The sequence below is a fragment of the Adiantum capillus-veneris genome, chromosome 29 (assembly GCF_014529385.1).
Source record: "Adiantum capillus-veneris isolate H3 chromosome 29, ASM1452938v2, whole genome shotgun sequence".
In the NCBI taxonomy this organism is placed as follows: domain Eukaryota; kingdom Viridiplantae; phylum Streptophyta; class Polypodiopsida; order Polypodiales; family Pteridaceae; genus Adiantum; species Adiantum capillus-veneris.
The window spans coordinates 94,893,553-95,037,731 of NC_140959.1; the positions used below are offsets into that span (position 1 = coordinate 94,893,553).

The 144,179-nt window shown below is 41.9% G+C and overlaps 2 protein-coding genes across 6 annotated transcripts; both read right to left on the reverse strand.

The window, feature by feature from the left end:
• Positions 1–27,693: 27,693 nt before the first annotated feature.
• Positions 27,694–86,782, reverse strand: LOC147419620 (uncharacterized). 5 transcript variants are annotated; one of them, XR_015187161.1, is made up of 5 exons: positions 86,454–86,782; positions 50,416–50,499; positions 50,176–50,334; positions 47,168–47,315; positions 27,694–27,868 (listed from the first exon to the last, which is right to left on the reverse strand). XR_015187161.1 is itself a non-coding variant. In XM_086506084.1 (4 exons), the coding sequence occupies exons 1-4, from the start codon at positions 86,733–86,735 to the stop codon at positions 47,280–47,282; spliced, it is 561 nt and encodes a 186-aa protein (XP_086362210.1). In that variant the 5' UTR covers positions 86,736–86,782; the 3' UTR covers positions 47,070–47,279. The 5 variants fall into 5 exon arrangements, 1 of the variants encoding a protein (XP_086362210.1); XR_015187162.1 differs by having other exon boundaries at positions 47,162–47,315; XR_015187164.1 differs by lacking the exon at positions 27,694–27,868 and adding an exon at positions 45,410–45,583.
• LOC147419621 (ammonium transporter 1 member 1-like) lies at positions 33,699–35,689 on the reverse strand. Its single transcript, XM_086505351.1, has one exon. It carries the CDS (start codon positions 35,361–35,363, stop codon positions 33,852–33,854), a length of 1,512 nt encoding a protein of 503 aa, XP_086361477.1. The 5' UTR covers positions 35,364–35,689; the 3' UTR covers positions 33,699–33,851.
• Positions 86,783–144,179: the final 57,397 nt, after the last annotated feature.

The following is a 144,179-nucleotide window of genomic DNA, read 5'->3' on the forward strand; positions in this document are numbered from 1 at the left end:
GATGTGAAAGGAGAGTCCACTTCCCCACCCCCTTCGTGTGCTTCATTTGCATCAGGTTCCGAGCGAATAGCTCTACCTAATGTTTCCATGAAACGGCTAAACATACTAGTACTAGGCTGTGGAGCTTCGAGAGGTGCATGGCCTTCTTTCTCAGTGTTTTGGGTAGGGTATGCTTCCATGATCTCTGAGTCGGAGGAGGAATCACTAGCGGCTATTTTAGGGTCTTGGGTGGTACTACCTTGTGTCCCCGCTGAGGGTCTAGAGCTTATCGTGGATGGGTAATGGGTGTCCGTATGAACAGAGGCACCCTCAATATGCTTGTGTTCTAGCACCCGCCCAGAGCGTAAGTGCATGTGCTTTTGATACCCTAAGGTGTCAAAAAGCTGCTCTAGGCGGCCTTGTGATTGGTTTTTAGCGTGTTTTTTGTTTGTTTTTTTGCTAGATTTTTTAGAGCGTGTCGTGGAATGGGCCGTGTGATAGCTCGAAACGAGCGTATCGGTCAGAGGGTCGTGCCGTGCTTTACAGCCCTCCGTTTGGTCACTCTATGCCCTCGGAATCCTTAAGACTGTCAATTTCCAGTAGGGAACTAGGCCCAAACTAGAAAGTCTAAGGGTGCAAGTGGGAAGAGAAAGGAGGAGAGTGGAGGACTTGTCCCACATGCTCTCATTCTCTCTTGAGGGAGTAAGGTATATATATAAGAGTGAGTCTAGTTTATATCATAGGATTGAGGCCTGGGCCTGGGCTTGGGCTTGGGCTTGGGCTTGGGAAAATGATCCCGATCTACCTTTTATACAACCCAACCCGTCCGTTTTAAGAGTCACGTTTTTTATTTTCGAAAAATTTAACCGCCCGCTCGCTCGCGTTTTTTTTTTTCGTTTTTTTTTTTTTTTAATAAATTTTTTTTTTCAGAATTTTTTATTTTTTTTTCAAAAAAAACCTTTTTTTTTTAATGCAGAAAATACAGAAATTGAAAATGCAAAAATGCAGAAAATTGAAAAAACGCAGAATTGCAGAAAATTACAGAAATTGAAAATGCAGAAATGCAGAAATGCAGAAAATTGAAAAACGCAGAAATTAAAAATGCAGAAATGCAGAAAATTGAAAAAACGCAGAATTGCAGAAATTGAAAATACAGAAATGCAGAAAATTGAAAAACGCAAAAATGCAGAAAATTGCAGAAATTGAAAACGCCGAACTTGAAAATGCAGAAATTGCAGAAATTGAAAAAACGCAGACAATAGCAGAAATTGAAACTTGACAGCAAATGCAGAAAACGCAAAAAACAGAATTCTCCACACACTCCTTCCCTGCCTTTTCTATGATAGAAATTACACCACAAGGAAGCGTAAAGTGCTAACCGAGCTTAGTGTAGGGCATATCCCCGGCAGCGGCGCCAAAAATGTGCGCTCCTTGCCGCACTGTCGAAGCAAGGGACTTGCCAATACACCGTATGCGAGCCACAAACGGCTCCAAGCACACAACAAGCATAAACTAGCAAGCTCAAGAAAACAAAGGGTGTGTCACTCACCGCTCTACGCTCGCCTTCGTGGTGGATTCCTCGCCGCGATGAAGAAAAAGCTGCAGTCGTGCCGCGCTCAACCGCTTCGCCGCCGTCGTGCCTTCGTAATGCTCGATCGCACACACACTCTCCCTCTCTCTCTCTCTCTCACACACACACACACCCCAAGGAGGTGAAGAAGAAGAAGATGGAGATGGAGCAAGAGCACTCTTCAATTGCACAAATGAGAGAATGAGTAAAAATTAGGTTTAGTTGGCTTTTATAGGAGCTCACCCCATTCACACTTGGGCGCCCATGCTTAACCAACTAATCCCTTGAATGTCCAAGTTAAAGTGCGCCTCTCATCGGCGATCACTCTACCTTTCCCTATTGGTCCGACAAGCCCGGTACCTGACTCTATCAAATACATAATACACGTCCGTCATAGGTGATGGGGTGTCCGTATGCCGTGAGGGTTAACAGTACAAAAACAACTCAGTCTTAGAATTATTTTTGTACAATGTTTGTAAGAATGAAGCCTCATTCCAGTATACAAAATAACAGAAGAACTTCCCAAGTAGTAAGTAAATGTGTAATCTAGTGTAGGACAGCTTGCCAAAGCTAAAGAAAACCTTCCAAGACAAGATAGAGTCCTTACCTGCATCCATCCAAACAAAACAACAAATATATTAGCATTGGATGTGTTTTATAGGTATCAATGGACTATGCCAATTGTTATCCATGTTGATCTTACAAAAAAAAAATCAACTTTATACAAGCTCAGTCCATAGTAAATGTTTTTTCAAAAAAGAACCCAAAAATTTCCATTTTATAGAAGAATTTACATCATTCTGATTAGAAGGCCATTAACCCTTCTAATCCAAGTGTCAAAATCCCCCCCTCTTATAGTCACAGTTCATCATTTAATGACAACACCAATTAGTGCAATAGGTTTTTCTTTTTATAAAAAATTCATTTAGTAGTTCCAATCCAACCATTGGCTAGTTCAATGTTTGTTTTTTAAGTTGGGCAAAGTTTAGGCTCACCATGTTATCAGAACTCATCAATTTTGTACGTTTTACCTACCTTATACATCCTTATGGCCAACCCAAGTGGCAATCAGCCCTTGCTGAATTCAATTAAGAATATGAGTCTTCTCTCTTTTTTGAAAAAAAAAATTATGCTAAACAATATGAAAATCCTTATGTGAAGTCAAAAAGGAGATCCTTGTAGTACTTTTATCATGACGATTTTATCCATTCAACTAGTAACCAAAAGAAGTGGTGCCAAAAAAGAACCATCTAACACCCGTAAGCAACAGGTTCAAGCCCTACTTTCACCGTAATTTATAGAATCATAATACCTATGTAGCATAGAAAGGCAGTAAATCAATCCAAAATTTAGGGAACCGTCACAGAAGCCGTAATGGAATGAAATCATCACAACATCCCATATGTTAGCAGCAAGCTAACTCAGATACCATTTTTTTGGAGCTTTGATTGTAAAAACACTTATTATTTTGATAAGTCGATAATATTGTAACTCCTATTTTTTGGATAAACTTTGTAATTGATGAGCCGAGGCTACAAGCTTCCAGATTGTATCAACCTGTCATTACCCATCTTTAGTTAGAGCTCCCAGATTATTAGTTTTGACCATCAAAAACCTTGGCTAAGGTATAAAAGCCAATTTTTGTAAGTTATTTTCAAGTTTTGGATAATGAAATACACAGCGTAAGGTAGCAATGCTCACTTCTCTCCTTCTCGCGCTTCCTACTCCCTCTCCGATTGCCACATTGCAGTCGCGTCTGTTGCATTAATTGCAATTGCAGGTAAGAGCCCTACGTATTGACGTAAACATTTCAGGATATTTTGTAGCTTTTGGCATCGCCGACCCGTGACCTAATTTCATCATAAGTAGGAATTTACACTTCAAAATCAAAAACTAAGTATAGGTGGGGTATTGGGGCATCATTGCTAAGCATTTACATGCATTTTGGGTCAAAAACGACTAGGTCAAAAATACACTGCTGTTAATAATTGCAATTTTTACACTTGACCTAATGTGGGATTTGAGACTATAAGCATGTGTGCTTAGGTCTTATAAACTTGTCCTAGAAGTTTTGTTACATTAGGATGTCATTTGATGCTGTAACGGATGTGGTTTGTTTACCGATGAGCAATTGGCTTTTGGTGATTTCAGTCACTTGAGTGTAGCTTGAGTTAGATGCAAGTTGTTTGTTGTTTTTTGAGAGATTGACAACCTCTTGTAGCCTCTATGCACTAGTCAAGTCAACTTCATCCCATGGATTGACAATTTAATCGTGGTTCTCGCTAAATCTGCAATAAGATAGGAGTGAGGTTAGACACCCGTCCCACATTTGGCGTCGCTGTTGGGAATCAATGAGACCTAAACTAAGGAAAAACACGAGCACCTTGTGAAGTTATCCTTTAACTTTCTCTAGGATCTCCTAGAGTCAAAACTTTCTTTTAGAACCGCATAGCTTAAGATTGTCGTCTTTTGTTGTGTAGAGGTAGTTTGAAAGTAATCGTACTTGCTAAGTGCCTTTAGGATTGTAGGATTGTAGAACTAGATTAGGATTTGGAGAATGATTGATAGACGAGACAAGTCTTAAGATCAATGCTCAGAAAACCATTAAAAAACAATAAAATGAGTGTTTGTGAACACTTTCCACAACCTCATTGCATGAGAAACTAGGAGTAGGGTAAGTAGGATCCGAGGTGGATTTTAGAATCTTGCTCTCTCCGAAAGAATCATTGTGAGTTGTTATTTGAAGTTACAGAATTTCAGGTCTACGGCTAGAAATAGCATCAAAAGACTACAAATCACTCAATCCGATTGGAGAGTATGTTTAAAAAGTTCTATGAACCAGTGGGTAAGCTCAAGGACACATTGAGGTAAAAAGTTTCAAGAGTTTGCAAAAACTCATATTATTTACTTTTTCTTGACATTTTAGGTCAAATTAAGTTTTCACTTGATTCATAGGCTTAAAATAGTTCATAAACAGACTGTCCATTGAAAAAGTGCAAAAAATTGTTCATTTTAGGCCTAAAGTAAATAATCACGATTATTTACTTTCAGCTCAAAACTGACCAAGCTTGATACCAATGACTCGTTGCATGTATACAAAAAACTTTTGTAAAGGCACATAGGATTTAATTCACCAAACTGGCAAAAAACTGGGTAAAAACTAAAGTTTGTTCTGACTTTCGAGAACTTGAGTGTAAATTGGAGAAAAAGTTATCCAAACTCAATGAAATTTGATTCACAAGCTTATATTGATGTGATAGACATGTGTACATGCTCACTTGACCAAAAAGATGCAAAAAGTTGTTAGAAGTAAATAATCGCGATTATTTACATCTATCCCATTTTTCAACTTTTTTGACTAAGTTAGCATACCACTAGTATTACCATGTTGTAATAAGCCCACAAACCAAATTTGGTAATATTTGAATCATTGAATTGAAATTTGTGACCAAAGTTGCAAAGTCAGTTTGAGGATACAAAACTGATGACCATTTGACCAAAAATTATCCAAACTTGATGAAACTTGGCTAGAGACCTTAAGTTGAAGTGATTAACAGATCTATGTCAAGATTGGGACAAAAAACTTGCAAAAAATTAGCTAGAGTAAATAATCGCGGTTATTTACATCTACTACAAAATTTGATAATCTTGCACATTTGACTATACCACAAGGTCAAGCATATCAAGTAGACCACACAAAGCAATTTTGGTGAAATTTGGATCACAAAAGTGAGACTTAACCTAGATTCATGAAAATCAAAATCTTCGGACACGAAACAATTGCTAGACTTGAACAGATTTTTTCCAAACTTTGTGAAACTTATCCAGGGACCTTAAAACGTTGTACACTTGGCAAATCGAGCCAAAAAGTATAAAAAACTGAGAAAAGTAAATAATCACGATTATTTACTATTGCTACACACAGACACCAATTTTGACTTTTGAACTTGTATAGTGTTAGACCAATTTGGACTTTTGAACTTGTACAGTGTTAGACTCAATTTCTGACTCCCATAGCTCGATTTGAAGTGATACACATAGACCAATCACAATAGCTAGCAAAAACTACACAGTCCTTATGAAAGAATAGCTAACTTGATCAAAATTGATACAGGAATCAGGTTGCAGACAAGGAATCGGCAACTTGACAAAAGTTGCAATCAAGTCAAGTGGAAGAAATTGGCAAGAAGTCAATCCAAAGGTAAGTACTCTATCCAGGGCTTCACGAGTCTTTATGAACCTTAGATCTGGTCGTGTACTAGGAAATCAAGGCATATTTGGAGAAACCTCCAGTAGAGTATCCACTGAAGAGAGTGTGAATCAAGGAAATCCCTTGCACACTATCCTTAAAGAAGTCTCAGACACTTTTTCAGATTCATCATCTAAAATGTCTTCCTATTCGACTCATTCAGAAACCGGAACGACAGTGTGCTTCAAGCATATAGTCTCATTTTATAAGACTAATCACCATGGAGCTCAGGTTTACCTGGATCCTAACGAAGAGTATGCTATTCGCATTGATGACCATGGTATTGAATTCAAAGAGGAGATCAGGGCAAACAAACAAGGAAAAATATACATGGATAGAAACGAAACTCAGCATTTACAAGTCAAAAACCCTGGCATGATAGACAAATGGGGATTAGAAGTAAACACCATAATTCCAGATATGGCAGCTAAAGAAGGGCCACCAACTTTAGAATTTGAGGGATACGATCAAGTTGATTTGAAGCCTTTGAAACGGCTTAGTACGGATAACTCTAGAATCGGAGTCTATTGTTGGGAGGTTAGAAATGTAAAAGATCTTCTATGGACTTCGCATGCCAAATTGAGACAACTAACACCCATCAAGATCATCTATATCTTCAAGATTAAAGATAAGGGTTCATTAGATCTCCCAACCTACCTGTTTAGGGATTGTTATAACAACAACTTTGTTATGATGATTCTTGAGGAGGTGGAACAAACCAAATACCAAGGGTACTCCATAAGAGATTGGATATTGGGCCAAGGACTAGAAACTATTCCAAGAGAAGAACACCGTGAGAGATCTTTTGAGAGTAATGTTAAGAAACCAGAAACCACCTCATCATGAAGAAAACCAGGTGACACTAAAGCCAGTGCAAGGCTACATGAGTCACTATTTCCAACAGACTGGTTTGAAGGACTCGGAACGAGACCAACTGCCAAGAGACCGGGAGTTGAACCAAATAGACGTGTCAGACCAGCTGATTTTCAGAAATGGGTCAGAAAATAGAGTGGATCTGGGGATCCCTATCTACAGTAATGGTAGAAGGAGATTGGTATAATTCACATCCACCACCAATGGAAGAACCTGTGATACTCCACCAAAGCTTGCACCAATGTATTATATGGCTAATCAAGGTGTCAGACCTCCTATGTTAAGACCCATGATTAAGCCAAGAACGGGAAATTGTCATAATTGTGGTGCAAATGATCATTAGAAAGATGAATGCTCAGAGCCTGACAAGAACCTCAAGCCAGTTGAATCTTATTGCATACAATGTTGCAAAAAGGGAGGACATTTTCCGGAGATTGTCCAAAAAATCATTTAAACAAGGGTAAAACAGTAGTGAACGTAGTCCAAGTGATACCTAGTAGCTCATTCGAGAGTGAACCGATTGTTCCAATCAAGGTAATCACTAGAGCCCAAGCTAAGAAAAAGAAACATAACTCCTCTGATGATTCAAAGATACAAAAATTGCCTCTCAAAAGACCAAATAAAGCAGAATCAAAAGGTATGAGATGAGAAAACAGAAACAACGAGCAAAAAATCTATTCCAGGAAAAGGTGAAAGAAACTAAAAGCAAAATCAAGAAAACATTTTGAGCCTATTAATGCAGCCTTGGAAGCCTACCAAGCGAGACTTAAAGCATGAGAAAACATGGAAAACAAATGAAAGAACTATCCTTCTCCAGACATGGAAGCAGCTAAGCTTGAAGCTTATCAAAAATTAGCAAGAATCACGCAAGAGTTTCTGGAAAAACAAAAACCCAAGCTCGAAAGTATGACAAAACCTGAGGAGCTTGCGGAAGAAAACAATAAAGAAAAATTTGAAGTGGTGGTAGAACCCCACCTTGAAACGAAAGAGCCAGAACTTATAGTGCCGGACAGCGAAGATGCCTTAGACGGAATTCCATTCGTAGAAGAAGACTAGCCAGGACACTTATGGAAAAAAGTTAAAGAGATCAATGATGGGAGCCTAACTCTAAAGTCAGATCCTATAGAGGAAGTATGATTAGACAATCTACCTCCTGATATGGACATGGATGTACAATCCTTGTATGGGGATTGCATGTTTGAAGCTTCGGGAATGTCTAAACCATTGACCTTGAAAACAATACCCTCTTACTTGGGAGATAACGAGGATGAATCCATAGTGTGTAAGACCACTCAGGTAAAAAGAGCGGAACAAACCCTAGAAGTAGACAGCATTCATTCAATCATGTCTACAGCCATCCAATGCACTCTTACTTTGGAAGAACTATTGAAAATCAAGCCATATCTATGGAATGATCTCCAAAAAAACCCTAAAGAAGGTGGAAATAACGGGACTAATCGCAAAAAAATTGGGAAAATTGAAACACGAAATGGACAACAAAGAGGTTCGATTTGTTCCAATGAACAAAGTTGGAGAATACTACGAAGGGAAAGAAGGAAACACATCCCTTCCAGTGAAATATAATGACGTAGAAACCATGGCAATACTGGATAGTGGGACAGGCATAGCCATAGCCACAAAAGCAGTATGGAAATCCTGGGGATAACCATCCATTAGACAAACTCGAATGAAATTGCAATTGGTTGATAGACACATTGAAAGACCATTAAGACTACGTAAAAAGTGATAGTTACTTCCTGTGGGATTGAATATCAACACACTTTTGCCATGGTAGACTTTGAGAAGAAACTCAATTACGAAATCATATTGGAAAGACCTTTCATATGACTAGTACAACTCATCCAAGATTGGGGAAACAATTATCTGTACTTGAAGCAAGTGGGATCAATAACACTGGTTAATCTAAAAGATCACACTTATGGAGATGTCATGAAAACGCCCATACAAGAGTTCAATTCAGTCTCTTCGGCTGAAACTAAGCTTACATCTTGGTTGAACAAAGACACTCCTATTTGGATGTGCGGAGCTTCAAAAAACGGGAGCTTAAAACAAGAAGAATGTATCTTAGAAAGGGATTGCATGGATGAAGCCTATGTACCTGAACCCTTTCCAGAGCATTTGTTTGAGCCATTTGAGTGGACTGAAATTGCAAATACGTCTATGCCTACTCAATTTTGCAATGAGGAGGCTATAAGATAATTTCCATACAAATGATCTCAACCGGCCACATTGAAGACGAAATTCAAGAACCCAAGGACTTGATGAAAGCTCAACAAGTCTTTTTAGACCTCTATTATGATGCAACAGATGAGTTAGAAGAACACTCAACTACCTCAGAAGATTTGCGGTTGGAAAAAGAACACGTGAGAGCTAAGCTACTCATGAAAGGAGGGGAGGAAAAGTTTTTTGAATTTCCTAACAAGAAATCGAGAAGACAAAAATGGTATAGACAAAAAAGAGACACTAGAAATTTGAAAGCTAGACTTATGCCATCAGTCTCCAGTAGAACACAGTTCCTGATGCAAATAAATGCACACGATTGTGTCAAGGACAAAATCATTGGTAGATATCCTTCAAATGAAAATCCAAAAATCTCAAAAACGTTTAAAAAAACGAGAAATAAAACTCGAGCAAACCCTAAAATATAGGACAAGGAGTCAACCATGACACGAGTTGACCGGAAAAAGAAGTATCAAGAGTTGAAAAAAGCTCTAAAGGAGATATATACGACCAAAATGGAAACCATTGAAGACGAGGGTAAGGATGTAATGAGTGTTCCATCCCATTACAAGAGATATACTCTCCAAGATCAAAAATCATAATCGAACAACCTGTTAGAGAACTATGAAAATAGGGCGAGTCCTACGAAGGGCCTGAAAACGTAAAAACGATAGATTTGGCTGAACCAGGAGAAGAGCCTAGACCAACCTACGTTGCAAATGACTTTACTGAAGAAGAAGGGAATCTGTTAAGCTTACTAAAAGAATACCGAGATATCTTTGCTTGGTCTTACAAGGATCTCAAGGGTGTTGATCCAGAAATCTGTCAACATATCATACCCATGAGAGATGATGCAAAACCAAGTAGACAAAGGCCATACACATACAATGAGACATTTTCCAGAAAAATCAAAGAAGATATCAAAAACCTAAAGGAGTCTGAATTCATTTATGAAATTGAGCACACATATTGGGTGTCTCCAATTGTGGTAGTACCCAAGAAAAATGGAAAATTACGAGTGTGTGTAAACCTCAAGAAAGTGAATGCAGCTACTAGTAGAGACAACTTTCCTCTTCCAATCATTGAGCATGTTTTAGAACGAGTTGCACGTAAAGAAGCTTACAGCTTTTTAGATGACTTTTCGGGATACAGTCAACTCTTGGTTGACCCAAAAGATCAGCATAAAACTGCTTTTGCAACGGAATGGGATATTTTTGCCTATCGGGTTATGCCTTTTGGGTTAACTAATGCTCCTGCCACCTTTCAAAGATTGATGAGCCATGCTTTTAAGGAATATCTTAGGAAATTCCTGGAAGCATTTATGGATGGTCTATGCGTATATTCATCAATCCGAGCTTATCATTTTGAACACCTCAAAAATGTATTCAAAAAATATAGACTTTATAGTATTTGCTTAAATCCTGAGAAGTGCACATTCATGGGTAGACAAGGAAAAATTCTTTGACTTATAGTGTCTAAAAATGGCATAGCTACTGATATGGATAAAATTCATGTTATTGTTGATTTTCCTAGACCAACAACAGTCAAGGGAGTTCAAGCCTTCATGGGGCATTGTGGATATTACAGACGGTTCATTTATATGTACGCTATAATTGCAAAACCCATGTTATAGCTTGATTACATACTTTGAGTGAACTGAGACATGTGAAGAATCCTTCATGAAGCTTAAGCAAGCTCTCACTTCAGTTCCAATATTGAAAGCACCAGATTGAAATAAGATGTTCCACATACATGTAGATGCTTCCAATTTTGCCATGGGGTGTATACTAGCTCAACCAGGAGACGGAAAAATTGATTTTCCTATTTCTTATGCTAGCCGACAGTTGAACATGGCAGAAAATAATTATATCACCACCGAAAGGGAAGGATTAGGAATGATCTATGATGTAAAGAAGTATAGACATTACCTATTAGCAAACAAATTTGTGTTCTTTGTGGACCACCAAGCCTTATTATACTTGGTCAACAAGCCATGCAACACAGGAAGAATAGTGAGATGGTTCATCATTCTTCTGGAATTTGATTTCACTGTGGTTGTAAAAAAGGGAACTACACATCAAAGAGAAGACCATCTATCTAGGATTGTTTCAGGGGAACCACCTAAAGAAGTAGACGATGATCTACCAGATGCATATCTATTCTCCGTGGAAATGATACCTCGATGGTCAAAAAATATGGTATCATTGATGACCATAGCTCAAGTGGATTCGCAAATACCACTTCCTATTACAATCAAATTAATTGAGCAATTGCCTATGTATCAATTGCTAGCTGGTAGGCTATACAAAAGAAATCAAGATGGAATATTGCTCTTATGCATCAATCCTGAGGAGAAAACCCAACACCTAAGTCAAGCACATATTACCATTGTAGGACTTCACTTTGTGGAAGATCAAACTATGCGACGAATCTTGAGACTTGGAGTATTTTGGCCAACTATGAGGAGTGATGTTCATTCTTTTGTAAATAATTGTCATCAATGTCAAAAGCAAGCACCCAAACCTCACGTAACATTGTTCCAAATGTCACATGTTCCTAAGTGGAGTAACTATCTAGACACTTACTTATCGAGTTGAACATTTCCTAAGGATATGAGTAAACGCCATCAAAGAGCGACTAAAGCAAGAGATTATGCTCTTATAGGAAACCAAGCATATCGGAGAGCTAAGGACCAACATCTTCATCTTTGTGCAAATAAAGACGAGTATATTCCGATTGTAGAACAAGCACATGCTAGACTAGCTGGAGGTCACTTTTCTAGTGAGACCACCACAAGAGCAATCTTAATGGCAGGCATATGGTGGCCAACACTTTTTACAGATGCCAAAGAGTATGTTCGGAGATGTGATGCTTGTCAGCGAGCAAAAATGCCAACACATGTATATAGCATGCCCTTAAGACCATTGATGGGGGCTAGAGCTTTCGCAAAATGGGGTATAGATTTTGTTGGGCCTACTTAATGAATTTATGGTCATCCATAATAAATCAGCTCCCTATCACCTACAAGCAAACGAATAAGTTGAGTATACGAATAAAATTCTTAGCTCGATATTGACTAAAATGGTTAGTTCAAGAAGGACAGACTGGGAAATGAATCTCCATGCAGTTATATGGGCTTATCGAGTTTCATTCAAAATAGCTTTAAATGCTACACCCTTTAACCTTGTTTATGGTCTTGATACCATACTGCCAATACTGTTTCTATTGCCGACATTGAGGATAGCTAAGAATCTTGAATGGACTAGACATGAATTGTCAGAAAGACTTGAAGATTTAGAGAAGCTAGATGAGCAAAGGCTAACTACTGTAGCTCACATCTATGCACAAAAGCGAAAACAAAAACAGTTTTTTAATTCCCATCTAATTACAAAAATCTTCAAAAAAGGGGACTTAGTTTTAGTCTATTCCCTTAAGCAACACATTCCCAAGTTTTAAAAAGAAAGAGAAACGGACCGTTTATCATTGAAGATGTATCTCCAAGTAGAGCAGTTAAGTTGTCCACCCTAGATGGTGAACCAATGGCTAATTGGATTAGTGGATGTCGTTTAAAGAAGTACAATTTTTCACTAACCAATGAATTGCTAGAAAGGATGCATACAGCTAAGCAAAGGAAGATAAAACGACAGCAGGTTATCGATGAAGCCCAAGAAGAAGCTCGGCTTCGAGTACTCAAAAGAAAAATTTCTCTCAAGAATCAACAAATACCTATTCCCATCAACACCCTGGAAATAGATGACCGACAATGGGAATTGCCAAAAGATACAGTGTCAACAGATGATGAATGGTTAGTTGGAATGGACCTTTGCATCAAAGTATAGATCAACAATCATAACACAAATGCATTGGTCGATACAGGAGCTCGAGTAAATGCAGTCAGTTATTCCACATACAAGAAAGCAACAAGTCAGTCATTGACGGCAGGAATAGCGACTATCAAAGGATGCAACAAGAACCCAACACCAACATTGGGAGTAGTCAACTAGTAAATGTGATAGTACATGGATGTTCATGTCCTCATCAATTTGTATGCTTACCAGATGAATACATGAATGAGACAACGATTCTTGGAATCTCATGGATGCGGATATACAAGGTAGCACCAGATTAAGATACAAATCAGCTCAAGCTATCACCTAAAGGCGGGCAACTCATTGTTCCAATTGCACCAAGCAAGGAAGAATGGAAAGGAAGTTACCAGCAAAGAAAACCACGAAGCAATCAATATTCTCCATCCTATCGACAAGTAAATGCTACAAGTAGCATGCAAGGAGTCAGGCTTTGGGTATCAAAAGCATAGCTTAGGGATAAGCCGGTTCAAATCTGGGTGCCCAAAACATCATCGACAATACCAAAGACGATTCTAAAGATCAAAACACAAAGAGGAGCACCTCGGAACAAGGAACCTAACACGAAATGGATTTGCAAGAGAAAGGAGCACTTATCTTCTCCGCAAATTGGAAAACCGATCAAGCAATGGAGAGTTAAGTCTCACAAAACTCAACCACACCATTCTGATCAAAAGTGATACCACCAGCTCAGGTAATCAGTGTACTAAAGCATCCTGATGGTACAATCAAGCAAAGAGTACACAAGCTATAAGATTTGCTCTTTGGAAGACAGCATTAGAAAGCCTTGACATCAGAAACCCTTGAGTTAATTACTCACGACCCAACTCTTGCACAGCATAATGGTTTGGACTGCATTAATCTTCAAGGCATGGTAGAGGCAACCAAAGCTATGCATAGACACGATTGTTCAACTCATGCACACACTCGTTCTGGAGTACGCCATCTAGGATGGGTGGAAGAGCACTAAGTAATTAAGGGCAATGTTGAAGAGGAAGGAAAAAGTTTGATGTTAACGTGTGATTTTTGAAAAATTATCTAATAATGCCCTTATAAATCATCAACAGGAAAAATTAACTGATAATATCTCCCCGATCAGTGTAAAAGTGTACGTCCTATCAGAAAATCATCAAAAAATAGTTCTTTTTTATTATTTTACATCATTTTTCTTGATATTGAGACTTAAAAATGGAGAAATCCAACAAAAAATAATAAAGCTGTGTTTTTCAATGGATTTTCACTTTGCTTTTTTAGCGCATTTTGTTATTTTCTTTGATTTTTTCAATAAACAGGTCAAAAATTAATACTGAATAGCAAATGAGCTCAGATGAAAAAATTGAAGATATATTAATGATCAGAAAGACAAGACACACAGGCAAAAAAAAATTTAATCAAATCGACAAATGGAAGCGGGAAGCCTAAATTAGGCTGTCATACCTACTTTTGCAGAATTCTTGCAGAATGAGTTACAGGAATCCGATTGGGGAAATTTATGAGTCTAACATAGATTTCACGGCCTAGTAGGACTAAGAGAGGAAATTGGGGGAAAATGGTTCGGGAAGTCCGAGTATAGATACCCAAGGTAGGCTATAATCAACTCATTTCCACTTGTTGCCTTTGGTGAGAGAGCTTTTCGGCCTTCTTCGCTCGCATTTTCTAGAGTCCACAGTTGCCTGTTTTCAGTGCCGTCTCACACGAAACATGAGGGGTAAGTTCTATACTTATCAATGATCCATTTTCTATGGCCGGTAGATAGTCTAAACCCTTGGAAAAAAACCTAGAATCCGAGCAGTGCACGAAGACCTACGACCATAGCGGCCTGTGAGCTTAACCAAATCAGATGAGACTTGAACTTTAGCATGCCCCAACATAATAGAACACTTCTATATCAACAGTTGACCATTCAGCAAGGGTCAAGGGGGTCACAAGTAGAAAATCTAGGTCTTTGGCAGATGCCAGAATTGGATTTTGATTCGGCAGAAAGCTTATATACGAGGTCTATACACAATGTATATGGTTTCATAAAATCAATCAAGCCAAGCCCTCAAAAAGCAAAAAACGGCTCGAAGACTACAAAGCGTCAAATTTGACATACGAGATCAAACTGACTCCAAATGGACCAAACTTGGATGACCTACTTCAGGACTATGTAGCGGACAAGTCCATAACCTCAAAAGTGACTAACCAACTCCACAGGCCATGTAGTCACAAAAATCGGTGGTTTCAGAGTCCACAAAGCACCAAGTGATGCCGGCAATACCAAATTTTACCAAATTCAATTTAGGACTTATTTTAGGTGTATAGAATGTGTTTAGGTCAAAATTTTCAAGTTTTGCAAGAAAATATTGACTGTCGTAAATAATCGCGATTATTTACTTTTGTAATATTTTGGCTTGAAAATGATAGCATCACCTCACCTATCACTTGTACACACCTATTACATGCCAAATTTCAAGTATGCGCCAAAATGATCAATTATAACTTGGAAATTTGCCAAAAAAAACGCAAAGAAGTCCTTGCAAGCCAAATTCTGAGTTATGAGTCACATTTTTGATCCAAATCACCTCATATCACATACACAGGGTCTACACCATGCCTAGAACCAAGTTGCACCAAAACATGTTCATTTTGATGAAAAAGTTAATAATCGCGCTTATTTACTTTTTGGCCAAGATGGGGGAACTTTGCAACTTTGCCATCTTAGGACCAAAGTACATGATTTCCTAAGCCCACTAACCAAATTTGAACAAATTTGGAGCTCAAAATCGCAAAATTCCTTTACATCTACTGTTTCAAAGACTTAAAGCCCAAATCTAACACCATTTTCATTCTGTTCCATCCAAATGAGCCCACACTTCACTCAGAGTATCTATTTGGTATATACTTCAAGCCTATAATGTCAAATTTGCAAAAAGTTGCAAAAATTACACAATTGTAAATAATCGCGCTTATTTACTTTTGTTGCAATTTTTTGTTTTGACTTCAAGAATTTGACCCTTACATGTTTTTATGCATCTATGCATGTTTGAAAATTGATTTGAAGCAAATTAGACTCAATTTGTCAGCAATTCAGACTGAAGGATATTTCAGGGCAGAATCTGCCAAACTTTCTAACTTTGACACTCTATTCTTTTAACAGGAGCCATGCAAGCTGTAGACAAGGCCAAGAAGAGGGTTTCTCAAAAGGAGAAGCTACAAGAGCTACCACCATACCAACTGGAACCCAGTTCAGTAAAGACGGCCAAAGTTATCTACCTGTCGAAAGAATAGCTTGAGGAGAATAACACGACTGTTTTCACAGGTAGATTCAAAAGCGAAGAAGGACATCAGGTAGAACTGCAACTTCTACCAAAAGAAGTCTATGATGTCGCAGCAAAGCCCGAGACAAAAGAAACTAGCAGAAGGCTTGGGCTCAGAGAGTTCTACGAGCAAGAGCCATGTGGAGTAGATTTTCAGAAAGATTATGAGCTCCTATCCACAATCAAGGAAGATGGGACAGCCCAGATCTCTGACCAGCAAGGGAACAAGATAGAAGTGGTCATTACAAAAGAGATATTGGTTGAAGCTCTCAAACTGCCGACAGAAGGGATGATGATGAGAGCAAGAGATATAAAGCTGAAAGAAGCTCAAGAAGCAGAACAAAAAGCTAGAGAAAATGCGACCGAATGAGAAAAAAAGCAGAAGAAGCAATCGCACAAGGAGAAGCCCAGCATGAACAAGGTGACATATCTTCCCAACCTTCTTCACCTGCTACAGAACAACATGACCATCCTATGCCAAGCCCTCCACCATCACCAACAGATAGAATCACACAACTTGAGCACACTAAGGAAAAAGATCCTGAACAGAAAGAAGCAGTAGAATCTGCACAACATGCAGCCACTACTCAGGAGCAAGACAAAGCAAGAGAACCAGAACCGGAAAGGGAAGCAAGTCCTGCACAAGAGAAGTCAGCAAGGTTTGAGCAAACAAGGGAAAAGGAAAAAGAGGAAACCCCTTCCACCTCTACACAGCAAGAAGCGGTCGAGGCATCCACGAAGCCTCAAAATGACAAAGCAGAAGAGGGCCAACCACAGCCTCAAGGGCAAGAACAACCAGCCGCCGCCACAACCCCACCGAGAGAGTCATAAGAGACTGCCAAAACATCTAGACAGCTATCAAGAAGAGAAGACTGGCAGACCAAGGATGAGGTGATTCTGCAAGTCACTAAATATGCAAAGCAAATGCAGGATATGACAAAAAAACTCCGATCAGCAGCACTTAGCTGTAGCACAAAGGCTAAAGAATTGGAGATGGTGATTGACGCTCTCCAAGGAGAGTTAGAGGACAGACTAAATATCATCACAGATCTACAAGGACAAGTCCAAGAATTGAAAGCTGAAGCTAAACAACACCAGCTAGCAAGGGACAAACAGCAAAAGGAAATGGAGGAGTTAGGTGAACTTCTCATGAAGTTGACAGATGCTTGCAAAAGAAAAGATGAACAGCTGACACAGGTTACAAACTTCTAACTACAACTCTGTCACTTTAGAAGATTCAAGTGCAGCTAGATATAGCAAATGTCTCATTGCAATATTCAGAGTAGAGGATCAAAAATCAGGCAGCCTTTTTGCGACAGATATGAGAAAATCCCACAGTTGCCTCGATCAAAGGAACAGACGAAGTGTAAAAAGCACTCAAAAAAAGAACAAAGACCTCGAGCTAGAGCTAAATCTAGAGCAGTCTCAATGCAGAGACCTGGCATTAATGCGGGTGCAATGAGAAGAAGAGCTGCTCAAAGAAATAGTCGAGCTAAAGAGAGTCAACTAGCTACTGAGAGATGAACGGCAAGAGACACAGGAAGAAGCGGGTACTTTAGAGCAGCCACATATTGATATTCCCTCAGTCTCTTTTGCTAAGATGAAAACATAGCCAGCAGAAGGGCTAGGTGGCAAAGAAGATTTTCGAGTACCATTAACAGAAGCAAATGAAGTGCCAATGGTCCAGCTGTCAAAAGCTGAGAAAGATGCACTCAAAGAAAAGGTTACACAAGAGACGGATAAGCAGTGGAAAGCAGCGATAAACTGGGAGTTAAGAGTTCTCTATGTCAATGTTACTCAACTCACTCCCAATCAAATCAATGCACAATGGCATCAACAATCCCTACCATATCTCTTAATAAAGGTGAATTTGCTCCACGTCAAAGAACGACTTTATAAAGACATGCAAGTAGAAGGCGCAAATGAAGACCACCCTAAGTGGAGGAAGAGCTGGTTGAACAAGAATCCAAGATACCTCATTCTGTTCACAAGAGCACCTGGGGCACTTCAACAGGATCCAACTTTTTGTCATGTACCAAGAGTAAGGACATGGCAAGCACATGAGGTAATAACAAAAAAGCGGCCAACATGGCTGAATTATCCAAGATTGCCAGCTCCAAAAAAGGGATCACCGGCAGAAGAATACATGGTGAAAACCCTAATGGGCACCATGTCATTCTTCAAAAGTCTACCTGATCTATCATGTGCAATTCTTTATAAAATTTTCCGAATGTTACTCACCTGCATTAAAGTATTTCATGAGGCAGAGCAAGAAAGAGCCCCGTGGATGTCTTTCCTCGAGGGCAATAAGGGTTTATGCTACGATCTCAGTGGCCAACCTTTCGAAGAAGTCCTTTATGGATTCTACGCCTGCTGCATGTTCTTACCTTCTCATAATATATTGGCATTTGAGGAAGCGTTCTACACATGGTTCTTCACTTGGCAAACGAAGATTTTTGGGCCGATGATCAGCAACCTGACTTCAAAATTTGTAGGCTACTCCGCAATTGAGCTTAAAAACAGTCACTATGCAGTTTTTGCAGGTGCCATATAAAGAGATAAAGATCAGATATGAAAAGGCTCTACATGCACTTAAAGATTGTCTCGCCATCCGTCAACCCGAAGACTATTTCAGCCCATAAAGCTGTGTCAAGGGACGACACAGGCGAGGAGGGGGAATATGTTAGCAACAAGCTAACTCGAATACTTTTTTTTGGAGCTCTCATTGTAAAAAAACTTAGTATTTTGATAAATTGGGAATATTGTAACTCTTATTTTTCGGATAAACTTTGTAATTGATGAGCCGGGGCTACAAGCTTCGAGATTGCATCAACCTGTCATTATCCATCTTTAGTTAGAGCTCCCATATTATTAGTTTTGACCATCAAAAACCTTGGCTAAGGTATTAAAGCCAATTTTTGTAAGTTATTTTCAAGTTTTGGATAATGAAATACACAGTGTGAGCTAATGGCACTCACTTCTCTCCTTCTCATGCTTCCTACTCCCTCTCCGGTTGTCACATTGCAATCACGTCTGTTGCATTGCAGTCTCGCAGGAGTAGAGCTCTACGTATTGACGTAAACATTTCACGGTATTTTGTAGCTTTTGGCGTCGCCGATCCACAGCCCAATTTCATCATAAGTAGAAATTTACACTTCAACATCAAAAATTAAGTATAGGCGGGGTATTGGGGCATCATTGCTAAGCATTTAGATGCATTCTGAGTCGAAAACGACTAGGTCAAAAATCCATTGCTGTTAATAATCACAATTTTTTCACTTGACCTAAAGTGAGATTTGAGACTATAAGCATGTGTGCTTAGGTCTTATAAACTTGTCCTAAAATTTTCGTTACAATTGGATGTCATTTGATGCTGTAACGGATGTGATTTGTTTGCCGATGAGCGATTGGCTTTTGGTGATTTCATTCACTTGAGTGTAGCTTGAGTTAGATGCGAATTGTTTGTTGTTTCCAAGAGATTGACAACCTCTTGTAGCCTCTATGCACTAGTCGAGTCAGCTTCGTCCCATGGATTGACAATTTAATCGTGGTTCTCGCTAAATCTATAATAAGATAGAAGTGAGGTTAGACACCCATCCCACACCATATCATAGTGATGTGAATAGCATTTGTGCAAAAAAATCCTTCCTAAATAGCAGTCGAAAAACCAAGTACCAAAAAAGGGAACAATAATCGCTAGTGAGTCAGCAGAAAAAACGTAAAGTATTTCCTTTTTTCCAGTTATTAAAGCCATGTTCAGAAACAATAATAGCGTGCTACCTGGCTCAAAAAAAATTCATTACTGGTGTGCAAAGGGTGGAACAACATTCCCTATTTCAAGCTCTCCATCAATAGGATAACATAAGGTTTAACCAGTCATGGAGCAATAATCATGCAACAAGGCACCAGATAGCCTGCCAACCTACAACCGAATTAGTAAGCACGAAGAAAATGCATGTTTGTAATGGTTACCAGGGCAAAAAGCCATAACCAAACTAGTGGTCAAGCCACCGAACAGTAGATTTTCATTTTGATAAAAAAACCAGGGTATAATCAGCGACAGTAGGTAGAAGCTATATCAAAACGAACCATCACAAATAACGCGACACAGAGAACCCCAATATTGGGATTAAATCCTTGCAGGAAAACACAACCTATAGTTTCCTACTATACTGTGTAAAAAATCCTCTCAAAGTGACATGCCTTCACAGTATAAACATATCGCCCTTAAGCATGTGAAAATAACCATAAAATAAAAGTTGCCGACCTGTGTTACTTGAGTTGAGAGCTCCATGCTTCGATACAGTAGAGATACAAACACGCGGTCATTTTCTTTATGCAAACAAACAGAGTAAAACCAAAGCTAAGTGAGGGGCAGAGATGAGCCCTCACCTTTTATATAGAGGAAGGAGGGAGGTCGCCATAACTGCATAGCGCGCAGATTTCCATGAGCGGAGAGATCTCCAGCTGAGATGGTGAGGCTGCGCAAGGTTCAATGAAGAGGCAACCAAGTGCTTTCACGGCGGGTTTTACCCAAGGTAATACCACGATGTAGTCACTCATGTAATGAGAAGGGCTACGTCCCATGGTAGTGATCATAGGCGGTGGGTTTTAGTAGAATCCCAGGAGCTAAGTAAGCTCGGGATTATATACAAGGTAGGTGGTATAGTGTGTGTGTGTGTGTGTGTGTGTGTGTGTGTGTGTGTGTGTGTGTGTGTGTGTGTGTGTGTGTGTGCGCGCGCCTTTTAACCAAGGCAGAAAAACCACCACCATATCAAGCCTTTAATAATTCCAAAGGGCCAAGTCCCATAGTGGAGACTCAACAAACTGAAGTTTTTTTAAGGGGTGAGTGACAAATAAGTTAGGAGTTTTTTTTTTAAGTACTACTGTGTGTGTGTGTGCGCGCGCGCACGTGTGCGTGCGTGTGTGTGTGTGTGTGTGTGTGTCTGGCTGATAAATCTTAGATAATAAGACATAATTGAACTTTTACATTCAAAAGACAGCTGGCAATGGAACAAATAATAGATAAGTACAAAAACAATTCAATATTATCATCATTAAGTACAATGTTTGTAGGAAAGAGATCCTCTTTTAGTATGCAAATAGTAAAAGAACTTCCCAAATCATAAGTGAGTGTTCCATCCAATGTAGGACAGCTTGCCAAAGTCAGAAAAACCTTCCAAGATAAGATAGAGTCCTTACATGCATCCATCCAAACAAGAGCACAATTCAGTTAGCCTTGGACGTGTTTTACAGGTATCAATGGACTATACCAATTGTTATCCATGTCCATCTTACAAACTTTTTTTAAAAACTTTACAAGCTAAGTCCAAAGTTAGTAAATATATATATATATATTTTTTTTAATTTCCTAAAAGAATCCCAAAGTTTTTAGTCAAAGAGTATCATTTTGATTAGAAGGCCATCACCCCTTCTAATCCAAGTGGCCGAATCCCCCTATCTATATATTTTCATCAGTTTTATCAGTTTATGAAAGCTCCACCAAATGTAGTTTATAAAGAAGTTTTATTTACAATTTGCGTATAAAATATCAAGCTAGTTTTTTTAGGTTAGAAACTCATCATAGTGAATGGTCTTCAAATCATCCTTTAACTTGTACATCATTTGCCATATACTTCTCTTAAGCATTTCAAGTAACAAGAAGTGTTGCTAGAAAAACCAGGCCTTACTCCGAACCATGAACAAAAGATATACCATGTTTAAAGCACCAAAACAGTTTATCGGCCAAAATTTAGGGAACTTTACAAAAGACGTAACCGAATGCATTTCTGGTAGCATTCCTTTCCAAAGTGATGTCAAAGTAGTATATCCCCTTTCTTGTTCCAAAAAATCAGTCTCAAAATGCCGACAGCAATTACCCATAATGTCAAAAAAAAGCACCAACTACTAGTGGGCAAGCTAAAACGTAACGTATAGCAAGGTTCTCTCAGAAACAACCTTATTGTACAGCCTGGCATAATGCAAAACACACAATCTGTGTACAGAGGGTGGAATACCAAACCCCCTTTTTTTATACCATCCAACTCCAACTACGGTTCAACCAGTCAAAAAAAACAACAGCCCATGTAATCAAGGCAACACCTGTTAGCCGGCCAGCCTACAAATAGATTAGTATGTATATCAAAACAACCTGTCTGTACCAGTTATTAGAAAAAGGCCCTAGCCAAACAAGCGGTGCAGCCATCGATAAGGTAGGGAACCAAAACGTTTTCAAAAGCAATCAGTAGATAGTACGCTGTTTCAAAAAAGAGGACCACTAATAAGAACAAAAATCTCATGTTTTATGCAACTAAAAAACATTTAATAGTAATAGTGCCCGTGACATTTACCATAGCCACCATGTCATGGCATGATAAGCCATATGTGCTTTTCATCAAAGAGTAACATAACCCAGTATTTAGAGCAAGAGCCTCATGCTTTTTCTCAAATGCGTCATTACGGCCATTTAGTATAAGACAAGTACCGTCATCGTGACAGTAATCAATTCGGCAGAACCAACAATAAGCTGTTGTGCGGAGGGTAGAGCACCACACACCCCCTCTATTTCCAATAAAAAATACAGTCCCGGCACAGAGTAATAGTTAGTTAATCACCGCACAAAACCCCACCATCCTACAACAGAGATTAGTAAGCAAGACAAGGAATTACCCCAAATTGTACTGGTTATCAGGGCAGAAAACGGCATATTTAAACCACCCATATGCAATGACCACCATCCATAGGGTGGGTAGAAACCATAAGCAGTAAATTCAATGCAATATTTGATAATCAAACAATGCTGAAAAAGCCCCATGCCAGTTTTTATAAAAATTTCAGGAGGTGATCACCAATAATATCAACAAAGCATCGTCCTCTCAAAGTGTTAACCCATGCGGAAAGAGACCTAAGTATGCAATAAGTGAAGCAAGAAATAGCAGTGACCAACCTGGGTAACTTGAGTAGAGAGCTCCATACTTTGCAACAGAAACGCAGTAGCAAGTTTCAAGCAATCACGCAGAGCACAACCAAAACTAAGTGAGGGGCAGAGATGCACCCTCACCTTTAAATAGAGCAGGGAGGGAGGTTGCCATAACTCCAAATCGCGCAGATATCCAAGTGTTTAGGGGGATCTCTAGCAGAGCAAATGAATCCGCCTGCGTGGTGCCATGAGGAGGTAGCCAGAGTATTCACGGTAGGGTTTCACCCAATGAAAAAATTACTCAAGTGTTGCGACGGGCTAGGCCCGGTAGTGTTACCCGTAGGAGGTGGTAAACAAGACCTAGGAGGTAAGTGAGCTTGGGCACTCCCTCAAGTGAGGTGGAGTGTGTAGTCCTTTCTAGCCACAGCCTTACCAGGCTATTTTTTAAGCAGGGCTTTTTGTAAAAAAACATCTCATAGAGGAGGTAAAAAATATTTTGAAGCTCTCTTTTCATAAGAGAAAAAATATCAAGAACCAGTAAGGCTGCGCAGTGTGTGTGTGTGTGTGTGTGTGTGTGTGTGTGTGTGTGTGTGTGTGTGTGTGTGTGTGTGTGTGTGTGTGTGTGTGTGTGTGTAAAAAAGACCAATCCCAACAGGTCCCGATCCAAGGGTTAGGTTTAAGTGAGGTCCCCCCTTTTTAAAAAAAGCAAAGAGTACTAAAGTAGCATTGTATGTGTGTGTGTGTGTGTATGTGTGTGTGTGTGTGTGTGTGTGTACCCATCCTATCCCAGGCACCAAACACAATGAGTCAATAGTAGGCCCATTGTGAATGGGCCTACTACCTTATTAGAGAAATGAGATTTTCTCAGTTAAAGTGTAAACCAGGCCAGTCATGCTGAGTAAGATTTTGTAAAATTATGTTTAGTATCTGGTTTCTGTTAAAACCGTTATGGTAATACTTCCTTATTATTAGTTTAATATCTTCCCAGGCAAGGAGATAGTTGGAAGAGGTGTAGATGATCAAATAAAGTAGGCTGATACAAGTGCTAATAGCAGCCTTGTGAGGCCTATTACTATTCCTTTTAATGAACTCCAAAGGTGGCAGTTTTAGGAGATCTCTTTTCCATACATACCTTAGGTCATATCCTCCAACAGAAGGAATATGAAGAGAGAAAAAAGGTTAAGGACCTGTACCAAAGTGCAAAAAAGCCCCATTGGCTATTATGTACTCGTGTAAAGAAGTAGGTTCATCCTTAGGCAATGAGGATAAATCAAGCAGATTTCTTTAAGGAAGGCTTTATTGTTGATGCTTAATAAGTCATCCATATACCTGTAGGTATGTCCGAACTGTGAAAGATTATCCTTGCTAGATTCCATGGCCTTGAGAAACCATTTATATTCGAAGAAGGCTAGGTAAATATTACACATAAGTGCAGAACATGAGAACCCCATGGGGATGCCCAGGCATTGGTTAGAACATAGACCACCAGAAATGATAGTACAGTTATTAAGCAACCATGAGATGTAAAGACAAAGCTTCTCTTCATTGAAGTGTAAGGGGTGTACAGAGTAAGATTTTTTTATCCACCTGGGTTTTTTGGAGAGTGAAATGTAGAAAAGACACTTTTTTCTAGTATTGGAGAAGGCCTTTTTTATCACGTTGGCTAAAACATTTTTAAGGCCAAGATCCCCATTAAGGGGGATGTTTTCATAGCATTGTATGATATTTGCTAAAAAAACGTGGAAGATTTGTTTTGGGAGGTTAAGAGAGACCTCAGTGGGATTTTTTGTAAACCAGAAGGGGTTGTACTGAATTTGTAAGAAGTCATGGCAGATTTTCTGTTTAGTGGCACAAATAAGTTCTAACTCAGCTAAAACTAGTTCAAGGCAAAGTGTGATATCCTTGGTGTTATCAGTAAAGATACCATTTAAACTGTCAGATATCCATTTGAACTTATTCTTATGTATCTTATAGGTGGAAAATAGTACTGGTAATTTAGTGTCATGTACGCAATACCCCAAATTTCCTAAGTGTCTAGAGATGCTACTGGTAACTGTTTGTAATGAGGAGTTAATTATAATGAATTCTCTCCCAGAGACTCGATCACGGGCAACATTCCATGCTAGGTTTTTGCAGATAAGAGTGGGACAATTAGAGCTTTTATCAAGCCCGACTATGAACCATTTTTTAGAGATTTTTTGAAAATCAAGAGCAAGCTATGATGTTAGCCAAGAGTTATCAGCGGATAACCATTTTCTAGGAATTTGTGATATTTTCTTAAAGAAGCATTCTTCCACCAATTTAGTTAAGTCCAGTAGGACTGTCTTCTCCAGTCGGAGAGAACTGACAAGATCAATAAAGCAGCTTAGTACAGCTGATAGAGCGAGATAAGGGTTTTTGGAAGAGTTAGGCATGTGATTGAGCCCATTGGCCAAGATTCTTCGTATTTTTATATTTTCAATAATGTTAAGATCACAAGTACAAACGTGCATACCTTATGAATCAAAGTTCTTGCAGAATGTGGTAAATTGATAGCAAGTACAATCGGGAATTGATTCATGCCAAAGAAAATCATTACTATAAACCAAGTTTTTAACGGGTTGTTGATACAAAAACATTATCGAGTAATTTGTGATTGCCAAAAAGTATGTCAAAGCACTCACAAAAAAGATCTTCAGGTTGTATCCAATCGAGAAGTACATTGTGGAAGAGACAGTGTACGTAGACGCAGTCATGAGAGACCTTCGTCTACAAGGGCTTGTAGTAACCTGAAAATCACCAAGGATTACAATTCAAGAAAATTCATGATGGGGGAGTTTCTGCCTCTTCTCCTAGAGTAGCTACGAGCCTTCCCTCGGTTGGAGAAAGAGCTAGGAGTTTAAAAAGATGTAAAAGAATTGGGGGTAGTAAGAGAATTGAATCTTTTCAAAGCAGGGGAATCATCCTCATCAACACATGGTTTAAGTAAGCTAGTGATGATCTTTACACCTTTGTAGTTAGCATAGGTAGTTAGGTAGATTCCTGGTTCATTAGATTTCAGCTCTTTCAAGATGTCCAACATTAATCCACGAAAGATGTTAAAGGCAATATGAGCAATTACTATTTGTTTACCTTGGCCACCTAACCAAGAGCAAATAAGTGAGAGGTGAAAATTCACTGGTTTTTTTGGGAAGAGTAGGTCAAGATGGTTGAGAATAAACCAAATGGCATGATCAAACTACATGATGTTGGATTCTCAAGAGGCTTTACGGTCAAGAAATTTGGAGGCACATTTAACATAGAGCTGAAAACCATTCCAGATGGATTCAGTGTAGAAGTCCGGGTTACTTTTAGCAAACTCCATGTTCCCTTTAGTACGGATGTAGAGACCAGTATTGGAAGGGCATTTAGAATGGTCAATGAGATTGAGGTTGAAGGGTGCTTTGGTGAACTCTCCCTTGTCAAGAAATTGTCCACCTATTAAGATCTTGAGTCTACAGTCTTCGATAGTAGAGGCAAGGAGGTTGGCAAGGTACACCCAAGTTTCACTTAAAATGGGTGCTAAGAAAGCTTTGTTAGGTAGAACCCAAAGCTGATGGTCTACACCAAAGGACTCGATTTCAATCTGTCTAATAGGTAAGAAAGGAAAAACTTCAGAGATTTTTGGCACCATTTCCAAGAGGTTGGAGTCATTGAGGAAACAAAGATTACTTTGAAATTCTTTGACAGCTTCAAGAGCCGCACTATCCTACAAAAATTACCACCAATTTGAGGGATAGTCGGGGTAGCAGGTGTACAAATGAAAGATGGCTTGAGGCCGCATAGCTTCCTTAAAAATTTAGACAGATCAACCCCAGAGGAAGAGAATAGGGCAAGCTCTTATTGGTATTATAGAGAGAGTATGGGAAGTTGGGTAATGTACTGGGCGATCAAATTTACTCCTTCCTTGGAGTCCTTGTCTAAGGTAGCCAAAACTTTAACCCAATCATTAAAAGATAGCATGTGCAAGATAGACATTTTCTTGTCTGAGGTAAGAGCCGAGTCATATATTAGTTGAGAAGCATCCAAGCTGTTAATACATCTGAGAACAAGAGATGTGGCTACAGAAAGGGGCTCAGAGGTCAATTCCAATCCTTGAGAGAGAGCAAGAGTCTGCAATATACCAAAAAAGTTAAGTGAGGTTATACTTACTTACAGTAGTAAGTAATACAATCCTTGGCCTTTCTAGCAAGGAAGGGTCTGGTTCTATTGCCAAAGCATTTTTTGGTTTACGATCTTTAAGGTACAAGTTACTCTGTTCGAGAATCTTTGTATGATTCTCAGGGCTGTATTTTACACTCATGCGAGTTGTCATTCCAAAAGGTTTGTGGTCTCGAAAGGAAATATAACAACATGAATAATATCAGTTTCTGTAAGGTGGGCCTGCAAACCTTAAACCGGCAAAGTCAAAGGCTATAATAGCCATGAGCAAGAGACTACAAAAATAGTCTAAGAAGGACCACCTAACACCAGTCAACTAGCCAAGGGATTATAGACTGTGGGTCTCTACTAGAGCTATGATTCATACTTAGTTTCCAAAGCCAGCATCCCAGATTTTCCAGAAAGAAAAAACCTTATGTATAGGATGTGTGTGTAGTTGTTTTACCATAAATAATATGACATAATTGAAGTTTTTACATTCAAAAGACAACTTGCTTTAGAAAAAAGGAAATGATAAGTACAAAAACAACTCAGTCTTAAAATTAGTTTTGTACAATGTTTGTAAGAATTAAGCCTCATTCCAGTATACAAAATAACAGAAGAACTTCCCAAGTAGTAGGTGAATGTGTAATCTAGTGTAGGACAGCTTGTCAAAGCTAAAGAAAACCTTCCAAGACAAGATAGAGTCCTTACCTGCATCCATCCAAACAAGACAACAGATATGTTAGCCTTGGATGTTTTTTACAGGTATCAATGGATTATACCAGTTGTTATCCATGTCGATCTTATAAACTTTTTTACTTTATACAAGCTCAGTCCATAGTAAATGTTTTTTCAAAAAAGAACCCAAAAATTTTCATTTTATAAAAGAATTTTACATCATTCTGATTAGAAGGCCATTACCCCTTCTAATCCAAGTGTCAGAATCCCCCCCTCTTATAATCACATTTCATCATTTAATGACAGCACCATTAGTGCAGTAGGTTTTTCTTTTTATAAAAAATTCCTTTAGTAGTTCCAATCCAGCCATGGGCTAGTTCAATGTTTGTTTTTAAAGTTGGGCAAAGTTAAGGCCCACCATGTTATCAAAACTCATCAGTTTTGTAAGTTTACCTACCTTATACATCCTTATGGCCAACCCAGGTGGCAAGAAGCCCTTCCTGAATTCAATTAAGAATATGAGTCTTCCCTCTTTTTTGAAAAAAGAATTATGCTAAACATCATGCAAATCCTTATGTGAAAACAAAAAGGAGATCCTTGTAGTACTTTTATCATGACGGTTTTAGCCATTCAACTAGTAACCAAAAGAAGTGGTGCCAAAAAAGAACCATCTAACACCCGTAAGCAGTAGGTTCAAGCCATACTTTCACCGTAACTTATAGAATCATAATGCTTATGTAACAATCGAAAGGCAGTAAATCAATCCAGAATTTAGGGAACCGTCACAGAAGCCCTAATGGAATGCAGTCATGGTGACATCCCATATCATAGTGATGTAAATAGCATTTGTGCCAAAACATCCTTCCTAAGCACCAGTCGGCAATATCCCAAAGAAAACCAAGTCCCAAAAAGGGAACAATAATCGCTAATGAGTCAGCAGAAAAAATGTAAAGTATTGCCTTCTTTCCGGTTATAAAGCCATGTTCAGAAACAGTAACAGCGTGCTACCTGGCTCAAAAAAAAATCATTACTGGTGTGCAAAGGGTGGAACAACACCCCCCATTTCAAGCTCTCTGTTAATAGGATAACATAAGGTTCAACCAGTCATAGAGCAATAATCATGCAACAAGGCACCAGATTGTCTGCCAACCTACGATCGAATTAGTAAGCACGAAGAAAATGCTTGTTTGTAACAGTTACTAGGGCAAAAATCCATAACCTAACCAGTGGTCAAGCCACCGAACAGTAGATTTCCATTTTGATTAAAAAACCAGGGTATAATCAGCGACAATGGGTAGAAAGCTATATCAAAACGAACCATCAGAAATAACGCGACACAGAGAACCCCAGTATTGGGATTAAATCCTTGCAGAAAAACACAACCCATAGTTTGCTACTATACTGTGTAAAAATTCCTCTCAAAGTGAGATGCCTTCGCAATATAAACATATTTCCCTAAAGCAGGTGAAAATAACCATAAAATAAAAGTTTTCGACCTGTGCTACTTAAGTTGAGAGCTCCATGCTTCGATGCAGTAGAGATACAAACACGCAGCCACTTTCTTTATGCAAACAAACACAGTAAAACCAAAGCTAAGTGAGGGGCAAAGATGCGCCCTCACCTTTTAAATAGAGAAAGGAGGGAGGTCGCCATAACTGCATAGCGCGCAGATTTCCATGAGCGGAGAGATCTCCAGCTGAGATGGTGAGGCCACCTGCAAGGTGCAATGAAGAGGCAACTAGGTGCTTTCACAGCCGGGTTTTACCCGAGGTAATACCACAATGTAGTCACTCATGTAATGAGAAGGGCTATATCCCATGGTAGTGATCATAGGCGGTGGGTTTTAGTAGAATCCCTAGAGCTAAGTAAGGTCGGAATTATATACAAGGTAGGTGGTATAGTCTGTGTGTGTGTGTGTGTGTGTGTGTGCCATTTAGCCAAGGCAAAAAAACCACCACCACATCAAGCCTTTAGTAATTCCGAAGGGCCAAGTCCCATAGTGGAGACTCAACAAACTGAAGTTTTTTTAAGGGGTGAGTGACAAATAAGTTAGGAGTTCTTTTTTTAAGCACTACAGTGTGTGTGTGTGTGTGTGTGTGTGTGTGTGTGTGTGTGTGTGTGTGTGTGTGTGTGTGTGTGAGAGAGAGAGAGAGAGAGAGAGAGAGGCATTAATTTTCAATGACTGCTCACATCGAAGCATCCTCAAGTTTTACTAAAAGATTAGTAACAAGATTTTCCTTGCGATGAGACAGTGGGTCGGCTACACACACACACACACACACAGGAAGATTAGTTCTACCTCCAATAAATCTGGGACTCTGAATCTATTCCTTAGAAGGGAATTTGGATAACCAACCTTTTAGATCTAAAAGGTTGGATAACCAACCTTTTCGATCTAGGCAATAAAAGTAATTTTTAACTGCCTCTCTCTCTCTCTCTCTCTCTCTCTCTCTCTCACACACACACACACACACACACACATATTTATATGTATGTATGTATACATACATACACACACTCATATATGATATTGTGTGTGTGTGTGTCACATACACCCATGAGGAGAAATTCTAATGTCGTAGAGAAAATCCCAAGAGACCTTAGAGTTTCACTTGACAAGTCAAACTCAAAATCTATTACGTAAACGGGAGGGAGACCTCAGAGATCAATTGAACAAATCAAACTCAAGATCTGTACTCAAAATAGAGAGAGAGAGAGAGAGAGAGAGAGAGAGAGAGAGAGAGAGAGAGAGAGAGCAGACATTGGTGGAGCCAATGGGACTCAAAATAGAGAGAGAGAGAGAGAGAGAGAGAGAGAGAGAGAGAGAGAGAGAGCAGACATTGGTGGAGCCAATGGGACTGAAAGTTAAATAAATTTAAATGTATGCTACCATCAAATGAGAGTGTGTGTGAGAGAGAGAATGCTCCCACATAGGCAACAAGAGAGGAATATATATAAATATATAAGGTTGCTCCGATATCCCATAGAGCCAAACATACACAATCTCAAAGAGAGATGAGACTCCCATAGAGCCAACAAGACCAAAAGATATATATGTCAAACACTCTATGCTAAGTTGATCAATGACTCTTGATGCTTGAGGATTGTGGACATGAGAGTGGCAACTGAGTATCCATGAAGTAGCTATGTAACATTTAATGGCCTAAAAACTTGTGTGTAGCGGAAATTAGCATGAACATAGTGGGCATTTCATTAGCATAGATTCCTAATGAGAATTACAAGAGTGCTTGGGTGGAGAGAGAAACAAAAAGCATAACACCTAGTTAGATAGCATAAACAATACTTTCAAAAGAGAGAGAAATTAAGCTATTAACAACAATTGAGGACCGGATTTGCATGGAGCCGGTCCCCCCTCCAAAAGGCTTTGTATTATGGTTTCTCCCATCAAGAGAGACATTGTACAATACAATTCTTTGTGTTCCTTCAAGACTAGCTAGTGCAATGAAGATGAAAACTTCATGCACTAAGCAAAACACTTAGCAAACACAACATCAATTATCCCCGATCTCAGACCCAATACCTCACACACCTTCGAAGATGGTGAGAGCTAGCAGGGTATGAGAGTAGATTGAGAGGAAGAAGGAGTATCTTACGAGAAAGATGTACATCTCCTCACATAATCACTCATATTAGCATATCTTAGCTTAGTAATTAGCTTGGTAGAGGAGATGAGCATACATTGAAGCTTGGCTCTTGGTTGGATTTGCATCCACATGCCAAGAGTGTGTCGATGTAGGCTTCTATCTCACAACCTTGGAGTAGGTGATGAGCTCTCCATTAAAGCTTGGGAAGAGATAGTCTTCTCTTTCTTCACACATGAGATTCTGTGTGTGTGTGTGTGATAATGCCTTGCAAAAATCAGCCCCCTCTCTCTCTTGGGCGAGCCCCCTTGCTATTTGCTCTTGCTGTCCTCCCATTGGACCTCCCTAGAGCTAGCCAATGACAATTAAGCAGCATAAGTGATAGCCTTCTGACATGTGTCCCCCTTTCCCCTTTTGTGAGAGCTTAAGGTAATTTAATAATTCAACTAAACTCTCATTGGACCCCTTTGCCTCCTGGCCAATAGGAATCAGGCAAGCCATTGGGTTGCTGAATGCTCATTGGACCACTTGGGAGACTGTCCAATAGTCTTCTAGAGGACTTAATTCTCATTGGTTCTTTTATTAAGTGTTTTTAAATTAATTAAACTAGATTTACTCTAGCCTAATTCTCATTGGTCCACCTCCAAGGCCATCCAATAGGAATTGGGTACACCTTGTGGGCATCAAGGCTAGGGAGCTGACATGTGTCCCTCATTCCCTTTGTGTAAAGGGAGCTTGTGTGTGTGTGTGTGACTTTCTCTCTCATCCCCTACTCCCAAGGCTCGCCCCTCCTATGTAAGGATTTGTAAAGACTTTTTGGGTCACACACAAAGCATCCAATTCCCTTAAGGTTGACCTTTGGACACAACCTTTGAATTTTGGAACCTTTGAATTTTGGAACCTTGGCATTTTGGAAGTCTTAATGGGCTGAACCTTAGGGTCTTTTTAGCCCATTGTTGCACATGGCTCTTTTGCAGATGGAACCCTCTTTGGATCCCTATTTTCCCTCCTTTGGATCCCTACTGTGGCCGGTCTGCTAGCTTAACCAATATTCTAGCTTTTCTCCCCTGGCACTTCCCCATATTAAATGATCAGTTTAACATGAGAAAATCATTTAGGAGAATTAGATATTGATTATTATGACAAGCTATGAGACTGGAAATGTGAGGGAAGCACTTCAAATATGATAAAAGCCAAGCACTCAAGTAGGGTATGTGAAGCTAAGATTACTAAACTTGCAAGGGGCATAGTATGCAACAATAGAGGACACTTCCCAAATGCCCCAATGCCATGTCTCAAATCAAAGGAAGTGGGAGATAAGCTAAACCACTGCTATAGTGTAAAGTGCGGATGGGGAGATAAGCTCAAGCATCTATGGGCAAGTTCATTACATCTCTCAAAGATTAACCATTGCTTTAGCAATTGATGAAAATGTGATAATTTAGATTGTTATGAATTATCGTAACTTACAAGCCACTTTAGAACAGTAAGTTACAAGTTATTTTTTTCTTCCTTTGTAAAGAATAGTGTAGTATGTGAGCATCCCCTTTTGTTGAGAGAGAGAGAGAGAGAGAGAGAGAGAGAGAGAGAGAGAGGAACTCATGCATCCTCTTTTTGATAATAGCAAAGATCATTTCTTGGCTAATCAAACATCAACACTCCTATAAAGTATGATTGTAATATTACGTGATATGCAAGTCTCATAAAATATACACCACCTATACCAATGTTATACATTAAATCTATAGGTCCTAAAAAAAATTGGACCATGCTACGAGCAACAATAATGTATTATCTCTAAGTCGCTTGCTAACCAATAGGCATCAAGCAATAGCCAGTTCAATGGAACCATATAGCAACTTAAAGCAACCAAGAATTAGTTTATGTTTCACATGGGTTATAAGGATCAATTAAACGCATTAATTGGGTGGATTTTCATTGGGTTGTCTTTTGAGAGGTTTTAGATGTGATCACCTCCATTGTTCTACACAAGATGTCACTATTGATAGTTAGCTAAAGTTGTCTTATCGTAGCTATGGAAGAGATCTTATTGAATAATGAAGTGTCTAAGAATATTTGCCGCTACCTTATTGATGCATAGAGAATGTTTGCACATGTTGCCACCTTCGATGGAAGGTGAGGGAGAAGAGTGCCACAAGTTCTTAGCTGCAGCAACGCGCGGGTGACATACTAGGATCTATCGATCTATCTGACAAGGGGAGAGAGAGAGAGAGAGAGAGAGAGAGAGAGAGAGAGAGAGAGAGATTAATTTATTCTGAGTTTGCCTCGTGGGTCTTGAATTTTCAGTGCAAGTAAGGGTTTTAGTTGAGTTTACCCACGGTATGTAAAGTCTTGACATCACAGGGAAACAAACAAGGTATATTGAAAATTACAAAGGAGTAAAAGCACCAGCTTTAAACTGTGTGGATAGCAGGGGATTTCTTGGTGGCATGAAAAGATAATTCCTGTCCGGGGCTGGTGCCATCCTCAGCGTGATAGTAAGCTTGCCCTCCATGCCTTGTGAGGTCCATTCCATAGAGCTCATCTTCTGCTGAAATCCTCAGCATGTTAAACTTGTGTAGGAGGTAGAACAAAGGCCCCATTGTCACACTCACCCATCCTGCAATCACCACTATCTCTATCAGCTGTACCGCGAGAAGCTTGCCGCCACCGCCTAAGAAGAGACCATGCGGTGTCGGCTCCGTTCTTCCATAGCTTTGCACCACATAGTTCTTGTTAGCAAACAGCCCCACAAAGATAAGACCCCATGCCCCACACCCCCCATGTAATTGGGCTGCCTCTAGAGGGTCATCAAACTTCAACTTGCTTGCCAGAATGTTCAGTCCAATGAGTACCCATGCCGACACGAACCCGCATACGATCGCTGCCCATGGCTCCACAACCGAGCATCCCGCTGTGATGGCCGCAAACCCACCCAACAGACCATTGCACACATCTATCACATTCCAATGCCCTCCCAACAGTCTCTTGCCAAATAGCGTCGTAATTGCGGCCGTGCTTCCAGCAAGCGTCGTAGTCACCGCCGTTCTGCCAACTCCGGACCAATGTCCCTTGAATGCGCTCCCATCATACGACGCAAGAATTTTGATAAACGAGCCAGGATTGAATCCATACCACCCAAACCAGAGCATGAATGTACCCAGCACAACAAGAGTAGCACTATGCCCTTTGAGTTGCATGGAGCGACCATTAGAGTCGAAGCGCCCGATGCGAGGCCCTTCGATGAGCGCTCCCCAGAACCCAGCAATGCCTCCTACCATATGCACCACACCGCTACCTGCAAAATCAATGGCCCCACTTCCAAACAAGAGGTTCTCTACATTGCCAGCACTTAGCCATCCATCAATAGACCACACCCAATGAGAGACGATGGGATAGACAAAGCCGGTGAGGAAAGATGAGTAGATGAGGTATGCGACAAACTGTGTGCGCTCGGCGATTGAACCAGAAGTAATGCCGGCGGCAGCAATAGCAAAAGCCCATTGGTAGAGAAAGAAGCTGTAGTCCCCTACATCTTGGCTTGGCACATCCTTGAGGCCAAAAAAGTGATGCCCAATGAAGCCATTGTTGTTTGAGGATGTTCTACCAAATGAAAAGCCGAAGCCGAAGAGATAGTACGAGAGACCACCGCACGCGGCATCAAGCACGTTGGTGAGCATGATGTTCATGGTGTTTTTCGCACGCACCGAACCCGCACATAGCATGGCAAAGCCCAACTGCATGGCAAACACAAGATAGGCAGAAAAGAGAAGGTAGGAATTGTCGACCGCATAACTGGTTGCTGTGAAGCGCGCATCAATGTCGCCCAGCTTGCCACATAGAAATTCTGTTATATTGGGAGAAGTGAAGAGTGTGGCAAGCGTGGTGCGGTCAAGGTCGGTGCACACAGGGCTGAGACCAGACATAGCTGTTGTAAGGGATATAGTGTCTAGGATGAGTACTATTTGGTTCACATCAACACCCTAAAGGCATGAAGGTCCATATTATGCAAGTAATAGCATCCTTGCTGTGTGTGTGTGTGTGTGTGTGTGTGTGTGTGTGTGTGTGAGAGAGAGAGAGAGAGAGAGAGAGATGATGAAAGACAATATAACTCAAGTGACCCAACCTCACTCTACATTACTGAGATGCATGAAAATGTGCGTGCAGAGAGAGAGAGAGAGAGAGAGAGAGAGAGAGAGAGAGAGATCCTCAGCTATGGAAACTCGAGAGTGGAGCCTTTCTCGCAGAACAATCCTCGAGGGGCGCTGCACAGTGCATGATTATATAGAGGAATCCACAGAGAGAGAGAGAGAGAGAGAGAGAGAGAGAGAGAGAGAGAGAGAGAGAGAGGCCATGAAGCTGGTTATACGTCCAGCTGGGGGCTCTGACCCGCCATGTTACTGAATCTTCCTAGGAAACTCATTCTCTTGCCACGTGGCACGCCCTCGTTTGCTTTCTGTCGTGTTGACTTTGAGAATTGCCTTCTCAGTTCCTCGCGTCTCATGCGCTTCGTCAACGTCTGCCCTTTGGGGCTCTTAATGAGTACGTACTACGCGGTAGCAAGATTTTCAGGTTGTAAATTGTAACTGCAATGTCTTTGGACCTTAAATTTTCAGGGTAGACGATTGGGCAATTTAATTATAAATCTCCCTAAATACATTTTTGGCAAGAATGTTTCCCACTATATTTTGTGTTTATTTTTTGAAGTTGTATGAAATCAGGTATGTATGTAGGTGATTTGGGTTGATTCTTACTGAGCCTAACAATGTAGGCCCACTAGATATACGACTAGTACGGCAGGCGGCCTCTCCCTCTCTATCATGTGTTCAAGAGCCACTCTTATTTTTGGAATTTAACCTTCATCTTGCAGCTTGCGCCACGTGTAAAGGGGACTCCCTTCCGTCATATTATGTTAGTTTAGATATACCACAGTTGGAAGAAGGCGAACTAGCAAAGATGCTAGCCAAGGACTTGATCGAGGACCTATCTGACCATGTTAATTGATGGGAATGACCAAATGATAGGGGTTTATGTAAGGGTTCAACCTCCATCGAACTCCGGTTTTATGCAGCATCCCTCTAATGTCCACCATAACTCCCATTGCCATACTTCTTCTTGATCAAAAGTGGACCCTCCCATCTACACATAAAAATCTTGTCTGTCCTAGTGCCAAAACATCTGTAATACCTAAGCATTATGATCTTCTTTTCCAATCCTTTATCTCTTAAGCCCTCATTGAATTTCAATATGCAGTGTTCAGTCTCTACAACATAGTGATCGATGGCACATGCTCTATCTATTTCTGGCCTCTCTAGGTCAATAATCCTTTGCATAAGGTGCTTACTTGGCTTCTTTGCTCCACTAGCCAACACTCTTAAGACTTGTTGGTTGTACCTCTATGGGAAAATAGATTTCTTACCCTAAAAACGTGAAATGGAGTAGACTCTAGTGTTGTTCTGAAACTGATGATGTAAGCCCATAATACTACATGTAGGTGCTTATGCCATTCTTTAGGTCTAATGTATGCATTTTGAGTGACGATCTTGTAGACCATTCCATTCATCTTTACTACTAGTCCATTGTACGATGGATACCGGGGAGAAGAGTGTCTTTCAATCCTAAGTATTCTCATTAGCTTTTCTACTAGATCAACTCTGGCACCAAACCTTGACAAAGGTCCTTGACTAAAGCAGAAGAGTTGTCCTAAGGAGAGTTGAGACTTGGGAGAGAGTAAGCACTATTAACAAAACATTTCGTAACTTTAACTCGAGAATCTTCTACGTCATTTTTGAGGATGAAATAAAGAATGAGTGAGGAGGCACAACAATCAAGCTTGTCTCTTATGTGTAAATGGGGGCCAAATCATGTTGAATCAAGAAAGGCCTACAATATAAGACAACATGAGTGAGAAGCAAAAAATCAACGCAGGTGGGGGGTGGCCAAATCTAGCTTTCACCATCTTGTATAAGGAAACCCTTTGTACAAAATTTTGTTGTGCTTGATACTCTCTTAGTGAGTGCTATGTGGTTAAATATCTGAAAATCATTTCAACATGTTACTTTTGATTCATCTCAAGTCAATAATCCGATGAGCAAACATATCTCTTTTATTCACCAATGCTAAAATTGCCTACTCATGTAACCTAAACACACAAATATTGTATCATTATGACGCTTTGGAACACCACCACAAAAAAGATAAAAGAGAGAACACCGCTCCTAAAAGGAGAGTGGTAGATTATATGAAAAATCCGGCATGCTTCTTCAATAGTCTCATCAAGGCTATCCAAGGTTACAATTTCACTTCCCCCTTTTTTAAGGACATAGGGGTTTGTTTTTATAATCAATGTTTTGTGGTAAATATGTTGTCATATAGCATCTACTAAGTTTGGAAAGGCGCTAATATAGGGTTTCAATACGTTTACCAACGCCTAAGTTTCGTAGATTCATAATGTGGTCGTACCTGCCAAGCTTTCGGTTAACGCTAATATGCAAGGTCAATAGAGCTCTACAAAAAAGCGGTCTACTCGCATTATAAATGTTAGGCTATGTCACAAAGTGATGACGTGGCGGACAGCAGAAACCCTAATTTCTGCCAGAAACCCTAAAATTCCTGCAAACCCTAATTTTTGCCAGAAACCCTAAATTCCGGAAATCGCGGAGGCGGATTATTAAAAAAAAAAAATTTGGGAAAATGATGAGCGACGCGAATTTTGCTTTGCTTTTCTATAAAAAAAAAAGAGAAAAGACTCTCTAAGAGAGAGAGAACTGATGCTTTTGATTTTAAAAGCTTTTGGGGCTCTGCTTTTGGGCATCCCTTCTAACCTTTAAATTAGTGGTGAGGGCCTCACTTCTCAGAGCATCTGGACGCAGAGTCTGAGAGTGAAACCCTAACCGCTCTCTTGTACTTTGATGATTGATTAATACAAAAAGAAATATCGAAAGGGGCGCCAGTCTTTGGGGCCAATATCTCTAGGCACGGAACTCCGCCGGGCCAGTGCAAATCTATTGTGATCTGTGAATTGTTTTGAAGTGGTTATTTGGTGTTGTCGCGGTTGATTCTTGACTTGGAGTGTCCGAGTCTGTTACAGTGGTATCAGAGCACGGCCGATTTCTCTTCTACGGGAAATCCGATCCCCGAATTTTTTTCCGCGGCACCTATGGCTTCAGGCAATGATCAGTTGACTCCCTCTGCATCTGGAGATGCGGGCTGGGATCACAACGAAGATTCAGACAGAGAGTATGGCCCGCCTCTGCCTACTCAGGCGGAGCAAAGAGAGATGGAGCGTCGTCAATTGATTGGCGATGCAACAAAGATGATGCTCAATTTTGCCAAGGACCCGACGATGGCAAAATATATGAACCAGACCTCTTTGGAAGAGGTACAGATGGAGTGGCAGAGAACCACAACACCACTCTCGAAACCCGCTCTCAAGAAACCTTCTGCCTCCAAGAAAATATACGGAGAAGGAACTGGAGAATGTGGTTGATGCACGGATTGCTCAGCTTTTCGACGTGCAAAAGGACAAAAAGCACGGCAAAAAGCAGAAGAAAGGCACTGACTTCCCGGGATATTTTGGTCGTCGGTCGACATTTGACAAGGCAATGAAACAAAAGAAGCGTGTTCGATTTGAAGGAGTACCCAGTTCTTCTTCTTCTTCTTCTTTTGACAGTTCTTCTAGCTCTTCAAATTCGAGCGAAGAAGACAGAAAAGGTACAAAGCGAAGCAAGAAACAAAGCTTCGGAAAGGGTAAGAAGAAGGCTACATCTCGCCCAGAGACTGACAGTTCTACTGAGGACTCGTCTACAGACAGCTCAGATTCTGATGACGGAAAGTTTTATGCGAACAAGAAAATTTTTACAAAGCCAACCAGTATGACTTTCTCGAAGATAAAAGCAAGAAAGTCCGAGAGTTTAAGGAAGGTGGCCACTCGATCAAGTTTGATACTTTTTCAGGATACTCAGATGCTTCGAAGACTTTGTCTTTTATACAACAGTTTGACATCGCTTTCGCGGGAGGACGCTATTCAGAGCACTCCAAGATTCGGAGAGCTGCCTCTTATTTTAAGGGGAATGCTCGTACTTGGTGGTCCACTCTTCTATTAAGCAAGACTGTGCCAGTTACATGGCTGAAATTCAAGAGGCTTTTTATTTCTTCTTGGTTGACTCAAGAGTTTGAGCGAGATATACGAGCTGCTTGAAACCATCTCCGGATGACCAAGAGCGATACAGTGAATTCTTATTGTGAAAGATTCTGGAGCTCTTTTCTACCCGCCTCTTCATTCAAGAAGATCTCGTTCAAAGAACAGGCTTGGAACAGAAGTCAGCTTCTATTCAGGAGTTTATGAGTCATGCAAAGCGGGGCTTTGCCATTCACTCTGGCAGTTTGACCTACCCCACAGATGAGGCCATGACACAACGAGCCGAACAGACTTCTGGGAATAAAAGTAGAAAGAAAAAAGAGCAACCAAGAGAAAAATGATGCACGACCCAAGCTTACTCCTGAGGAGAGAGCTCGCTTCATCAAAGAGGGGAAGTGCTTTGGATGCGGGGAACATGGACATATCTCCGCGAAGTGCTCTAAAAAGGCACAGAAAGAACAGAATGATAAGAACGACGACAGGCCTCAGAGTTCGAGAGCAGTTGAGGAACAGAAAAGGCAGATAGAAAAGCAGAACCGGTACCACATAGCGTGGGACCTGCACCGAATCTAATGAATGAAAGCACAAACTTTGCCGCTTTCGGGGCAAAGTGAAGGATCAGGAAGCTCTTTTGAAGGAGCCAAGGCCAACTTCTTTTCACTTGGAATTGGCGGCTCGATTTGGAACTACGCCCGACAGACTGACGCCACAGGCAGAGGTAGTTCAACTGGCACCCGGATGGGATATTGCCATTACACCGAGCATTGGCAAACTTTGTTTGCAATGACAAGGGTGTTCAGGGCACGCGAGTGACGTTCAACTCAGGATCCCTTGGTACCACAAGAACTACGCCATGGTTGACTACCGGGCCGAGAAAGCGACTTTGATAAATGAAGGGCTTAGAGATTGTACTTGATGAACTTCAGTTTCTTACTCATTCTTTTGAAAGAGAACTGAACGATGGATAAAGGTTGAATATGTTTTGACCTAATCAAAAGAACGCCAAGATTTTTCTCCACACTCATGCAGATTGCTTTTCAGAGGGCCTGAAGATCAAACCATTGATCTGATATTTGGAAGCACGCCACCGAATCGGCCACCTTATCGTGTGAGCCGAGTACAGAATGAAAAGATTATGAACTCAGTGAAAGACCTCTTGGAAAAGGGTCTTGTCCAGCCTAGTACTTCACCGTACTGCTCTCCAGTGTTGTTGGTTTTGAAGAAAGACGGATCTTGGAGAATGTGCATCGATTATAGAGCTCTCAACAAAATCACCATCAAGAACAAATTTCCGATTCCTAGGATCGATGATATACTCGACAGGTTACAGGGATCCTCATGCTTTAGCAGGATTGACTTGAAGAGTGGATATCATCAGATCAGAATAGCACCGGGAGACGTCTACAAGACAGCTTTTCGGACGACTTTTGGGTTATTTGAGTTTTTGGTGATGCCTTTTGGCTTAACCAATGCTCCTGCGACATTTAACCGGATGATGGATAGGATTTTTCGAGAGTACAGGCTATTTGTTGGCACTTTCTTTGACGACATCATTGTTTTCTCCAAGAATGAGGCAGAACACAGAGATCATCTGCTTCAGGTCTTTCAGGCATTACGAGATCACAAGTTAGTGATTAATGCTAAGAAAAGTGAATTTTTCCTACCAGAGACACTTTTTGGGACACATTGTGTCAGCCGCAGGAGTGCAAATGGATCCGGCCAAGATAGAGACTATCCGTAATTGGCCCGACTTGAAGAATGTCCATGAAGTTAAAAGCTTCTTGGGACTGTGTTCGTACTACAGGCGGTTCATACGAAAGTTTGCAGAGGTTGCTTCCCCTTTGCATATCTTGACACAGAAAGGAGTACCTTTTTCGTGGGGACCCCCAGAGGTGACTGCCTTTCAGACGTTGAAAGAGAAATTGACTACGGGACCTATTTTGACTTTGCCGGAGTTGCAGAAGTCATTTGAAGTATTTTGTGATGCTTGTGGTCGTAGTCTGGGTGCGGTCTTGATGCAAGAAGGCCATGTCATAGCTTACGAGAGCCGTTTGTTCTCTAGGCCGGAGATGACAGCACAGATCTATGAGAAAGAGCTTTTGGCGGTTATCCATGCTCTTACTCAGTGGCGGCATTACCTACTCGGAGCGGATTTTACTGTCTTTACAGACCAGCAGAGTTTGCGCTACTTCTTGTCACAGAAGCAGCTTTCGGAAAAGCAGATGCGGTGGGCAAATATCTTGTCACAGTTCCACTTCAAGATTGTCCATGTGCAGGGACAAAAGAATGTGGTGGCAGATGCTTTGTCTCGAAAACCGTTGGTTCCGGCTATTTCCGCGATACATCATAAGAGCTTCGAGGATATGGTCGATCAGTATGCCACAGACACAGATTTTGCAGATATTTTCACACGGATACGGGATGGGGAGACAGTAGCTGGATACTCCCTTCGGGAAGGCTACTTGATGAAAAAGACTATGTTGTGCGTTACACAGTCGTTGAGGGAAAAGGTTATGACTGAATGCCACTGTCCACCTTTTACGAGTCACCGCGGCATTGCTACCACCATGAAGGGGGTAGAGAAATACTTCTTTGGGCCGAGACTCAAAAAGGATGTGGAAGAGTTAATGCGCAGTTGCTTGGTATGCCAGAAGGTCAAGTTTGACAGGCATAAGGCACAGGGATTGTTACAGCCTTTACCCGTACCCACCCACCCCTGGGAAAGTATTGCAATGGATTTCATTTTTGATCTCCCGAGAACACAGAAAGATCACGATGATTTTCCGATACATGGCACGTCTGAGACGATTGTCTCCGACAGAGACCCCAGATTTATGAGTTTGTTTTGGAAGACAATTTGGGAGAACATTGGCACGCGGTTGCAGTTCTTGTCATCGTTCCACTTGCAGACTGACGGGCAATCTGAGATTGCCAATTCAGTGATTTTAGATTTATTGAAGTCTTGTATCTCGCATCAGAAGACTCAATGGGAAAAGAACTTACCTTTGGTGGAATTTGCCTACAATAACACGATACACTCTTCGACGGGGAAGACGCCACGTGAGATTGTTGAAACTGCTGCGAAGGTTCCATCCTTCCTGAGCACGAAAGATTAGAAATTTGAAGCGGATGAATATTCGCGAGACTTGGATACGGCTTTTGCCAAGGTTCGCGAGACTTTGCAGAAGTCTCAAGAACGACAGAAAAAGGCAGCGGATCGCCATCGTCGCGACTGGAAACTGAAGGAGGATGATTGGGTGCTCTTACTTTTGAGAAGGCACGCCTAAGAAAGAAAAAGGGAAAGGAGAGACTTTTTCCAAAGCTTAGTATGTGATACTACGGACCTTTCCAGATTACTGACAAGATAAATGATGTCTCCTTCCGATTGAAACTACCAGATACTTGGAGGATTCACAATGCATTGCATGTGAGTCTCTTGAAACCTGTTAAGGGTGATGTGCCTGATGATGGGGAGCCTGATGAGCAACCCAAAGTGGAAGAAAACGAGGAGATCCTTGTTCCTGAACAGATTTTGGCACATAATGATACGAAGAAAGGTAAAGTCCGAAGGCGGTTCTTGGTTAAGTTCAAGAACTTTCCTGCATTTGATGCAAAGTGGATGGAGGAGGAGGACCTAGCAGATACTCCTCGGATTGTGAAACTTTACCTCGATGTTTTGGTTTAGCATAGTCTACTCCAAACGGAACCCAGAATTCAGCTTGGCCGGAGATCTGGTGCAGTGGGATGCACAAGAGGGGAGTCACTCCACTCCTTTGTCAACAGATGCCTCGATTTTGATACTAAAGTCACTGATGTCTCTTTGAGCTTCAGGGATACTGAGAGCTGACAGTATTCTGCTGGATGACTTTATGAAATGGAATTCCTGATTATGATACTGATTTGTTCTTGACTTCTTGTGAGTGCAGGAACTGATAGACGAAATGACTGCAGCATTTTGGTCTACTTGATCTCGAATAGACATGGTTGCAATAGGGGTTAGTCAATCGGACATCGATGAGGTCCCGATTGGACCTAGATGTGATTGCTAGCTACATTGCCGATAAATCATGGTCTAAGATCCGAATGAATGTTGAATGTCATGTGATGTCTTGTGATGTCTGGTGATGTCCTGTGATGTCGTGTGATGTGACTGTCGATTTTGTACATGTGCTAGATGTGTGTTCTTAGTACGTAGGTACTAACAGTCAGTGTCTGCTAAGACGGTTTATGGCTTTTGTCAGTTTTGCAGGCGTAATCGCGGTCGATTACAATGCTTTCAAGAGGAGGGTATGTCACAAAGTGATGACGTGGCGGACAGTAGAAACCCTAATTTCTGCCAGAAACCCTAAAATTCCTGCAAACCCTAATTTTTGCCAAAAACCCTAAATTCCGGAAATCGCGGAGGCGGATTTTTTTTTATTTTATTTTTTAAATGGAAAATGATGAGCGACGCGAATTTTGCTTTTGCTTTTTAAAAAAAAAAAAAGAGAAAAGACTCTCTAAGAGAGAGAGAGAACTGATGCTTCTGATTTTAAAAGCTTTTGGGGCTCTGCTTTTGGGCATCCCTTGTAACCTTTAAATTAGTGGTGAGGGCCTCACTTCTCAGAGCATCTGGACGCAAAGTCTGAGAGTGAAACCCTAACCGCTCTCTTGTACTTTGATGATTGATTAATACAAAAAGAAATACTGAAAGGGGCGCCAGTCTTTGGGGCCAATATCTCTAGGCACGGAACTCCGCCGGGCCAGTGCAAATCTATTGTGATCTGTGAATTGTTTTGAAGTGGTTATTTGGTGCTGTCGCGGTTGATTCTTGACTTGGAGTGTCCAAGTCTGTTACAGGCTATGCCATGGGTGTTGTGGGAAATTACATGGTACCAATCAAAGGACTCACATGCAATTGATGTAGCCTAGGCTTGGGCTCTTGCATTGCTAAAATATGTTGCTAAAGTTCGAAAATATTACGTAATGAAATAACCATTTGGTTTGATTCAAATCAAGCTTTGTAACAATGAGGCAAAAGCCATTTTGGGAAAAATTAAGTGGAACTAATAAGTTCCACCCAAATTGGACCCTACCCCTCAAGATAAACCATTGATGCAGCTTGTATGGTTTATGCCAACACAAAGACCCCCATCTCGAAACACTCTAAAGCATGTCCTTCTCTTCAAACAGCTAATTACAAACGAACCAATAGATTTGCCCGACCTTCATGAAAGCCATCATAAGAGCTCAATTCAACCTACTTCAAAGAATTATTAATGAACCAATATAGATTCACTCAACCTGCATGAGAGCTCAATCCAACCTACGTCTCATGCATGCACAAGCTCAAACAACCTGCCTTCTTAATGAACGCCTTTCTGGTCTACTTCGATTAGGGCAACTCAAAGCTCGTTACAAGATAGTATGCATACTACTCCGTGATGGACATTTAAAAAGTGGTGCTTCATCCTTCCCTCTATCTCATAGGGAGCGGATCAATAGCTGGAGCACGAGAGCTGACCGATGCATCTTTGTAAATTTGGGGTAAAATTGGAAATTCAGCCAACACTTCCACCCCCCTCCCCAACCCCCGGGACTTGAACCCAAGTCATTACTCTTGGGAGCCTTGTGCCCTAACCACTTCGCCCTCACACACTTCTTCAACTGGCTTGATGTGCCATATGCAAAATATTGTAAACTTAGGAAATCTTGTAAAGTCAGGGCACTAGATCCACGGCCCCGATCCTGCCCACCACCCCCAAAATCTCGCCTGCCCCCTGATCCCCCCCCTCCCATCATGCTTGTCTAAGATAGAGAGGAGGGTGTTTCATGAACAGCTCACTGACTACGAGTAATAATTGTCAGTTTATTCAACAAGAGTTTTATACCATAGTCTTAGTTAATTTGCTCCAACAAAGACTTGCGAGGATGAGGCAAGTATACGTCAAGCCATCCTAGAGGGATGATGCTGGAGGGTGAAAATTGCCTCATGTCCTTGAGCTCCAGAAGTCTTCTACAAGCCAGCTGCAACAAAGAGGCCATTGTACTTTGAGCCACCCTATCAAAACAGTATATGGCACAGCTCTTGATGCCAAAATTTTGGTGGTGAATGCATAAAGCACTTGAGCAATTCAACCAAAAAACATGTACAATGTTATTCGCAACATGCAAGCCGTACAAAAGGATTTACCCCCCATAGCCTTCAAAACTAATGTAAAGAGTGTTTGGAATGTTGAAGATTTCAAGCTTAAAACAGCATAAGCATTAGAAATAGCTCCGTTTACTTTTTGCTACAAGGTTGAAGATATTTTGATTTCGTGCAAGTAAGCACGACCGAGCTCCGTTTGTGTGTGCCAACTTCGACCTATCTCAAACAAATCTCAAAATCTCTTACTACAGGACTGTTTGCATTTGCAATCTTGTTCAGGATACGAAAGGGTCATTCAACTATCGACATTGTGTGTGACTCTAGGGCATTGGCATATTGTTGATGAATACTTTCCATCTCATTGCTACTCTAGGGTGGTGCTGCCAAGCCTGCAGCTCTCCATGGCTCTCCACCCATGAACTCTCTATGTGTCTGTGTCAGAGCTCACATCTCATCACCATGTCCCTCTTGCTGTAACAGAGATGATGTATAAATAACCGCACAAATGTTGGAATGTTTCACATGCTAAGTACATTAAGTGGCTCTTTACAAAAAAGTTCACCAGCCGACGATCTATAGAAGCGGAAGCCTTGCACGAATGTTAAAAAAAAGGGGAAATTACCAAAATACCCCTCTAATTTGTGGAAATTCCCAAAATACCCCTCAAATTTCAAAATTTCCCAAAATACCCCCGATCTTTTGTCATGATTTCCCAAAACACCCCTCAAATTTTCCAAAATTCCCAAAATACCCCTAGCTGTGAGATTAAATGTTTCCAAAGATTAAAAAATTTGTACCTTTTATAAGAAGACTAATTGTCTATCAATACAAGATACTAAAACTAGAATTTGAGTAGGTTATGTAGGCTTTGAAGATGAATTGCTTCCTTATTTTTAGATATAATTGCCCTTTTTTGCGAGGTAATTTGTGACAAATTACATGCTAAGCACTCAAAACAGATCTTGATTGTCAGAAAAGAAAAGGATTGATAATCTTGAATAATTCAACCAAAATAGATACAAGGGTATTTTGGGAATTTTTGAAATTTGAGGGGTATTTTGGGAATTTCCACAAATTAGAGGGGTATTTTGGTAATTTTCCCTTAAAAAAATTACTACCCTTCGTCTTATTGGTTACTCCCTTCTCATGCTTATGTGTATGCTTCTTTGTTCTCAATACTGATTGATTTAACTCATCCCCTCCTTAATCTAATGTGTAGCCAGCAGACAATATAACCATTTGACGTATACAGGCATCAATTTTTGTCACTGAAAATGGTTTCAATGATCTCTATTCAAATTAAAAACAATCTACACCAAAAGCACCAGATTGAAGTTCTGTCCATCTTTACAAACCAAAATGAGACACCAAAACAGATATATTGCTGAAAAGCTGAAGAGTTGCAAGTCCATAAATTCCAAGCAACAACCAAAAACTTTAAGTAAGAGCTGTACATGAACCTGCTTGGCATCTGGCTCCTGTGATTGATATATAAGTGGTAAGAATACACGACACGCACACCCTGGAGTTCAGAAAAGCCTTTCTCCTGCAGCTGTGTAGATTTTAACCCACCTACTTGCCTGTCCAAAGCGCTGGGTGGCTCTCAGCCTGCAAAAAGTTAATGTCGTCTTGTCAAAGTATTAATATATACACATAACTTGTGCTATTAATGATTGCTTATAAAATTGCAGCATTCACCAACAACAAAGGCCAATTTCCTCCCTCCCTTCCCAGAAGCGTGACTACTCTTTTTTTTAAAAAGAAATTACAATGTGCAGGTTAAAAAGTCATCCTTAGGAAAGTGAGGACAGTACCAGAAAAGGAAGAGGAGCCAAGTTAGACCGGAAGAGTTGAATCAGAGGACCTGAGCCGGAGTCAAAAGCAGCAAAGATCATGGTGGAATCTGCAGGCCATACGGTGCTATGTGGCAGCCTATACGCTGCTGACATGGCAGGGCTGGGTGCTGGAGCGTTATTGAAAGCGTTGATTTTCAGGGCTTTCTGGGGCACTAGATTAGCAGATGCCTTTTCGCATCTTGTAATAGCAAGGCCTCAGTGCCTTTGAATTTGAGGCCTTGGAAGTTGGGGGAGCCAACCACACGTGCAGTTGCAGAGTTGGCTCTCCCTTACAGTGTAAGCTCTCAGAGCTTAGTCGAAAAGAAGTATCGCGAGAGGCGCCTACCTTGGTCCTTAGGAGCCATCGCATACAAGTGAGTAACTCTGCCCCACAGTGTCTTGTCTCCAGTGTTCAGTCCTCTTCCAGGTTCAAGTATCTGCTGTTTTCAGTTCAGTTAGTGGTGGTGGTGTTTGTCTTACTGCGTTGTCAGGTGGCTTGCCGGTTACAGTGGTATCAGAGCACCAATAGATTCTTCTTCTACGCAAACTCCAATCCGATTTCAACAACCACCAACCATGGAAATAGCACCACACGACTCTGAGGAAGAATACGAGTATATGGAAGAATAAGTGGATGAGGACTCGGCACACGAAGAGGATGGTGATGAGGATGACCCTGCAAAAGAGCCTGAGCCACAACCTGATCTTGCAGACGCCCAGGACAAAGCGAGGCAAGAGGACGTCCGATTTCTCATTCAGCAATTATATTCATGGGATCTACGTTATGCAAACGCATGAAGGCTCAACCAATGAATACAGATTTTTGGTAATAGGCTCAATAAACCCTAAGTCAAAAAATGAGATGAAGGTAAGAGCGTCAAAGGTTTCCAGCAACAAGAAAGAATCCAACTCAACGATTAGTAAGAGGTGAATATAGCAAAAGATCCAGCAACAGGTGCAGTAGAAAATGATGCAGTGGGTTGCAGATGATGAGTCTGAGGAGAAGCCATCAGATATCGAGTCAAAGAAGGGCAAGGAGAAGGTCAAGAACTTCCTCAAGAGGAATCGGTCTAGCCAGCCTTCTCATCAGATATCGAGTCAAAGAAAGGCAAGGAGAAGGTCAAGAACTTCCTCAAGAGGAATCGGTCTAGCCAGCCTCAATTGACACCGGAACTGAAGGTAGAGCGGTACAAGCAAGGGAAGTGATACGCTTGTGAAGAGACTGGCCATATCACGGCCAAGTGTCTGCAGGAGGAGGAAAGTCCAGTGGACAAGCCAGAGGCATTAAATGCAGCTGAGGGGAGAGAAGCAAAGAAGGGCAAGACTAAAGCAGGACTGATTTCAGATTTTATGGGGATACCACAGGATAAAAAGGATGAGAGTACTGAGCTTTGCAGACTGCGGGCAAAGTATGAGATCAGGAGGCTCTGAGCCCATGGTGGTATTTCTTTATTTTATTGATAAATGGTCGTGGTTACAATCGCTCTCTGTGAGCCCACTCTCTTGATCTCACACCATCTGATAGCATGTGTCACAACCTGAGTGCTAGTACAATTAAGTCCCTAGAAGCACATGAAGTCAACTATTATTACAACTGGCACCCAAAAGCACTTCCTAGTGTAAAAACTGCCACGTAAGCCCTGTCTGCATGCTGCCATGTCAGCAGGCTACACAATTTTATGTCATCACTGTCCATACAGGCCCCGGAAATTTGCGGTGCAAATTTCGAGCTGTCAGCTCAGATCCGAGTGGTCCGTTAGTCAGCTCTTGCTTTGCTCTCCTCGGGTGCAGTCATGACACATCATGATTTTGTGACACTACGCAGGTCTAGAATAGGATGAGAGGGACTATAAAAGTTTCCCACCAACCATCAGGGATCAGCATATCCCTCTCCCCACGAATCGCTGCATGGCAAGCATCCAGGATAATTGCCTCAACCTCAGCCATCCAAGTAGCAATCCCTCTGCCGACTCCAAACTCCTGACGAATAAACTCAGCATCAATCAGTGTAGCCTTTGACCATCCGCATCTCCCGCCAAATGTGCACCAAGGATTGACCAATTATAGGTCTTGGTGCAAGGAAGGTGATCGAGCCTCCCATATCTACTCCAAGGCCCAAAATCTGTCACACACACTCATTTTAGATATAGGCTCCACGGCCTAAAAAACTGTACGCATCTCACTCATCTGGGTCATATAATAAGCTAGCATATGATAAACATTTATAACACGGTGCCAGCCTTATCAAGTTGTGCTAGGAAGTAGTAGGAGCTAGAGTTCTGAATAGTTTGTTAGGCCCACACTAGCATATACTCCAAACACCATTGAGAAAAGGGAAAAGGAGTGCCCTTCTGCGGAGTGCCAGATGGCAGGATGACTCACAAAAAGGAAAAATGGGAAAAATCATCAAGCTTCCAAAACTGAGGAAAACAAGTAGTACGCTAGACACAAAACTACACTTAAGCCCAAAGTAAAAAGCCCACGTGAATGCACAGGACAAAAGCAGAGCTGAGGGCAGTAAGATAAACAATATATCTTTGCGACCTTCAAAAGGACAATACTTAAGTTAGCCAGTGCAGACTTTGCCCTCTTATTAAAAAGAAAGCTTTTCATGCCTCTACACCTTAAAATACCTGGGAAAAATCATTCTGGAAAGAAGAAGGCAGCCTCTGTTGGTCGCCCGCCAATCTACTGTATATAGTTTGACAAGGCAAGAGCTGCTGCAAATGAAGAACTGGGCTTTGTACTTGAGTAACAGTTATCTCAGTTTGATTCACATTCTCCATTTCCATCTGAATAAGTACCAAATTGATATGGTTGTATATATATGGCAAATCAGAAGAACCGAGTCAAAGATCGGAACTAAGACAGACCTTCAAATAATTCAGAGTCTCTGCTGTGGAAGGCACAGTTCCATGTTGTTGGTGATGTTTCTGTATCCAATCGTAAAGCTTTTCCTGTCGCAAAAGAAAGCCGATAGGTAAAAAGAGGAGCTTTAACCTTATGAAATCAAGTATGTGTTAAGAATGAATTCCCTCTTAAATTTATGTCATAAAGGAGGAGCATGGCACAGGCATCATGTTTGACATCATCGACAAGATTAAGTGCATATATAATGCCATAGGCCAGAAGGTAAGAAGCCTAGAATCTGTGGGATGGCAATCTCAGCACAGTAGAAACAGGACAGAACAACCGGCAGCCGATGGGCATGGAGAGGACACTAGGGATAACTACCCATGGACAGACACTTGTTGTCGCAGACAGGTCAAAGGGAATTGCCAACAGCCAGATGTTTCAAATTCAAAATATCAAAAAGTGATGACGAGGGCAAGCAAACACCACATCGGCAACGGTGTGGGGGGGCCTTGAGAGGGTTGGGTGGGACCCCATCGAATGTTGTTCTCCTCTTCTCTCTGTTTCTCTCTCCCTCCTCTACACATCTCTACCGCACTCTCTCATTCCCTCTCTCAAGCAAAGGTAAAAGGAATCACTAATGCAAGGAAAGACGAAAGGGATTTGTGGAAGTGTAAAACCTAGATCTTCACCATTTCAATTCCGCTGCACCTGACATGCCCGAGGGGCCTAAACCCTAGAAGCAACAGAAGAAGAAGAAGCTCTCAAATTTTACAGATCCTCCCTGAGTGAGCCAATTATTATAGTTTTACCAACTTTTGGCCAATGCGGCCCCAAGTATTAAAGATAAAGCAGGACCACACACACACACACACAATTGCCTTGCGTATTAAAATTGATGACCTCTTGTACGGCTAATCCGTAAAACGCGCTGACAGGCTGATGACGAGGCAGTTGTACAGACACTCGCATTTTGCACTGCTGGATGCTGACGTGGCAGTTGTCCGGATTTGTGCTGGCAACATTTAAAGACCAGACGCTTTTATACTGTATGCTTTTCATGTACTACTGTTGGATAGGCCTAGGTCCTTTGAATACAAAAGGTGGGCTCTCTCTCTGGCATCCTTGCGGGAGAAAATGCAGAGCAAAGCGAAGCCACCGCCATTGTACTGAACTAATGAAATATAAAGAAATACCGAAAGGGGTGCCATGGTTTGGGGCCAATGCTCTACGAAGGAGGAACTTCGCCACTCCGTGTCTCGTGTGTCGTGCATCTCTTTCAGTTCAATCGTTATTGAAGTGCTTAAAAGTCTGTTTTGTCTATTCTTTTCCATTGGCACGTGATGCCTTCCCGTTGCACCTTACTCTTCTCAAATCCTTTGATGAACTTTCATCCGGTTCCCTTGGTTCTTTCTCTTCATTGGAAGACTCTTGCCCTGTTGAGGTGGACACTAGCTTGTCCATAGGATAGGTCAATGAGCAAGCATGCATACCAAAACCTTGCTTGGCATGTCCCATAAGTCTCTCAATGGAATCGGACTTCTGTTGCAGACAATACCGTCGAATCTCTTTTGGCAAACCACAACAAAACCGCTCAATCTGGTCCTTCAAAGTGGTCATCTGAAACGAGGACACTGGCAAATAGGTATCCCAAAACCTCTGGCAGTAGTCATCCAAAGTATCTTTCTTAGTCATTTCAGCTGATGCCAAGCCGTGATGACGCTTCTTCATATTCTTCCATTCTGCGTAACAATAAAATAAACCACCATTCTTTCAAATAAGATTCCGCCCTTCGCACCTTGGAGCATTCCAAGAACGGACCTCCCGAGAAGGCGACATCAAACTGCTGTATGAACTCAAGGGCTCGATGGGCGTATGTGTCAAACTTGACTGCTTGACCCCCATCCTTGAACTCCTTAGTCTTCTTGTCCATGTGTTCACTATCTAAACTATCAGAAGAGGATGAAGTCTCCTCCTCTGAACTGCTAGATGGCTCCTTGCGCCTTCTAGACTTTTTCAAAACTCTGCTTTTCTTGCTTTTACTCCACTTCTTCCACTTTTTCTCATCCTCTCTAGAACTGGAGGACGACGAAGTGTCAGGACTCTCTGAAGACGAGGAAAATTTTGGGTCATCCTCAAAACGAACACATTTCTTAGTTTTGCTTACCACCTTGAAAGTAGACTTCTGGCCCAAATAACCAGGGAAACCCACTGATTTCCTCTTCTTCCGTGAGTGCTTTGAGCCTTTTATTATTAACTGGTTCATTTTCATTTCAAGAGCTTTGTCAAACTTTTTCTACGAGTATAGTTCTGCTTTTCTGACTCGCCATCTCGAGTGAATCTCACCAATCGGGTAATTCTTCAGGTGATTCACATATTTCAGATCTTTGGAGTACTTAATCAATCTTTTCACGCACGTGTCAACCTGCAGTTCACGTTTGTACTCTGCTCTGTCGAGATTCCCCGCTAGAAATTTGCCGAAATCTCCGTTGGTTTCTTTTGTTCTCACGCTGAGTTTCAGTTTTTCTTCATCTCCCCACAAACCAAAGGTCAGAGATGTATTGTCTCTATCGGATTCTCTACGAGACCCCATGTGTTTGTAAAAGGGATCAAATTCTCCGTAGAAGAAGAATCGTTCTAAGCTCTAATACCACTATTACAGGCTTGATCACTCCAAGCAAGAAATCAATAGCAACACACAAACAGAAACTGGAAAATCACTGAACTTTGAAGAGAGGGAGAGAGAGAGGAGTCAACACGGCACGGCGGAGTTTCGAGCAAGACACACTAGCCCCAACGATTGATGCCCCTTTTGCTATTTCTTATTATTGCTATTTGCAAAGTACAACTCCCGAGGGTCAACTCTCTACGAGACTCTGCGTCCATATGCTCTACAGAAGAGAGTGTTAGATTCTTCATCTCTAGATGCTTCGCACCCTACCTACAGCTTCACACACATCACGTGCACTGGCCCTTGGTTGTGGATTGGCTACCCGTACACCTGCTGGACAGGGATCTTCAGGCACATCTAGGGTTTTGCTCAGCACTTTGCCCGGCCGGTCGGACCCATTCTGGTCTTTTTCCATTTTTTCCATATTCATGGGTATTTTTGTGCCTTGTCGTTGGGGCTTCTGGTCTGCCCTACCTACCTTTATTCTCCTATATATAGGAGGGGGGGGTTGCACTCTCCCATTCATCTTGTCTTGTACACAGCAGTTTTGCCATCTAGAGTTATTGGGGCTTGCCAGCCTTTTCCATCTGTCTCTTGTGTCCTTTTCCATCTGTCTCTTGTGTGTCCACCGCCTCTCTCTCTCTCTCTCTCTCTCTCTCTCTCTCTCTCTCTCTCTCTCTCTCTCTCTCTCTCTCTCTCTCTCCACCTTCTGCTGCTCACTCTGACATGGTATCAGAGCTCTAGGCCTCAGGATCTACCATCGCCTACCTACGGGAGGACTCGCGGAGATTTCCATCTCAAAGAACTGCTTAGATCTACTAGCGTTTTTTTGGGACCTGCGTTTTTTGCTTCAGCCCTAGCGTTTTGTGGATCTACATCCTCTTCTACATCCCTCTGCTCTCGCCCTCCCTCCCTCTACCTGATAGCCACCTTCTACATCTCCTTGCATCAGCGTTTTCCAGCCAGTATTGGCCTAGCCTTTTTTGCTGCAGGAGGGCCATCATCTGCTCTAGCGTTTTTCGGCCAGCAGGCCTAGCATTTTTGGCAAGACAGCAGCAGATTGGACCAGCGTTTCTTTTACCCTTTGCATCAACCTTTCCTTATTGCAGATCTTGGACAGCCAGAGCCCTACTCCTTGCCCCTTGGTCTTCCCCCTTGGGAGCTGAACAGTATTACCAATGACTTCTTGAACCCTCCATTGCAGATTTTCAGCCTGTTTTGGTGCATTTACAGCCCTCACCTTACCTTCTCGGCATCCAAGTGTTCATCACCTGCCATTTTTGCTCAAACCCCTGTGGTTTTGTAACAGACTTGGACACTCCAAGTCGAGAATCTACCACGACACCACAAATAATCACTTCAAACATTTCACAGTTCACAATTGATTCGACACTGACCCAACGGAGTTCCGCGCCTAGAGATATTGGCCCCAAAGACTAGCGTCCCTTTCAGTATTTCTTTTTGTATTAATCTGTGTTCAAAGTACAAGAGTACGGGTAGGCGCTCACACTCAGACTCTGCGTCCAGATGTTCTAAGTTGTGAGTGGCCTACCCACATATTTAAAGAGATTACAAGGGATGCTAAAAGCAGAGTCCAAAAGCTGAAAATCAAAAGCTTTGATAAATAAAGCCCTCTCATTGATTGGACGGCTAACACTTTCACTCTCAATGTCAAAAGTGATTCTCTCATTGTCATTCATGGACAGGGCATTGTTCATTCTCCATCTCTTATTGCTAATATGCAGGACAGGATTGAACGGATTCATGAGAAGGAGACTCTCTCAGTCTCTTTTTCTCCAAAGCATGACACACAAGATTTGCATGATTGTGAGCAGCATGATGATTTGATTGACAATGATCAGCATGATGATTTGGATGATAAAGATGAGCATGATGATTTGCATGAGCAAGATGTGATTTCTCACAAGCATGATGAGTTGCATGAAGAAGATGTGATTGTTCACAAGGATGATGTGTTAGTTGATGCTTTTTCTAGCGAAGCTAACCTCGTTGCAGATTCGATCAATCACAAAGGATCGATCTTGGCTCTCGAGCCTAGGTCCAAAGAACCCTCACAGGAAGTATTATGTGTTCGCATGATTGATACGCACGCATTGTTCGAGTGTTTCATTCGTGACCGTTTCCTGTATTTTAGTCAGCATCTTTATGTGATCCCTTTTCCTAGGCATGACATATTGTACGTTGAGCACGTTTCACTCATGGATGAGGACGATTTTTCATGAAAAGCTGAAAAGTATGCATTCAAGGAAGTCAAAGAGACATTCCATGTCTCTTCCTTGGCATGACACATTCGTAGAACGAGCACATGAAAGTATGAGCACCAAGCATGGGCATTTCCGTTGTGAATTTCCACAGTTGATTGCTTTAGATCAGAAGAGAAAGATTCGATCTCATTGTTTGCGTGTATGTGGTGAACCATTTGGCACTCCATCTCTTTGTTCATCTACATTGCATGCATAGTCTTTGAGGAAGACGAGATTTTTTCCACTCACTTTACATGGAATGGGTATGTTCATGTTTTTGTGTTGGAAATGGTTTCAGGAATTTTCAGCCATGGAGATTCTTGAAGAAGAAAGAAGCATGACTAGACGAAGTTGGAGCCACAGAAGACTTTGTGTCGCTTTCGACGCGGCCCAAAGAAGCAAGCGTTGCAGACCTTTATGAAGTTCAAGTATCACCCACGCATCAGCGTGGGCCGGCGAAGAGTCCTTTCCAGGATTTCGGATGCTATTGGGGATCTTCCTCGACGCCATACAGTTCGGTACCAATACCTCACTTTGAAAAGGAGGGGATGTCACGTGACACATCCAACCCTATGTGTCCGTGGATAAGCTACGGCATGATCAGGGGTCGGTTCAGTCTAGTCAGTTTAGAATAGGAAGTGATCTCGCACTTTTGTGAGTCTGTTCGCAGACCGTGCATGTCCAGACACTTAGTGTAGATGCATATCTTCTAATTGCACACAGCATGATCATAAGAATTCCCATTACAATCCATCAGAATCAGTTAGGGGATTTTTCCAGTGCATTTAGCCTATTTTCCCTCTTTTTGGCATTTTTCACTTATTAAATTAAGTGACTTTTGTTGGAAAGTAGGTAGGGAAATTTTGCTAAGATGATATAAAAGCAAACCAGAGTTAGCACTTTCTGGCAGAAGAGGCAGCAGGAGCACCTTGCTCAACAAGCAACTTCTCAGCAGAACCCAAGGGCCTAGTGTTTTTGCTCCACAGCAACCACCTAGCGTTTTTCGACCAAATCAGCCAGCGATTTGCACTTGCAGATTCCGGCGACAACAGAACCTCAGATCAGCCTAGCGTTTTGCATTTGCAGAGCAACCGGCGACAGATTTGCAGATTTTCAGCCCTAGCGTTTTTGCATTTGCTTCACACCCTAGCGTTTTGCAGATTCTCCGCGACGGAAACTCAAGAACCATCAGCATTTTCAGTTTTCAGCCCTTAGACACCGCAGATCAAGTCCCAAAGCTCGCAGATCTCACCTTCCCGTAGCAGTTCCTCGCCGCACGGTCAGTTTCCACAAGGTTTACAGTTTCAGCCCGGAAATCGCAGATTTCAGCATCTGCGTTTTCAGCACGTCGTCGTCATACGGTCGTCATCGCCGTCATCATCGAAATAGAGTCAAAATTCAGCAGATAAAGATTTGCAGATTTCAACCATTAGCCCTTTCAGATTTCAGCCCGTCTCGTCGTCGACATCGTTAACAAGTCCAAGCATTGTAGAGATTTGTGCAATCATAAGTAGACCGCTCTCGCCATAGAGAGTGGGGCCTTCGGAGGAGGGTTTTACGTCTCTGGTGTCGTATTCTCTTCTCTATCTCTCAGTCTCATACACTTGCACGCACAGTGCCCATTCACTTTGTTTGTAATCATTGCACTCTCTCATTAAGAATGGAAGGCTCTCCCTTCCATAAGAACAAATTTGCCCTACCTAGTTCCCAACAAAAGTCACTTAAAAATAATAAGTGAAAAATGTCAAAAATAGGAAAAATAGGTCTATGCATTGTAAAAATGCTACTGATGGGTTCTGACTAGAATCTGATGGTCATGTTGTGTGCAACCAGAGGATATGCATCTAATCTAAGCATCTGGCCATGCACGGCCTGCGAACAGACTCAAAAAGTGCTAGATCACTTCCTATTCTAGACTGACTTGACTGAACTGAACCCTGGTCATGCTGTAGCTTGTCCACGGACACATAGGGTTAGATGTGTCACGTGACATCCCCTCCGTTTCAAAGTGAGGTACTGGTACCGGACTGTACGGCGATGAGGGAGATCGCCAATAACATCCGAAATCCTAGAAAGGACTCTTCGCAGGCCCACTCTGATGCGTGGGTCATGCGATACTTGAACTTCATAAAGGTCTGCGACGCTTGCTTCTTTGGGCTGCGCCGAAAGCGACAGTCATTTGTGGCTCCTTCAATGCTTCAACTTCGTCTTTAGTCATGCATCTACATTCTTCAAGAATCTCCGAGGCTGAAAATTCCTGAAACCACTTCCAACACAAAAACATGAACATACCCATTCCATGTAAAGTGACTTAAAAAGCTCGTCTTCTCTAAAGATTGTGCATGCAATGTAGATGAACATAGAGACGGAGTGCCAAACCGTTGATCAAACACATACAAACAATGAGATCGAATCTTTTCTTTCTATTCTAAATCATTCAACTGTGGCAAATCACAATGAAATTGCCGATGCTTGGTGCTCATTCCTTCTTGTGCTCTTTCTACGACTCGGTCGTGCCAAGGAAGAGACATGGAATGTGACTTCCTTGAATGCATACTTTTCAGCTTTTCATGAGAAATCCGCATACATCCGTGCTCATTTATGAGTGAATCGTGCTCAACGTACAATAAGGCATGCCTATGAAAAGGGATCACATAAAGAAGCTGACTAAAATACAGGAAACGATCACAAATGAAACACTCGTACAATGCGTGCTGACTAATCATGCGAACACATAATACTTCCCGTTCGGGTTCTCTGGACCTAGGCTCAAGAGCCAAGATCGGTTCTTCGTGATCGATTGAATCTGCCCGTGGGGGTGTTGTGGACCTCGACTCGAAAGCCAAGATTGATTCTTCGTGATTGATCGAATCTGCAACGAGGTTAGCTTCGCTAGAGAAAGCATCAACTAAACCATCATCCTTGTGAACAATCACGTCTTGATCATACAAATCATCATGCTCGTAAGAAATCACATCGTGATCATCATGCAAATCATCATGCTTGTCATTGTCATTCAATCATCATGCTTATCATTATCAGGCAATTCATCATGCTTATCATCATGCAAATCCTGTGTGTCGTGCTCTGGAGAAGACGAGACTGAGAGAGCCTCCTTCTCTTGATTCTGTGCAAACTGCGCCTGCACAATAGAAAAAAGTCGCCACAACTCTTTCATGTGTTGGTCGCCCTTCTCTTGTCTTGCTTTGTTCTCACGATCAAATGTTGCTTGTCTTTCTTTGTTCTCGCGATCAAATTTTGTTTCTCTTTCGTCGCGCTCACGCGCTATGGCTGTCATTCTGTCTTGGTACTTACGCTCTATGGCTGCCATTATTTCATCGCTTTCTAACTTCCTGTCCATCATCATCTTGTCGAAAGCCTCCATAGGAGTTAGTGCAATCCTTGGCGTAGATGGGGAAGGGAGAGGGTCGGAAAAACCTCCTGGTGGGGAAAATTCTTCATCGCCACTTTCATGCTCACCACCTCTAAGCGAAGTATCCATTCCGCTTCGAGTGATGACCATCCATTGAAGTCTTGGGTTCTTAAGTTCACGAGGAACTTGGGTTCTTGCAGGTCTTTGTTCTTGAGTTCTTGAGGTTCTCGGGGTTCTTGAGGTTCTTCTTTCGCTTGCAATCTGTGTTAGAGAAGGATCTTCTCTTCACCAGAGTTCTTCTCTTTTAAGCGGGCACACCCCTTGGCAGCCTTGCGCTCACACCAAGGTTGTTTTTCCCACCTCACATCGATTGGCCGGCCACTAAGTGCACGGTCCGCTCTCAATGAGTGAAAAGAGGCACAAGGGGAGGCTGGACAAGCCCTTCTTTCTTGGGATTCTTGTCACTCTTCAAAAACACGAATAGAAATCGACACGCCCAAGAAAGCTTGGGTTACGTGCGACCGCAACAAGCAAAAAAGTTATTGTGATTCTTGTGGTTCTTTCCTTGAGTGACACAGAACACTGCCAAAGCTCTGATACCAATGTAAGGTGCAGTGGAAGTGAATGTTGAACTTTGCTCAAGATGGGTCCTCCGAACTGTGCTCAAGGTTCCTTTTACTTACGGAAGGGAGAGCCTGCCGTTCCCTTAATGAGAGAGTGCAATGGACACAAACAAAGTGATGAACACTGCCGATGGCTGATCTGATGTGCAAAACGCCAGGCTACCTGTGGATGAAATTGCCAGGTCCTTGCACATGCAAAAACACTGGCTCTGTGGGGGGTTCTGCTGAGAAGGTGCCTATTGAACCGAGTTCCTGCTGCCTCTTTTGCCAAAAAGTGCTAGCGCTAGGTTTCTATATATACAAACTTATGGAATTTGCCATACCTAGTTCCCAACAAAAGTCATTTAAAAATAATAAGTGAAAAATGTCAAAAATAGGGAAAATAGGTCTATGCACTGTAAAAATGCTACTAATGGTTTGTAACTAGAATCTGATGGTCATGTTGTGTGCAACCAGAGGATATGCATCTAATCTAAGCGTTTGGACATGCACGGCCTACGAACATACTCACAAAAGTTCTAGATCACTTCCTATTCTAGACTTACTTGACTGAACTGAACCCTAGTCATGTTGTAGCTTGTCCATGGACACATAGGGTGGATGTGTCACGTGACAGTAGATACTTTTCCCATTGAGTCTTCTGATCCGAGATATAAGACTTCAATAAATCTAAAACCACTAAATTGGCAATCTCAGATTGCCCGTCAATCTGCGGGTGGAAACATGACGAGAACTTTAACCGCGTGCCAATGTTCTCCCAAATTGCCTTCCAAAACAAACTCGTAAATCTGGGATCCCTGTCGAAGACAATCGTCTCGTGCATGCCATGTAATCTGAAAATCTGGGCCACAAACAGTCTCGCTAAGTGATCCGGCCTGACTGTTTTCTTCACTGGAATGAAATAAGCCTGCTTGCTAAATCTGTCAATAACAATCCAAATACCATCGCGACCACTCTGTGTTCTCGGGAGATCAAAAATGAAATCCATTGCAATACTTTCCCAAGGGCGGGTGGGTATTGGCAAAAACTGTAACAATCCCTGTGCTTTATGCCTGTCAAACTTGACCTTCTGGCATATCAAGCAACTGCGCACAAACTCGTCCACATCCTTCTTGAGTCTCAGCCAAAAGAAGTATCTCTCTACCCCTTTCATGGTGGTAGCAATGCCGCAGTGACCCGTAAAAGACGGACAGTGGCACTCAGTCATAACCTTTTCCCTCAACGGCTGTGTAACGCACAACATGGTTTTCCTCATCAAGTAGCCATCCCGAATGGAATATCCCGCTACTGTCTCCTCATCCCATATCCGTGTGAAAACGTCTGCAAAATCTGTATCTGTGGCATACTAATCGACCATATCCTCGAAGCTCCTATGATGTATCGCGGAAATAGCCAGAACCAACGGCTTCCGAGACAAAGCATCTGCCACCAAATTCATTTGTCCCTGCACATGGACAATCTGGAAGTGAAACTGTGACAAGATGTTCGCCCACCGCATCTGCTTTTCTGAAAGTTGCTTCTGTGACAAGAAGTACCGTAAACTCTGATGGTCTGTAAAGACAGTAAAATCCGCTCCGACTAGGTAATTTCGCCACTGAGTAAGAGCATGGATAACCGCCAAAAGAACTTTCTCATAGAGCTGTGCTGTCAATTCCGGCCTTGAGAACAATCGGCTCTCGTAAGCAATGGCATGGCCTTCTTGCATTAAGACCACACCCAGACTACGACCACAAGCATCACAATATACTTCAAATGACTTCTGCAAATCCAGCAAAGTCAAAACTGGTCCCGTAGTCAATTTCTCTTTCAAAGTCTGAAAGGCAGTCACCTCTGTGGGTCCCCACGAGAAAGGGACTCCTTTCTGTGCCAAGATATGCAAAGGAGACGCAACCTCTGCAAACTTTCTAATGAACCGCCTGTAGTACGAACACAATCCCAAGAAGCTTCTAACTTCATGGACATTCTTCAAATCCGGCCAATCACGGATAGTCTCTATCTTGGCTGGATCCATCTGCACTCCTGCTCTGCTGACACAATGTGTCCCAAAAAGTGTATCTCAAGTAGGAAAATTTCACTTTTCTTCGCATTAATCACTAACTTGTGATCTTGTAATGTCTGAAAGACTTGAACTAGATGATCTCTATGTTCTGCCTCATCCTTGGAGAAAACAATGAAATCGTCAAAGAAAGTGCCAACAAATAGCCTGTACTCTCGAAAAATCCTATCCATCATCTGGTTCAATGTCGCAAGAGCATTGGTTAAGCCAAAAGGCATCACCAAAAACTCAAATAACCCAAAAGTCGTCCGAAAGGCTGTCTTATAGACGTCTCCCGGCGCGATTCGGATATGATGATATCCACTCTTCAAATCAATCCTGCTAAAACACGAGGATTCTTGTAATCTGTCGAGTATATCATCGAGCCTAGGAATCGGAAATCTGTTCTTGATGTGATTTTGTTGAGAGCTCTATAATCGATGCACATTCTCCAAGATCCGTCTTTCTTCAAAACCAACAACACTAGAGAGCAGTACGGTGAAGTACTAGGCTGGACAAGACCCTTTTCCAAGAGGTCTTTCACTTGGTTCATAATCTCTTTATTCTGGGCTCGGCTCACACGGTAAGGTGGCCGGTTCGGTGGTGTGCTTCCAGGTATCAGATCAATAGTTTGATCTTCAGGATGAGGGGGTGGTAACTCGCCTGGCAAGCCCTCTGAGAAGAAATCGGCATGAGAGTGGAGAAATCTTGGCGTTCTTTATCAAGTTCAGACATATTTGTCCTATCCTCATCACTCAACTCTTTCATAAAGACCAAGTAAACAAACAGACTGGATTTCATTAATTTGGAAATGGCCGAAGTCGATACAATACGGACAGACTCGCCCTTAAGTTTAATATCAAGTACAATGGTTCTGCCTTTCTCTGTGGTCAAAGTCGCTTTCCTCGCCCGATAGTCGACCACGGCGTTGTTCTTGTGGTACCAAGGAATTCCCAAGAGAACGTTACAACCTTCCAAAGGCATTGTAAAAGTCATCATGCCTCAAATACCAGTGGGTTCCTTCCCTTGTTTAAGTGTTACCGAAGTTTGCCAATGACAGGTGTAATGGCTACGTCCCTGTCGGGTGCTCCTAGAACTGCCTCCGCAAGTGGTCCCATCCGATCAGGAGTGATCTCGAGCCGCGCCACCAATTCCGGTGAAATGAAGTTGGCCTTGGCTCCTCCATCAAAGAAGATCAAGGCTTCTTGGTCTTTCACTTTGCCCCAAGCTCGGCAAAGTTCTGTACTCTCGTCCAACATGCTGGGATTGATACCCACACAATCTGGAACCAGTCTTGTTTTCATCTTGCCTTTTCTTCCACGTTCTTCAGCTTCTCTCGAACTCTCAGGCCTTTCGTCGTCCTTGTCGTTCTGTTCTTTATGTGCTTTTTTAGGGCACTTCGCCGAGATATGTCTAGTTTCCCCGCATCCAAAAAGCACTTCCCTTCCTTGATGTAGCGAGCTCTCTCCCGAGGAGTGAGTTTGGGTCGTGCGTCTTTCTTTTCTTGCATAAAGACCAACCAGAATAGCCTGTTTTATAGATTTCGTTGAACGAATGTGAGTAATAGTGCGCTTCATAGACAACGCAATCAATGCATGAGCCTGCGCATCTTTTACATCCCAACGAGCTTGCTCAGCCGTAGGTAAAACAGCTCTTGCAGCAGCAATCCTACCACCAAAACCTGCAACATCCTCAACATCGCCTACATCCTCAGAACTAGGACGTACATCAATGGCCTGCACAATATTCCAAACGCCCTTTGACACAAGGACATGTTGCATCATATAAGCCCACATAGGGTAATTGTCCCCATCCAATCTATCCTCAGCAGCAACAAACATCTTGAACACATATGTGTTGTTGTCAGCTATGGCAAATGTTGCACCTGATGTGAAAATTGCTCGTAAAAAAGAGAAACGAAGCGAGGACATGTGCTATATAGCACAAACCGTAGAAGACTGTAAGGGACCTGTTATGCAAAAAACGACACTGACAGAAATTTTGCACAAAATGACGAAATAGCCTGCGCAAATGAGCAATCGAAAATCGGAGAAAGTGAATAGGCATGTGCTGGAGCTGCTGGCAACTAAGCCAGGGAGGATGGAGCCTGCTCAGATACCAATTGTTGGAATTAGGGTTGTAGGAAAACACACAGAGCTTGGAGAAGACGAAGGAAGCTCAACCCACACAACAGAGAATGTATTACTTAGTGTGCAATGGAAACATCGATAGTCCTAGAGTGATGGACGTATATACAATGCATAGGGGGGAAAACCTCCTAGTGAGGAAAAAAAATGCCCCGGCGGTCCCAAATGTGTTCACACACATCACTACCACCTATATATGGTAACATCGATGTGATGATTTTCGGCATTAGGTGGTTTCGTGAGCTTAAGCTCCAAGTTGATTGGGAAGAAAACACGCTCACTCTCTCTATCGAAGGTGTCTCTCCCGTGGTCATTCACTATGAGCACAGTATGCAGGTTTCTTCATTAATCTCTGACTCTCATGTTTCGAAAGAGAATAAAAGTTAAGACATGCAATCTAATAGCATCTCTCAATACACGGTGTCAGAGTTCAAAAAAGAATCGATCATTGCATGATAAGGAACCTCTTTTTGTCATTCATTCTCCTAAGCATGAGAAGCATTTTTTGCATGAGAGATTTAATTGTTCGTAAGGATCATCAAGCCCTCAAGTGGCTCCAATCTGTACCAAGTACACCTTGGAGTGACCGTCAAGCTAGATGGTTCCAGTCTTGTGAGCAATTTGGTGTTTTGATTGATTATGTTTCTAGTAAAGCTAACCCAATTGCAGATACGATCAGTCACACAAAACATATCTTAGCTCTTGAGTCGAGGTCCACAGTACCTCTTCAAGAAGTATCTTTTATTCGCATGAAAAGTCAGTATGCATTTTGCGAGTCTCTCATTCATGACAGTCTCTTGTATTTTTGTCACCGTCTTCGTGTGTTATCTTCTCATAGGAAAGCCATATTACACGATGCACATAATTCATTTAGGGATGAGCATAGAAGCATGAACCGCACTCTAGGAAAGGTAGAAAGTTTGCATTCTAGGAATACACAATGTTTCATCATTGTAGGTCATGTCAATAAATTTTGCATGCTCATTCCTTGGCAAGACACAGTCACAGCAAAAGCATTAGTACGATTGTCCATCAAGCATTGATATTCTCTTTGTGGTTTGTCAAAATCGATAGTTTCAAGTAGAAAAGTCAAGTTTAGATCACATTTTTGGCATGTACTCATTAAAGGTTTGGCATTCCGTCACATTTTTCGTCTGCATTGCATCCACAGTCTTTTAGGAAGCATAGTCCTTTTCTAGTCATCCGAAAAGTAAAAGATGTATCTATGAAATTGTGGTTGAAGTTGTTTCAAGGAGATTCTCCAGAGGAGATTCTTGAAGAGGATGAATCCGACATCGTAGACAAAGTTAAAGACATGCAGCCGAAGCAGATTATTCTGCATCGCTTTCGGTGCGGCCCAAAGAAGCAAGCATTGCAATCTTTTCTAAAGTTCAAGTATCGCAGCACCCACGCAGCAGAGTGGGCCGACAAAGATTTCTTCGCAGATTCCCCGGAGTAATTGGCAAACTATACGGAAGCCATGCAGCTCGGTACCAGTACCTCACCTTGAAAAGGCTTGAAAAGGGGGGGATGTCACGTGCACATCTGACCCTATGTACATGTGGACAAGCTAAGTCCTATTTCTAGGGTTTAGGACAGCCTAGGAAGTGTTTTGGCACCTTTGTAAGCTTGTACGTATGACGTGCATGTCCAAGCACTTTAGATTAGTTGCATACCCTCTAATTGCACGAGCATAACCAGTGTATGCTACGTGTAGGCACCGGGGAGTGATTCCATACAATTGCATTAGTATCCAGCCTAGGTATTTATTTGTATGTGAAGCAGCTCTTATAAGTGACTTTATTAACTCATTAAAAAGTGACACTTTTAAAAATTGTGGGATTTTCATTGGCATTGTCGAGCCAGCTTTGATCCCATATATAAGTCAGTACCCTCAGTACTAGTACCAAGTAATCATAGTACCTTAGCATCTCTGGCGTTTTTGCACCAGATCAGTCCATAGCACAAGCGTTTTCAGTTTTCAACCATAACCTCGCTGCACCATCGCAGATCCAGCCATCTGTACTAGCGTTTTCAGTTTTCAGCCCGAGACAGCAAATCAGCGAGTGTTTTCAGACTCAGCCATCAGATCAGCCATCGTTTTTTAGTTTTCAGTCCATCGCAAACATCGGCGACAACAGATCAGCCATAGCCTTGTCGCAATTGCAGATCCCATTCAGCTTCCCTAGTGTTTTGCATTTTCAGCCCTTAAGGCCTTGCAAACCCAAGCATCTATAGCAAGATCTGTAACAAACTGTTGACGTGTCGACTACTGAAGAACGGAGCTACCGGCCGAGGGGCCTAAACCCTAAGAAGGGGCCTAAACCCTAAGAAGAACAAGTAACAGAAGAAGTGTCGAGCAGAAACCCTAATTCTGAAAACCCTAACCCTAATTCTGCTGCCAGGAACCCTAAAACTGCAGAAACCCTAACCCTAACCCTAAGGGAAGATTTCCGCGTTTTGCGCTGGCTGATGACGTGGCAGGCTGTACGGATTTCCGTGATTTATGCTGGCAGCTTTTGGCTTTGCTTTTGGACCAAAAGCTTTTGAGTTTTAAAAGCTTTTTACTATAACTGCTTTTTAGGCCAAGGGCCTTTAAATATGAGGCTAGGGCTTATTCTCTGGCATGCTTTAGTACGAAGGTGCAGAGTCTAGAGTACCGGCTTGTACTTTGATGATGCAATATAAAGAAATACCGAAAGGGACGCCAAGGTTTGGGGCCAATACTCTCTGGGGTGGAATTCCGCCACTCCGTGTCGCGTGTCGTCTCTCTCTCTCTCTCAGTTCAGTTGTTATTGAAGTGCGAAGAGTTTGTTCAGTCTGTTCTTTTCTATTGGCACGTGGTGTCTGCCTTGTGACAAGATCCCATCAACATCTCAGCATCTAGGACCATTGTATCAGCATTTGTGCAATCTAAAGCAAATACATCTCTGGCGAGGAGCTCTACGCATTGACACGAACAGATTTTGATTCCGACAAGTTTGAAAAATTAGGGTTTTCAGCAACAAATTAGGGTTTCTCCAGAAAATTTCAGCATGTGTAAAATTAATTTTTTTGGAAGCTCTTGTTATTTGTGTGTAGATAACACGTAATAGGAGCGAGGAACATGCATCTGAAAGCAATGAATCCGATAATTTTTTGATTGACGATGAATTTTGTTTTCTTTATGAAATTTGAATGAATGTGTGATAATGAGGAATGATGAATGTGATTCTAGTGCATCAAGATTTCTATCTGGATGAGATGACTAGATACTGTGGTGAGTGCATCAAGATTTCTATCTGGATGAGATGACTAGATACTGTGGTGAGTGCATCAAGATTTCTATCTGGATGAGGTAACTGGATACTGCTGTGAGCGCATCAAAACTTTCGAAAGGATCTAGGTGTATCAAAAATTTTGGAAGGATGAGATGGCTACACAGGGATCTAGGTGCATCAACAATTCTAGTCGGGATGAGATGGCTAGATTGAATGATTGAGACACAGTATTCAGTGTGAACCACGTGTGTGATTTGCGACTACATGTTCTGTGAATGTATTGTCTTGTGGACTCTAGTACATGGGTACATAGAGTCAGTGTCTACTGAAGAAAGTCTTTGTCCTTTAGCTGTAGGTGTAATCGAGAACGATTACTTTCTTTCAAAGAGGGGTATGTGACAAGTCGGTGATATGGAACCACCTAAAGCCTTGAAGAAGAAGAAGAAGAAACAAAAGAAATCTCAACTTATGAAATCCTGCCGAGTGGCCCAAATTAATAACGGGTTAGTATCCCCAACCAACTTACAGAACCTTTGGTTGAGGGGCTGTCACACGGGCACCACGTGCCAATAGAAAAGACCAGATTGAACAGACTTTTAGCACTTCAATAACAACTGAACTGAAAGAGAGAGACGACACGCGACACGGAGTGGCGGAATTCCACTCCAGAGAGTATTGGCCCCAAACCTTGGCGCCCCTTTCGGTATTTCTTTATATTGCTTCAACACAGTACAAGCCGGTACTCCAGACTCTGCACCTTCTCCAGGAAGCATGCCAGAGAATGATCCCTAACCTCATATTTAAAGGCCCTAGGCCCCAAAAGCAGTTTACAGTAAAAAGCCTTCAAACTTAAAAGCACCTGGTCCAAAAGCAAAGCCAAAAAGCTACCAACGTAAGTCACGAAAATCCGTACAGCTTGCCACGTCATCAACCAACACAAAACTCGAAAATCTGTACAGCCTGCCAAGTCATCATGTCAGCGCAATTTTCAAAAATCTGCCACGTCATCAGTTTGTGTGTGTGTGTGTGTGTGTGTGTGTGTGCAGGTCCTGCTTTATTTTAATCCTTTGTCACTTGGGGCCCCATCGAACGGGGTCCCCATAAGTTGGTAGGACTTCTTCTTCTATTACTTGTTCTTCTTAGGGTTTAGGCCCCTCGGCCCACATCTGCAAGTTGGCTCCATTCTTTAGGCTTTGACACGTCAACAGTTTGTTACAGGGGCCTACACCATAAATAAAGCAGATGCTTTTAGACTTCAGTGCTTTTGATGTACAGCTTGGGTTTGGACCAACAGCCTTTAAATATGTACCTAGGGGTCTCTCTCTGGCATTCTATTCTATTATTCTACTACGTGGAAAAGCAAAAAAGAGCCCCTGAAATATACCTTCACAAATTAATAATAAAGAAATACCGAAAGGGGCGCCAGTCTTTGGGGCCAGTGCCATCTGGGAGTGGAACTCCGCCACTCCGTGTCTCGTGTGGATTCTCTCTCTCTCTCTCTCTTGCTTTGAAGTGCTAAAAGTGTTGCCAAGTGTATAGATAGCAGATTTCTCTGTGTTTCTGTCCGATCTGTAGCTAGAAGTGATTACACAAATTAACATCCAATTTCTTTTTTTGTGGAGCATTAAAAATTTTATAGAGAAGCTGAAGTTCACGATTGTCTACCTCGGTAGTTTGGGTCTGGTTCTTCATGTTCATCCACAGAAGCTTCGGAAGAAGATGGCGGAGAAGTAGCATGAATCATCCGAGAAGTAAGATGAGGAGTCCGTGAAGAGGTTTGTGTTTGCAGTTGCTCCAAACGAGTGTTGATTGAGGCGAGGCTTGTTGAAAGTGCTGCCATCTTCTCTTTAAGAATAACCTCAGGATAAGTTCAAGAATTGCTACTTTGGGAGCAGGAATTGCCTCTACAATGGGTTCGATTCTGGCAAATCTGGAATAATTATGCTCTTTGGCCTTGAAGAATCTGGAATAAGAATCACCTCCGAGAAATGAAATGAAATGAAATGTTATATTAACGTCTTCAAAAGGCCAAAGTGACCTATGAGACGAGAAAGTTACAATGCGGTGTATCTGATACAAAGTCAGATTAATAAAATAAATTAAGCTAGGATAACAAGATATAAATACTGCGGAATCCAAAACTAAGCTGATAGGTGTGAAAGGTGAAAGGCGTGAAATGTGTCAACTAAGCAGTACAATGTATAGACAATATGGGAGGGAAGTAGAGATCCATCTTCATAGAGATCCATCTTCATCTGCACTTTGGACGACGAGAAAGTATGGCTCGAATCCTTTGCTGTAGCCTCCTTCGAAACTATGTAGCTCCTCTTCTCCATCAGGGTCGTCTAGATTTGCCTAGCTCCAATGCTCGGACTATGAGAATGCCAGTAGTGCGGGCAGACCTCTTCACTGTTGGCTGCTCCTTTGTCTGTTCTTCTGGGTGTACAATATCTAGTGGAAAGAAATCTGTGATCTGTCTCTGGGGTTGTCTCTCTTCAGCTCTCCTCAGTAAAGTTTCTCTATGCCTGTGTAGCTCAAGTAGATATAGCCCAAGACATCTCTAATCCTCATAACTCATGACCCTAGATAGAGGCCCAAAACGTTCTCTGAATAGACAATGAAAACGGCCTCGTATCTCATAGTACGGTGTGCAATGACATATGTAATGTACCTCTATCTCTGACTCTAGATGGCATAAGCGGCATATCCTGCTATCAGCTGGTGTCCCTCTGAATCTGCTAGTCTCAATCTCGAGCTGATGTGAGGACGTGCGTATCTAGCCAATGGCACAACGTAAACCATGAGAAAGATGTGTGTCCATATAGCTAGGTCGAATCACAAACCCATCCTTCGTGAGGTGGAGAAGATGCTCTCTATAGAAAGCCATCTTTGTGCCCAACTCCTGTATCGGCTCTATCCATGTCCTCCTCGTGTCCAGCTGGTTCAGATCCTGACGAATGAGTCTATTAATCTCTACCCGCGTCAAAGACCTCAAGGGTGCCTGTAGAGAGTATTGAAAAGGAGGCAACCTGTCCATGGTGAAACCATGTGTCTGAAACCATGATGCCATCTGTGCATACCAGCATGATGTATCCCCATTAAGAGCTAATTGTCTGGAGGACTCTAGAGCCACCCTGGCATATCTGTCTCTGGTAGTATCCCACAAACTGTGTACAAAGGAGACTGATCTGGTAAGCGCTTCAATCTCCATAGGGGGGGCAGCTAATTCCGCTCGAATGATAACATGCGGTACGGAAGCCTTGGCTCTCATCAGCCGAGAGATCATAGATACCAGGGGCTTCTCCAACCATCCTGGCCTACAGAAGGTCCCCAAACCTGCACCCCATATAACATAGTAGAGGCAACGCTGGTGTATGTGGAAGAGGGGATGATCAATCCCCCCATGACTACCAGAACAGAAGACCTTGTCTATACAATTAGATGTGTCTGTGATCTATGATTGAGAAGTGGGTACCATCCTTGGCCCCATATATAGGTGCCCAAGGGGGAGGTCGAGCAGTGCAAAGGATGCTCCATGACTCAGCATAAAAAGGTGTGTGTAGGGCGCCTGGACAAAAGACAGGCAGACGTCCCAGAAGTGGACGGCAAGACAATGCAACCTATATGCATATGCAAAGGGTGGCCAGCCCGAAGGCCAAGTAGTCGTACATGTATGCCCTAGACCTGTGAAGCAGCAGAATGGTGTAAGTCTAACACTTGGCCGCGTATATCACAGAGTTTCAGAAATTAACTCTTGAGATAGAGAATCTCAGTCCCTTTGACAAACTACAAAGTTTCATAGACGGGCTTGAGCCAACCCTGAAGGATGATGCTTACAAGTACACCCCTACCACCTTGGATGCTACAATCACCTATGTGGAACGTCTTGGCGATAATCAGCGCCCTACAAAAAACTTTATTCCCGATGACCGATCTTCAAACAGCACTCGCTTTTCACAGTGCAATCACAGAGAACACTAAAGCCAAAGTCAGCAATAGCAATCTCAATTCAGCCAGCAAGCAACGGTGCCTTATTCAACTTCAAGGTTCTACTGTCAAGATCGACAATCTCAAAGCAGATCTCCCTCAAATATTTCACTTGATCGTGGTAAAGAACGTGGTTTTCTCTTAGGTGCAGCGGAATGAATGTTTGCGCTTTGCTCAAGATGAGTGCTCCGAACTGTGCTCAAGGTTCCTTTTGTTCTTATGGAAGGTAGAGCCTTTCGTTCTTAATGAGAGAATGCTATGATCAAAGTGAATGGACACCGTGTGTGCAAGTGTATGAGACTGAGAGATAGAGAGAGAAGAGAATACGACACCAGAGACGTTGTAAAACCCTCCTCCGAAGGCCCCACTCTCGTTGGCGAGAGTGGTCTACTATTGATTGCACAATCTGGTACAAATGAATGCGAGTGACTAATGCAAGTCTAGGCTATGTTGACGATGACGACGGGGATGACGAAGTCAACCTAAGGGCTGAAATCTGCAACCTTCTAACTGTTGAAAATCTGCTGAACTTGGGGCTGTTTTGGGTGGCTGAAAAACGCAGGTTTTGGCTGAGAAAAACACTGATTTTGGCTGCATTTTTCGAGGCTGAATTTGCTGTTTTGTTGCTGCGTTTTTAGGCTGAATTTGCTCCAATCTGCTACTGCTCCATGCACCTCTGCTACTGCTGTAAAACACTGGGCTGAGATGCTCTCCATGCAAAAACGTCAGCAACTGCTCAAGGCTGAAAATGCTAGCTGATCTGCGACTCTACAAAAACGCTAAGGCTGACGTGCTGAGCTTGGGCGATTCTACTACACATGCAAAAACGCTGATCCCTTCTGCTGGTTTGAGAAAACGCTAGGGCTGTGTGGGTGTAATCGCCAAGTCTGGGGGGTTCTTGATGGTTCTTGCTGAGAAGGTGCCTGTTGAGCGGTGGAGCTCCTGCTGCCTCTTTTGCCATTTAGTGCTACCTTTGGTTTGCTTATATATTTTCTTACCCAAATTGCCCTACCTACTTTTGTTGGAAAGTCACTTAAATTAATAAATGAAAAATGTCAAAAATAGGGAAAATAGGCTAAAATCACTGGAAAATTCCCCTAACTGATTCTAATGGATTCTGATGGGAATACTGATGATCATGCTGTGTGCAACCAGAGGATATGCATCTACACTAAGTGACTGGGCATGCACGGTCTACGAATAGACTCACAAAAGTGCCAAATCACTTCTAAATCTAGACCGACTGGACTCACTGAACCCTGATCATGTTGTAGCTTGTCCACGGACACACAGGGTTGGATGTGTCACGTGACATTTTCCTCAAGATCGGCGTTCTAATACTCACCAAGGCTCTTCTTCAAATGCTTATTTGATGTCAAAGAAGGATGGATTATGTACAATTTGTAAATTGTGATGGTGACCATAGATGGTATGAGTGTCTCAAGAGACCAAATCCGTCTCATTTAAGATGAATTTCCAACACAAAAACATCATCGAATTTCCAACAACCTACTTCTACTAAGGATAAGGAATATCTCTAGTCAATACAATTCGTGTCTCGACAAATACGATTATCCTTATAAAGCATGCTTAGTGTGATTCACTAGTTTTGGAGCCTCTATCAAAGCAAGTTATGAGCCTTCTTGGAACTATCAATAGTCGCTCCATCAATGTTTTGGTGGCCAGCAGATGTTCTGATAATTTCATCGGCACTCAAAAAGTTCGATAGCTTGGCTTGCTAACTCAGAAAACATCACTTATATAATGTGGAGTTAGCAGATGGACCGGTATTAACTTGTGATGAGTCAATTCGATAGTTGCATTTCAGTGTTCAAAATTACTGGATTTCGAAGTCATTGCTTTAACTTACTAGAACATGATTCTTGGTCAGCATTGGTTGTTCCATATGATCCAACCATTAGCTTTAGAGGACATACTATCAATTTGTTCAAAGATGGGTATACGAGCTTTATCATGTGGACCGAGTAATTCAAGCCTCACGTGTACAAATCAAACAGCATGTTAAAGTGAATTATAAAATGGATATGATTTCATTAACTTCTACTGAATCAATAGATAAGGACAAAGATGATTTTGATTTCATTAACTTCTCTTGAATCAATCGATGATGAGGACAAAGAAGATTTTGACCAAGTGATACTTTGGACCCAGACAAAGACAAAGACAAAGATATGGTTGCAGCTTTTGAGTCAGAAGTTAACTATGCGTTCTTTGATTCTTTGATGGACGATGATATGCCAATTGCAAGTCATGAAGTGAGAATTTCTTAAGATTATTTTGAAGAATTTTAGGTTTCGTTATTGGAGGATGATTGCAATCTCCATACAAAATCCTCTCCATTGCTTAGTAAAATTGAAGTTACCCCTTTGAAGAATGCCTTAAGAATATTTTCTCTTCGTTGATGTTTCGAACTTATTGGAAGATTTTAAACCATAAGTCTTACATCACATGAAGGATTTTGAAGATCAATATCTTGTTGCAATCACCCTCATTAAGCCACATTCCTTTTAAAAGTCTTTGAACGATGCAATGACATGGGATTTAGCAGTCAATGGAAAAACGTTTCGCAAGAAGCAAAAGTTCAAGACAAGGTTGTAGATAACTCAAAGACTGAAGTTTTTCAGAGATTCCAATCTTTTCCAGACTTCTATCAACATCAAAAGTCATTTCTTTAACCGAGACTCTTATTCTAAATGTAAGGGAGTGTCACAAACTATGTTACATTATTATATCTAGTCTTGGTTGCAAATACGAGAAGTGACATGCCAAGGGGATGGTCACGACTCTTCGCTCTAGATGCATGCCTCTTCACCAAATGCCACACTCCTTCGACGACTGGTCACACCCCTTCACCCACTAGTTGCAATTAATCGTCCAAAGGATGTGTCTTTTGTCTACAATCGTGTCTCTTCACCATGAGACGTGTCTTTTCATTTGTGACTCTTCGTCTCCTATATAAGAAGCCTATTGTACTCAGTTTCATTCATTCAATCAATCAAACACGCAGTCTTCTAAGTCTCTTGTCAGAGTTTATCCTAAAAACAAACTTCACTCACGTATGCACCCACTGAAACCGGCCCGTAGGGCGGTAGGCGTTGGCTTTCACCCGAAATTCTTTACTTTAAGCACACACACAGAGCACTTTGCAAAGGAGACCTGTAACGGGAATTAACACTTAATCACACACACGGCTCGGAAGCTAGAATGCTCCGAGCAGACGCCGACAACCTGTAGGCCCCAAAATTGGCGCCCCTTTCGGTATTTCTTTATTCTTTAGGAGGGTAAATTACAAGGTAAGGTCCTGGGAATCCTTCATGTGTATCCACCTAGATACCATTTGATTTGGCCAAATTTCGGCAACATAACAGCCCCAAAACTTGCGCGAAACCAATTACCCTGCTGGAACTCGCTTGCACTGGCGTATACCCTCTGATTCTTGTCCAAAAACAGTAAATTCAGCACGCTGTATTTACTGGTTTTTGCCCTGTTTTCAGCCCCAAACAGTCCCCTAACTGTCCTAACTGTCCTTTGCCAGTGGGGCACGATTCCCAATGATCCTGGCGTCGGTACGGCTGAAAAACAGTGAATTTACAGCGCATACACAGCGCTGATTTTGCACCTGTACGGTGAGGTTATGACCCTCACCAGTGCCTGCTTTGGAGCAGCAGCTAGCTACCCCTGTTCCTGCTCAAGGAGGCTCTTGCCTCAGCACAAAAGCATGAACCCACACAACTCTACATCAGTCAAATGAGTAGCCCTCTTGTGGGGCATCACATAACTGCACGTAGGGGAGAGAGAGAGCAGTGTGTAGTGTGCAGGGCATCACTCCTAGCACCACACTGTACATGAGAGGGAAAGGAAGCACTCCATAGCTCTTAACCTGTGACCAAAAGCTGAAATGAGGCCTCTCCCAGCATAAAATTCAGCGCCACTTCTTCTGCAAGAGGAAAGTGCATGAAAAGTTGACACTTGGCGCATTTACAAGCATTTGCCCGTTTCGGGCTCGCCGCTTAAAAATATCCTGACCGGTTGCCCAGTTGACTTCGCGGCAGTTGGGCTCCCACTGGTCTTCTGACCATCTATCCTCATTGGAGCCGCATCCAAAAGTGCAATGTGGCCCAACTGTCGGATACTTTTTGTTGGTAGTCCCACCTTGACTTTACGCCTTAATTGAGTTCACTTCCTAGTATCTACCAACTTGCTAAGTGCGACGGGGGGACCTATATGATCTTGCTCTGAGACTAGACATCCTCTTACCATACGAATTCCAGTGCCGACCACTTCCCGTCTGCGGGTGAATCTACCGTTCACATTGGCCATACAATGTCCGACCGTTTGCTACTTCAAAAAGAGGGTCTTAAACAAATAAAATAAAACCCATTGGAAAGAAACCAACAACCAAGGTTAGCAGTTGCCACATCTCTGTGACATGGTTAATAACTGCCACGTCCTCGTGACATACCCCCCTCTTGAAATCGCAAACATCCTCGATTGCATTCCATAAATACACGCCACTGATGATCTTGTGCTATGAATACTCTTTTATCATCGCATGTATCCGCAAGAAAGGTCGTAACATACATAGATACAAATGACTTAATGAGGCCTTCATACTTTTGCCATTTCCATCTATGGCACTGAATTCATATGTACATTTGATGTACTAGCTCTATCATTACCCCTCCTTTGCACACGTTGGGTTGGGGCATAAGTAAGCTGTAACCCAAAGGCTTCAAGGTAAAGCTGCAATACATTTGGTGACTCTGACAGTTCATGCTCTTCCATCCACTTTGCATCCATAGGCGGATAGTTCTTGGACTTCACCAAATAGCGTCTTGCAACTTGTCCTTTAACTTTTCTGTCCTTATGTGCCAAAACTTGCTCAGGTACCAGGATCTCATCAAGTTCCTCAACTTCTGGCTGATCCTCAACTGGCATATCTTCCGGCACATCACCCACGAAGGGTCTTAGAAGACTCACGTGAAACGTATTATGAATCTTCCACGCATCAGGCAGTTTCAGCCTGTAAGCCACATCGCTGATCTTGTCAAGCACTTGAAAAGGCCCATAGTAACGCATGCTGAGCTTAGGAAACAGCCATTCCTTGCCCTTCATCTTCTTTAACCTTGCCTTTTCGAACCTTAGCAGAACCCAATCACCAGGTGATAACAACAATTCACGACGGTGACGATCAGCAACCTTTTTCTGTTTTGCCTGAGTCTTCTCCAAGGCAACTTTAATCTTCTTATACATCTCATCCATGTTCTCAACATATCGATCTGCCTCAAAGATCTTGTCCTTTGTGTGCAAAATGGGAGGAACCTTTTTGCCGCCTTCAACAATCTCAAAAGGTGCTTTGCCAGTAGACGAATGCACCGTATTATTGTACGCATACTCAAGCATAGGCAAATACTGTTCCCACTTGCCTTTATTATCTGACACATAGCATTTCAGCAAATCTAAGACAGTAGAATTGGCTTCTTCTGACTGTCCATCAGTTTGTGGATGAAACGAAAACGAGAACTTGAGTGTAGTACCCATGTTCTCAAACAATCCTCTCCAGAACAAACTGGTCATGCGAGGATCACGATCACTGATAATCGATTGTGGCATACCATGGTACTTAAACACATTGCACATGAACAAGTGTGCCATCTGATCAGATTTTATCTTCTTCCTGACAGGGATAAAATGGGCTTGCTTGCTGAACCTGCAGATAATGGTCCATATACCATCATTCCCTGTTGGCGTCCTTGGAAGATCAAAGATAAAGTCCATAGCAATGCTTTCCCATGGCTTATTCGAAATCGGCAGTGGTTGTAACAACCCTGGTGCCTTTTGCCTGTCAAACTTGACCTTTTGGCAAACTATGCATGCTCGCACAAAGGCATCCACATCTCTCCTCAAGGTAGGCCAATAGAAGAACGTCTCTACCGCTTTAACTGTTGCATCTATGCCACGATGCCCTGCATACGGTGGGACATGACTCTCTTCCATGACCTTATGTCGCAATGGCCTAGTGACACAAAGTCTGCCATGCATCATCATAAAACCATCTCTGAGGAGGTAGTGCTCGTGATGTTGCCCCTCTTGTAACTGTTCAAAGATCCTTGCAAAATCTTCATCAGCAGTATACTGTTCCTTCATGTCATCTAACTCATGATGATAAGGAATTGACACAGCTGAAATTTGTGGCTTTCTTGATAACGCATCAGCCACAACATTCTTCTTGCCTTCCACATGCATAATCTGGAAGTGGAACATAGAAAGAATGTTTGCCCATCGCATATGCTTTTCGGATAACTTTGACTGTGTCAAGAAGTATCGCAAGGTCTGATGATCTGTTTGGACAACAAAATCAGCACCTAAGAGGTAGTGCTTCCAGCTAGAAAGCGCATGAATCACGGCCAAGAGCTCTTTCTCATAGACTTGCATAGTCCTCTCTGGCCCTTGCAAAATTCGGCTTTCATAGGCTACTACCCGTCCATCTTGCAGTAGCACTGCTCCGACGCTACTGCCACACGCGTCACACTGGACCACAAATGACTTCCTGAGATCTGGCAAAACAATAACTGGATCTGAAGTCAACTTTTCCTTTAAGAGACTAAAAGCTTAAATCTCTTTTTGGGTCCATCTGAAAGTGACCTCTTTCTTTTGCAATGCGTGAAGAGGCGATGTTATCTCTGCAAAATTTCTGATAAACCTTCTATAGTAGGAACACAATCCCAAGAAGCTTCTGACATCGTGCACAGTCTTCAAGTCTGGCCATGTCTTGATAGCTTCGACCTTTGCGGGATCCATTCTAACACCATCCTTTGAGACTATGTGGCCCAGAAAGTGGATCTCTTCAAGGAAGAATTCACTTTTCTTAGGATTGACAAGTAACCTGTGACTGCGCAGCTCTTCGAACACAATGGTCAAGTGACGCCTATGCTCCTCTTCATTCTTCGAATACACAATCATGTCATCGAAGAATGTTCCAACAAACTGTTGATGCGAGCGGAAAATCCGGTCCATCATTCTGTTGAACGTGGCAGGAGCATTTGTTAGCCCAAACGGCATCACTAGAAACTCATAAAGACCAAATGTCGTTCTAAACGCAGTCTTGTACACATCCTCTGGGATTATACAAATCTGATGGTACCCACTCTTCAGGTCTATCCTGCTGAAAATTGCAGCACCCTCTAAACGATCGAGAATATCATCAATGCGAGGAATAGGAAACCTATTCTTGATGGTATTCTTATTCAACGCACGGTAATCAATACACATGCGCCATGAGCCATCCTTCTTCTGCACTAGGAGCACTGGGGAGCAAAAGGGTGAAGAACTAGGCTGAATCAGCCCCTTCTCTAATAACTCCTCAACCTGGCCCATAATCTCTCTCTGCTGCGCCGCACTAACCCTGTAGGGCGGTTTATTTGGTGGGCTACACCCTGGCACCAAATCTATCCGATGGTCCTCAGGTCTCTCTGGCGGCAATTGCGACGGTAATGAATCAGAAAAATAGTCACTAAACTTTTGCAAAAATGCTGACCTTTCTTTATCTAACACAAATAAATTTGACTGATCCCTATCTGAGACATCACGTGCAAAAATCAAGTACACAGAAAGATGATTCTTTATTACAGAAGTGATAGCAGAAGCAGATACAATAGGGACTGACTCTCCTTTAAGCTTTACATCCAAGATGTGAGTTTTGCCCCTATGCTGTACAGTGATCTTTTTGTTGTAGGCATCCAAGACTCCATGCACTCGGAACATCCACGGGATCCCCAACAAGGCGTCACAACCTTCCAGCGGCATGATGTAAAACTCTTCAGTGTCCACATACGACTGAATATGCAGACGCAGTTTTCCAATGATGGGAGTAACACACTCTGAGTGGCCAGGACATGCCAACCCTGCCTCTGCGGTGTACCCCATCTCTTCAGCTCTGATGCCCAGCTTCATAGCTAGCTCTGGTGAGATAAAGTTGGCTTTGGCACCTGGATCAAAGAAGATGAGTGCCGTCTGATCCCTAACTTTATCCCATGCCCTGCATAACTCACTGGCATCTGTGATGGGCCTGTCACCCACCATGTCTGGCACTAAACCTGCCGTGGGTTTAGGCTTCTTGCCTTTCTGGTCTTCTTTATCCTCTGAGTCAGCTGGCCTTTTCCTTTGTGGACAATTTATAGAAATATGACCAGGCTGCTCGCATATAAAGCATTTGTTCTCAGCCATTAGGACCTTCTTTTCCTCAAGCGACTTGCGCACAAAAGGCTTCCTTTTCTGTTTCTTTGCCTGCGCTCCAGAAGTCCCAGCTGAATCCTTGTCTTTGGTGACTTGTTCTGACCCCTGTGACGCATCAGGAGCCGTTTTCACAAAGGACTTCTTCGCTGAATTTTTCTTTTGCTGCCCTCCTTTATCACTGCTCGGAAATCCATTGTCCTCTCCTTTCAACAGGGCAAGACCAGTGTTCGCAACTTCCATAAGCTGAGTAAGGGTAGCCACTCTGTTCTTTGTACAGTAATCGCGAAGCCCTTTAGGCAGCCCACAACAATACTTCTCTATCTGCTCTGTCAATGGCACAAATCTGTAGGAGGTCACTGAGAGTAATGCTTTACAAAACCTCGTATTGTACTCCAGCAAGCTCTTGCACGAAGCTGCCGTAAGCTGGTGCCAATCTGTCAGGACATCGGCTTCAAATTCATTTGATAGCCAAGCAGATGCAAACATTTGCTTGAAGTAAACCCAAGTGGCGGGTGCCTGTCCTTGCATTAACAATGTCGTCCACCATGTAAGCGCATTGTCCTTTAAGAAAGTGGCAGCTTTCTTAACCTTCGAGGCCTCTGTAAAATTCCCTCCTGCATAAGCTGTATCAAACTGCTGGAGGAAAGTGAGTGCCTTTGTCTTATCCTCGAAACCACTGAAGGTACTGAACTTTACCGCTGCACCACCTTCTTTGTAAGCCTTCGGCTTCTCTAGTGCCCCCAAGTTGTCATACGGGATGGTCTGCAACATGGGCACTGTACTAGGCATGATCGGCACGTGTTGGCCATTCACATTTTGCGTCAGAGGTGCGATATCTGGCTGCTGTCCAGAAAAACCAGCCATGCCAAAATGACCCTGTGGCACCCCAAACTGGCCCTGGTTGCCGTGGAAACCTTGCTGCATGCCGATAGTACCATACATGGGGTGTGGCATGATGCCTTGCATACCCCCAAACACTGTTCCTGGCATGTACGGCTGACTTCCAGACGCATAACCAGCCATACTTTGGAACACTGATCCACCCCCGAAATACCCAGGATGTACCGTGGGTGGTGGAAAAACTGAGTGCATAGCCTGGTATCCAGCTCCCTGTGCATTCAAGACAGCATGCTGGCTCTGAGAGGTGGCGGGCTGAACTGGCATAACCTGTGGAATAGGCATTCTAGCCACCTGTTCAAGCACGGGAGGAACCTGCTTTGGAGCCCCCGACTCCGCAACATGCGAGTGTTCCCTTTCCTCTTGCGCCTCATGAAGTACCTAGGCTTGAGCTTCAACAAGCTCCGTACGCGGCGTAGGTTGCCTATTTTGCTGTTGCACTAGTGGCGCTTGCAAGAATTCCATGAACCTCGGATTCTGCACCAGCTGCGAAAAGACATTCACCGCGGCAACTAACTGAGTCTTAAACGCATCATTCTCAAGTTGCCCTGTCATAAAGCCCTGTACTACTGGAGGGACATTCACGTTGACAGGACGTACAGACTGACGTGGCCATGAGCTCTCGCCAATCTCAAAAACCATAGGAATCTCCTGCCTGTCCTTTGAAGAGGAACCCTCTTCCATAATTCCCTTCCCCTTGTCGGCCATAATGTAATCCCCGTGTTCTTGCACTGTGTGTCTTTACCCTGAACAATCCAGGCTCACTCTTTGAGGAAAAAGTGATTGATATCCCGGCAATGGAACCATGAAACCGGCCCGTAGGGCGGTAGGCGTTGGCTTTCACCCGAAATTCTTTACTTTAAGCACACACACAGAGCACTTTGCAAAGGAGACCTGTAACGGGAATTAACACTTAATCACACACACGGCTCGGAAGCTAGAATGCTCCGAGCAGACGCCGACAACCTGTAGGCCCCAAAATTGGCGCCCCTTTCGGTATTTCTTTATTCTTTAGGAGGGTAAATTACAAGGTAAGGTCCTGGGAATCCTTCACGTGTATCCACCTAGATACCATTTGATTTGGCCAAATTTCGGCAGCATAACAACCCCAAAACTTGCGCGAAACCAATTCCCCTGTTGGAACTCGCTTGCACTGGCATATACCCTCTGATTCCTGTCCAAAAACAGTAAATTCAGCACGCTGTATTTACTGGTTTTTGCCCTGTTTTCAGCCCCAAACAGTCCCCTAACTGTCCTAACTGTCCTTTGCCAGTGGGGCACGATTCCCAATGATCCTGGCGTCGGTACGGCTGAAAAACAGTGAATTTACAGCGCATACACAGCGCTGATTTTGCACCTGTACGGTGAGGTTATGACCCTCACCAGTGCCTGCTTTGGAGCAGCAGCTAGCTACCCCTGTTCCTGCTCAAGGAGGCTCTTGCCTCAGCACAAAAGCATGAACCCACACAATTGTACATCAGTCAAATGAGTAGCCCTCTTGTGGGGCATCACATAACTGCACGTAGGGGAGAGAGAGAGTAGTGTGTAGTGTGCAGGGCATCACTCCTAGCACCACACTGTACATGAGAGGGAAAGGAAGCACTCCATAGCTCTTAACCTGTGACCAAAAGCTAAAATGAGGCCTCTCCCAGCATAAAATTCAGCGCCACTTCTTCTGCAAGAGGAAAGTGCATGAAAAGTTGACACTTGGCGCATTTACAAGCATTTGCCCATTTCGGGCTCGCCGCTTAAAAATATCCTGACCGGTTGCCCAGTTGACTTCGCGGCAGAGTTGTAAAATGTTCCCCTAGTCATACCGGAGGTAATGACACGAACACATTTCACGGCCCAAAATAGCAGTTCCCTAAATTTTAGGAGATGCTTCCGTTGGGCTCCCACTGGTCTTCTGACCATCTATCCTCATTGGAGCCGCATACAAAAGTGCAATGTGGCCCAACTGTCGGATACTTTTTGTTGGTAGTCCCACCTTGACTTTACGCCTTAATTGAGTTCACTTCCTAGTATCCACCAACTTGCTAAGTGTGACGGGGGGACCTATATGATCTTGCTCTGAGCCTAGACATCCTCTTACCATACGAATTCCAGTGCCGACCACTTCCCGTCTGCGGGTGAATCTACCGTTCACATTGGCCATACAATGTCCAACCGTTTGCTACTTCAAAAAGAGGGTCTTAAACAAATAAAATAAACCCCATTGGAAAGAAACCAACAACCAAGGTTAGCAGTTGCCACATCTCTGTGACATGGTTAATAACTGCCATGTCCTCGTGACACCCACCCAAACAAACACACCTAGACTCTCACCCCAAAGTCCGTTGATAGAGTATGAAGAAAATCGAGCATGCAAAATCTTCTCTACACACACACCCAATGTCACGTGACACATCCAACCCTATGTGTTCGTGGACAAGCTATAGCATGACCAAGGTTCAATTCAATCAAGTCAGTCTAGAATAGGAAGTGATCTGGAACTTTTGTGAGTGTTCGCAGACCGTGCATGTCTAGACACTTAGAGTAGATGCATATCCTCTGGTTGCACAGAGCATGATCATCAGCATTACCATCAGGAGCATTTTCCAGTGCACAGAACCTATTTTCCCTATTTTTGACATTTTTCACTTATTATTTTTAAGTGACTTTTGTTGGAAACTAGGTAGGGCAATTTTGCTAAGTTTGTATATATAGAAACCTAGCACTAGCACTTTCTGGCAGAAGAGGCAGCAGTAGCATCGCTCACAGGCAACTTCTCAGCGGGACCCCAAGATCCCTAGCGTTTTTGCTCCACAGCAAATCAGCTAGCGTTTTTTGGACAAGAACTCAGATCAGCCAGAGACACGGGTTCAGTATGGAAAGATTACCCCCCTACCAATACTCTCTTGAGGCTCCATCACTGGCAATTACACGAACGGAGATTAATAAAATCATCCGTCAAGATCTTATACAGTTGGATACTAAGAGGACATGGGTAGACCCTACACAAGAATTGGGCACGAAGATGGCCGACTACAAAGAAAACTTCCTACAGCTATCTGAAGATGGATTTGTGACTCGCCCAAGCTACATGGATACCCACCTGTCTCATGGTTTGAGATGTGCTATTGGTCAGATTCGTACATCCTCACACCAGCTGGAAATTGAATTTGGCAGATTTAGGGGAATCCCACCTGAGAGCAGAATTTGCAAGTTATGCGGAATGGAGCCAGAGACAGAATTACACTACATATGCCATTGCACCGTATACTATGAGATACGTGGGCGTTTCCATTGCCTATTTAAAGAAGGCTTTGGACCTCTAGATAGAGTCATGCAATACCAAGATCAAAGATGCTTAGGCTTGTACCTACTGGAAATACATCGGCACAGGGATAATCTAATGAGAAGACAAAGAGCACTACAGCCTCAGAGGCAGATCATAGATTTCTTCGGATCGAGAGAAGCAGGAGGGGAAGGAGAAGCAAGAGACCAGCAGCCAGCGCAAAGGAGTACCCACATCTATACCAAAGGCACCCTCATTGACAGGGCGATTGAGCTTAGGAAATCGAGACGACCACGACCGAGATGCAGAAGCACAATCCACCGGAGGAGGCTACAACAAAGGATTAGAAGCATTCTAGCCAGACACCCAGAATGCTCCTAAGCAGTTTATTTAATACTTTTTATTTAGTTTTCACATTTATTTTCACACTTTTCACACTTAGTACTTTAGTACTAAGGTACCCAGACTTCGTAACAGATTCACCACTTTTGTATTAGTTTGGTCTCATAGGTCATTCTGGCCTTTTTTGAAGACGTTAATATAACATTTCATTTCATTTCATTTCTCTCTCTCTCTCTCTCTCTCTCTCTCTCTCTCTCTCTCTCTCTCTCTCTCTCTTTATATATATATATATATATATATATATATATATATATATATATATATATATATATATATATATATATATATATATGTGTGTGTGTGTGTGTGTGTGTGTGTGTGTGTGTGTGTGTACATATATAGATACATACACATATATGTGTGTGTATGTTACATACATAGATACATACATATACGCACACACACATATATACATATATATCAAGGTTGCATCCGTACCAACGTACGGATAGGTCCGTACAGTACATCCGTACAATACAGATCCGTATGTATGGATAGGGATCCGTACACATGCTTTTTTTCAAAGAAAAAAAATCGTGCATTGTGAGGTTTGCAAAACTTATTAGAGTCTTGACTTCATACTTCAGTCTTGGATTATCATTATGTACTTTTTTTTTGAGCTCTTAGTTTTATGAGACCATGACATGAGACATTTGACACTATTTGGCTGGAGACATTGATCAGCTTTGTGTTTTCGCTGTTCAGTTAGAGTCGTGGACTCTAATCTTTATTTGAACTCATGGTGAATGCATAAGTAAAGGTATGAAGTACTCTTAGTTTTAGGCTTTTTGAAAAAAAGGACGAATTTTTACGTACCTAAAAACTCATACCATTTTGTACTACGTACCTTACATACCGAATTTGTACCGAACACTACGTACCTAGCTACCTTGATATATATACATACACACACACACTACCGCCAGTGTGTCGCATCTAGCTCCAGCATTGTGCTATTCTGACACAAGGCCCCTAGGGCTATCACTTTCTATCCATCGGGTCAAGATTACTTGGAGCAATCTCCCGATTGGCTTCTCTCTCTCTCTCGCTCTCTCTCTCTCTCTCTCTCTCTCTCTCTCTCTCTCTCTCTCTCTCAGGATATAGCTCAGGTCTAGTACTCCGCGCAAACACAAAATTACTTTACTTCACCAGAAAAGAGAAACTGAACTGAACACAATGAAGGAGAGAGAGAGAGAGAGAGAGAGAGAGAGAAGAGAGACGACATTGTATGTCGGGTCCCAACCACCATCAAGGGCCCCCTTGCTCGGTTTCCAGAGCAAGTGCTTGGTTTATTTGCTTGCATAATGCTGATACAATGGTCCTAAATGCTGAGATGCTAATGTAGATGCTTAGTTCTACGAAGTTAAGGGCTGGAATGCAAAAACGTTACTGAGTTGGTCTTGATTTGCAAGTGTAGATGCTGCTGAAAACGCTGATGCTGATGGCGGTAACTGCTGATGCCTGAGGGCTGAAAAACACGATGCTGAAGGCTGGAATTTGTTGGCGATGTTGGGGCAAAAACGCTCGTGATGAGGTGTTGAAAACGCTGATAAGAAGATGCTGAAAACGCTGGTTGCTGCGGGTGCTTGGTTCTGGTACTGCAGGTACTTTCTTGCCATAGGAGGTAACCCCATGGTTCACTTATATAGGCATTTTAATGCTGGGTCGAGCAGTGCCAATCTGACCCCACGACCTTGACAATAAATGCCTATTATTGACTTAAAAGACTGTTCCTATGCCTATATGCTGAACTGGCTGTACTGTGCAAGAGAAGGTATGCAACGATGACCTACCTGAACATGCACATCCTGCCAGAGGCTCAAAAAGAGCCACGCTAGATCCTATGCTAAACAAGGACTGACCCGGAACTATAGCAAAAGCTTGTCCACGTGGCTCAAGTGTAATGCGCACATGACAGTTTCAATGTTCATGCATGTCTGCTATCGCGAGTGTGTCTCGGATCTGTGCTGCTATTCTGACATAGCCTATAGGCAATCTTTATTGCCTTTCCTTATAAAAAAGCAATCTCTGATCTCAATTGACTTTGGATCCCATGATGCGTACACTTTTGTAGGGAGACATTTGTAGGGATGAATCTTCTAGTAGAACCAAACCTCTTTCTTATCATAGATTAAGGCTCAAGGGCCAATTCTGGAGTCCCCGATGAAAACTCTTTTTGGCCATTTAAGCTCCTATGCTTGCAAAAAATCGGTGATTTCCATATGCACCATGTTAAGCCATGTGTTATATTCCAGATGACATATATCATGATGTATCACCAAATAATGTCACCTCTCTATGTCTACATAAGCGGCTCTATGTAATGCATTCTCTGAGTCCAATGCCATCAACCATTTTCTTCTATCATGAATGTGCAATACTCGATCCACCTTAATCAACAAACACGAGTCAATCTAGCCACATCAGAGGTCGTATGTATAGTCAAAAGAGAACACATTGCAAAAACGATGCATGAGCCATCTAGAACAAATCAGTATCACTTGCTCAAGCTCCATGTCTAAAGCAAGTTGGTGATGAGATGATATTATTTCCGAGGATGGTAACAATGGACCACTCCTGGACAGCAAGCTATTATAATCAAGCATGTTGAGAATTCTGACTCAAAATTCCAGGTGATTCTGAATTCTCCCATGGAGACCAATCGTGGAGTGTTTTCCTTCATAAGTAAATTATACAGGTTTAATGGTCTTCTTTTTTTGCATTCACTTGCAACCACCGCTTTGAGCTTGATATCCAGCACTGTTGCAACAGAAATGAGGGGCTACATCGCCAAAGTGATTTGCACTTGAAAATTTGAATGCATCTGTAGTCGCAAGACATTCATGCATTTACATGGGATACTTACAAGAGAATGCCTTTGTCCCGCTTGAAACGCAACCTTTTGCTGGTTCTGTGCCTGTGTGTAGAGGTGAGATATGGAGTTTGCAGCCGTGCAAAAGGAGGTGTGCAAACTCCTCTCCACATCCTCCATGCCCCCTCCCTCTGATCGCCTCTTCTTCATTTCACAAACCCGCGTATCTTTGCAGGGGGCGTGCTTCTTTGATGCTCCAATGCAGTGAGCAATCTCGCATATATTGTTTAAGTTGCAAATGGAGATAGCCATGACCCAATGGCCTTGCACCATCATAACATGCTTTCCTCATCCAGATTTGATGCGTTCAAACAAATCTAAGAGCCTCCACTCTATGAATGGTTTTGATTTTTTTCAGTGTAATGTGTGTGCATGTGTGGGAAGAGAGAGAGAGAGAGAGAGAGAGAGAGAGAGAGAGAGAGAGTGTGTGTGTGTGTGTGTGTGTGTGAGAGAGAGAGAGAGAGAGAGAGAGAGAGATATGAGTTTATCTACCCCCTACTTGCATCCTACTAGCTTTGATGACGGGTGCCCAAGTCTTGATGGCACTTCTTAGCTTTTGGGAGCTTCCCTTTTGAGGAGAAACATTGGCTCTTTTGAACCATGCAATAGAAATCCATCCTTTAGTGAGAACGAGTGTGTGACTCGCGTGTTGCTGCAGTCAAGAAAAACATGGCCATTGGGTCACACACACACACACACACAAAAAAAAAAAAAAAATCATAGGTGTGTGTGAGTGTGTGTACACACATAGGTGGAGAGGGTGGATTGTACTCAGATGATAACTCTCTCTCTCTCTCTCTCTCTCTCTCTCTCTCTCTCTCTCTCTCTCTCTCTCTCTCGATCTTGAGATCAAGATTTTTCGAGTAGACCTTTGATATCTATTTGGATCAATAAAAATTCTCTTCTTCTTCTTCTTCCTCTCTCTCTCTCTCTCTCTCTCTCTCTCTCTCTCTCTCTCTCTCTCTCTCACACACACACACACATGCACACAGAGTTTTGAGGTTGAGACTTGTCGAATAGATCTTTGAGATCTCTCTCAGTCAATAAAAAGAGAAAACTTTAATAACCATTGAGTGTGGTAGATTGGTTATCACAATTCCCTCTTAAAAACCAGCTCTTAAATTAAAGACTTGTCAGGTTAGAGATTTGAGGTCTCTTGATGTGTTCATATGATATTAATACTTCTCTCTCTCTCTCTCTCTCTCTCTCTCTCTCTCTCTCTCTCTCTCTCTCTCACACACACACACACACACACACACACACGTGCTAGTGCACAACCCCTTGATTACCCTCTCTGTCTCCCTCCATCAATCGTTCTCTCCCTAAGGAAAAATTCAAGCATGTAAGGAGCTACAACTACTCTTTCTCTCTCTCTCTCTCTCTCTCTCTCTCTCTCTCTCTCTCTCTCTCTCTCTCACACACACACACACACATGCATATTGACGTTCAACCCCCCGGTCACCCTCTCTATGTCCCTCCATCAATCTTTCTCTTTTGATGGACAAATGGAGGCTCGTAAGGAGCTGCAACTTCTCTCTCTCTCTCTCTCTCTCTCTCTCTCTCTCTCTCTCTCTCTCTCTCTCTCTCTCTCTTCGGATCGAGAGAAGCAGGAGGGGAAGGAGAAGCAAGAGACCAGCAGCTAGCACAAAGGAGTACCCACATCCATACCAAAGGCACCCTCATTGACAGGGCGATTGAGCTTAGGAAATCGAGACGACCACGACCGAGATGCAGAAGCACACTTCACCGGAGGAGACTACAAAAAAGGATTAGAAGCATTCTAGCTAGATACCCAGAATGCTCCTAAGAAGTTTATTTAATACTTTGTATTTAGTTTTTCACATTTATTTTCACACTTTTCACACTTAGTACTTTAGTACTAAGGTACCCAGACTTTGTAACAGATTCACCACTTTTGTATTAGTTTGGTCTCATAGGTCATTCTGGCCTTTTTGAAGACGTTAATATAACATTTCATTTCTCTCTCTCTCTCTCTCTCTCTCTCTCTCTCTCTCTCTCTCTCTCTCTCTCTCTCTCTCTCTCTCAAACTTAGGAATTGTAATTGGAAGCACGTCACACAATTGTCTCTACAAAAATGTATATGCAATACAATTATGATAGTTGATCCTTGTTGGTATCTTCTTCGGTTAAGGTATGCTCAGTTGCACAGCCTTGATCTCTTCATGTGGAATAAATTTTCAAGATAAACAATCCTTTAGGCAATCGATGCCTCTATATGGAAAAAATATTCAAGAATTTGATGTCAAAAATCAATGTCTTATGTAGTACAAATGCAAGAGTCTGTGCTCGAAGAAAGTTGTTGAAATCATTATGTGGATATCCAAGTTCTAGTGGTAATATAATTCTGCACACACCACCTAAGCTCACGAGTTCAAAGCCACATTCTCAAATAACACTTCTTATTTTCCTCAAATGAGCCACCTATTGCTTTATTTCGAGCCTCAAAAAAAAACCTCAATAGCGAATAGTGTAACCATCTTAATCCACCACAACAATTTCACCCTCTTTTGGTGTTCACAACCTCAAGTCCTTGAGCCATAATCAAGACTCTATCAGCGTATATTAGGATACTTCATCTTTGGCTTTCCATAATCTTTCCCTTGCAAGGATGGCATGTCCACACACTCTATCACCAACACTCTTTTATTTTATGCAACATTTGAAATCCAAAGTAGCGAGTGCTAGTTAGATAAGGCATTTCTCATTCTGGAATGCCTAACCCCCCTTTTTTCCTTGAAATGGTATGTAGCTTCTTTTGGAAGGATGCCAAGTTGTTAGAAAATCTCTCTCTCTCTCTCTCTCTCTCTCTCTCTCTCTCTCTCTCTCTCATGTTGGTGTCCCATGCGAGAGTGTAATAAATTTTTGACAGGTGCACCTTTCGTGTTTGTGCATAACTTGTGCTCAAGGCGGCGAGAGAGTGGCCATGGATGTAAGTTGAGCTTCCAACTTTATGCCTCTCATACCCTTCCATTTTTTGTCTATTGAAGACCCGTGTCCGCAAAAAAAAAATGGAGTTTAGTATATTTTTAACCCTTGAAGAAAATCCATAAATTTTGCAATTTTTATGTAAATACTAACAATTCTTCATATTTCAATCTAAAACTTAAAGATTTTTATTTGTGCCCTTATTCATTAGATTAAATCAATTAGATAAAAATAGTATAAGTAGATGAATCATTTCTTATGGTACAATTGACTCCCTTTTTTTGGAAACAATATGTAATTGTTTTTGGAGGGTTGTCAGGTTGTTGGGGAAACTCTCTCTCTCTCTCTCTCTCTCTCTCTCTCTCTCTCTCTCTCTCTCTCTCCAGTGTCCCACACGAGGGTGCAATGAATTTTCAACAAGTGCACCTCTCCTCTTTGTGCATAGCTTGTGTTCAAGGTGGCAAGAGGGCGACTATGGATGTACTAAGCATCCACGCTTTTAGTGCCTCTCATGCCCTTCCATTTTGGGTCTATTGGAGACCTATCTTCGCAAAAAAAAAGGGGTATAGTGTATTTTTAATCGGCTAAAATTATAAAACCCAAGCTATATTCCAATCTCACCTTCAAGAAAATCGGTAAAAATTTGCAAGCTTTAGTGTAAATACCAACAATTCTTTGAATTTTAACCTAAAAAATGGAAGAGTTTTATTTGTGCCCTTGTTTATTAAATTACTTCTAGTAGCATTTCTTATCGTAGAATTGACTCCCTTTTTCTTGAAACATTGTGTAATTACTTTTGGAGAGTCGCCAGGTTATTGGGGGAACTCTCTCTCTCTCTCTCTCTCTCTCTCTCTCTCTCTCTCTCTCTCTCTCTCTCTCTCTCAAGTCGTTGCCCCACGTGAGGATGATGCAACCAATTTTTCAATAGGTGCACCCCTCCTCTCATCACATAATGTCCTTGGGGTGGTGAGAAAGTGGCAGTGGATGTACTAAGCTTCCAACTCTTCTACATCCATCATGCCCTCCCATTTTGGGGCTATTCGAGACCTGTGTTCACACAAAATCGGGGTTTACTATATTTGTCCACATGAGGCTTATGTAATGGTGGTGGTTTCAATCTATTAACCCTTTTGAGTATTGCTATAAATAAATAAAATGATAAAACATCAAAATAGAGCCACCCTTCAAATTTAAGGGCTCCTTCTAGATTTGTGTAGAAAGAAAAGGGTGGTTTCTTTATTCAAAACGAAAAGTAGAGTCACTCTTAAAATCGCCTCCAAGAGGAAAAATAGAGTCACCCTTCATCGGACAATGTTGTTGCTTCTAGGAGTCATCTCTCTCTCTCTCTCTCTCTCTCTCTCTCTCTCTCTCTCTCTCTCTCTCTCTCTCTCTCTCTCTCTCTCTCTCTCTCTCTCTAGCGTTTCTGCCCTAGCCTAGCTTCGTTTCTGCATGTCCCCCCTGGGCCAGGGCGGCCCTGTGGGGGGTGTTAACACACAAGCTATGCCCCCTCCCATTTTGGGGCTATTCGAGACCTGTGTTCACACAAAATCGGGGTTTACTATATTTGTCCACATGAGGCTTATGTAATGGTGGTGGTTTCAATCTATTAACCCTTTTGAGTATTGCTATAAATAAATAAAATGATAAACCATCAAAATAGAGCCACCCTTCAAATTTGAGGGCTCCTTCTAGATTTGTGTAGAAAGAAAAGGGTGGTTTCTTTATTCAAAACGAAAAGTAGAGTCACTCTTAAAATCGCCTCCAAGAGGAAAAATAGAGTCACCCTTCATCGGACAATGTTGTTGCTTCTAGGAGTCATCTCTCTCTCTCTCTCTCTCTCTCTCTCTCTCTCTCTCTCTCTCTCTCTCTCTCTCTCTCTCTCTACAGTGTTTCTGCCCTAGCCTAGCTTCGTTTCTGCATGTCCCCCCTGGGCCAGGGCGGCCCTGTGGGGGGCGTTAACACACAAGCTATGCCCCCTTGTCCAGCCTGACTCTGTTGCAACCTTCGAGCGCTACTACGACTTTGCTGCGTACTCTGTTGCATTTTTGCTATGACCTCCTACTGTGTTTTTTGATGCGACCTCATGGTGCCTGGTCGTCAGCACAGCAAGGGCTCGGGTTCAAGAGACTCTCTCTCTCTCCTCATCTCTCTCAGCTCGTCGACAAGCTTCCTTCTCTGTTATCCCACTTACAGAGAGCTTGGATTAAGGCTTCTATTTCAAAAATTAAACCCAAGTAAGCCCTCGATCTCACAGAGTTTCAACAAAAATCCCTTTTTTAGCTCGATGGCGTCCTTTGGTACCCCTACTGCGCGCAAAAGCTTTCTTGCGGTGGCAGCGGCACCAAGGAAGGACCTCGCCACCCGCCAGGAAGCACGAATCACAACCCTTGAGGCTCATATTCAAGAACTTGTCGAGCAAAATGAGAGACTCAAAGAACGCTTACGGAAGCTTGAAGATACAAAGGAAGTAGAGAGCCAAGCTCTTCTTGAAAAAACACATGCAGTCGAAGCATCACTCACCGAAACTTTCATGGCAGCGCAGAAAGAATCACATGAAGCAAAACATAAGAAGATTGACACCACGATAGAGGCAGCCCTACAAGAATGCCGGCTACAAGAATCTCTTGGCCTCAAGGTCGGGATTGGGGGGCTACACTCACCGTGGTGTACACGGAGGACACCCTTGAGGAAGCAATCACCAAGCTCAATGACATTCTTCAACCTGTCTACATCAAGCCCGAAACTGTTGCTTGGATCAACGATACATGTAGACATGTGCCACCCGAGCATTGCATACTCACTTTCAAAGACAAAGATGAGCATATGAAGCTACTATGTCAATCTCGACTTCTCAAGGGAAAAAAGCTTTGGATTGCTGAAGAATTGACCACGAATCAACTCAAGAGTAAAGCGAGCGAGCTCAAGAAGATGCATGAAGCACGTAAGCAAGGCAAATGGGCAATCTACCAAGGTGGCAAAGTGATCATCCAAGAGTTTCGAAATCCCAAACCGGCTCTCCCCTCAGCCGACCCTTCTTAGGTTTTTGTTCTCCCTTTTCCCCTACTCTACCCTCTTGATGGACCCTCAGTTCCTAACTGATATGTATTATCCTGACTGGGAAGGAATTCTTGTAATGTTGTGCTTTTTGGTCCCATGGGTCATATATGACCTCCGTGGAGGATAATTCAATCTCTCTCTCTCTCTCTCTCTCTCTCTCTCTCTCTCTCTCTCATGCAGATGCCGATGCTACACGCGAGGATGTAATAGATTTTCAACAAGTGCTCCCCTACTCTCTCCCCATAGCATGTTCTTGAGGTGGCGAGAGAGCGAGCATCCAACTTTTCTACGTCTATCATGACCTTCCATTTTGAGGCTATTCAAGACTAATGTTTGTAAATAATTGAGGTTTATTGTACTGTTAGCCATCTTAAATTGTAAAATCCCACATAGATTCCAAGCTTACCTTGATGAAAAATTAACAAAATGTTGCAAGTTCTAGCATAAATACCTTCAATTCTTCAAATTTTGACCTAAAAATCGAAAGAGTTTTGAATGTGCCCCTTATTTACTTTAAAGTTATTTCAATTAGGAAAAAATATTTGGTACCCTCTTCGAGACCTCTCTCTCTCTCTCTCTCTCTCTCTCTCTCTCTCTCTCTCACACACACACACACACACACACACACACACACACACACACACACACACATGTGCCTTCCATTTTGGGGCTAGTTTAAATACAAACAATTCCCTAAATTGTCAACTTTTATGGCCATTGGCCTTCAAAAAGCAAAGCCGAGCCACCCTTCATTTTGGCTTTTCAATTGTTGAAAGTTGAAGGTTCAAAAGGTTCATAAATTCCAAGCTTCACAGGAATGAGACACATGGAGGGCTTCTTTGGCCTTGAAATTTTTAAGCTCCATTATATATAGTATAGAAGTTTTGTGGGCCTTATCATTTTTGAAGTCAGCCATAATAGTTTCATAGTCTCCATCTTCTACATACTTGCCAATCATGCTTGTAAGGTCATGATTGTATGCAATAGTGATATCATTGACCCTAGGCCAACTCAAGTGCATTTGCAACCATATTTTGTTGTGAGCTATGTGAAAATACCATTGCAAAATAAAATTAGTCCACCTCATTTGTTTGCCGAAACGCTTGGTTTGTGTAGAAAGTACTTGATCCCTTGATGGTCTATTCTTATGATGAAAGATATCCCTACTAAGTAGTGCTTCCATGGATCTAAGGCTACATTTAGATTTCCTAAGAGGCAGGCTTTTATTCTGAATGGATTTCGAGCTTCACATTCACATTGCACAATGTTGCTCTCTCCGCATGTAATAGCTTCACCTAAATGGTTATATCCCACAACTCTATAGCCATGTGCTAGAAGTTGATCACCGTGGATGGTTTCCACGCTCAGCTCTACAGGGTAGAGTGTTCTGTGTTCAAGTTTTACACGCTGCCCATGAACATGGTGTTGGAATTAGGGTTGCAGAGAAACACACACAGCTTGGAGAAGATGAAGGAAGCTCAAGGCACATAACAGAGAGTGTATTACTTAGTGTGCAATGGAAAGATAGATAGCCCTAGAGTGATGGGCGTATATACGATGCTCGGGGGGAAAAACCTCCTAAAGAGGGAAAAAATGCCCCTGCGGTCCTAGTGTGTTCACACACATCACTACCACATGTATATGGTAACAAATCCCCCCAGGAGTGATGTGGTGAACGAGAGCTGGCACATGAGTAAAGGGAAGTGCCATGCCCTAAGGACATGATCAGTCCACAAAGGGGAGTAAGCCCAAATCTTTGCGAAAAGCTTCAAGCTTCTCACGAGACAATGCCTTTGTGAAAAGATCTGCAAGGTTGTCCTGTGTTGGCACATAAGCCAAGCTGATCTCTCCTGGTGAGAGCCTCTCCTTGACATAGTGGTAATGCACCTCAATGTGCTTTGTGCGAGCATGAAAAGGTGCATCCAATTTACTGTCACGCAAAGTGTGCACGAGCCATTTTGGCATACCTCTAGCCTGCGCATTTTCAGCCCTTTCCTCATCAAGTACATCACGTACATCTACATCAGTAATAGGCCGATCTAGAACATTTTCAGACACCCCCATAGGCTGTACATTTGCCTCATTGGAACTTACATTCCTATTTCCACCACTGAAAAGAGGCAACAAAGTGTCATAAATGTCCTGTGAGCTTATATTACTGTCTCTAGTACATGACAGCAAGGGCTGAACAGAATCTTCCACAAACACTACATCCCGAGAAACCAGAATACGTTTTGTTTGCGATACAACCTGTAACCTTTGCTTTCGGCACTATAACCAACAAAAATACATTTGACAGCCTTATCATCCAATTTTCTACGCTCTACTTGTGGCACCAAAGCATATGCCAAACAGCCAAAAACACGCATGTGCTCAATAGAAGGCTTTCTATCATGCCATGCTTCATATGGAGAAATAGACTGCAAAGCTTTTGTAGGACACCTGTTATGTACATAAGTGGCACACATGAGGCCTCAAGCCAAAAAGAATGCGGCAAAGCTTGACTTTTGACCATACATCGTGCCATTTCTGTCAGTGACCTGTTTTTCCTCTCAGCAACACCATTTTGCTGAGGTGTATAAGGCACTGTACATTGGTGTTTTATCCCATGACTAGCCAGAAATGCATTAAATTCATGAGACATATATTCCCCCCCTTGATCGGAACGGAGGGTGCCCATAGTACATTTCGAGACATTTTCAACCATAGCCAAAAATTGTTTGAAGCACATAAAAACTTCGGACTTTGCTTTAAGCGGAAATACCCATGCATGCCTGGAGTAATCATCAATGAAAGTCACGAAGTACAGGTAATTGCCCAAGGACGGAGTTTGCATGAGCCCACAAACATCACTATGCACAAGTTGCAACCTGCATGTGGCCCGAACTGAACCATCCTTTGGAAACTTAGAATGCTGCATCTTACCCAAAATACAGCCTTCACAAACATGTTTGACAGGTGCTTCAAGAGGCGGCAAAGAAGCAACCATATCAGATTTCTACAAACGCAACAAACTGGCAAAATTCAGATGACCAAAACGTGCATGCCAAAGTTTTGCATCTGAAATAGCCCTTGAATCTGCAACAACATTTGCAAAATTTTGTCCACACTTGTCATACAAAGTGAGCATATACAGCCCACGGCACAAAAGGTCAAACACAACAATTTCATCACCAAAATTGAGATCATGAACTGTACATCTGTCATCCACAAATTTGACTACAAGTCCAAGTCTAGCAAGTGCGGATACAGACAAGAGATTCTTCTTGATCCCAGGTACATAAAGTGCATCAACAAGTGTGAAGGAACTGCCATTAGCAGCAGTAAGCACAATCTTTCCAACTCCCTGAACTGGATAAGAGGCATTGTTGGCACAAGTGACTGAATTCCCATGAGGGACAAACTCGAGAGAGGTAAACAATTCATGATGTGAGGTAATGTGCTTTGTAGCACCACTGTTGAAATACCACACATGTGAATCTGCAACAACTGACAAGCATGCATCATGGACAACAGGATTGTAAGTGCACTCTGCACTAAAAGCCTCCTTCAGCATTACAGTCTCCTTTTACATAAGACTCAACGATGGCTGCATTTGTAGTGGAACCAGCATTTGCAGTGGAACCACCCTCTTTCTTCTTAGCCTCTTTTTCCTTCAACTTAGGACACTGCTTGATCAAGTGATCATTAGCTTTACAATAATGGCAACGCATCTTCTTTTTGCCTTTATCACCAGAATTGCTAGACGAAGTGCTGCCAGCAGAAGCATTAGGAACAATATTTTTGCCACTCGCAACAGAACCATAAGAAGTGGTTGCATTGCTGTTACCACCCTTTCTTTGAGAAGCAATAAAAGCCTGTTCAACTGCACGCTGCCTAGTCCTGTTTTTTCTGGAAAGTGACTCTTGCAACAACAATGTGCATAATGCATCAAACTTGACAACTTCACGATTTCCTTGGGTCATAAGTCTCCAAGTACTAGCAGAAGTCTAGTAAGAATCTGGTAAGGCATCAAGAATAGTCTGCACAAGGGAACTGTCTGAAATGACTTCACCTGCAAAAATAAGTTTCTCATTGATATCCTTGACACTAGCAAGGAAAGTGTCCATATCATCTTCCTCATGCATAATCTTAGACTCCAGCTCTTTACGCAGCAAAGAAATTTTAGCCTCATTGCGACTTGCATAAAGACTAGCCAAAATATCCCAAGCCTGTTTTGCAGGTTTTGTTTAATGGATGTGAGGAACAATGGTGCGCTTCACAGACAACGCAATCAATGCATAAGCCTGCGCATCCTTAACATCCCAACGAGCTTGTTCTGCCGTAGGCAAAACAACTCTAACAATAGCAATCCTTGCAGCGAGACGTGCAACATCCTCAACATCGCCTACATCCTCAAAACCAGGACGTACATCAATGCCCTGCACAATATTCCAGACGCCCTTTGACACAAGAACATGTTGCATCATATAAGCCCACATAGGGTAATTGTCCCCATCCAACCTGTCCTCATCAGCAAACATCTTGAACACATCTGTGTTGTTGTTGTCAGCCATGGTAAATGCTACACCTGATGTGAAAACTGCCAGAAAATAGGAGAAACGGAGCGGGAACAACACGTGCTATATAGCAGAAACCGTAGAAGACTGTAAGGCACCTGTTATGCAGACAACGGCACTGACAAAAATTCTGCACAAAATGATGAAATAGCCGCCCATGAACATGGTGTTGGAATTAGGGTTGCAGAGAAACACACACAACTTGGAGAAGATGAAAGAAGATCAAGGCACACAACACAGAGTGTATTACTTAGTGTGAAATGGAAAGATAGATAGCCCTACAGTGATGGGCGTATATACAATGCTCGGGGGAAAAAACCTCCTTGTTGGAATTAGGGTTGCAGAGAAACACACATAGCTTGGAGAAGACGAAGGAAGCTCAAGGCACACAATAGAGAGTGTATTACTTAGTGTGCAATGGAAAGATAGATAGCCCTAGAGTGATGGGCATATATACAATGCACGGTGGAAAAAACCTCCTAAAGAGGGAAAAAATGCCATGGCGGTCCTAGTGTGTTCACACACATCACTACCACATGTATATGGTAACAAATCCCCCATGGAGTGATGCGGTGAACGAGAGCTGGCACATGAGTAAAGGGAAGTGCCATGACCTAAGGACATGATCAGTCCACAAAGGGGAGTAAGCCCAAAGCTTTGCGGAAAGCTTCAAGCTTCTCACCAGACAATGCCTTTGTGAAAAGATCTGCAAGGTTGTCCTGTGTTGGCACATAAGCAAAGCTGATCTCTCCTGCTGAGAGCCTCTCCTTGACATAGTGGTAATGCACCTCAATGTGCTTTGTGCGAGCATGAAAAACTGGGTTCCTCGCAACTGCCAATGCGCTCTGACAGTTAATGTAGATAGTGTTGGCAGTGTCCTGTCCAACACCCAAATCAGCCATAAGACGTCTAAGCCATACACACTCAACCGTAACTGTGAAGACTGCCCTGTACTCAGCCTCACAACTCGAAGTGACCACAGTAGGTTGCTTCTTGCTCAACCATGATATACATGAACGGCCAAGCATGAAACAAAAACCACTTGTGGACACTCGTGTGTCAAAACAACCAGCCCAATCTGAGTCCGAAAAAGCATGTAAGTCTGGCGGCAATGATCCCCCCTTGGGATAAAACAAGCCAAGATGTAAAGTGCCACTAAGGTAGCGGAAAATCCTCTTGATAGCCTACCAATGCTTAGACCTTGGGCTATGCATAAATCTTTTGACTTCTGAGACTACAAACTGAATATCCGGCCTCGTGTTGCATACATAAATGAGGCAGTCAACATCAGTTTGGTAAAGAGTGACATCACCAGGATCGCCAGCATCATGTAGACTCAACTTCAAACCTGTTTCTATGGGAGTGGCAATAGGTTTGTAATCCTCAAGTCCAAACTTACATAGCAATGTCTCTATGTAACTTTTTTGACACAAGGAAAAACCACCATCACACTGCTTAAATTGTATACCCAAGTAATGATGCAACAACCCCAAATCTTTCATCTTGAAAGTAGCATTCAAATCAGCCTTAAATTCAGCAATATGTCTCTCATTTGGTCTAGTGATCAGCAAATCATCAACATAAAGAACCACAATGGGAAGTACATCACCCTCACTCTTTACATACAATGTGCTTTCTGTTGGATTGTTACGAAAGCCTTGTTTAACCAAATGAGTGTCAGCTTTCTCATACCAAGCACGAGGAGATTGCTTCAACGCATACAAAGCCTTCTTACATTTTTACACTTTGTCCTCTTGTCCTTTTATGAGAAAACCGCGAGGCTGCGTTACATAAACTTCCTCAAATATGTTACCATTCAAGAAAGCAGGAACAATGTCTGGTTGATGTACATCTTAACCAAAATGAGTTGCCAATGCACATAGAAAACGCACAGTAGTCATACGACAAGTAGGAGCAAAAGTCTCTTCATAATCTATGCCATTTTGCTGTGCATAACCCTTTGCAACAAGTCGAGCCTTATGGCGATCGATCTCACCATCTCGCTTGCGTTTCAACTGTAAACCCACTTTGTACCAATGGCCCTTTTGCCAGGAGGCAAATCACATAAAGTCCATGTGTCATTTTCTATAAGTGCATCATATTCTGATTGCATGGCAGCCATCCAATTTTCTGAATTCTGTGCTTCATCAAAAGACAAAGGCTCCTCAACATCATGTAAGCTAGACACAGCCAAAACATAACAGTCTGATGCATAAGATGCGTGAACGAGTACGACTAGACAAAGGTGCATCCAATTTACTGTCACGCAAAGTGTGCACGAGCCATTTTGGCATACCTCTAGCTTGCGCATTTTCAGCCCTTTCCTCATCAAGTACATCACGTACATCTGCATCAATAATAGGCTGATCTAGAACATTTTCAGAAACCCCCATAGGTTGTACATTTGCGTCATTGGAACTTACATTCCTATTTCCACCACTGAAAAGAGGCAACAAAGTGTCATAAATGTCCTGTGAGCTTACATTACTGTCTCTAGTACATGACAATAAGGGCTGAACAGAATCTTCCACAAACACTACATCCCGAGAAACCAGAATACGTTTTGTTTGTGGATGATACAACCTGTAACCTTTGCTTTCAGCACTATAACCAACAAAAATACATTTGACAGCCTTATCATCCAATTTTCTACGCTCTACTTGTGGCACCAAAGCATATGCCAAACAGCCAAAAACACGCATGTGCTCAATAGAAGGCTTTCTATCATGCCATGCTTCATATGGAGTAATAGACTGCAAAGCTTTCGTAGGACACCTGTTAAGTACATAGGTGGAACACATGATGGCCTCAAGCCAAAAAGAATGCGGCAAAGTTTGACTTTTGACCATACATCGTGCCATTTTCATCAGTGACCTGTTTTTCCTCTCAGCAACACCATTTTGCTGAGGTGTATAAGGCACTGTACATTGGTGTTTTATCCCACAACTAGCCAGAAATTCATTAAATTCATGAGACATATACTCCCCCCCTTGATCGGAACAGAGGGTGCCCATAGTACATTTCGAGGCATTTTTAGCCATAGCCAGAAATTGTTTGAAGCACATAAAAACTTCGAACTTCACTGTAAGCGGAAATACCCATGCATGCCTGGAGTAATCATCAATGAAAGTCACGAAGTACAAGTAATTGCCCAAGGACGGAGTTTGCATGGGCCCACAAACATCACTATGTACAAGCTGCAACCTGCATGTGGCCCGAACTGAACCATCCTTTGGAAACTTAGAACGCTGCATCTTATCCAAAATACAGCCTTCACAAACATGTTTGACAGGTGCTTCAAGAGGCGGCAAAGAAGCAACCATATCAGATTTCTACAAACGCAGCAAACTGGCAAAATTCAGATGACCAAAACGTGCATGCCAAAGTTTTGCATCTGAAATAGCCCTTGAATCTGCAACAACATTTGCAAAATTTTGTCCACACTTGTCATACAAAGTGAGATTATACAGCCCACGGCACAAAAGGCCAGATGCAACAATTTCATCACCAAAATTGAGATCATGAACTGTACATCTATCATCCACAAATTTGACTACAAGTCCAAGTCTAGCAAGTGCGGATACAGAAAAGAGACTCTTCTTGATCCCAGGTACATAAAGTGCATCAATAAGTGTGAAAGAACTGCCATTTGCAGCAGTAAGCACAATCTTTCCAACTCCCTGAACTGGATAAGAGGCATTGTTGGCACAAGTGACTGGAATCCCATGAGGGATAGACTCGAGAGAGGTAAACAATTCACGATGTGAGGTAATGTGCTTTGTAGCACCACTGTCGAAATACCACACATGTGAATCTACAGCAACAACTGACAAGCATGCATCATGAACAACATGATTGTAAGTGCACTCTGCGCTAAAAGCCCATTCTGCATCAACATCGGCAACACAGTCTCCTTTCACAAAAGACTCAACAATGGCTGCATTGTAACTCTTGCAACAGCAATGTGCATAATGCATCAAACTTGACAACTTCAGGATTTCCTTGGGTCATTAGTCTCCAAGTACTAGCAGAAGTCTGGTAGGAATCTGGTAAGGCATCAAGAACAGTCTGCACAAGGGAACTATCTGAAATGACTTCAACTGCAGAAATAATTTGCTCATTGATATCCTTGACACTAAGCAAGGAAAGTGTCCATATCATCTTCCTCATGCATAATCTTCGACTCCAGCTCTTTACTCAGCAAAGCAATTTTAGCCTCATTGCGACTTGCATAAAGACCAGCCAAAATATCCCAAGCTTGTTTTGCAGATTTCGCTGAACGGATGTGAGGAACAATGGTGTGCTTTACAGAAAACGCAATTAATGCATGAGCCTACGCATCCTTAACATCCCAACGAGCTTGTTCTGCCATAGGCAAAACGACTCTAACAACAGCAATCCTTGCAGCAAGACCTGCAACATCCTCAACATCGCCTACATCCTCAGAACCAGGACGTACATCAATGCCCTGCACAATGTTCCAGACGCCCTTTGACACAAGAACATGTTGCATCATATAAGCCCACATAGGGTAGTTGTTCCCATCCAACCTGTCCTCAGCAAAAAATATCCTGAACACATCTGTGTTGTTGTTGTCAGCCATGGTAAATGCTGCACCTGATGTGAAAACTGCCAGAAAATAGGAGAAACGGAGCGGGAACAACATGTGCTACATAGCACAAACCGTAGAAGACTGTAAGGCACCTGTTATGTAGAAAACGGCACTGATAGAAATTCTGCACAAAATGAAAAAATAGCCCGTGCAGTATTGCCTGTAGTCGAAACAGAGGCCGAAATGAGCCCAAATCAAAAATCTGAGCAGACCAAGCGCCAAATCTCACTGAAATCAGAGAAAGTGAGCAGGCGTGTACTGGAGCAGCCGGCGACTAAGCCCCGGAGGATGCAACTTGCTCTGATACCAATTGTTGGAATTAGAGTTGCAGAGAAACACACACAGCTTGGAGAAGATGAAGGAATCTCAAGGCACACAATAGAGAGTGTATTACTTAGTGTGCAATGGAAAGATAGATAGCCCTAGAGTGATGGGCGTATATACAATGCACGGGGGAAAAAACCTCCTAAAGAGGGAAAAAATGCCCCGGCGGTCCTAGTGTGTTCACACACATCACTACCACATGTATATGGTAACACATGGTGGGTCCAAAAACTATGTAGCTTTTTGCTAACCATCCTTGGCATGCCACGACAAGAGCTTGGGCTACTTGAGCATGCAGTTTGTACCAAGCCTAGTGCATGAATAACTTCAAGCAGTTCTCTTTCATAAATCTCAAGTACTTTCTCTTGAGGGTGTAATCGGTGACTTTCATAAGCAATGGGATATCCTTCTTATAATGCCAAGATAAGATCGGGGAACAATCACACTCCTCAAGCCCCATGCCATGCTCCCATTGGGCCCTGCTTGGCTACCCTTGGCCTTACATTATTCCCCCTTGGGAGAAGCGTTTTTGTCCTCAAAACAAAAAGTGGGGCATGTTTCTTAATAACACTAACGTTTTATTTCTTGAGCTATACAATGATAGTCAAGAATATGTTTGGGATCATGCGGTTGATGGGAGGTTCAATGAAATCATCAAGAATATATTGATTGATGACAGTGTTGTCCCTATGATTGGATTAATACGAGAGTGTGTAGATAAAATCTCTAACTCACTTGAGTATTGAAAATGGATCACAACACCTAAGAGGAAACTAGATGAATGACCAATTTTAAGACTTTCTAAAGGTTTTAGAGCACGTAAGAATACCTCTTCTGTACTTTCCATGAAAGTGACTTGCCAATGTTTCTCTCATCAGCATATTTCTTGTATTCCTGACATAAGCAAGAAGTAACTAAAGTTAGTCATAACATGCTTTGCACTCTGTTAATAGGGAGATAATCTTCCCAATCAATTTGAAGCTTGCTAACGTGCACTATTAGCATATCCCCTAGTATGGGAGTAACATGTTCAGTCTGTCCATTCGTCTCTAGGTGATCTGCAATACTAATATTGAGTTGTGTTCCCAATCGTTTAAACACAACCCTCTAGAAATGACTATTAAAGTTGGGATCACGATCACTCACAATGTTGTTGGGCAATCCATATAACCTATACAAACTATCAACAAATAACTTGGCTAACTCTAGAGTTTTACTAGTGGATTTTGTTGGAATAAACTTTTAATCAACCTATCTACAATCACCCATATCGAGCCATGTCCTTGTACAATGGTTGGTAGACCCACAATAAAATCTATAGAAACACGACTTATTGTGAAAAAAGAGCTTTCTAAGCTGTCAAATGCATGAATTTGCATGCCGCTACAAGTATACCTTTGCTAATCACTAGGGCCCATAACACCTACTGTGCATGTATAAACAGAAACGTATCCAAGCTTGCATTTCCACGATTGGAATGCCTGGTGAATATTGATGGCTTAGTTTATGCTCATAGCATACATAAAACTTGAGAGAATAGATGTAGATCTTGCATAAGGAACTAAGATGCTCCCCATCTTAAAGCATAGCCAAAATAGTCTATATGGATTTCTAGGTAGAAATAAGGAACTAAGATGCTCCCCATCTTAAAGCATAGCCAAAATAGTCTATATGGATATCTAGGTAGAAATAAGGAACTAAGATGCTCCCCATCTTAAAGCATAGCCAAAATAGTCTATATGGATATCTAGGTAGAAATAATGAAACATTTTCATTGATGTGACATAGCCTTGCTATGTGTGTAATAGGTATGCAAAAGTACTACCTATAAAGCTAAAACAACCATCCGTTAGTATTGTCTATAGTACTTGTTACATTAACAAGTCTTACTATGTGCCCGACAATGTCTGGCCACTAAAATTGTTCTTGATATTGCATGCTTGAAATGGTCAAATAAACGGATTTGACCAGCACATAGGGACTATGTCGTGATACATAATATAGAAAAAGAAGCCAATGTCAGTCCTAGAGACTCATATTCTCCAAATGTGGAATATGTCTCATATAATGATGTCAGTACATGTGACATCCGTCGTCTTGTACGATAAGTCACTAAAAGAGATCACTTAAATTCCGACGTCAGATTATCGACGTCAATGACGGGAGTCAATATATGTGTAGGTAAATTTGGAGGGAAATCAAGTTTAAAAAATTTTAATTTTTAAATTTCCAACGCTTATACAAGTGCAAATACTGGCGCACAAATCGATGCATGTACCGGCGCCTGTTTCGGTGATTTATGCAAAAACAAAACTCGTGGGTTTCTCCTGCGCATTTCGCTCCTTTCTTCTTCTCCTCTCTTGCCCTCCTCCTCCTCACTTACTGCAGATCTGTTGTCTCACGACTTGCCAAATTTTAGATTTTCACTCATACGCTGCTCCCCATCAACAAGGTAAGTTTCTTTTGAAGTTTCCTAGTAGATTTATTCACTTTGGTGTGTGTGTGTGTGTGTGTGTGTGTGTGTTTTTCCAGGCTTGAGGATATTTTTTCAATTGTTTCTTGCTCAAATAGGCTGCATGTGAGTGCTCTATCATTCTTTTTTGTTGCATACATACATACACACACACATTCACATAAACATGCACACAAGTAAACAAAAATGCACACTAAACAATATAAACACACTATATACGATGCACACACATAATTTTCAATTCAAACAAAAACAAAATTTTAAAAAATTAACTTTTTTTATTTTATAAATAATAATTTAACTAAAAATCATCATTAACAAAGAAAGATAACGACATTTTATCATTAACAGAAAGATTTATTTTGATTTATGTTATTTTATAATTAGTTTTGTTATTTTTGTGTAAATAAACTTAGAAAGTAAAAATTATATTGTTATTTTTTTAATTGTGACTTATCGTAGGTGTTGTAAATGTAGATTACAAACTTTATAGTGTTAGATTTTAAGTACCATTAGTTTGATTAGGTTTATTCGTTAATTTGCAAATCGTGGATCGATGTTGTTATGTTGATCACTTAGGACACAACGACGTTATGTCGATCGGATGTACTTGTTCGCTTTGCCTTATTTTTTTAATTAGGTTTAGCCCTTTAACACTGACTATTTAGGTAATAAGTTGTTTCATCGCTTAGGACTGTTCCCCATTTAGACCGGTGAGGTTAGCTGCATAATTAGAGCTAGCTACTTACATATTGAATCGTTCAACCGAGCCCGCTTAATCCTACACGTGGCATGGCTAGTTTCGTTATTTAGTCACTTAGCGACTTAGGGCTAGTCGTGTAGGTTAATTGGTATTCAGACAGTTTATTAGGGCTTGCTGCTTAAAGGTAGTCGCTTAGGTATTCATTCGCTTATCACTCAGGCCGGACATGTATTTAGGCTGTTGAAGGCTACACGCTTAGAGCTAGCCGCTCAGCATTAGCCACAAACCGACTGTGACAAACTAAGTAAAATAACGCAATCGTACTTCAATAGCGCACACATACTTCAAAAACGCAAATAGATTTCAAAAACAGACTTATGTCAAACCCTAATATATAGGCATTGACCAATAAAGACGAGATTATTACCTAGTGGTCTTGATCTCCGTGCACCTCTAGACCGAGGTATGCGGGGATCGGGCATGGCTCATTAGGAAAATTTTGGACTCAAAAAAGGACTTTTTGGCGTTAGAGAGAGAATGTTGTTCAACCGATAGAGTTTGAGTCACCACAACGGTAGCTCCAATTTATTTGATTTTTATCTCAAATTTGTGCGTTTTCAAAAAAGAGTTTTTTCTGTTAAAAAGATCTCAATAAGAAGATACGGCGCGATTTGTGCAAATTATTCTCCTGCCATGGACGACGAACGCCGAATGTGCCATAACTCACATTCAATGAGGCACGTCTTTTGATGAACACTTTTCAAGCTACTACTTCTTGTGTAAACTAGTGAGCCTCTTTTCTTTTACCGTTTTTGCGTAGTGTCACTTCGCAGCTAATAGAAGCAGAGATGGAAGGAAGACGACCACGACGACCATCCGCCTCTGTTAAATCTGTGGAACTATTCAACAGCTTTGACTTAGACCATGGTCGCTAGATGTCTACCACAGTCACCATTGGTAGTTGGGTTCTGCTTCAAACAAGAAGAAGAAAACGGATGTCAAATGAATTCATCAACAGCTACAAAGGACGTGTGAAAGATTTTCGCTTGTCTCAAACGGGAAAGACAGTGAAAGAGGTGCTCATTGAGCATGCATATATGCACTCCGAACTACGACTACAACAGTCACCTTTGGGGTTTCTTGCTCATAGACCAAACTGTGTGACTACTATATTGCTAAAAAGTTTTTAAAGATCCTTCAAGTTATTTTGTTGACTATTTCTTGTGACCATTCTCTTATCTTTTGTTTTTGCAGATATTTATCCTTCTAACAAAGACGACTGGCAACCAGTTGAGTGCATAATTGGTATTTTTGATGCTTTTCATGCTTCGGTGGGAGAACTTATGTACAGAAATAGTGCGAGAAGAGCTCTCGCAGAGAGGGGAGTTTTCTTTTACGACTAATTTTACAACGCCCCTTGCTCTGTCCATGGATTTGGCACTTTGAAACCTTTCCCTCTTCCCCAACAAGATTCCCCAAAGTGGCCAGTTCCAACTTCAGAAACCTCTGAGTGTTTTAAACTCAAGCTTCATCAGGAAATTTTGAAGTGTTTGCGACCAAACATTGCAAGCAAGCAAGTACGAGTCAGTCTATTTATGCCATTACATGTCTTTATAGATTTCTTCCACGATGAGGAGGTTAGAAAAACAAAAACCATGTTCATCTGCAAATCCCAAACTTGCCTTGATTTTTTGGATGATAATTGGGATGTCAGTGATTCTGAAGGCATTTTGTGCAAAGTTGACAAGCGCTCGGTTGTGGGGGGCTCTGGAACTGCTTCATGAGTAGGAGAGCTGCTTGGTGGGGGGTTTGGGGGCTCTAAAGCTGCTTGATGAGCAGGAGAGGTGGTGGGTGGTGGGTTTGAGGGTTCTGGAGATGTTTCTTCAGGACAAGAGCTGGTGGGAGCTTGGGTTGGAGAGGCATCTGGGGAGATATTGATATGTGCTTGTGTTGGTGTGGTAGACACGGGGTATCTTGTCTGTGGAGGCCTAGGCGTGGGCCTTGGTGCTAGCGGGATAAAAGCATCACGTGCTCCGTCTGGACGCATGGTTGCGCAATTAATCAAGTTTTCAATCATTCTATTTCTAAAGAAAGAAACATCAGCCTTTGAATAATCTGCCAAATTTCTTACCTGCGTTAAGGACATCATGTTTATTAACATAGCTAATAACTTATTAAGATACAAATCTGTAAACGAGTGTGAAATGCTTACACTTCTATGACTTCCATCAAGCATGACCCCTAACAAAATTTCTGCATTGAATAAGACCCTCCATCCACAAGAGTAGGCATCGTCCTGCTTAGGGACTTTGCAACTAATAATCATAAGATTCTCATATATCTGCTCTTGCATTAAAGCTTCAAGAGCAGACACAAGCTTCCGAACAGATCTGCACAAAACACAATTAAATTTCATAAGTGACTTTTAACAAAATTCTATGTGATGTCGAACAAAATACAAAACCTCTTACGTACGTACTTCACCATGAAATCCATGGGATGAATTAGCAAGGTAGCACCGGTTTCGTTCAAGGTGTAAGAGAACAAGACTCCAATGAGATCTGTTACAAATAAACATAAGCAAAACATATGTCATCGCAATAAATTAGAGTTCAAGATAAAATAATTTCACTATTGAAAACATTGCGTACCCTTCATGATAAGCCAGAACAAAATTTTTTGCCGTATCCATGTTCACTGACTGGAATTAGTCAACTACTTCCACTAAAGATGTATCCTCGGCCGTCAAAACGACCGAGAGGTTCGAGTCAAGGACGGCAACATCATCTTGCATATTCAAAGGCAAATTTGAAACTACAAAATTGTAAAGAAATTCGTGTCATACAAAATTGAATATATTAAAAGAATTTATTGTGAAAAAAAGAATAGCACGCACCAAAGCAAGCAATTGATGATTGAGTTTGTGAGTTCCCTCGTACGGTTCTCTAAAATTGCAATCTCGTGGGGGTGATAAGGAAAATACAGAATGCATCCCCACACAGGAAGGCCAACATGAAAATAAGGAAACAACAATGACAAATCATCAGCGTCGGCATCGCTGATGGCATCTGCCATTTGTTCCTCCATCATCTCAAGGCATAACTGCTCCAATCTCTCACTATCGTCTTCTGTTATGTCCCGCTCGGTGTTGAGACGGGTGCTGTATCGATGCATTTGTGTAGACACTTCACGAACTTTGACCTTGTTAATAGGTGGTATTCTAAGAATATTGTCCATCTTTCGATCTGAAATACCGGCAGGCGGTATTGTTTTGTCATACCTGAACCTGAGAAGGCGAAGTGTGTTGATGTCTCACGGCATCAATGTTGTCCTATGGGCATGGGCCGAGAGAATGTAGCTGTCCTGGAAAAGCTCTACAAAAAAATCCTTGGCGGCCTCGTGCAAGCACCCCGGAAATTCAGGTTGTGTTGCTCGCAAATCTCCTGAACAACTCTTTGGAATGGCAGTATAGGTATTGCCAATGAAATGTGCTTTTGGAGCTTACGAAGTTCGAGTAGAACGCTCCTATTCTGCTCGTATCTTCTTCTTCGCATTGTTGCGCGTAACTGCGGCATGGTCTTGCCCGGAATCACATGCGATGTTGACGGTTGCACTGTAGACGAGCTAGCCTGGCCCTGCAGAACAGACTGGCCAGGATAAACCTTCCTTGCTGTTTGATTTGTGCGGGCCATGACCTGAACGAGGAGAATGCAAGGAAATATGGAAATCTGGATGTGGGTAACAAGGCAGAGTGACTAGAGACACTTCGAAAAAAACGGTGAGAAAAAAAAGGGGGGGGGGGGGGGGGATTATATTAGCGGAATAAGTATAATGAGAAGAGGCGGCTGCATTAATCATGACATCGCGAGGTATGACAGGAAGCGTGCGGGCATAATGATTACGCACCACGGGACAAAACCGATATTGGTGGTGCCGAAATTAGTGGCACTGCCTATTCGCGGGGTGGCACGACGAGGAAAGAAGCGCCCCAACGGGTTGCCCTAGCAACAATGGTATGTCACGGCACAACACGAGGAGGCGGACCAGAATACTCTGTACTGGTCGTATCGCGTTATGACGCGACAATAGGCTGTCGCGCCAGAACGCGATAGCGGTGCTTTTGTGGAGCAGCGGGACCTATTTCGCGTTGTGGCCCGACCGTTCCACGGCGACTGACACGTGGCGTAATCATCACGGCGACTGCATGATGCACGCGTGGCGCGACAAAAAAGGCATCGCGGCACAATGTGAGGAGGCGGACCGAAGTACTCTTGACTGGCTCTATCGCGTTATGACGCGACAACAAGTTGTCGCGCCAAAACGCGATAGCGGTGCTTTTTTGGTGTGGCGGCACCACTTTCGCGTTGTGGCGCGACCGTTCCACGGCGGCTGACATGTGGCGTAATCATCACGACGACTACATGATGCACGCCGGCCCCATGATGCACGTCAATCGATGTCATCATTGTCCTCGGGAGTCCTATAAATATGACTTGCTCCCCCATTTGCCCTTTGTTTGGATGTTGTGCTCTCTCGTCTATTTTCGCTTTTGAATTTCCGTTATGGACCCCTTCAATGTTGAAGCAAAGGAGGAAGTGCCTTGCTCTCAGGATGCCCCCCAAGACAAACTATCTCATTTCCTATACCGCATTGGGCTTCAGCAGCGTGAGACAGAGATCAGGCCGATGTTCAATCCAGATTTTTCTTTGCATGAGTGGATTGTCTCCGCGCAACATTACCTATCAGGTTTTGAGCAAACCTACCAGCAGCAAACGTCTGGTGGCATTGTCGAGATACAAGGAGTTCGTTTTGTTCACATGAAGGATATCAATTCGGACTCCTCCAAGAAACACATATTTTCTAGGAGTTGCCTTAAGCTGCCAGTGCACTTGCGGATAACAGACCACAAGTGTACACTTCATAACCGCAAGTGTCGAGTGGCTGAATATTATGCAGGTTTTATTTTATATTTGCATTTAATTTTGGATGAGCATGCTGATGCTGTAGAGACCTCGCTAGAGGATCAGACTGGGGAGGGTCAACAACCCAAGTCTCGGGGAAGCCTTGCCTTGAAGGTTTCAGAGGGAGTGCAGCTTCCGGAGGGTGCTTTGCCTACTAGTGTTCTACCTACCATACCTATTGGTGATTTGCAGTATGTCTTGCTTAACGACATTATGGAGATTTTTGACCTTTGAGAGGACTATTGCCTTGCCATTGTGGCACAAAATCTCGAAGAGGATGATGGTGAGCACGATAAGTATTTTGTTATAGATGCCCATGTAAATGACGATGAGTTCGTTGACCCCGCAAATGCACTTGTGATGATTTACAATGATGTTGCTAGGTATGAGCGCACGCTTCCAACAGAAAAGGAGTTCATGGAAGTGCAAAAAAAGCTAGGGATTGAAGAAATGGGTAAGGCAAGCACTTCTTCATCATCTTTGGCCTCAACCTCCAATGCGCCCACTGGAGGTCAGGGCGACATCAACCTATGGAATGAGGACTTACTTGAGGAAGATGAAAACCAGAAGGTAATATTTTTTTATTTGCCTTACCTTTTTGGTTTCTACTTATCTCATTTCATAACTTTAATTTGTTGCAGTTGGTGGTCTATGATGATACCTTCATTCCTCGCCCTCATGGATGAGGCATGGGAGATTTAGGGAAGAATTCCTCTCTCGGCCAATACTTAAAGAATCTTAAGTATCCAAGTTTTTTGGTCTTCCATTCGTCCTTCTCCAATGACAACGCGGAGCTACCCTTGATGACGTTGAAGACACTTTCAAGATATTTAGGAGGGGCCGTCATCAGGTGGAACGCACATAAAATAATGCTTTTAGAAAAAAAGGCCGTATTGTATATGTTTGGCCAAGGGCCAGGAATGTATGGTTTGCGTAGTCGCTATTTTTTGACCCAAGCAGCATATGGTTTGGCATGCGGAATCACTGACCCTGCACAATTACTAGAGTATGACAAGCATGCTATGTTTCGCAATAAACAACCAATTGCGCATCTGCCTACTGAAGACATGTCTCTTGTGGCTGTGGAGGTGGAGACAAATGTACTGTCGACAAACGAACCTACAGGACTAGGTTGCAAAAGACCAAGGCAAGAAGAAGACGATAACACACAGCAGGCAAAAAGGCCAAGATATTTTGTAACTTTGCCTGACGAAGATGAAGAATAGAGAAGCTCCAATGTATATTGTCGATGCCAAAAAATAGTACATTTTCTATCAAAACAATGAGTACATTATGTTTCTCACTTTTGTGACTGGTTGTCTTCTCTTGGCACAAAAAATTATATTGTGTTACAATGCGCTATCTTTAGGAAGTCTCAAACAACTTGGGTTGGAGTTGTCCAAGTTTTTCCAATGCGTTCTTTTTGAAGTCGCCACTCTGCATGTCGCGATGCCTCAGAAGATGCCTCCCATATTTCCTTCTTCCGTCGTTTGGTTGCTAATCTCATTGCTTGGCCAATCTGACTGTCTTTGACACATTCCTTTCGGTGTGTTCTATGCATAAGTTTTCGATAAGTCCATTGATGTAGTTCCTCCAAACTGTTGGCTTTGTTTGCACCACCTCCGTGACGAGTGTGGCTGAAATAGCCAGTACGGGCTTGGTAGTGAGTTTTCTCCATACCTTGTGTAGACCATATAGCCAAGCTACCATACTGCCTAGCAAACCAAGGCATGTGGTTGCATATGATATGCTGCAAAAAAAAAACCAGCCTATTGTTTATATGTAAATATATAAACACAATTTTATCAAATAAAGTAATATACCATGTAATGAGTTATGTGTTGATTTGTCCATGCAGCTATGAAAGACCTGTGGAAGGTCTCCAGAGCGTCTTGAAACAATGTATAGTCAGTATCTCTCCAAGTGTTGAGCTCACAAAACTTGAATATGGAATCCAAACTTTTCCACACGTTCGCTTTGCGAGTCCTTGCTGCACCATTGTCTGCGTGGTCAACCACTGCATTGTGCAGGTTTCTCCACCGGTTGTATCTCAATGTCAACCTTTCCTAAGCACTTTGGCTTTTGCGTTGTCTACCACTTGTTGGCATCGACAAGAAGAGATGGGCTTTCACACCGCCAATAGACAACTTCTTTGGCACATCTCGACCATTCTTAGACCTCTTCTGGTCCTGCTCTATTTTCACATGTTCTCCATGCAAGCCCATAACTGAGAAAACTGTTTCCAATGATAATATAGCCCTTTGTTTTGCTGATGCTGGCCGAGTGGTCCAAGCAAAACAAATGTACAGAAACATAAGCTTCTCAATGATTCTGTAGAGTGCATGCATCGTGCAAATATGTACTCTGGATAGTGGAATATCCAACACTGGGCGGAAGTTAAGGTCCTGCAAGTGCCTGTCCGGTGCTCTCCTCCAATTTCTTTTGTCAAGACCAATGACTCCTCCCATACAATACAAACAAGGGCTTTTACTTGTTGCTCCTTTTGAGATGTTGTACATACACTTTAGGGTTTTGAGATCTCCAGCCATATGCCACTCTACTGTGTATGAACCCATGCCTAATACATCGAGTGTCTTTCCATTTCTCTGTTCGCTTATGACTTCAGGAATACTTGTTTGATGGAAAACCCAGTTAAGAATATCGAAATTCTCTACAGGCACCTAAAATAGGAAAACCAAACCAATCAAATGAAACATGTCTAACCATTTTTTAAAGAAAAAACTTGTTGATATCAAACCTTGAATGTGGCTAATAAGAAAATATTGTTTTCGGATTGCACGCTAAAGTTTCTAGGGTCGTCTGAAGCAATGCTTTCATCTAATGCTCTATTCATAAGTGTTATTGTGACACGCTCAACCTTTGTCTCTTTCACTTGCTCGCACTCATCCAGTTTAAGCACAAACTTCAAGACTCCATTGCATTCTTCTTGAGAAACCTCGAACACTTGAACAATATATGTCTACAAAGCTACTAAATCATAAAATATATTATTGTATTTGTCATAGACCACTTCCTCTGTTGATGGCGATCTGTAAATTGCTTCAATGTGAAAAGGAGTGCCCAATGTCTGAAGCACTTCCTGGTTGACCTCCAGTCTTGTCTTTCGAATGGAGAAAGGATTTGGCATCAACGTGTGCTTGAGATTGAACTTCTTACTTTGTTGCTGCATAGTTCTATAAACAGAAAATTAAGTAAATGGACTATTTCCAAGTTTTCAAATGCTACACATATCCAATATACCTAAAAATTGCAGACATTTGATTTGACAGGTGAAGACAATTGATTCAAACACCAGACATACCTAAAAATTACAGAATAACCTTTGTTGGATATTCTGGCTTCATCCAGAATTGACTGAACATCACGTGTTTGGAGTTGATTCTGTTTCGAAAGAGTGTCAAGTTGCCTAGCAACAATCTTGCAGTAGCGCTTATCGTCCAAAAGTCCGGCGACATCTTTGCGTTTTAGTATGAGACCATAAGGAATTGAAGAAGTTGGTGTGTTGCTGTCAATATTTGAATGAGGATGTAACAACGATCTAAGCATAAATATGAAAAGTAAGATATAAAACTACAAATGTAAAGATTAATTAAACCTGTTTGAATGATAATCTTACTTGATTGCTTTAACCCTCTTCTTCAAACCCCCAGAACCAACCTTCAGTTGTTCAATGTCTCGTAAGCGTCGTTCTCTTAACCGAGGACCCAAGACAGTATTTTTTTCTCTGAGATCCTGCGTGAGCTGCGTGATGCTTTCATCCTTGCCTTTCAATTGTTGAGCGCACTCTGTCACAGTTTGCTTCAAGCAAAAGTTTTCTTTGTGTGCAAGGTCTCTCTCAAGCTTAAGAATATCACTTTTGGCCGCCAAATGCTTGGTGTAGCCATATAAACGAGAATAATCGTCTCCTACATAGTTCAACAATGACTTTATGTTTCTGAACGGTGGAGTTGAGTTGGTGATAGGATGCTCAGGATATATCCTGCCATCCACCCAAAGATCGACGCTTTTTTTACCTTGAAATCTGAAGTTCTCTTTTGAAGCTTCGAAAAGGATGCCTCGCTTATTCTTCTTGTGGACGGGCTCGTATTCTCTGGACAGTTCGATATGCATATGATACACATCGTTTTGAGTCCTTGTTTGAGGTCTGTGTGAAGATGATAATGACATTGAGATGACTTGGTGAATGAGAAAGCTCAAAACAGAGGAGAGCGCAAGAGTGAAGCAAATGGAAGAGAGCTCAAAGGAGGAGACTGCGCGCAGGCAAAAAGCAAGAGAGACGCGAAAATGAGAAGAAGAATAACACTCAATGCACCTCGTTGAGTGCCAAATCTTAGTTTTGAAAAATCCAAAAGATTGAGACAATCGGCGTTCAATTCGGAGCCGCCGTCATATGTTATCATTGTCTGAAAAGTGGTTCAAATTTATTACTAGCGGCCCTAATGCAATTCAAGTGAACTCTAGGCGGATGTGGACAGATGCGGGGGATACGTTCGTACTTCCGCAGCATTGTGAACAAGTTATGTTCACAAAAGATCCACTATGGAGAGAAAATGATGAAAAAGATCTGTCTAAACTACACTCGCTCTATGTTGTTCAAGTTGCTTCATGAAGCAAGCAAGTGTGTGAAGGATTGGAAGTTAAGGTTGAAGAGCTTCATTAACAATGTGCACGATCGACGGATGATGTAAGTTTGGATTTTGAGCTGGGTCAGTGGTGAGCAGATGCCTAGAAATGAGCCTTCAAATACTCAAGTTGATACGAAGAGCGAGAAGAATTGGAGTTTGATGATGAATATGCAAAAGTACAGATTGAGATAGACATCTTTGGTGCATCAACTCTCATAGAAGATGAGAGATTGACTACTGATTTTTTCTAGGACCTCTTTTGTAAAACTCTTTTAATTAGTCTATAATACTCTTTTGATTAGTCTACAAACTGGATAGATTTAATGAGTTGTGTTGCAGCTTTGATTTTTTGTTATTTGCATTGCTTAAGCTTTTCTTTTGTAAACTAACATATTGTATCTGTGTTATTTGTGTATCTTTAGCCATTGCCGATGATGGCGGTACATACTCTCCTAGTTTTAGTTTTCGTGTCACTCTGATCGGCATGTCACCCGAGCAGATGGGCTCCTTTTTGTCACAGTTTACACCAGAGCAGGTTACTTACGCATAGAACCTTTAGGTAGCTGGTTTCTCTAGACCTACTACGGCCGCCCCTATGCCTAGGAATAGTGTGTTCCCTACACCGATCGGCTCTACACCTGAGTGGAGTGTTCCCTCTACACCGACGACTGGTTCATCTTTGAGATGAGGTAGGCATCGTTCTAGAGGTGGTGGTTGTTGTGGTAGCTGTTCTATCAATGCGTCCACCACTCTCTTTAGTAGATAGTTCAACGATTGGTACACCATGTATGCGTTGAGGATCACACGAGCATGATCATAGCAAGGTGTACAAGAGCAAGGATGGGGCTGTTGTGTTTTGGAAAGGCCATGCGACAGAGGATTTGGCAGCTTTGTACAATTCAATTTGGCCACTCTGCAATGGAGATTTGGGATAATCAAGAGGATGAAATAAAGAATTACATCGTTGAGGCCATTCACAAAGAGTATAGGCCGAAGAAGGGGTACAGTCCAGTCTTGAATGACTGGATTTTAAGTGTGGCGATTGCCACAATGTCACACCGCCGGTTAGAGGTGAGACACAGGTACAAGGATGGCAATCCAAAGCCGACATGGTTGGACGTAGAGGAGTGGGCGGGGATTGCATGAGAGACACAATACAATCCTTAGAGATTTTAGCAGTAGAGAGATGCAGCGAGAGCACGTTTGGAGTGTGCTTGAGTGTCACATCTTGGGAGTGGGGGCTATGACACACTTCGGCACGAGTTTGTAAGTATTATATGTATACTTTAAATTTTCAAATATGTATATGTTATTTGAATCTTTGTCTTATGGTTAATTGTTTATGTTGCAGGAAGTTGCTGTGAAGCGCCTCCTAATGCGCCGAGAGGAGAAGTGCGGGTACAAGCATGGACTTGTGGCCCTTTTGACCCAGCTACAAGAGGAGGGAGAGGACATCAATTGGGAGGCACTACCATGAGGGTGCCATCCTCCATATATGTTTTTTTTGTAGTTGTGGTCTTCTTGATATAGTTGTGCAAATTAATTGTATACATCTACACTTTCACGCTTATGTTTATGGTTTTGCATTCCGTTTATGATTATGATTATGGTATGACAATTAGGTTATGGGTATGGTTTTGCAATTATGGTATGACAATCATGGTATAGTTATAGTATGGCACACAAGTTATGGCTATGGTTTGGCAATCAAGTTATGGTTATGGTTTTGCAATGATGGTATGGCAATCTTTGTTATGGTTATGTATTTGCAATGAGGTTATGGTTATGGTTTTGCAATTATGGTATGGTTGTTATGGTTATGGTATCACAAGCAGGTTATGGTTAGGATATGACAAGCAAGTTATGGTTATGGTATGGCAGATTATGTTTATGGTTTTGCAAATACGGTTTGGCAATCATGTTATGCTTATGGTTTGGCAATCAGGTTATGGTTATGGATTTGCAATGCTGGTATGAATGTTATGGTTATGGTATGACAAGCAGGTTATGGTTATGGTATGGCATGCAGATTATGTTTATGGTTTTGCAAATATGGTTTGGCAATCACGTTATGGTAGTACTTGCGGTTTTCAAATCATGTTTTAATTATGGTTAGAAAATCTTCATGTCTTTGTGCCTATGGTTTGGGAGTCGAAGTTATGATTATGCTTTTGGAAACTTGTCTTGTTTAAGCTTTTGATTTTGTGGTTTTGCTATGCTTTACAATTTTGCTAATCTGTACTTACTCGCTCTTCAATGTCAAATTGTAGGTGGAGTGCGGATGCTTTTGCACTCTTCCTTTGGGCAAAGAGGGATGTTTCCTGGTGCTGCAATACATGCAGCATTAGTTCCCATCCCTCTCTGCTTAAAATTTTTTTGCAGATTTTGGTGCCGGTACAGGTATCAGTATATGCGTTCTAATACACCTCAAAATAGGTGTCGGTATATATAAATTACTTTCCAATGCCAATTTCAGCACCGTTATCTGCGTGTGTTTAATTGTGTATTCCAATGGTTCCTATACCGATACCTATACCAAAGATACGATGACAATGCTTATTTCGACGCTTATACTAGGGATTTTTACTTGTAAAACAAACTTGGAGTCATCGGTATCCACGTCGATTTTCGTGCGGCGTGCTATAGTGAGTCCTTGTTTATGGAGATAAATGGAAACAGTCAGCGACAAGAGTAGGAGGGACCCTCATAAACCTTGCTCCACATTGACTAAACCAAACTCCATGAGTTCCTAAACCATGTTGTACACCTTGTGTTTGACAACATGTGCCAAGACAATCCCTACCTTAGGCCGATGTTCATCTTAAGAGAGGCAACCATCATAAGCTACCTTGATACCAAGAGTGATTGTAAGAAGCAGATTTCTATAGAGTGTCAGGACAAGGGTCTTACGGGGCAAGGCCCAACCTAGGGGGTTAGGGACCTAGGCCAAGGGCCGACTGGACCTAAGCGGATCGGTAGGGAGGAGGATCCTATGTCCAGTTACCCTAGGTCTATCTCTCTCTCCTTCCCACTCTCTGTCTTGTTTCCAAGAGGGGTGTGCATGGAAGGGCCAGCCAAAGGCGGCGCGCAGGAATAACCCCTTCTATGGGGAGGTTCATGGCGGGATCAAGAAACCGAACAGAAGGCAACTGTGGGAAGGCGGGCTTAGTCAGGAAGTGGAGCAAGGTTCGACCTGCATGGAACCGCTCGCCGGTGGTTTCACTGAGTTCGCGAGGGCAATCTACGCAGGGTTCATCACAGTGGCAGGGGGAGAAGCGGCCTGTAGCGGATGCGGCATCTCCATGCTCGTCGACTGCGCCTGTGCCTGTCTGCTTTGAAGCCATGGAATTTTTTGGCTCACCCACATTCGGCCGCCCTTTGGGGCTTGGGTAAATTGACCGTCCCTTTTCAAGGGGGCCTTTCCCACCCGCCTGCAGAAGGCCAGTCTACTCACATGCCCCACAAACACAAACATGCATTCGTGCGGGGATTGCGTGACCATGGGAGGGTGGACGACCCAGCGGGTTGCAAGAATTTACCATGAACAGTCGATTTGGGAAAAGCTACGGATGTCAAAACTTTGAAGTTTTAGCAACGGTTTCACCGGATTTGGAATTGACATAGCAAGCAAAGGGCAAGGCCTACCAAGCATACCATGCACGACAAGGTCGTAGTTTCAAGGATTTTTGATGGAATTCAGTACATGTTACGGGTTGTTTCGTATATGGGAGAGGCCTCATGGTGCATCCAATAGCATTTCAAGAGATCAAACACCATTACAAAGCCATGCACAGTGTTGTCACAGTAAGGGCACCACATGCACGACCTTTGGGAAATATTCTGGCACGGATGGACATGTTTCCTCTACGGTTTCCGCCGTTCGACCTGGACTTCTAAGAGTTGGTAAGCAAGTTGACTTTAATATTTTCAATGATAACTTCTTTGAATCTCGCAGATCTCTCTGCATTATACGCACAACAAGCAAAGCATGGAGCAATTGGAGCATGTTTAGGTCTACAGTTATAGCTGTCAAATTCCCAGTTTTGGCTTGGAAATTTTTGATCCTCGGAAATGTTTGCTCCTCCGGGTCAGTCAGACATGGGTTGCAAGGATCATGAAAAAGCTACCACATAGGCCATGAGGCTAGCAAGGCTCGTCAAAGATGCTCATGGGTATGGTCTGTGTAACACCACAAGAGCATGGGGCAAGGCCCTTGGCAGTATGAGGTCAAAAAACTGTGAACCTCGATTCCAACTCGTTCGATTCATACAACGGCCATTTCATCGGTAGGCTTACTTCATGAGGTACGCAATTGGTATTTATTTATTGCACATATAATTCAATTTTTCTAGCAGATCTACAAGTAGACAAGGTCATTTTTTTCTGCATGGACAAGGTCGTCTCCCTTTGCTATGACATCTGTCGTCAATAGCATTTGTTGGCAATGAGGCTATACAGAGTTCTACGCAGCAAGGCTTCAATTTCTACACCTTGCATTAAAGCTGGTCACGTCTGGCATATGCTATGAGCATACATAATATGGAAAGAATAGGCAAGGTGTTTGCAGGTGAATTCAAGTTTGCATGTTATGGCCTTATGTACCAGACGAGTGTATACAACATATGAGGGCGTCTATGCAGATATGGCTATGGGCCGTTTTGGAATGAGTTTTTCTCCCAACTATCATGACAACTGGTTGCAGCAACAACGACCAGGTTAGCCAAGTTGAAGTTTTTCCTGTTTCTTCCTGTTTACACTTTACTTGGCAATTACTGTCCTTGTGCAAAGCAAAGTGCTTTGGCAATTTTATAGGAAGCACGGCTTCAGGGAACTTGCAAAATAGGGGATCTCAGCTCACAAAATCCCTACCAGTTTCAATTGTGCAAGATACTTACAGTTTTGGATCTCACGGTTGAGGCCATCACTCTGCGCAAGGGCTTACCATTCTTTATGCAAGGCATGCTAGTGACGTGAATTCAATTCTACCGCTTCATGCATTACGCTTCTGTTAACACACTCGCAACTCTATCAAGGACAGAGTACGGATGGATTGTTGGTTGCTATCAACACTCAACAATACTAAAACGAACCTACAATTTCGTCTAGATTCACCGAAAAGGTGCCCCTTTCAAGTCATCCTCATATAGTCATGACCCTACACGGTAGACGGTCAAGATTCAACTTGTGTTTTCTGTTGCCTCTCTCGATGAGAGCGTCATACAGACAGATTGTGGAATTCTTATAGGATAAGCTGCAATTCAGGCATAAGATGTCTAAGAGCACACATTTTGGGCACACACTCTACAAATTTAAGGAAAGTTCCTCAGCCCATCATGCTCTTCTTTTCTCTCTTTTTCTTATTTCTTTCAAGAATAACGAAACTCTTCTAAGAAGCTTTTGATACATATTCTACTCATGAGTCAGCTTGAGCCAAGGTGCTCTAACTCACAGCTAGCACGTGGCTAAGATGCTACTCAAATTAGTCTTCGTCGGTTCGTCGATTGAACACTATTTTGCATAAGGGCTATAAGCCTGTTTCCGGACAAGGGTCAGACCCAACTATTGGCATTCTTTGGGTGATTGTTTTCAAGATATACCCAAGCAAGTACACATCGACGTTAATGGACAAGAAAGAGTCTTGTCATTACGGATGTTTAGGGTCTCATTTTTGCACTACATGTTTTCAGTGTGACACTCAAGTTGAGTTTTTGATAATCTTCAATTCACAACAGTTGATCTCTACAAGAAAGTCTAGACTGTCCATAAGAGCTCGACAGTTCAATTGTGTGGGTCTTCTGCTCTCTCTATAGCACTACAGAGTGTCTATGGACATACTGTTTTGGGATAAGATCTGACGGGGGATTGCTACATCACCCCATAGGCATTAAGGGTCACAGTTTGATCTCCATTGAGGATCACAGTTGATCTCTCCCAGTTATACTTTCAAGGAAAGAATTCCGCAATCTACCAAACGCGGTAGCGCACGGACACACTTTTCAAGTTGATTCCAATCATTTTGTACAACGATTGACTATGGGTTACCGTTACCTACTAGTTGAGCAGTTTCCACAAAGGGTCTTACCAAGGAGTTGCCTACGTAGATTCTGATCCAAGGGCTTGGATTGTAAAGGCAACACAGAGGTTCCCAGTGCAATGCTGTTTGTTTCTCTCAGGTAGGGGACGTGCTCCTCTCCATTTGAATACAGGTAAGTGTACATTACGTTCAAATCTCCAGGTACGCATCTATTGATTTGGTGTTATTCCATTTTTAGTATGCTTTGCTTGGTTTTCCAGGACGTCTAAGTACGATTGACTGCTATAGAGCCATGCCAAGGGCATGTCAACACAAAGTATTTTGGGCAAAGTGTCCAATCTATCTTTCTGTCTTATGCTGTTACGAACATACTTGTAGGGTTCAATTTGGCACATGTTGTCACATATACAACATGGTCTAGAAACTCAAGGAGTTTGGTTCAGCTAGTGTGGAGCAAGATAATGAGGGTCCCTCTCACTCTTGTCGCGAAGTGTTTTGCAGTTCCTCCACACACAAGTACATCTTGTACTTGAAGGATGTTCTTTTTTACACATCCTTACATGAGACATATTCCACATGTGGAGAATATGAGTCTTTGGCACGTAACCTTCATTAGGGATGAACATGTAACGGACTTTTCAAGATACTCAGGCGAGTAGGAAATCTGGCTCACAATAGCATGGAAAGTTACGCCAAGGTTTCCTTGCATTATTCCAGTACCTTCAGAAGATCTGAAAACTTGTTATGCCTTTGGACAACTCTTAGTTGTGGTTACTCCTTTACAGTACTCAAGTGAGTTATACATGGAGTTACCATTTAAACCCAAGTGACTCTTAGTTGTGGTTACTCCTTTACAGTACTCAAGTGAGTTATAAATGGAGTTACCATTTAGACCCAAGTGGTTGCAAACGGACAACAATGTTGAAAATCAAGATGTTGCTCTTGGTTTCATTGAACCTCCTCACTGCACCAATTATCGGTCAGACAGACAACTGGCTCACTTATGAGACGTCAGTAAAGAGAACATCAGTATTCTTAAGAAGATATTACTACTTGTGTTTTCGAGGACGAAAACTCTTCCTTAAGGGGGGAGTAATGTCAGGACAAGGGTCTTACGGGGCAAGGCCCAACCTAGGGGGTCAGGGACCTAGGCCAAGGGCCGGCTAGACCAATGCAGACTGGGGATCCGCTTAGGGCAAGTGCTAGGAGCTAGCCTATATAAGGGGCGGTAGGGAGGAGGATCCTATGTCCAATTACCCTAGGTCTTATATAGAGAACATAGCTACTACCCCTTAATAGTTAAGAGCTTCTTTCCTTGAAAGAAAAACTGTGATGAGGCCAATGAATGCCCATCCATACTCATTGAGTGATTTATCATTCATAATTTGGGCTCTACCCAAGAAATGGTGTTGCTATAGACACAATGCAGTCTATAGACTAAGCAAGGGATCCTCTCAATCTAGAATCTTATTCACAGCTGGATAATTGAACAATCACATATCCCCAGTGAGAGAGAGATTCACAAAACCCACAAGAAAGTAGTCATTTTAGGCATTCTTTGTTTTTTTGGTTTAAAGTGCTAGTGCACTTTTCCCAATGAGCCCCTCAATATTAGAAGTTCCATGCACCAAGAACAAGGAAATATACCAACCTGAATTCCTATTGAGTAGAAGCTTAAAGCTATGGGTAACGCCCACAACATCTTCAACAAGAGAATCATCAATAAAAAAACACTGCAAACAAACAAGATCTTACCTAGTTTGAAGTAACCCTCTGATTCTAGTGCAAGCAGAGACCATCTTTATATTTAATTCTTCTTGGGGATGGTCAAGAAAATAACAAAACTGTAGGTGGAAACGATGTCTTCAACAGAGTATCCTATGTTGTAGCTGAAGCGTAAAAACCGCTTGTATGGAATGAAGTCCATTGTATAGGCATGCCTTGCATGTTACTCAGCATAAATTGATAATCCCTTGGCCACAAGAAAGTATCTACCTCTATGTTTTAAGTTGCTATGCTTAAGTGCCTTGCACTATCTAGAACTGGCGTAGACCTTGTCGTATGTAATTGTATTTGCCAATTCCCTAGCTCCCTCGTACTGTGTTGTCGATCATAAATACACGAGCAGGGCATTGGCATGGGGAAGAATCCTTGCTTCTAGTTATGGCCTTCAAAGCACCTTACTTTGCAAATCGAGATTCTTTTCAAATTAAAGATTAGAAGGGCAAAAAAAAAAGTACAAACTTGAAACTTTCCATCTTTGTTACCCATCATGTCATACAATATAATATCTAACCTACCCAAATGATTTTCTCATATTAAACTGATCATTTAATGTGGGGGAAAAAACTAGAACAAGGGTTAGAATATAGACATGTTCTTACAGGTCTATCTCAACACAGGGCCAATGGTAAAGGGGTCCAAATGAGAGATGGTATGTCAAAGAGCAAGGCTAGCTAATGGAGCTTAAAGACCTTAGGGCTAGCTTCATTAAAGACCTCCAAAGGTTAGTGTTAAAAGTCTTTTGACCTTAGGCAAGCTAGGGCAGTGCTTGAGGTGGGAGCCCGACCGAAGCTTGAGGTGCTTGTCGTGCTTGCTGACTAAGGTGCCTGGGGTGCTTGATGACTAAGGTGCTTGAGGTGCTTGCTGACTAAGGTGCTTGAGGTGCTTAATGACTAAGGTGATAAGGTGCTCCATGACTAAGGTGCTTGAGGGGTTAGGGTGTTCAAAAAGTCAAAGCATATCCCTACTCATGAGGGGCGAACCCTCTTTGTAGGAGCTAGAGAGATAACGCACACACACCCTCACACAAGGCAAGCTTGGTACAAAGAAAGCAACTAGGACACTTGTCAAGCTCCTCTTCATGTTACCCTCATAGTGTGCCTAAAGCCTATTGCTGGGCTCCACATAAATCCGGTCTCAGTTGTTGTCAAGTTATCCAAACTCTCTCTCTCTAGCAAAAGTATTGTTCATGCCAAGTTGATTAAGTACTATGGTTATTTTGCTACCGCTAATTAAGTTCACCCTCTATGTTCTCAAAGTTGTTTCACAAAAATGCTCACTCTAATTCCCCTAATTCCGCTTTCTCAAAGTTCATAGGCCATTTACATTACATTGGTATGAGACCTATTGGTTTCCCTTTTTTGCTTAAGAAGAGAGGTCCTTAAGTTGTCGATGAAAGGTTGGACCTGTTTATTGCAATAGGGTAAGTTGGACAGGGATATATCATCTTGGTTGAGAAGGACTTAGTTCAAGGTACACCGCTGGGAACTATTGTCTTAATAATGGAGCCTCTTGGGGCTTGCCTTTGGCTTAACCATTATTGAGCTACGAGCAAGCTCAACAGGAACCATAATCAACTGAGCAATGTTAGAACCTCTCCACTAGTCTTTGCAATCAACAGTGTCTAAACCATGGGTGTGGTTGCTTGAGAATTGATTTTTATAGGTAAAGAAGAGTAGCGACTAAGGTTTTTGAGGGCACCAAAGCACAAATTAATCTATACATAAGGTTAATTAGCATGGCTGACAATAACCAAGAGAGTAGAATGAACATTGATAACTTTGATTTGCACATGAAGGTGCTAATGCTCCCATGTTTGTCAACTATCTTGTTACTAGGTTGCAGCAAGCTATGGGCAACCCTGCTTGCAAGCCAAAGTTACTCAACAACTTTGTGCTTATGGGATTTCCTTTCCTCTCCAAGAGGAGAGAGAGCTTAGGAGGCCTCTTGGTGAGACCCCCAAAAGAGGACTCTCTCCCATAAGAGTGGAGGAATCCAAAGAATGAGAAAGAAGCAATTCCTTAAGTTCCTCTGAAGATGTGGCACCACAAAGACGACGGTCTAGACGATCGCCAACTCCTCCCAAGAGGAAACGGTCAACCCACAGTCCTTCCCCTCGTCACTCCGAAAGGGAAGAGAGGAAACAAAGGAAGAAAAGGGTAAGAAAGAGGTCACCCTCTTCTCATTCTTCTTCACCTTCCTCCTCTTCCGACAGAAGCAATAGCTATTCTCCTAGAGAATACAAGAGGGGAGGACATCGTAAATCTTACCCTGCATGGGGAAGGTCCCAAAAGCTCACGAAGTTCAAAGAGGGAGGAAAGAGTATCTCTTTTCTCACCCATAATGGAACCTTTGGTGCTACCGACAAAGTATTGGACTTCACCCAGCAATTTGATGCGGCCTTTGGAGATGAGGGTTTCACAGAGTCCTCAAAGCTACACCATGTAGCTATGCACTTCTAGAAATCTGCTCGTCAATGGTGGGCTAGCCATCGTGGCAACGGAAAAGCCCCAAAGACATGGAAAACTCTACGAGTTTCCATCATGAAGCAATTCCTTGCAAGTGATGCAAAGGACAAAGTGCTCACCGAATGACAGAGTTTGAAGCTTCTCTCCCATGAATCTATCCACAAATGTGTGGATAAGTTTTGGGATTTACATATCAAGGCTACTATCTTTCAAAAGATAGACTTTGCAAAAGCAACAATTCTGTGCGGGATTACCTGAAGAAATGGCCGAGTATGTCAACTCCCAACGACTTGATTTTATCACCGAAATCCACCACACTATGGTTGCTACACACATCAATTTCCAATAAAGGGCTAGAAGGAATGTCAAGCCCATAGAAACCAAAGACAAAAGTGATGCTACATTAGGGGAATTTTGAGGTCATTTTTGTGCCTTTTAGCGTGTAGAGAGAGAGTGGTCTCAACCAATGGTTGAAGAGCTTCCGTTACGGAACCTCTATTTTTGAAAACTCACAAAAAAAGCAAATATTCTATCTTTACCGCAACTTTGAGCTGGTAAATAGCAATGTAAACAAGTAAAAGTGCAAAGGCATTCAATAGCTGACGCTTTTAGAAAGACGTACTTCTCATATTATATTGTTTTCATTTTGCACGTCGTCATCATAAAACAACGTTTGGATTCTATCTCATGATCTTTTCCAGATTTGAATCGTTTTTTGCACATTCTGCTTATTCTTCTCTTGAACTCAGGCTAAACTTCTCTGCTCATTTCTTTTTTCACCATGGAATCTTCATCACGATCAAAACGACCAAGAACTTCCATTGAAGCCATTGTCAGTTACAACACGACTGATCAAAATGGAGAATGGATTCCAATAACTATACACAAAGGAACGTGGATACTGATGCAACAGAACAAGAGAATAAAGTCTTCCACCAAAAACTCTTTCTTGGCGGGATGGAAGGGCATTGTTAAAGATTTCAGCTTTGGCGACAACAAAAAATCAATCAAAGAGGTGCTGGTGCAGCATGTGTACATGCATAAAGATCTGCATATTAACTCAGAGAGTTCTGCTTTGCCATTACATAGACCAAAATGTAAGTCTCTTAACTTAAATTATTATTTGTAATGCATGTTGTATAAGGTTATTTGTTGTACAGATTTGTATCCTTCAAACATTATGGAATGGCAGCCAGTAGAATGTGTTATAAATATTCTGGATGTGTGTCATGGATCAATTGGTGAAGAAATATACAAGGGAAGGACTAAGGGTTCATTGGCAGAGAATGGAATATTCTTCTTTGACCATTATTATGTTCCACCTAGAAGGACTGGAGAACTTGGAGCCACAACTAAGCTAGACTTGCCTGATTTCAAAAGTGGAGAATGGTCACTCCCTAGCTCAAATACAAGTGAGGGCTACAGGTGCAAACTGTTTTGTGAGATTCAAAAGTGTTTGAAAGCAAACATAGCAAGCAAACAGAGTAGAATTTCTATATTCATGCCCATTACAGTTTTTGTAGACTTCTTCTCTAATGCTGAAGTCAGAAAATCTAGAACAATGTTTTCAGTGAAGACTTTAGACTCAGCAAATGTACTTGAATTTGTGGATGAGGGTTGGAACACCAAAACAGTGAATGGAATCACTTGTAATGTGCAAGCTGGCTCAATTGCTTGCAAATACATGATAGGGACACAAAACTTCATTATGTCATTTTATTATAGAAGATGGCACTATGTTGGTGGTCAGCTAACTCCACTTGATCAAGACATGGAGGACTTCATTGACAGCCCAATAGAAGACATTGATATATGGGTAAACAATGAGCATCTGTCAATTGTAAAGATAAGAGGCATGTGTAGCTTACATCAATTGAGATTGGACCTGCAAAATGATGAAATTGAACTGCCCACAACATTCTGGTTTCAAATAAATGGTGGAAAGGTAACTGTTATCCCTAAAAGTCTCTTGTTCTCTTATTGGTTCTTTATTTAACTTGGGCTGTTTTTGTAGGTATCAAAAAGGAATGAAAAGAGGCTACAGTGCAAGGACATCTTGGATGGCATTGTACATTTGGTGCCTTGAACATCCTTTAAGGCAATTTTGTAACACATGACCTGCAAGGATCTTATTTTGTATCACATGACCTGCAAGGATCTTGTTTTGTATCACATGACCTGCAAGGATCTGATTGAAATAAAGATCTAAAAGGATATTTATTTTGTTATTGAAATGCAAATTTTCCAAACATCAATGATTTTACTTCAATGATTTGATTTTGTAACAGAGTCTTAAAACAAGGTTATCAAAATGTATTCAATTTCAAATATTTGCAATTACATAGACAATTGGATACAAGTGGGCTATAGAATAGACAATTGGATACAAGTGGGAAGCTTGATACAAGTGGGCTACAATTAGATACAAGTGGGCTGCAAAAAGCTTGATACAAGCTTGATACAAAGGGCTATAGAATAGACAATTGGATACAAGTGGGAAGCTTGATACAAGTGGGCTACAAAAATCTAGAATAGTTTTCTGCCAGGAGTTTTCCTGTCCCTAGGGGTTGGTGCTTTTGCAGTGGGCTCTTTTGTCCTGGGAGATTTTCTTGTGGGCTCTTTGGCAGGAGGGCTTGAGGGCTGCTTCCTCTTTCTCTTATCATCCATCTCTTCACTTGCCTTTTCCTGATCACCACTCTCTTCTTCCTCTTCACTTCCCTTTACCTTTTCTAGCTTTGCTTTCCCCTTTGCCTTTTCTAGCTTTGCTTTCCCCTTTGCCTCTTCTAGTTTTGCTTTCCCCTTTGCCTTTTCTAGTTTTGCTTTCCCCTTTGCCTTTTCTAGCTCTTCAGCATCATCATCTTTAAATACCTCTTGCAGTCGTCCATTTGCTTCAATCATATACTTGATAATCTTTGCTCTTGTCAACCATACATGGTTCTCACTATAGCACTCTCTGTTGATCTATACAAGGCAATAGAAAGCAAGTTTTAGGAACAATAAAATGAGAAAAAATACAGCTAGCAAATATGAAATATGCTATACTTCTATATTCTGATTGTCATTGCAGTATATGAAGTCCAAGAGGAGCTTGGCATTTGTCACTACCCTCCATCCACATGAATGGCTTTCAGGCTAGATTGGAACCTGCAACTCATTACATGTATTTATGGGAAAAAATATTTGAGGATAATCCATTGAAGTGAACAAAGCATAAAGAATTCCAACCTTCACAACTGAAAATTGGATTTCAGTCAGCATCTTTGGCATGGGTGGACAATTCTCCAGTGTCTCTATAAATCTTGTAGCAACACTGTCCAAAATTCTTTATTAAAAGTATGTGCTTGAGGTTCTGCTTGTGGTTTACAAAATGTGTCTGCTACTATACTTACAATTTTGCTTGACCATGTACTCCAGCAAGAGAATTGACAAAGTAGCATTTTCTTTTCACAATATCAATTGCAATTAAACTCCAATGTGAGCTATAAAAACAAGCCTCAGTTAGCCTTCTAACATGAATTAGTAAATTCTCTTCACAAGGTGTAGGTAGGAAACTTACCTCTCATGATAAGGAATCAAGAAAATTTCACAGATTTCCAAGTCCACATGAATCAACCACTTTGTGAGCTCTCTAATATTTGTCTCTGTCCTGAGAAAGTGGGAGATAGAAGGGTCTAAAAATTCCACCTTTTTTTGAAGGTCTGGCTCATATGTATGCATCATTAACCTGGTACAAGATATTGTTATATAAAGAGTTCTTGCTATAAACAAAAATACATAGGAAAACAAAAACAACCTGAGGCATGTGATAAGGAGTGGAGAATTGATCTCCTTGGTTCAGTCCTTGAGAATTTCCAAGGTCTCAGAGTCAAGTGAATTGTAATCCTCCCTAGGATCCTCCTCACTGAATAGAGCGACAACAAAACCAGTAGGATTGACACTCCTCAAGAGGGGCACTAGTTGAGGTTCCAACAGGTCAAGCTCCATTCTCTCTGCAATTTCCTTGTCTTCCTTTGCTCTCTTTTTCCTTTCCTTTTCCTCTTCTTCAGTAATATCAACTACTCCTACTTCAGGCTCCTTGGGCTTCCTCCATGGAGGAATGTTGAGAATATTAAAGGCCTTAATATCATGCATAGGGACAGGCTCCAACATTCTTGAAAACCTATATCTCAGCCTCCTGAGGGTGATCATGTCTTTGTCCATCAAAGTAACCCTATGGGCATGAGCTGCACAGATATAGGCATCTTGGAAAAGCTCAATCATAAAGTCCTCAGAAGCCTCCTGGATACATGCCAATGCAGTTCTAGTCCACCTCATGTCAATCTTGTACTCCTCTGCAACTTGTCTGCATAGTCTTTGGAAGGGCAGTTTGGTAATTGCAAGATTGATGGCCTTTATGGCCTTCCTTATCTCTCTTAGACATTTGACCCCCTGCTTGAACTTTCTCTTTGTAAGGAGAGGCTTAAGCTGCACTGGCTTGAAAGCTTTCCTCTGATGTGTAGTCTTTCTTTTGCTTGGTTGAGGGTCAGGTGTGCTTGGTTTAGGGTCCTTCCTCTGAGATGTGCTCTCCTTTGGTTTTGAAGTACCAGCTAAAGCTTTGCTAGGCTGAGCTTCTTCTTCATCTTCGGATAGAGGCTTATCAACCGGCTTATCAACCTTCCTTGCAGTCTTCTTGGTCCTTGCCATCTTTAAAAGGGATAGGAATGATTGTTACACAACAAAAATTAGTAAAAAAAAGTAAACGATGTATATTAAGTGGCACACATTTCCGTACATAGTGGAACACATTGCGGTGACACCCCGTACGCGAAATCACAAAGGGACCAATGTCCTCACACTAACGGTGATCGCGCACGGGGTGACGGAGCATTACACAGATACGGTGACACTTCGTACACGAAATTGCGAAGGGAGCACAGTCCTCCCACTTACCAAATTCGCGCACGGGGTGACGGGAGTCCCAAGCGGTGAAAACCTCTTAAACATCTTGAGACACATATTGTACGCATGGTGAAAATAATGGCATACATTGCGGTACACATCGTAAACATGATCACATATGTGGACATAGTGGAACACATTGCTTTGAAACTCGGTACGCGAAATGACAAAGGAGGCAAAGTCTTCTCACTTACAAATATCGCGCACGGTGTGACGGTCAAAGCGCTCGAAGTTTTGGGTTGTGGACCTTCTTCAAAACCTCCTTCAAAATGCGCTTAGTTTGGGCTCTGAGGAGGTTTATATAGGGTGCATGGAGCAAGTCCCTAGGCGCATAAAAACTAGCTGTTGGACCAAACTTCGAGGCGGCAACCGATTTGCACACCCCCCGAGGCGGCGTTTTTGGCCATAAAAGGAACCTACCCAACCTGTTTATTCACTTATTGTCATTCACAAGGCTTCGAATTTAAGCCTCCAACCCTCCAAGCGACACACCGCGACACCCGTGCGCGATTTTGGTGGACGTCAACCTCTTCCTAGCCATAGGAAATCGCGTACCAAGTGTCACTCTGTGCGCGTAGTTAGTGAGTGACGAGTTTCTCTTAACTTCTCAAAGTTCGCATAGCAAGTGACAAACATAGCATGTCACAATTTTATGTAATTCTTTTTTGCTTGTGCTTAATTTGTGCGCTTAATTTGCTTGACAATTTTATGCTTTTAATTTGTTTGTAGACTTGATATAAAGAAGGGTGGTTAATGTCTTGATAGACTTCTCTTTTCTCTTTTTCAGCTGAGCATTTGTGGATTGTCATAATGGATACAAAGGATATACAAGAGACCGCTGATGATAGGCTGATGTCTTTTCTTTACAAATTTAATGAACTTACAAGATTTCAAAGTGTCAAACAGATTTTTAATGCTGCCTTTGATCTTCAAGCACTTGTGGATGGCTTCTCTACACAAATTAGTGACTTGAAAGAGATATATACAGAATTGATCAGAGATCACATGCTTGACAATCTTGTTCATTTTGTTGATATATGCAAAGCAGGTAGCTTGTCAAGGACAGGTATTGCAAAGAAGTGGTCAAGCCTTCATCCAGACTGGCAAAAGATCATAAAGCCTTGCAAATTTCATGGTAATATGCATTGCCAGTTGGTAGATTATGACCTTGGACTTATCATTTTCTTCAGTGTACTCCCAACACTAGAGGGCAAAGAGATTCCAAAGCAGATTTCCCATGCTGAGGAGGACCAGGAGAAAGAGGAGATAGAGATGGAGTTCCATGAAGAGGAAGAGAAGCTACAAAGCACTGAGATGCTGGACATTGCAAAATTTAAAGCAGAAAACATCACTAAAGTGGAGAATGTTGACATTGAGGATGAAGATGTTGATCCTTTGCATTGCACAGCAACATTTCCCACATACAAAGTTAACAAAAAGGAATATGTTTTGCTGAATGACATTCAACATCTTTTTGATCTAAGGGAAGATTATGCTTTGGCAGTTTTGGCTGAGTGGGGATCTAATGACATAGGATTTATTGATTACTCACCTTGCCCCTTAGCAGTCTTGGACACAGAGGCAGAAAATTTTATTGACAGCTCAAGTGTTGGAAAGCATGTGCAGGACATTGTTCTGAGATATGAGCAATAGGGTGTACCTTCTGAAGAGGAGTTCAATGAGATCCAAAAAAGGCTTAAAATAGAGCATATGGGAGAGGAAAAGACAAGAGATTATGAAGTAAGGCCAACTAGATCCATTGATATATGGGAACCTGCCTTGTTTGAGGAGGATGAGTCTCCTAAGGTATGTTAATGACCATTTTGCCCTGTCTTATTAATGTGCTGAACAATTAACCAAGACATATTTTTGCAGATTGAAATACTGGACACAGACAAATTCCTTGGCAGGGGGAAGGGTTCCAGACCCTTAAATTTAGGAAGGAACCAGAGCTTGGGACACTTTATTGGGAAGCTCAACAAAGAGACTGTCATTATATTCCATAACAAGTTTACAAGAGAACCATTGCTGCCAATGCTTGCAATTAAAGCACTTACAAAGGTTGTTGGTTCATATCAGCTTCCTCCAGGGTTAGAGAAGTTAATATTGCTGGAAAAGGAGGAAGCCATCAGAATTTTTGGATTCTTCCCTGGCCTTACTGGTTCTAGAACTGGTTATTTTGCAACAATGGCATCCTATGTGCTTGCCCACTCTGGGGACCTCAAGAGACAAATGATAGGCTACAATAAGTAGAAGTTTCTGAAGTTTAGGGGTGAAGTTGATGTACCTTCATCAAAAGACTGACTTTGCTCATACCTGTACTTTGGCCCACTTTCTACCTTGTCTCTCTCTTGTAGCTAGCCATTGTAAGAATTTTTCATTTGCAGATGAACTATTATATGAATTTTGTCTTTTCTGCTTGTTCCTGTGTAAGGCATTTGCTAAATCTGAGTTCAGTAGTGCTTTCTTTGTCATTTTTGATCTGGTTCTATGCCATATTTGTCTATAGAACCATTGGAAAACCTCAAGCAAGCTGTTTGCCTTCACTGCACCTCCTCCATGTCTTGTATGCTTGAAAAACTTGGTTCTTGCTTGATAATGGGATTTCTCCATGCCTTGTGTAGACCATATGGACAGGGAGCCCCATCTCTTTACAAACCAGGGAGTGTGATTGTAAATTATATGCTGGCAAAGTAAAAGTGTGTCAATAATTAGTAAGTATGAGATTAATCATATGCTTCCAAACTAAAAGTATGTACATATTAAAAAGGAATAAAAAACTTACCATGTAATGTGTGAATTCCTGATCCCAAGCATCTTTCATTGCACTTCTGAAGTTATTGAGCACTTTCTTGAAATTTGGCATATCATTTTTTCCCCAGGATGTCTTATCACAGTAGGAAAATACTTTGTCTAGTGATTCCCATACCTCTGCCTTTTTGTTTCTTGATGTACCTTCAGGACCATGATCTTTGATGGCATTGTGGAGAGCTTTCCACTGGTTATACTTCACATTGGATGAACCCTTCTTGGCATTTACCTTTCCTAGTTTGCCATGAAACCCTAGGAAAGCTCTGGCCTTCACACCACCAACAGATACCTTTCTAGGCACATTGTTTCCATTTGAAGACCTCTTCAAGTCTGTTTCAATCTTAACCTTACCACTGTGAAGGCCAATTTCTGATAAAACCGTTTCAATACATTTGATTGCAGCATCTCTAGCTGCTTTTGGCTGTAACTTCCAGGCAAACCCCACATAGAGATGTACAATTTTCTCCACAATTCTGCAAAGAGCATGCAGAGTGCATATGTGGACATTAGCAAGTGGAATATTTAAAACTGCTTTGAAGTTTGGATCTTGAGTATGCCTATTGGGTGCTTTGTTCCAATTTGCAGGATTACATTCTTTTGCTGATGCCATACAATACAGACAAGGGCTCTTTGCCATAGCTCCTTTGGAGACATTGTACATACATTTAAGGGTTTTAAGGTCTCCTCCCATGTGCCATTCCACCCTGTAACTTCCAAACCCTTCAACTTCAAGATCTTCCCCTAATTCTTGTGCATTAATGACTTCGGGTATTGTTGTTTGATGGAAAACCCAATCCAGAACATCAAAGTCTTCACTCTCTACTTCAAAAGCACCTAGCCACAAGACATTCTTCTCCGATTGCACGCTGAAGTACTTGGTATCCTTCGGTTTCAATGCTCTGTTCATTAAAGTTATGGAAATCCTCTCAATTTTTCTGTTCTTAACAATCTCACATTCATCAAGCTTTATCACAAAACTGACAACACCATTTGCTTCTGTATGCTCCAGCTCATAGAATCTGATCATTTCCTTCTGAAGTGTCTTCAAGTCAAGGAAAATATTATTGAACTCGTCAAATTGAAGATCCCTCTTTTTACCATGATAGGTACCATGAATGTGGTGAGGCTCACCCAACATCTCCATTATCCTCTCATTGATCTTTTTCCTTGCCTGCTGCACAATGGATAGCTTTGGAAGCAAAGAGGACCTGACCTTACATTGCTTTAACCTTGAATTCATATTTCTGAACAGCTTGCTATAACCATCTCTGCTAATGCCTACCTTATCCATAGTATATTGCACATCCTCCTTGTCCAAGCAAGAGCTCTGCAAAAATCCCTCAATGCACTGCTCCTTTGCCTTTTTAAACTTCTTCTCTGTGAAAATCTTTTTGGCAACCTTGAGAGGTAAAACATCACAATAATGTTTAGCTGCCATTTCCATGTTTGATGCAGAGTTTGGTTGTAGCAAAGTCCTAAATCAAAAGGTACAAAATTAACTGATTATTGTCCAAATGACACCAACAAAATAAACAAACTAAATTAAAGTTAACTGAATATTAATCATTTAATAAAGAACAATAGCATAATAACAATAACATAAGCATAATAATGTGGAGCAGAATCACAATACAACTTAACAAAAAGATTAACAACCTAACATAAGCAGAATCATATAAAATAAGCATAACAACCTAACAAAAAGATTAACAACCTAACATAAGCAGAATCATATAAAATAACAATACCTTGCTGCTCTGATTCTCCTGCTGCAACCTCCTCCACCACGTCTCAAGGCTTCAATGTTCTTTAACTTCTTTTCTCTTTGTCTGTTTCCTAACATTGTATTCTTGCTTCTAGCTTGTTTGAGCTGAGTTTGTAGCTTTTCGTTGCTCTCTTTACATTCCTCAAGTTGTTGTTTAAGAGTATTTATCATTTGTTTGGTCAAATGATCTTCTAACTTAAGAATATCTCTCTCTGCCGCAAGACTCTGTGTATAACCCAGCAACCCTCTTTGACCATCACCCACAAATTTTATCAAAGATGAACAATTTGAGAATGGGGGAGTGCTCTTTGTCATTGGGTCCATTGGATACAATCTTCCATCAGTCCAGAGATCAATGTGATTTTTTTGATCTTGCCGCATTGCTTCAAATATGGACGAGGACACCTCTGCACATTTGTTTCTCTTGCGCACTGGACAATATTCTTCATTTAGCTCAATGTGTAGATGGTATAAGCTTCTTCTCTTCCTCATGGAAGTCTGTTAACAGTATTTGTTAGAGATAGTACTATAGGAAAAAGCTGTGCAGATACAAGGAAGAAGACGAGATAGAAAAGGTTTGTTTCAGCTTTTGGAAATTTTGAATTTTGGGCCAGAACTGACGTTTTCGTTAGTTTTGGAGGGAGTATTTTTTAGAATACGAAAGATCCTAGAAAGATTTGACAATGACATGTTTCGGTGGAGGTAAAAAGGACGCAAACTCACCTTTTTACAAACATTTCACTATTTTTAAAATAAAGTATATATTCTCTCTCTACATATTCTTATAGGGCACAAAAGTGACCTCAAAATTCCCCTAATGAGGGAAAAATCAATGCCCAAAATTCTTCCCAAGGCAATTCCAATAACAATAACAAAAATAATCGGTCCAAGGAGAAGGGAGTTTACAAAAGTAAAAATAAACTCTCTCTTGAAGAGCTTGAAGCTTTCCGCAAGGACCACAAATGTTTTTAAGCGTGGGGAGCAAGGACATGGCTATCGTTCTTGCCCCAAGAGAAATGCCTACAATGAGACTCCTAGAGGTTCCACTATCGAAGCTCCGAAAGAGGATGCTCATTGCAATGGATCACCTCTCTCCTATGCTTGGGGAAAGGTAAGGGAGCATGATGCCTCATCTTGTTTGACCCTGTCTCTACTCACAACTGTATATCAATGGAGTTGGCCACCAAGTTGGACATTCACGCTTTTGAGATGGGAGATACTGTAACTGCCGATAATACTTTCAAGGGACAACAAGCCTTTGTTACTCCCTTGATTGGGAAGTTGAGGCTTCATGTCCAAACCTACATCGACATAGAAAACTTTTTTATCTCTCCTCTCCAACATGAGGATGTTACCCTAGGGGCACCATGGTTCAACTGCATGGTTGCCAACATGAATTTCCCTGAAAGGAGAACCTGCTTCACCTACAGGAAAAAGAGCATGTATATAGATGCCAGTGAGTCTGGTCATACTATACCACTTGTAAATCCTCCTGCTTTTGATAAATCAATGAAAAGCTCAGTTTCTACATACATGATTTTTATCAAAGAGTCCCTAAAAGGTCCTTATGTTTCATCAAATGTAAATGGAAGAAATCAAGAAGAGTTAGACTTGTCTAATGTTCTAAATGGATTCCAAGATGTGTTCATCGATGATATTCCTATGGACTTACCTCCAAAACAAGGGGACGATGACCATAGAATTGAGCTCCTACCAGGAAGCTCACCGCCTAACAAGCCTCCTTATGGAGTTTTCCCAAGCTCAATAAGAGGAGACCATGAGGCAAGTACAAGAATTGGTAGACAAAGGGATGGTGAGGCCTAGATCCTCTCCCTTTTGTTCTCCAGTCCTTTTAGTGCAAAAGAAAGATGGTACATACCGCATGTGTATGGACTATCAAGCACTAGACCATATCACTATCAAAAACAAATTTCCCGTACCTCAGTAGAAGATCTGTTTGATAAGCTACAAGGCTCTACCTACTTCAGTAGGATTGACCTTAAAAGTGTCTATCATCAAATAAGGATAGTGAATGAAGATATCCTAAAGACCGCATTTCGTACAACGTTTGGTCTTTATGAATGTCTAGTCATGCCTTTTGGCTTGACTAATGCACTACTCATCTTCAATCATTTAATGGAGAAAATATTTAGACCCTACCGTAAATTTATTGGAGTGTTCTTTGATGATATCATCATCTACTCCAAGTCCTTGGAGGAACACAAGCAACAACTCCATGTGATTTTTCAAGCATTGAAGGAAAACAAGCTTTTTATCAATCAAAAGAAAAGCAAATTTTTCCTTCAAGAGATTCAATACTTAGGTCATATTATCTCTCAAGATGGTATTTGTATGGATCCTTCAAAGTTGGAGGTAGTAAAAGCATGGCCTAACCCAAGGAATCTACATGAGATAAGAAGATTATTGGTATGTGTGCATGCTATAGACGCTTCATAGCAAAATTCTCTCAAATAGCAGGACCATTACATGACATAACAAAAAAGAACATTAAGTACTCATGTAATTCTAAGGAGCGAGCAAAATGCTCTTGACAAGCTCAAAGAGAAGCTTACCTCCCAACTAGTCCTTATGCTCCCAGATCTCTCAAAGCCATTCAAGGTCCAATGTGATGCTTGTGGTGATTGCCTTGGAGCAGTCTTGCTTCAAGAAGGGCATGCCATAGCATATAAGAGCCAAAGGCTCAATGCCGATAAACGAGTCTTGGGCATATGCGAAAAAGAGCTTTTAGATGTTCTACATGCCCTAGACACATGGAAGCACTATCTATTGGGGACTCCATTTATTTTACAAACAGACCACCAAAGTCTCAAGTACTTCATGACGCAAACCAAGATTTCCGACAAACAAATGAGGTGGACGAATTTTCTTTCACAATTTTAGTTTCATATTCTTCACATTACTGGTAAGCATAATCAAGTGGCCAATGCACTTTTATAACAACCAAAAGTTAATGCGGTGTCTATAGAAACTCACAATGATATATCTTCTATGAAAGATGAGTATGCTACTCACCCTCACTTTAAATTCATAATATCAGCCCTTGCATTGGGGAAGAAAGAAGAACCATTCACCTTGCAGGATGGTTATCTTCTCCATGTAGGCTATGCGTTACCCACTCCCTTCGTGAGAAAGTCATGTATGAATCCCATGATCCTCCCTATGATGGGCATAGAGGCATTCAATCTACTCTTCGAGGAGTAGAGAGGTACTTCTATTGGCCTACCATGAAAGTGGGCATACAAGAGTATGTTTCAAAATGTGTGGTATGCCAAAAGCTAAGTATGATAGAGGGAAGCAACCTGGATTACATCAGCCATCCTAATTCACCTTGGGAGAGTATATCCATGGATTTCATCTTTGGATTACCCGAGTCTATCCATGGAAGTAGGGAAATATGGACAATAGTCGACATGTTTATCAAGCAATCACACTTTATTCTTGTAAAAAATACTATTAAGGCACAAGAAATAGCAATTCTCTTCATATCTTATATTTTTAAACACCATGGATTGCTAACATCCATCGTGTCAGATAGAGATTCTAGAATGACCAGTAATTTTGGAAAGGTCTCTTTGAAAATCTAGGTAGAAGATTTAATTTCTCTTTGGCCTATCACCCACAAACGGATGGCCAAAGTGAGATAGCCAATTTTACGATACTCAATCTACTAAGACTTATGTTACAGAAGTAGATCAATGCTCACAATGGGAAAAGTACTTACCCCTTGTAGAGTATGCGTACAATAATACTATCCATACTTCTACAGAAAAAGAACCTTTTGAAAGCATAGAGGAAAGACCTAAAAGTCCCTTGCTACTTAAAGTACATGGGAAGATCTTTGATGTCGATGAGTATAGCCATGACCTACAAGAATATTTCCAAAAGATTAAGGAGGCTATATCCAAGACAAAAAGCTGCTACTGACAAGCACAGGAGGGCCTTAACATTTAAAGAAATTGATTGGATCTTACTTAAGTTTCCCAAGGCTCGATTGAGGCAAACTACGGGCAAAAATCCTACGGGCCATCAAAAGTATTATGCTAAACTAGCAAAAAGATACTAAGGTCCATTTCAAATCTTGAATCCAACCAATGAGATGGCTTATCAACTTAAGTTGCCCAATTATTGGATCATACACAATGATTTTCAGTTGAGCCTACTTAAGCCCTACAAAGGAGAGCCACCAAGTGAACCAATTATTGAACACCCTCCCGAAATCAAAGACCAAGAAGAGGTGCTACAACCCGAAGCTATCCTTCCGCATGAAGACAAGGTACTACAACATGGTAGCATTATCTGACGGTATCTTAGTAAGTTCAAAAATTATCCTTTTGAAGATGCTAGATGGATGCAAGGAATACAACTTAAGGATAGTATGAACCTTGTCAATGCTTACAGTGCTGCATTAGAGTAAGCAAATGTACATGTTTACCTTGATTATCTAGGAGCGATTTTGGAATCACTGCAAGGAGAGGCACTGTTAAGTATGGAGCTTGATTTACCCCTTGTAATTTTCTATGGTAAAAATGCACATTTGTAAGGCCCACATTATGAGGAGAAGCCATCGTGCGTGAAGAAAAATCACTCGTCGGAAACCAAAATTTTAGCCGGAATATTCCATTTTGCAAAAATATTATGGTCTGACGGCGGCCGGAAAGTGGTCGAAAAACGATCGATTGATTGGTCGGTTGGCCGGTGGCTGATGGTCGGAAGTCAATGGCCGGTGGCCGAATTCAAAAGCGGACTTATCTTCTCAAGGGTAGCCACACATGGGGGATTGGAGGGTCCGATTTGGACTTATCTACACAAGGGCGGCTACACATGGTTGCCTCTCATGAGAGAGGGTAGCCCTTTTGGCCTATAAAAGGATTTCTACACACATTTGATAGTGTGAAGTTGATGCAACAAGGTGAGTGTGAGGTGGTGAGAGTGAAGCAAGGCGGGAGCTTTATTAAGGGTATAATCGCTTTGTAAACTACTTCTTGTTTTGAAGTACTAAAGCCATTGAGTGGTTGCTTTCCCGTGGACGTAGCCCACATTGGGTGAACCACGTATATCGTGTGTACTCTGTCTCTCCCTACTCTATAATCTCTTGTATGTGAAATATATCTCTCTCCATTAAGTAATCTACTCAAATATCTATTTAGCTACGTCTTATTTCCTAACAACTGGTATCAGAGCAAGGTTTGCTCGTAGCTAAATTATCTCAAGGAAAGGATTCCTTAAATTGAGTGGGAGTTATGGCAGAGGAAGGGAAACTCAAGATTGAGAAGTTCAATGGCAAAAACTACCAACATTGGAAGATGCAGATTGAAGACTATCTCTACAAGAAGGACCTCTATTTGCCACTAGGCGGTCTTTCAAAGAAGCCCGCAACCATGGCAGATGAAGCATGGATTGTCCTTGATCAAAGGCACTGGAAACAATCCGGTTAAGCTTGGCGTCAACGGTGGCCTTCAATGTTTCGGAGATGAAGACCACGGAGAACTTGATGAAGTCACTTGATGACTTCTACGAGAAACCATTGGCATCCAATAAGGTATTTCTTATGAAGCGCTTGTTCAATCTAAAGATGGCAGAGAATGGTTCAGTTGCAGAACACCTAAATGACTTTAACACAAACATACGTCAAGATCGATCGGTGAAAATCAATTTCGATGATGAAGTGCGAGCTCTCCTTATACTATCATCCCTACCGGATAGTTGGGACAGCCTTGTGATGGCTGTAAGTAATTCTATTCTTTGGCACAAATACTCTTCAGTTTGATGATGTTGTGGGTGTTCTCCTAAGAGAGGAAATACGAAGGAGAAACACAGGAGAATCATCAAGTGCTGCACTATCAGTGGAAACAAGAGGAACTCTTAAGGAGAGGTTCAAAAACCAAAAGGGTCGTGATCGCTCAAGGCGGAGCAAGTCACACACAAAGTCAGTTCTTGAATGTTGGAACTGCGGCAAGAAGGGCCATATCAAGAAGGATTGCTGGTCCAAGAAGAAGAAGGAGACAAAGTCTCAAGACAACAAGCCAACATCAGAGGCCAATGTGGGAGGTAAAGTAGAGCAAGATGCTCTAATTCTCTCATTAGACAATGTGTCTAATTCTTGGATAGTATATTTCGGGGCTTCATTCCATGCGACACCACACAAGCAACATTTCCAAGATTACACCAAAGGTAATTTTGGGTATGTATACTTGGGAGATGATGAAGCTTCTGAGATTGTCGGCAAAGGTACAATTTATGTCAAAACTGCTAACGGAAATGAATGGAAGCTTAAAGATGTTAGGCATGTTCCTTCTCTTCATAAAAATTTGATCTCTACAGGACAATTGGACGATGAAGGTCACAACATTGCATTCGGAAACAAACGGTGGAAGATCTCAAAGGGATCTTTGGTGGTTGCCAAGGGAGAAAAGGTCAGTACACTTTACTTGTGTACTGTTAGCACGCAACCTTCATCTTGTGCAGAAACTACAGAAGTTGACAATGTGGTGTGGCACTACCGGCTGGGCATATGAGTGCCAAAGGAATGCAAATCCTTCAAACAAAGAATCTTCTACCAGGTTTGAAAGAAGTGGACTTAGAGTTCTGTGAAGATTGTGTTTATGGTAAACAAAAGAGGATAAAAATTTCAAAAATCAAGAAATAAAAGAAAAAATTAAAAACTTGAGTTGGTTCATTCTGATGTTTGGGGTCCTGCAAGTACACCATCACTTGGTGGCTCATTGTACCATGTAACATTCATAGACGATGCGACTAGAAAAACATGGGTTTATGTCATGAAGAATAAGTCCGATGTATTTTCCATATTTCAAAGGTGGAAAGCCTTTGTGGAGAATGAAACAGGTACCAAGGTTAAATGCCTCAGATCCGACAATGGAGGTGAATATTGCAGGCAAGCTTTTGAAAGCTTTTGTGCTAGCAATGGCATTTGGAGGCAAAGGACAACCCCAAGGATACCTCAACAAAATGGGATTTCGGAAAGGATGAGCAGGACAATCATGGAGCGAGCACGAAGCATGTGGCTACATGCAGGCCTACCGCTTGAGCTTTGGGTGGCTGTAAGTACGTATGTGTACCTAATCAACAGGTCACCCTCAACGACATTGGATGGGGGAGTTCTAGAAGAGGCATGGACAGGTAAACCAGTGAATTATGCATTTTTTAAAAGTGTTTAGGTGTGAGGCTTTCATGCACATAGATAGAAGCCTAAGATCAAAGCTAGATGCAAAGTCCAAAGAGTTTTTCTTCATTGGCTATGGAGAAGGTGACTTTGGGTATCGCCTATGGAATCCTGAAGATGGTAAAATCTTAAGGAGTAGGGATGTAATTTTTAACGAACAAAATATGTCCAAAGATTACTTGGAGAGAAAACAAACAAAAGAAACAGGTGATGAGTACATGGAGCTTGAGGACGGTGAAGACTCAAGGACTCCAAACGGTGACAATGTGCAACAACGTCAACCAAATGAGGAGCCTCAACCTATTCCCCAAAGATCTACAAGAGCAAGTAGACCTCCAGAAAGGTTTGTTCCTTCCTTCAACCATCTCTTGATCTCAGATTCTAGAGAGTCGGAATCATACGAAGAAGCTATGCAACACGCATCCAAAGAAGAATGGACGAAAAGCATGCAAGTGGAGATGGACTCACTACATCGCAACCAAACATGGGAGTTGGTTGAGTTGCCTAAAGGTAAGCGGGCACTTCAAAACAAATGGGTGTACATTCTACCTACATTAAATAATGATAATCAATACACATATTAGCAAAATCAAACTTATTGTCAACATGCAAAACTGAAATCAATTTGGTGGGAGTTAGTATGAGGATGGTAAATGACACTTTTGTGGTCGGTGGAAGGAAAAAAATAAAAAGAAACTGAGTCTAATAGTGCCAAGCACTGTAAGACTAGTGGCTACACCAAGACTAGTATTAGGGCTAGGTAGAAACCAGGTTGATAGTGAAAGCTCCCTTTTAGACAAATAGCTTTACCACTATCACATTGGCAGCGACCAAGACTATGAATGTACGACTGATGCCTTCTAGAGTACTAGTGGTAGCTACTAGTACTACCAAGGCAGATTGGTATCTACCATATACCACTATTATATTGGTAGCTACCACCTTGAGAGCGGTAGATACCTTTTAGAAAAATAGCTACCACTATCAGATTGGTATCTACAAAGACTATGATTGTAAGACTGATGCCTTCTAGAGTACTAGTGGTAGCTACCAGTAATACCATGGTAGACTGATACCTACCATTATACCACTATTATACTAGTAGCTACCACCCTGAGAGTGGTAGATACCTTTTTGAGGACTAGCATGACAGCTAGCATTATGAAAGTAATAGCTACCAAGATTGACAGCGGTAGCTACCAGTCCACCCAAACTACCACGGCAAACTAGTAGCTACAAATATAAGACTGGTGGCTACACTTATGTGAACTATCAAGGAGGTTGACAAAAAAAGCTACCAATCCACCACCTTGGCAAATTGGTAGCTACCACTACCACTATCAGAATGGTATCTACCATGACTGGTACTAGAAGACTGTTGCTTCCTTAACACTAGTGGTAGGTACCAAGCTGACAATGTTAGCTACCAATCTGCCACTGCTTACTGTCACGGCTATCATTATAATATCACTGCCATAGTAGTAGCTACCTCTCCTAGGACTACCATGGTAGGTAGCCCTATAAAACTCATAACTAGCAGGTTGATAGTGGTAGCTACCAATCTACTAGGGTCACTATGGAAAATTGGTAGCAAGCACTATCAGACTAGTGGCTACCTTTACCAAGGATAGCATGGAATCTACAATTATCTAACATTGGTGATTATAAGGATCACAGGTAGCTATCAGTCTTGATACCAATCCTTGAGAGAGCGAGCATGTAGAGTTAGCTACCGATCTAACAGTGGTAGTTACAAGCCTAAAGCAATGTGTAGCAATCAACGAACTATTATTTAGCTACTAGATTCAATTGAAGGACAATCAAAGTGGTTTCATAACAATGAAAATAAATTTTGTTTTGCTTAAGAAGTCATACCAGACCTCAGCTTGCTCAAGAAGATGCACTGGGTGTTTCTTAAACACTTTCCATGCAATACACTTTTGACAGACAATGTTCCATACATCCTTGAAAATAAGTACATATTGCATCATGTAAGCCAACAATGGATAGTTTTCTCAATCTAGTTTGTCATCGGTAGTAGACAATATCTTGAAAACACCATTGCCCTCAACCATAGAGAACGATTGAACTCAATGTGGAAAATGTCTAAAATAAGTAGAAAATGAAGGAAAACTATACATGCTATATAACACACAACACAATACACTATCAAGGACCTATTATGCAAAAATTTACAGTGGAAGAAATTCTACACAAAAGGACAAAATTACATGTGTAGTACTTGTAGTAGTGGAAATGGATGCCAAAATGATCCCGAATCAAAATACTTAGGACACCAAGTTGTACAAATTCACCCAAAGTATTTATTGACCTATTGATGCTCACCAAAGCTCACCCAAATTGGAGAAATTGAGTGGGGGTGCTAGTGACTTTGCCCAGGAGGACGCAACCTTCTTTGATACCAATTTTTTTAGGGTTG

What these genes read in the sequence shown, in the direction of transcription:
- LOC147419621 (XM_086505351.1), bottom strand. Translation starts at nt 35,363, where the DNA reads ATGTCTGGTCTCAGCCCTGTGTGCACCGACCTTGACCGCACCACGCTT.
- LOC147419620 (XM_086506084.1), bottom strand. Translation starts at nt 86,735, where the DNA reads ATGATGGTGCAAGGCCATTGGGTCATGGCTATCTCCATTTGCAACTTA. An exon ending in CGGGACAAAGGCATTCTCTT is followed by an intron (nt 50,500 to 86,453) that starts GTAAGTATCCCA and finishes CTTTTGCGACAG; the next exon opens with GAAAAGCTTTACGATTGGAT. An exon ending in AGACTCTGAATTATTTGAAG is followed by an intron (nt 50,335 to 50,415) that starts GTCTGTCTTAGT and finishes GTACTTATTCAG; the next exon opens with ATGGAAATGGAGAATGTGAA.